The sequence below is a fragment of the Oenanthe melanoleuca genome, chromosome 4, assembly GCF_029582105.1.
Source record: "Oenanthe melanoleuca isolate GR-GAL-2019-014 chromosome 4, OMel1.0, whole genome shotgun sequence".
NCBI classification, from domain to species: domain Eukaryota; kingdom Metazoa; phylum Chordata; class Aves; order Passeriformes; family Muscicapidae; genus Oenanthe; species Oenanthe melanoleuca.
Genome location: NC_079337.1, coordinates 28,626,746 through 28,770,924, shown reverse-complemented (window position 1 = coordinate 28,770,924; position 144,179 = coordinate 28,626,746). Strand labels below are relative to the sequence as shown.

The 144,179-nt window shown below is 38.1% G+C and overlaps 2 protein-coding genes across 6 annotated transcripts; both read right to left on the bottom strand.

Annotated features, from left to right (window-relative positions):
• Nucleotides 1–43,432: 43,432 nt before the first annotated feature.
• LOC130252018 (probable RNA-binding protein 46) lies at nt 43,433–75,991 on the bottom strand. 2 transcript variants are annotated; one of them, XM_056489144.1, is made up of 7 exons: nt 74,065–75,991; nt 73,494–73,581; nt 56,510–56,668; nt 52,421–52,888; nt 50,464–51,246; nt 46,372–46,431; nt 43,487–45,015 (listed from the first exon to the last, which is right to left on the bottom strand). In XM_056489144.1, the coding sequence occupies exons 1-7, from the start codon at nt 74,605–74,607 to the stop codon at nt 44,990–44,992; spliced, it is 2,127 nt and encodes a 708-aa protein (XP_056345119.1). In that variant the 5' UTR covers nt 74,608–75,991; the 3' UTR covers nt 43,487–44,989. The 2 variants fall into 2 exon arrangements, with proteins under 2 accessions (XP_056345120.1, XP_056345119.1); XM_056489145.1 differs by lacking the exons at nt 73,494–73,581; nt 74,065–75,991 and adding an exon at nt 58,871–59,085 and having other exon boundaries at nt 43,433–45,015.
• A 2,727-nt stretch (nt 75,992–78,718) lies between these two features.
• On the bottom strand, nt 78,719–138,496 carry LOC130252017 (uncharacterized). 4 transcript variants are annotated; one of them, XM_056489140.1, is made up of 20 exons: nt 138,271–138,495; nt 137,937–138,037; nt 137,529–137,598; nt 136,392–136,522; nt 134,646–134,734; nt 133,401–133,500; nt 132,007–132,050; nt 130,765–130,842; nt 121,994–122,190; nt 119,706–119,770; nt 119,326–119,432; nt 116,136–116,247; nt 112,721–112,823; nt 101,927–101,966; nt 100,870–100,921; nt 94,778–94,889; nt 90,061–90,144; nt 88,388–88,511; nt 81,473–81,563; nt 78,719–80,556 (listed from the first exon to the last, which is right to left on the bottom strand). In XM_056489140.1, exons 1-20 carry the CDS (start codon nt 138,434–138,436, stop codon nt 80,482–80,484), a joined length of 1,941 nt encoding a protein of 646 aa, XP_056345115.1. In that variant the 5' UTR covers nt 138,437–138,495; the 3' UTR covers nt 78,719–80,481. The 4 variants fall into 4 exon arrangements, with proteins under 4 accessions (XP_056345115.1, XP_056345116.1, XP_056345117.1 ...); XM_056489141.1 differs by having other exon boundaries at nt 112,721–112,820; XM_056489143.1 differs by lacking the exons at nt 78,719–80,556; nt 81,473–81,563 and adding an exon at nt 89,406–89,445 and having other exon boundaries at nt 88,424–88,511; nt 138,271–138,496.
• Between the last annotated feature and the right edge of the window lie 5,683 nt (nt 138,497–144,179).

Below are 144,179 nucleotides of genomic sequence, written 5' to 3'. Positions count from 1 at the left end.
AAGTGAGCAGAACATGTTCTCCTGGTACTTGCCAAAGGTCAGTATTTTCAGAAGTTGTAAATGTAAAACACTAGAAAATGGAGACATTGCACTTCAAATATCTGTAATTATCTTTGGGATTCAGAAAAGATGATATAATGAAAAGAAGCATCCTTTATCCTTCCTCCATAAAGGGGTAGTTGAAAGGAGATATAATATCCATGTTTTTGACTTAAGTATCCCTTTACCACAAAAAAATTAGTGTCCACCAAAATACAAATATGACTTGTGAGACTAGTATAATATACAGATTTTAAAGATGATAGCTGCTTTCATCTTGATAGTAGAGTTGAAGCTGACATGGAGAACCTATGAGCATGGTTAATCCTAGGAAAGGTCTTTGATTATGTGTCTTGAAAATCAAGACCTAATGGCAATTTAAAGCAATAAATAGGAATGATTGGAGATTGCTTCAAAAACATGCTTCTGATTTAACCCCGAAGTGCTGGAGGAACTCTGCTTCTCTCCTTTGCCTAAGATGCTCAGCAGTTTTTACCCATAATGATTAAAGGGGGTGTGCAAAATATACAGAAGGAAATCAAGAGGATGCATCTATTGCTTACCCTACTGGCTACATTCCAGCAAGTAATAAGCAACAAGAGAAAAAGAGTTTGGGAGATGTAGTGACATTCTCTAATATATACTTCCATGCAGTCAGCATCATTCCAGTATATATTTCATTTCCTCATGTTTTTGCATAAAAGTTTTATTAGGAGATATGAGAATTTTTCTTCCAAAAAGATATGAAGATATGCATGGAAAAATTCTTAATACAACTGGAGTGTCCTTTGACATCACTATATTATGTTTTTTGGTCATTCATGTAATGAATGTAATGAATGTAATTCATGTAATTCATGTACTCCGGAAACTGTACAATTTGGTGGTTAAGCCAACACATCTAAAGCAGGCAGAAAAAAAATTAAATAAAGGTATTGAGCTAGAAGAGAAAGGCCACAGCGTTACATTTTGGAGATGGGAGGAAGCAGACCATGTAACATGGGAAAATGAGAATGTGGAGGGTGTGGCTGTCAGGTGCTGGCATACATTACATCGATTATAGGTACAGCAGTACCTGTTCAAACAAGTAGATTTGCTTTCCGTTAGAAATATAAACAAGTAGATATGCTGCCATTAAAAGTATATAACATAAGCATTTTGTGTTGCCTTCTTTTTTTCCATTTCTCCAAACACAGTGCAACAGATACCATGAGGAAACACAGCAAAACTCTTTCTCAAAACCTTCTCTGTTCATTGGCAATTAGTTCATTTGTTTGATTGAAGGAATCATCCTTGATTTACCTAAAACTAAATGAAATATTCAGCCATTCAGAACTGTTCCTTCATCCAGCAATGGCTTTCTTCTCATGGGGAGCTCTTTGTCACTGGGTTTCTCCCACATCAATCATGGATTGTTGCTCAGCAGAAATCCTCTTCTGTATATACTACAGCAGCCAAAATATTGCACAATTCATTAAAATATAATTATTGCTTTAGACTGCCACTAGTTTTTACTCTGCACTTCTACCATCTCATACAAAGAGAGGGTTACAGACTCATGAATATAGATGGTCCACCCACTGCCTCAAAGCCAGGATCGCTAGGCCACTTGTTGAACTTTTGTCTGCTGAGTACTTCGCATGGTGGAGATTCCTTCACCTTCCCAAGCTACGTACTTTGCTATCCTTTCCAGCACAAAGGCTTAATGTGTAAGCCATGTCTTCTCCTTTGCAATTAAAGACCAATATGTCTTGTCCTTAGCAAAGACAGAACTAAAACTTGTTATTAAAACCTAGTTACTCTCTTCTTATTTACTGCAGCCCCTCATATACTGAAGGATTTTTTTCACATCCTTTCCTCTCTTTTCCCTTCCATTCAGTCACTTCTGACTAAAGTGCATCCTCTAAGACACTGAATTTCATCCCTCAGAGACCTTCGGCTTTGTACAAGTAACTCATGTTTCTTACATTTGGGCATTCAGCAATGAGTACTCTTTTTAACTAAAAGCCCAGCATGTGATGAACAGAGCAAGATTCTTTCACATGTTCCATAGATTACACCCCTCAGCTATCCATTACCTTGTAGTGTTTGCCTTGCTCATTGCAACATTACATTGGTGACCCATAGTTGATGCGATTCAGAGTAAGTTTCAGATCTTTCCTCTAGAAAAAATTCATTTAATTAAAGCATTGAATTAAACTGCCCTTTCACAGCAAAATTCAAAGTAATGATAAACCTAAAATGACCTCTTCTTAGGCCTAAAAATTTGAACATGGAATTTTGAATGCAAAACCAGAAGAAACAAAGTAGAAACACTTGCATGTTTTTATTGACTTTTAAATGAGATTGTTTCTGAGAAACACTTGTGCTTGAAGTTTTGCTTTTACAGGACTCGAATCTATGTTAAGGCAGTAAGCCATAATATTTGAAAGTCCACATTTCAACACTGAAAGTCTTGCCTAGCAAGTACCAAGTCACGAACTTTAGCATTTCAAAACTGAAAGGAATGAAGCTAACACATAAGGAATGTGTGAAGGCAGAGAAAAAAAAAGGTGGGGAGTTAGAAATTAATAAATGGGTTTCAGTTTGAATGAAGTTCTTATGAAAAGGAAACAAAAAATAAATACGCTGAAGGCTCAGAAAAGGATTGTGTGTAACTCTTCAGTTCATCTCTCTTGTGTCAGCAGTTTCCTCTTTTGGAGAGATCTGCTCATCCTGCTGGCAGAAAGTGCCTTGTAGATACTGCCAAGATGTGCAAATCACATCAAGCCACTTGAGTTGAAGTGTCCCAACTGCTTCGGCAAGGGAGCTGGGCAGGGTGATGAATGAGGGGCTCTGCTCTCAATTGCAAACACGCTTCGTTTTTATTTATTTATCTGGGCTCAAATAGATTCCCAATTGGCTTTCTGATAGAAATTTTAATTCACGTAATTTTCTGTTGATTTTCACTGCCTTCTTCCCAGTTACAGTAAGTGTCCTTAATGCTCTTTAATAACCAAGACCTCTGCTCTAAATAATCATGGAGGGTGCATGTGAAGAAAAATTTCAATCTAGCACTGCTCTGAAAATTGAGGACAGATGCTAAAGTTTTGTGTCCTCTTAATCCACTAAAAAAAGAGAACAACTCCCAAGTACTTTAAAGACAAGGAAGAAATATTAAATTATTAAAGGTCTGTGTTACAGGGTTTTACATATTGTTATATTGTAACAGCTCTGGGTATATGAGAACATATTGTGGACAGTATTGTGATTTAAATATATATTGTCTTTCTTGTGTCCATCTAATTTTTCTTCTAGATCCATAATAATAGTAGTAACAATAGTATTAATAATAGCAGAAATAATTCTTTCATCATTATTAGAAAGAGGATGAGCAGCCTATCCATTTGGGATCAAGGCATGAATAGTGATGGGAGAGATTATAAAACATTTCCTAGTGTTATTACACCCACTCAAGCTCCAAGGAAAATTATTTCCAATATTTTGTACTGAACACTTATCATTTGCCTTGAGGACATAACTGTTTAAATTTTTTAACTACAAAATTACAAATAATTGAAGATCAAAAGAATTATATGAATGCAAATTTTAAAAATTAATAATAGCAAAGATAATTGACCTGCTTATGAAAGAAAGATAATTGATCTGCTTATTAAAGATAATTGCCTCTGAAGAAGAACAGCTAATCCTGTATTTATTAAATAGGAGACTTAGCACACATAAGGATTTGCAGTGTAATAAACCATATATGAACTGGTATTATGAGAAAGTCATGTAAACATGGTGTGTTCATTTGTAAGATTTCATTTTTAAGATTTCCATATTTCTGTAACTGAAGAAATTATAATGCATATTTGTATAATATTTTGAGCATATTTTATTGGATTGTTCATATTTGTACAATACTTTATTAAGAACAATCTTTAATTTTTTTTTTAAATCTGAATAGTGTCTTCCTCAAGGAATGTTCAAATATATTCCACTTGATTACCAATTACCTTGCTGAAAGGAAGGAAAACTGGTTCTTTTGAAAAAAAAAAAGAACTTAGTAGGTCAGGAAATTCATCCCATAGCCTAAAACCACTGTAATTAAAAAAATAAAAACAACCTCTGGTGTGCACTTTGGAAAGAAAGCCTATTATTCTAATGAAAAGGAAGAAAAAAAATAGCAAGTGTCTGTTCTTCTAAAGCTCATTTGCAACCTTGCCATCCCTACTGTAACCCCGTGACCGCACGTAGCAGGCAGAGCTGCTTGGGAGAGTGGGAGTGTAAAATGAAGATAAATTACTTACACGCAGTCATTTGTGCAATATTGTAAAGCGTTTCCTTCTAGCAACCATTTACAAAGTACAGGGCTGGAAATGGGCAGAAAGTATGCGCTTTTGGGAAGAGATTTTTAAAGTGCTGTCACACAGCTAAGGGCAAAGAGAGCACTGGTGCTAGGCCTAACAAAGAGTTAATAGGACAGCTACCATCTTGCTCACAACATGATGACTATGGAGCTAAAAACCACAAATTTGAGGGCCTAAGGTGGAGCTGTGTCTGTAGGGATCCTGGCACCATGTCTGGCCTGTAAGTACCAGTGAGGGTAAGCTGTGTCTCAAGTCATAGATGCAGCACTCAGGCCTCCTCCAACAGCACAGACCTCAGCTGGTTTCTGTCAGCCTTTCTACACAGACAAAAGCGATATCCTTCCGAGAGCAGTGGGCAGAGCCCCTGGCATGGAGCCATTTGTCTGTCCAGGTGCACAACTGCACCCAGTCAGGGGATTTTCCAGCAGGAAGCACAGGCCCCTGTTAATGGAGCCAAAGTGGCTCCTGAAGGAGAGCTCTGTCTGTAGACAGTCATGTCATACATGGCTCCTTGCACCTGAAGCTGGAGAGGTCTTGCCTCACCAGTCTGTTTAGAGGTTTTCTGAAATGGATTCTCCAGATGTTGCAGACCCTTGCCACGTAAGGTGCAGCCAACTAAAGACACTGCTGTTCCTGGTTTCCAAGAGTCTTGTGACTGTCATCCTCTCAGTTCAACACAGTGCAGCTCATCAGGAGAGGAAAGAGCCAGACTTTATGTGTAGCTTTCTGGTGCAGTTTTCAGGTTTTTTAGCCTCACAAAACCTTTCTGATCATGTTCCCATCCAACCTCACATTCCTCATTTGGTGCTGCTGCTTCTGAACAGCTCCTGGCATGATCCTATCTCCAACATCTCCTGTTACTCTTCGATAAAAGCATTTTTATGAGTTTCCCCATGCTGCTTCTCACTTTTGGAAGGCCACAGACACAGCTATGCCATTCTTCCCCTTTATCTCCCTATTTAAAATTTTTCTTTGTCTAGGAGCTAACAAAGCAATTAGCTACAGTTATACTACAAGGGTGCTGGTGGCTATCGGAATGGCTGATCTGATAACATTTTAACTTATATAATTTTCCCCTTTTTTCCATCCTCTATCTCCCTCAAGCACATGTCAGCTGTTGTAGATTTCAAGCATAAGTCACTTTTTAAAGTTCTGTTTTCTTTAAGTTTTGTTCTGTGCCTAGCACAGTCAGACCTCTAGTGGTAAGCCACTCTCCTTTACAAAATAAAAATTATTCTATTTAGAGAAATGTTAAAAATATGCCTAATACTAAAATAATTAATTCCTTAGCAGTAGCAATGTAATTAGCAGATCTCCTTCTCTTTTCAGATTACTTATATTATTTCTCAGCAGCCTGATAAGAGATGTTGAGGAGGTACAAAAGAAGGCAAACCCATCAATATTTAACCCACACAACAACACTCTAAGGGAGACTTGTCAGAGTACCAAATAGTTTTGTGTTGTGGGAATTTAGTTATGTCTTGCTTGCTTCATGGGAACAGTAACCTAGATACAGAGCACGGCTGATAAACATAACTCAATATTTGGCATGTTCTGAACAAGTGTATTTCAGAGGAAATTATTCTAATTCATTTTTATAGATCATAAGCCTAAAACTAAATTACAGCCATGAATTTTGGCTCAGCAGAGTTCTCTGAACTGTAATAGCAAAGTCTGAGATAAGGTCTGGGGTTTTTAGCCTTCCAGAAAATAGAATAAAACTTCCCTTTCTTCTTATAACATCAACCAAACCATTGTATTTTTCACCCCATAGCAACATTTTAAATTATAAATGTTATTTTTCCATAAAGTTGGACTAAGTGAAAAAGGGCTCCAGGTTTAAAGAAATTGCTACAGGTTGGGAGAAAATGATTAACAGTTTTGTTCAGTTATTTTATTTGTGTACAGGAAAAAGAAGAGATTCCGACTGATTTAATGGGAATATGTCCTCTTCATAAAGACTAAATGTGACTGCATCACACTTTGTTTCCAGCCACTAGAGATTTTCTGATGAACATTAAACTCCAATTTTCATGGGCAAATACAACAGGTAATTCTAATTGTACAAAGTATACCTCTGGTTTTTGTCATCCGTGCAAGGAAAATATCTTCAACCCTCTCTGACTGATAAATTAATAATGAATTTAGCTCACTGTGACTCAGCAAAGGAAAACATACGATGTGAAAAATCTCAAAAATAGTACTAAATTGTCAATTCAAACACAACCAAGACAGTTTCCTACTTACAGATGCTGTAGATTAGCACTTGGGTCACATACACATCTTGAGTATTTACAACTTCATGAGTAAAATATTAAAAAAGCAACCCAGATTTGAAACTGTTGTTTTTATCAGTCGTTTCTTATGTAGAATTACAGCGCCACAGGAAAACGGGATACACCACAGAGACACAAACGAGTGCAGAAAATCTGTGCAGCTTTGCTTAAAGTTTTGATAGTATCACAAAGGAGCTTCCCACACATTTCAGTCTGACACGATCTTATTTTTATTTCTAAATGCTTGTGGACTCCTGCTTACCACTGTCCAAATAAAATCCACTTTGTCCGTAAATTATAATTAAATTATTTTAAAATGTAACATGCTTCCTGTATCAAATTCCTAAATTCAGCTGAGCTGCACTCAATACTGGGCTTGCAAGGAATCAGAAGAGAATTTTTTTTGTTGTTGTCTTAACCTTCACTGTGTCTCTGACAGTTGCAAAAGTCTTTCAGAGTCCATTCATGTCAAGGTGCTCCAAATTTCGTCTGTAACATCTTTATTTATCCCCAGCAATTATACACTTATCAGGCTCACTAAAAAAAATTCAAAGAAAAACTTTGTTCCACTCTATTAATGAGTTTTCAGCATATCTGATACAAGTTATATAGTGATAAGAGACATATAATCATGCAATTAATTATTTTATTTTCTTCCATAAATGATGCATCAGTTTTTATTCCCAGGAGAAAGTGATAGTACTCTAGTCACTGAGACATTAAAACTATTGGGCATTTAGGTGAGAAAATTTATACTTACTTAGGATTACCACTTGAACTTACAAAATACAAGATATTCAAGTAGTTGGTATCCACTATAACCCACCTGCAGTTTTTTATCTTTTCTGATCAAGCCCAACACAATGCTATTATTAACTTCTTATTTCTGGCCTTTACTGTTTTTTATATGAAAAGTTAATATGACCTAATTAAAAAAAAAAAAAGTTAATATGTTTAGCTTTAGAATGAAACTTTATATCTTTCTCCACATTTTTGCTTGTATTCACATGACAGGTCTTAAGACTGCCAGACTTACACTTGCGAGAGAGTGGCCGAAACTTCATGGGGGTGGTTTCCTCGTGTCACTCAGCCTGGAAAGACACAGTGGTTCTGGTTGCAAGGTAGAAAGCTATGCATGCCACTGAGACTGCAAAGCTGCAATGTAGGCTAGAAATCAATTCTTGTGCTGATCTCTACTCCCAAGAATTCACCCTCTCTTAAAGAATCCTCCAGTGTCTTGTCCCAGTGTCTTGCCTAAGAAGCTTAAACATCTGGAAAGAAAAGTATCTGCCCAGAATCCTTCAAAGAGCACAGAAGTACACTTTATTTTCTACTTCACAAGACACTGCATTGCTTTTGCATGCAGCACAATCTCATTATTATTTTGTACCTCATTATCTATATATTGGGTAAGCCACACAAAAGCCATGCAAAAGTTAAGCTCTTCCCACATCCAGTAAAACTGCTCAAGAGCAAATGCTAAAGGGATGCTTTAATCATTAGTTTTGCGAAAGTAAATCATTTGTTTTGCAGAAAGAAAAGTCATGGCTTTCACTCATTTGTTAATAATTAAAATTAAAACTGAATTGCCACCATTAATGAAAGCTAAGTCACAGATGTCACTCTGTTTCAAGATAACTATACTATTGCATTCCTCAAGCCTGCACTTTCTTTTCAGAGAAGCAAGCACTTTCTTTTCAGAGAAGTAAGAGTTATAATGCTGCCAAATAAATTTCTTCACCTTCCATGGAGAAGTATGTAAACAGTGGAATGGAAAATGTTATATAAAAAAAATTAATCAGTCAGAAAGAATTTTTTTTAAATTCATCAGCATGAAATTATACTCATTCAGAATCTAATCAAGTCTGTGCTATGAGCAGAATTAAGGGTCAATAAGGTATCTCCTTCAAGTTGGATACATTTTCCGTGTTTTCTATTTAAATAATTCATTCCATTCATAGGTCCAAGGTCAGCATGAAACAACTTTTCTGAGTAATAACTAAACAGAAACAAATCATATAATGAAGAAGCAACATTTAATCAAAGATATAAATGTTTATCCACATATTTTACTCATATTCTGAAGAACTCTTTTGTGTTGGTTTTCGTTAATTCATTTAAAATTCAGACCAGCATTAGCCTAGACTAAAAATGCCAAATTGAAAATTTAACTAACATTATAGACAGTAAGAGATGGGCAAAGAAGAGGTTTAAACACAAAATTAATGCCACAGCTGGAAATCAAGCACTACTAGAAAGAACAAAATGCAATTTATTCAAAGGACTAAGACCAGCAACTGAATGGCAAGAAACTCATAAATCCTTCAGCACAACGTTAAAAATTAAAGCATCTGCTTTAATACAATTATTACAAACATTCAGGTTTAGTACCATTCATTCTTTTGATGTATAAAGTCATCTCTCTAATCAACACAGAAGCAGCCCTGCAGATGTGGTATCCACTCCAAAGGTTTTGTGCAGTTTGAAATCTTGCAGAATTTTCACATACTTGAGTTTAATTGTTAATAAATATTCTGACTGTGGCTTTTCATCCAACTTGTCTCTGTGGCTGTGCATTCATACAGGAGTTTTAGTGTCAAATTAAGGTCAAATTTTTAGTCTTAAGACAAAGATAGAGGTGGGAAGAAGATATCTTATTTAGGAAATTTTTTGTTATGTTTGTTTTAGTTTGTTTTTTTAGTGAATGGCTGAGCTGTCATCACTCAGGATTAAAACAGGTCTTCCTGGAGAAAGAAACTCCCTGCTGCATAGTGTGCACCATCCCACTTACCCCAGAAAAGGGAACAGAAGGCTTTAGCTCAGTGGTCTTTTCCAGAGGTCTGTTGCCTGTCCTAGCAAACAGCAGAAGCAGACAGCACAGCTGGTGACTCCAAGCACAGCTCTCTCCTGCAGGGTAGAGCAGACCCTTCTTCACTGCAAGAATAAAGTTTAGGGAAGTGTAGCAGTATTAAAGAGGACTCACACAAAAGCTGTTAGTCCTGAGTCGTTTCTGTGTGTTTTACACTTTTCTGTCCTTATTTTGATATATATCAAGGGACATTTTTTCTTACACTAATCAATAATGACATCTTAAATTAAAATTAAAAATAAAGTGCAAAACATAAATTATAATATTTCCTACAACTAGCTAAATAGGGGAACATGAAATTTCTCTTAAAGAAGTTTTCCTTCACTTCTCTAATCTAATAAAACAATGAAGGTCTATAATAATTGCTTTTATTAGAATCATCATTGTTTCTACATCTCTTGAGTCCACAAAACTCCTAAGAGCCATTATTAAGACAGGAGCAATTGGTTGCATTTCTCATGCTATGAGATACCCTTGGGTACTGCTGATCCAGTCATCCATAAAAGATTCCAACTCCTGTTGGCATCAGCCACAATTTCTTGACCTTGCACAGTGGATTTACATAAAAGGATTATCTCTAAATAAATGCTTCATACTTTCTATGGAAGAAACTTGCTGAACCTTTTGACATGGAAAACAGATGCTGGACCTCAATGAAAACAGTCACTGCATTTAGGAACAATCATACATTCCCACATTCCAAATAATTGGTACGTCTGTCAGAAGTCTTCTAACATCAGTCTGATAGGCACATGCTACTTTGTCAACGTACATGAATTTTCCTTACTACTGTGCTCCAATTTATTCATATGGTATGCATGGTGCATGAACACTGGGTGTCCTCTACTTGTCACAACATTAACAAGGCTCTTTCCAGACTTGGATTCAAAGATTGGAGGCTGAGCAGAAATTTCATTGCACTGAATCAATTTTTGTCCTCAGGTCTGCCACCACTGTCCCACGTACAGCCTGTTGCATGATGGCAAATGTGCTCAAAGTCATGTCTTGCCTGATGCCAATAATGGTTCCTGGAGGCAAAGGACCATATCAATTATCTATTTATTTTAGTAGATGGATAGTGTTCTACTCTACCTTAGTATTCAAAGCAATTTTATTTTGCCTCCTTCACAGTTAACTCAGAAAATGTATGCTGGTGAGTGATTTATTCTTCCATGTGACTGAATAACCTAATCCTTCATTTGAAAGAGATTTTAGGCTATTAATAGGGAATATATTTTCTATATCATCAGAAATAACACTTTTTTTCCCCTTTCATACTTAGGCTTCAGCTTACATTGCATTTTGTTTCTTCATTGCATCTTTTGGAAGTTGATCTTTGTTAGACTTCACAGATGAAATCTCTTGCTCTGAAGTGAGCTGCTGTTCAATTACCAAAGAACAGTTTTGCTAAATAATATAAGCATTTCTTGTTGTATAGCATTTTTTATTCAATAGTTAAAGTCTACATCAAAACATCTCAATCCTCTGTGTTATATTTGTTCTTTTCTAACTCAGTGCACTTTAGTAACCCTTTCAGTGATAAATATTTTCCATAGCCACAGATTCCTTGCTCACACTGGCTGAGATTCTGTTGTCTTTCCTTGTGAGAGCACTGCAGGCAGTGTAGCAGCATGCTGTGTGGAGCACCTGCTCGGCTTCCTAGGGGATCTTTGTTCTTTCAAGAGTGTACAGGCTTTCTTCCAAAGCTACATCCCATATCCAATATCCCTTGGGAAGCTGCTGCAGGGACTCCCTGAAGTTTTTCCCTAGGTGGAGTCCTTGCTCTCCATTCTGTAGTGTGATTTCTAAAAGGTATTCATTGCACTATCCATAACATCGAATGTGGGTCAGTTTAAAACAAACTTGTAACATCCAAATTGGAATGTAGACAGAATTTAAAGGAAGGGGAAAAACCCCAAGCAACCCAAACTCATTCCCCTTCATTCCTTCACACTGGCCCCCCCAAAACCAAAACCAAAACCAAAACCCCAAGTAACCAAAACCACAACAGCAGCAACCAACAAACATGTTAGAAGATGTGGAACTACATGGTCTATCTATGCCAGGGGTGGGTGGCAGTTGAAGATGGTGGGAAAATGAAAAATGGTAGATGGCTTGGATGAGGGAGTCCATTTTCATTTATCGAATGAAAGTCGTTGAAGCTGAACAAGGTCTGTCCTTGAAATTATTTCTGTGTCCAGCAAAATATGAGGAAAATGTATCTGCCTGTGCTCTTCCAGTTCCCACACTGTAACCACACTGACCTTCTGAAATTAGTTTTTCAAAATATCACACTTCCAAATGAGAGTAAGATGTAGCAGCATAAAAAGGCTTACTCTGTGACAGAGGGAGAAATAAGAATTTATGAGTGTAAACTGGCAGTTTAAAATAAAATGCACAGATATTTGAATTTCTAGCACAGGAAAGGTTAAAACCCAAAATACCACCAACATTTTTTAATAAACAGTTTTTATTTTCTACTCAGAGTGCCATTTAGGAATTCTTCACAACTCTCAGAGATAAACAGTTATATTCATTGGCAAGTACCCTTGCAAACACATATTATCTACAAATTGTGAAAATAACTAATCCAAGTGACAACTAGTTCTCATTTTTTTGAAGTACTCAGATTGGCAATTTTCATGAAAATCAAGGAGGCAGACAGTGTTTAAGATTGTTGTGTCTGTATGTGCACATATTTTCCTATTTGGTCCCAACAGATTTCCTACAAATCTCAACCTTAAATAATTTCTGTTAATGAACCATAGGGTGAAACTGCCCTACCAATCTTACAGCTATGAGGCAACAAACCCAGTCTGGCACAGTGAATACTTAGCTTCTGAATAGATAACTCTAAAAAGAGACAGGTAAAAGTCAAAATCACATTTATAGACATATAGAATCACATTCTCCTTCTGCATGAAGTGTGGAATGATTTAAGGCCAAATCCTCACCAGGCAAAGCACTGTATGCTCAGTGCAGCATGAAACCACCATCCTTTATTATCACAGAACCCACTTACAGAGAAAAAAATTACAAATTTCAGTATGCACAGTTTTAGCAGAAAGAGAACAACTGATTCTAGCAACACTCATGGCTGAGTGGTGCTGCTATAAAGATGGTGACAATGCCTCAACAGAAGCAATACCTCCTTGAATCAGTTCATTGTCTCCCTTTTCTGTTACTTCGAGTATCTTATTTACTGTCTAATACTACCATTTCTTTTCAGCCAACTAAAAATTAACTGAAGACTAGTTCTTGTAACCAGTAAGTACACTTACAAATGAAAAGTTTAGCAATAACTCTCAAAAATGTGAAAGTCATTATTATTCTGAAGGTTTACAAAGGAACCTTTTCTGCTAATTGATTTTTACTGTACTCTTAGCTATAATGGATTCACTGGCACTTTTTTCCCTTCCATGAACTCTTTGCTCTCAATTCTTCTGTGCTTCATGGGATCTGTGTCTATGTGAAGAGCATGTACAGCCCCTGGCTGAGTACTTATGTACACTAGTATTACGCATGAAGGAAGCTTCCCCAGACTCTGTTGCAGAAGTCATTATTTTTTATGTCAGCAGAAAATGTTGTTTTCGGCAGAATAATAAATTCTTCAGCTTTGTGACTTAGGGCTGAAACATTCTTTATGAAGAGCTTGGTACATGTTTGAGACTTATACTCTCTTTTTTTTTTTTCCGATCCAATTTTCTGAAACTTTGGTGACTGAAAACAAAGTTCAGGTCCCCTCCCGATCTGATACTAATTAATCATAATTGGTTGAAGTGCTCTAGAAGGAGCCTGGGCATTGTTGCACCTCTGTCTATGCCAACAGCTGAGGAGAGGAGTTCTGGCTCTAACATATCTTGGCAAAAGATAACAAACACCTGCCAGCTCCACCAACAGTTTAAAACGTGCTGGAACATCTTGTCTGTATCTTTCCTCAAGCTGTTGCTTGCCATCTACCACACACCAACATTGGGATAACCAACTGCTGTGTCAGCTTGGGCCCCCAAGAAGATTGACAGACACTCCCAAGCTTAGGACCTTCACTTACACTCTGCAACATCCATGAACTGTTTTCAGACCTGTGGACTGTCTCTGGCATGTACAAGGACATAAAGGAAGGCTGAAGCTCATACACTGCAAACTCAAGATAGCCAGTGGAGGTACCAGGATGTTTCAAAGGATCTGCTTCTTCAAATCCCCTCCTGTCTTGCTAAGATCCACACCTTATGGTAAGAATGAGCAGCAGTAACATCCTAATTTAAATTGCTCATCATTTAGGGGAATGGCCTTGTTAACAATTTATTTTTGCAACATTTCATAAAATAGTTGGAATAAAGAAGCAGTGTAACTGAAGCAAAAAAAAAAAACATAGTGTGATGCTTCCATGATTAAATAAGGCCATATCATTTGGAGTTAATCCATTTGCCCTAGCACAGCTTTTCAAAGTTAATAGATTAATTTCCATGTCCAGAAGTTTAAATTCCTTTATATGATCAGTGGGTTCTGGTGGTTTTCTTTGATTGTTAGCTTTATAAGTGCGAATTCAAGGTAATTAAATAAAACATGACATTTTATCCAGGGGAAGTATGATCTTACTTTAAAGATTAACCAGAAATGCTCTTCTACTTTTTTATTTTCGTGGAGTAGTCAGAGAGTCAGGGTCATTTGAAAAATAATCTGAGACAAAAGAGGAATCCCAGAGGTTTAATTCAGTCTTTCCTTAACTTCACTGGTGGTTGGGCCAAGCCCTGTCCTAGATGAATCATGGAAGCAGATCCTCCTTACATTCTTTTGCCTCCAATAAAAGCCTTAATACGTGAGATCAGAATCAGAGTATCACAGCAATGAATTAGGCACAGAGAAATTCTGGATGCAGCTGGAGATATTTATAGTCACAAAAGATATAATATGAATTAGGGGCTGTTGTGTAAAGCACCTACAGGGACTTGTCTTTCCATGAATGCTGTTCATGTGGTTCATGCAATAATATTCATTAAATGTTCTGAAAGCTACGAAAGGGCCAACATTTTTCCTTTTGTTTTTATCTTGCTTTCACATGATTAATTACTGCCTACCTGTTAGAGCATTGGCGTAGCAGCAGCTCCCAAGGGAAGCCAGCCTTGACTGATTGAATAAGCACTTTCCCAGACTGTAGGAAAGTGGAAGCAAATTGCTTCTACAGCAAAAGTACCTTCTGACAAACCAGCCACCTTCTGACTGAAGAATTTTGCCTGCTTCCTCCTCCTGTGAAATGTAAGGCTGTCCCTTCAGTAAATGTGGGCAGTAATTTTGGCAAAACCTAAGCAGAAATGGTCCTGTGCTGAGTCAATACCACTCCACTCTGAAAACCTTGTAGCCATCCCTGTACCTCACCTCAAAGGCTTCTCACAAGGCTAGCATTAAGGGCTGCCCAGACTCTGATGTCTACTTATGGGCTCAGCAGCTTGATCTAACATGGGAAAGGAATGTAGCAAGGGCAGTAAAATTACACTGACATGTTAGTATTGCTAATAATATCTGAACACGTGTGCATGGTTTTCAAGAGAAAAAAGAAAGAGAGCCTTTGGTGGCCAGAAATATTTCCCAGGCACTGCTAATTTCCTTTAGAATTATACAGTAATTGCAGTACCTCTTTTATCACTTTGAAGGTATTTATCTTAATACTACTAATTCTTACATAATGATTTTTTAATTGAAAAAACGTTTGTCTAAGTGAGAATCAACACCATGTTGATATAAACACTAAAACTACTCAAGTTTTAATTACAATACTGCATTGATTAAATTAACTCACTGATTATTTTCTCAGTGTTTTTATCTAGGATTTTTGTCATTATATTTTTAAACAATTACTAAACCACATATGTGTATATGTATGTATTTTTACATGTAACAGGTAATTGAATAGAATTGCTCCAGTTAACAGCCTACAGTGATGGCCCACACAAAGGAAAGAAAAATCAGTTCCACATCATAAAAACAGTCACTTAAATAACATGGTGAACAAAAGATATATCAACTGCTTACCAAGTTAAACACCTCAGAATGATCAGTGAAGACAAACCAGTGACACAAGCTACCCCTAATGCAGTCTTAGAAGAAGTCAGACAAGCCAGAGCAAAAGCCAATGAACATTCTCCTAAGAAAAATAAACAAATAAGAAGAAAGCCACAACTGGCTGAACAATGTTTTCTAGAAGCAGCTTAATTATATCAGCTTTGGATTAATGTCAGGAATAACAGCACTGACAGTATCAATCATTGCTAGAGCTTCTTCTGTGGATTTTATATCAAGAACAAGTTTTCTAACATTAACTTCAGTGAGAGCTTGCTGCTGAAATCCAGCTTCCCAGTCAAAAAAAGTCAGGTGTGAGAAGAGAGAAATAAAATGCTTACAATGCTCTTATTTTCTCCTGGTAGAGAAATGCATTACACACCCCAGTGGAAGGCAATTTCTGCCTGAGGATTTTTACTGACAGCCAGTACATTTATTGATTAACCCCCAATGAAGCTCAACACAAGATCTAATAACAGACTACTCAACACATAGCCTGGTGTTCTATCTGGAGCTTAAAAATCTAGTACAGGCATTTAGAAAGGATTTGTTGGAGCTCTTGGCTGCTTCTGGTGCCGTGGGACCAAGTTCTGCCATGGTGTCAATGCCTGGCCCTGCGTGCCCTGGCTTGTCCATATTGCTGTCCCCACCTCCCAGCTTGCCTTCCCATGGGGAGGAGCCCATGTTTTGCTGCATCCCTGCAGAGTTGTGTAGGAGATGATTTTAAAACATCTCTTCTAAATGTCAAAGCACTCTCTCCAGCTGAACATGTTACATGGTAATGGGTTATTTCTTGGCCTGTGGTTCAAGGCCAGACAGTACATTTGATGCTTAGCGTGGGAAAAGGAGCGAAATTTTTTCATGCTTTTTCCATTCCATTTTGCACTGTAAGCAGAGCAATTACGGTCATACACCAAAAAAGACTTTCCAGCTGTGGAAAGTCCCACAGGAAAAATTTTGAGGAAAAAATTGCCTCTAGAGTAATTTGCTAGAGGGTTGATCTCTGCTTGAATGCACTGTCAATGCAGAAAACTGATCCTCCTTGAAAAGCACTACCACTCTGAACTCCAGATGTGACAGCTGGGAGGGTATAACAACATTTGTGATTTTCACATGCCATCAAACACCTGACCCTCAGGAATATCACCTGTCCCTGAATCTCCAGTGGAAACATGGTACCGGGCCTGGCCACTCCTCAAAATATATCTCAAGAAGGTCTAAACATAAGAGAAAAAAACACATGGTGCTAAAATGGTAAAAATGTCCTAAAGATACTACGAAGAAATCCATTAAATCCTCAAAATGTGTTAGGCTTCTGACAGTTGCTAGCCACATCCAGATTAAATAAAACTGCAGCTGCTAGAATACCAGGACTGTGTGATTTACAAAATTATTTCTGGGAGGTCTTAGCCTTGGGCTCACTATTGATTTGCCTTCTATGTCCTGGACAAAGAGCAGTGTCCAGAGCAACATGTAATGCACTTTTCTGAAGGCTTCTTATCATGGGACCAAGCCAACTCTTAATTAGGGTGTTTCCAGTAGGATTTGCCCAAAGCCCCTATCAAAATATCTCAGCACTTCTCTCAATAACATTTAGATAAACTGAGAGGTTTTTCATGCATTTATAGATACATGAACAAATAAAGATAAATCATCCTAATTTCTGGTGCTTTATCTTTATGTAGATTTCAATACCCTGTGATAGTATTAGATATAAGTAATTTGATACTCAACACTTCACCTTATACTTTGCACCCATTTCCCTGATTCATGGCACTGGCCATGGACAGCACTATGACTCTCAAACCACTCAAAAATTTCTAGAAGCTCCTATCCCTTCCAAAAACAAAATTTAGCAGAATAGTTTTCTTCTTCCTCTCCAGCTTTCCAATTCACACACATTCCTGGACTTCCCTTCCTTCGAAACCTCCTTATGTGAAGGCTGGATTGAGTCCAGAAGCAACAGGACAAGGAAGAGTTACTGACCAAAGTGCAATTTTACTCCAAGTTTTCTACATCCTTAAGTCCACACTGAAACTCTTTATTCAGTAAAGGAAAGTGAGGAGGCAGTGGGATACCAGCAAAAGGAGAAGAAAGGCAGTGGTGGGCAATGGTGCAACCAATGGTGCAATGAAATGTCCTAGCTCCCACCTTTTCTTTCTGGCTCCAGACACAGCTTCAAAACATCTGTTCAGTCCAGTAGTCATTTGCAGGGAAATACAATTAGTGCATTAAGATTATTTCACTAAATTATTTATTTTGCTCCATCATAATAGTGCCTTCCCTGACTGCTGCTAAAAAGAACTGTAAACTCCACAGGGGACAGGCTGAAAAACACCCTGAGGGTTACTTGATGGCTGGCTTTTTGGATAGAAGCTCTGCTGGAGTCCTGTGTCTTTGAGTAAAGCATGAGCACTACTACCACATGCTTAACCTTTCAGAAAAGCTGTGGAGAAAGAAGGGCTGCCACCAGGATATTGGATATGAAAGCATTTTTCTGCATCCCAGGGATAAGGAGAACATTTTTCGTTGTTTTTTTGTCCTTTTTGTTTTTCCCAAATCAAATTGCAGATTATTTTTAAGTCTTTTCTTTTGAGCTGGCATTATGAGCACTTCTTAGTTTTTCTGACATCTAGTGCCTAAGTCCACATCACTTATTAACAGCAACAAAAGCCTAAGGCAACCCTAGAGACTAAGACATTTAACAAAGAGAATATTACATCAAATCTGTGTTGTCTTGGCCAACAATCTTGTACATCAAGTCCGTTTTAAGATAAGTTTGTTCCTGAGTTCACTTCACAGTTACCCCACTGGTTTTCTAGAAGCAGTGTCAGTTTCAAAGAATTTAAATACGTCTACTCAAAAGAAAAGTTTCAAACTTTGTATGGGAGTTCTAAATGTTTTAAGGGAACGTTTCAAGAAGCAACTATGCTCTTACAAAGGACATAACTCCACTCTGGTGGGACCCCACCAGCAGCTCTGCATCCAGCTCTAAGGGTCACCAGCACAAGAAGGACAAAGACCTGTTGGAACTAGTCCAACGAGGCCACCAAGTTGATTAGAGGCATGGAGTACCTCTCCTGCCAGGAAAAGTCTGAGAGAATTGGGACTGTTCAGCCTGGAAAAGAGGAGGTCATCTAATTGCAGCCTTCCAGCACCTGAAGAAAGATTAAGAGAGACTATTCTTACAAGAGCCTGTAGGGACAGGACAAGGCGGAGTGGCTTTAAACTGACACAGAGTAGGTTTAGATCAGCTATTGGGAAGAAATTCTTTACTGTGACAGCAGTAAGACATTGGAAAAGGTTGCCCAGAGAGAGAAGCTGTGTATGCCTCATTCCTGGCAGTGTTCAAGGCCAGGTTGGACTGGGGTCTGAGCAACCTGGCCTAGTGAAACATGTCCTTGCCTAACCAGAGGATTGGGACTGGAGAACCTTTGAGGTCTGTTCTGACCCAAACTATTCTATGATTCTATGATAATGGCTTTCTTTGCACTACAGGTACCAAAAACATTATTATTTTTGTGTTGATATTTCTCTTTCACAGAAATGTTGGAAGAATCATGGAAGAAACTGTTTGAAGAAGTTAATTTGTAGATACTGTCATTATAAATACCATTTCAGCTGTCCTTTGCAGGATGCTACATACCAGCATTTCCTGGGGCTGGCATCTGAATCTGAGTTTCCTTCAGCAGTACTTCAAGTTTTTGACATGGCTTTTTGTGTGATCAGTTTATCATAACTTTTTCAAAGTAAGATCTATTAAATCAGCTACTCAGACTTATTATAGCTACCTACCACCTCTTCTTCCAATGAAACACTGAAACAGATGCACTTTAGAGGAGAAAGGAAAATTCCAGCAGAAAGAACAGAAAAGCAAAAAACCTGTGATAGGCAGAAAACCTTAGTATTTAGTATATTTAATACAGTTGTATTTTTAATTAGAGCATATATTTATTTATATTTATATTTATATTTATATTTATATTTATATTTATATTTATATTTATATTTATATTTATATTTATATTTATATTTAGGTTTAGGTTTAGGTTTAGGTTTAGGTTTAGGTTTAGGTTTAAGTTGAGGTTTAGGTTTAGGTTTATAGTGTATGTTTATTTTATGTTTGTTTTTACTTAAACATTAGTAATATTAAACCATATCTTTATTTAATCATTATTTACTATAAGACACAAAACCTTAGTATTTCTGAGCTGCAATGAAAACTATGCCCCTTTGTTGCATATTTCTCATTATAACTAAAGTAAAACACGAGTAACCATGCTGTCCTTCCTGCAATCCAGTGCCAAAGAATCCATCCATCCATCCATCCATCCATCCATCCATCCATCCATCCATCCATCCATCCATCCATCCATCCATCCACAGGTCTCTGCAAGAGTGACTTAGCCTTGCCACTCGCCTTATGTCACAAATCCACTGATGGGAAGGGCTCAGATAAGCTAAATGACAGGGGGTGATATATCCTGAAGGACAAAGAACATGAACTTTCCACACAACTGTTTATGACCAGGAACAGCGACTGTAAGAATTAATCCATTCTTACCTTACGGAAGTTTGAAATTCAGAAGAGTGAGAGGAAAAGAGAGTGAGAAGCAGGGTGCATGCCTTGAACACAGTGCTGGGTCAAGAACATACTCAACCAGTTAGCAGGGAACCATTAGAGCACTGTACATCCATGTTTTAGCTTGGGTTATGATTAGTGCTGACATAAGACCTGTTGCTAAAACAAAGAAAATTATTTGCAGTAGTGGGAGGCAAACAAATTGGCTTGGGCTTTGCCTATTGGACTAAGACTCTAAAGCCCTTTGTTTACTTACAAAATATCAAAAGGGCTGACAAGACAAGAAATTTGTAAGAGTTAACTTCTGTGGAATTAAAAAATATTAGAAATAAAATCCTTTCACTTAAGATGGAGACTGCTTTTTAACACAACTGTTGATTAATGGATTGTTTTGATCAAATATTTAAGCCATTCTTGTTTGAACTGTATAAAGATAGAAAAAGACTTATTGAAAGAGCTCTCTCTGTTTCTTGGCAACAGATTGTTTAGTTTGTCAGAGTGAAATGCATTTTCATAGGACCTCTGATGGAGCTTGGTAGGAAAGTACACACAAAAGTAATTTGACTGGGCAGTCTGAACTAAATGGTTGCAGAATGATGAATGATAACACTACATTTTCATATTTATATTGTATTCATATTATTTGTATAGTATCTTTTAAAAGTATTAGCACTTCTAGATTTTCTGTAACAGAACCCAAAGAACTTATAGTACCCCTGGAAAGGCAAACCTATGCTGTGCCAAAATGGTCAACGGGGCTTAGACCTGAAAGGAGTCGAAGGAAGTCAACCTTCCTACATGCTGCAAGACACTCTCGGCTTTTTTATTATATGAAAATCTGTGAGGCTACAGGAAATAGATGTGTGCTTCCTCGTATTTCCTGCTCCTAGCTCTTGAATTAATAAATTGTGAACAATCTTCCAAATGCTACAAACACAAGAGCTCACTGCCCTTCCCATGCTAATGATACGGTAAGTGCATGGTGTAGTATGGTGAAGGACACAGCATACGAGGATGGCTGTAAACACTGTGTGAGCACAGACACAGCTCTACGCATGGCCACAGCAGCAAATCCTTGAAAATGAATCGTTCATTATATCATATATACTCCAAATAAGTCACTTCCAGATATTTGAATATAAATATATGTGGTTATATGATCTCCCACATTTATCAGTAGTTCATTCCAAGAGCACAGGAGTTTGAAAGAAATCAAACTTTTCCTTACAGAGAGGAACTCAGATGATCCTTAATTCTCCTCCAATAACCGGTCTTAACAAGCACACATCACACATTAATCAGACAGACAACAGACAAAACTATGTGTTACATCACATAGTTACAGATTTTCTAAGTTGTGGCTGAAGATGTTCACCAAATGAAATTAAATTAAATGAAAGCCTCTGTTGAAGGCTTCATCTCATCTGACTTTAGGACCTAGCTCAGCTAAGCAGTTCTAGCAATAAAAAGCCAAAACCTGCAAGCAACTTCTCTGATCAGTGAAATTTTGGGATCAGGTCTGTTGAGAGCAATTTGCCTCAGCTGAGTCTCTCAAGGGAGGAATTGTTTCCTTGCACACCAGCAACTCTCTTCCACTTAATAACAACTGAGCTGCCAAAGATTTTTGTAATCCTAAACCAGTCAGTAGGTTTTTTCAGAGGAGAGGCCAGGCCAGCAAATCCTCCTGTGGAATTTTATCTGTGTGCACAAAGTACAAGAGTGCAGCCCAGAGGAGGGGTGGGCACCGCAGTGTGACACACAATGCTGCAATTCCCTGGCAGTGCCCACGCTTGGGGGATTAATTCTGGGCTCCCAAGGCAAACTGAAAGCAGACAAAAATGCATTTGGGGTCAATCCCAATGTTTCCCTCATCAATATTTTGATGTATTTTTTCCCCTTCTTAAACAACTTATCTCAGAGGGCTACCACCACCACTGATGAGCTTGGTCTTGGCCAGCAGTGGGTCTGTTTTGGAGTTGGCTGCTCCACTGGACATAGAACTAGCTTCTTGCACCTCCTCACACAAGTCACCTCTTTAGCCCCTGCCTCCACCACCTCCCCACCCCAGCTACCAAACCTTGTCACACAAACACAACACAGATAAAGAAACTTTACATCTGAAACCTTTTCACCAAACTTTTAAAAACTAGTCGAATGTGTACATTAAGACTGATTTTCTATAAACACATTTAAAATTTAAATTTTTGAAGTTTAGGGTTTTTCCACTATGTGGAAAGAAGATGATGATGCTTACTCCCCCAGAGAAGCCAAAATACAGTTTGTGTTTATTTAAATTAATAACAAATTACATAACTAGTAGAAGTAATTTTATATTGCAGTTTGGGAAGGAAGCAGGACATATTGATACCTTAGGGAAAATACAAAGAATAAAATGTAATTAGTTATATTAATTTTTTTGTATGTACACACTTATTGAAAGTTTTACTAAAGGATAACAACTAGCAAAGACTTTCTAATTGCAACCAAGATATAGCAATAACAATGTTTGGCTGTTGTACATCTTATATCAGGCAGTGCATTTTATGAGGAAATTTTGTGATGGGTCTCAAGTCAGGTCTCAGGAGATGAAGCGTCTTTTGAAAATCCAGGATCCATTCTTGAGCCACTATATTCTCCATTATTAGTCTAACTGATTCTTGATATCTGATGTGGATGTGTGATCAATTCACAATAAGGAAACAGAAGCTCTGTCCTAAAAAAAGAAAAAGGGAATATTGTTCAAAACTCTCTTTTCCCAATGAATATTCACAGCACTCTACAACTGACTTCTGTTTGTATTCAGTGTCATTCTTGGCTTCTCCAAAAATATGATTTTATCTGAATGCAAGAAACATTGTAGAAGTAAACCTTGCTGGCCACTCACAGATAATTTCAGGTATCTCCTGCTAGTGATGGTACCAAAGTACATCTTGGCTCTGCTTCAGAGCTGATCTCCCTGCACACCTTTGAGCACCTCTGCAGACTGCAGCAGCCAGCATATGCCCATGGTCTGGCTGCATGGGGCAGCTGGGACTTTTTTCCTATGCTAGAGGATCTTTCGGACACAGTGTAGAGCTACCAAAACCCCTGCAGCTGCCGCAGAGGTGTGACAGTCCTGAAATCTTGGAGATGTTTCTCAGTCTGGGGAGACCTGGGAGTGTTTGTGGCAGAGCTAGCAAACAGCTTAGACTAACAGAATATTTTCAGAGTTAATTTCTTTCTGAATTTGGCACTGAAAGATTTCTTAATTTTCATGTATTTTCATATCGATTAAGACACAGTATTAAGCAACTGTTTTCCTCTGTAACAAATGCTGTGAAGATAAACTCTCTGTATCAACACTGGTAGACATGATCTGCACAGCAAAAGATCATAAGGTTTTCCTTATTCAAAGACTACAGGTCCACTTAACTGCTGAGTCTTCATCAGACCTGGATGGTACCACTTTAGAAACTTTTTTTTTTTTGGAAACAACATGTTGATAAATCTTACAAGCTTCATTTTTCTTCTTATATTTCTTCCACCGACTTTTTTTCAAACTGAATCAATACCACTGAATGCAAAGGCAACCTGTGTAATTGTAATTACTATTTTTAGTTGTACTATGAAGAAATATACACTTTCAGTGTTGTCATCAATATTAAAAACATACATATGAATCTCTTTTGGAGATCAAATAAAATATGAATATATTGACAGTGTACTTCAGGGCTAAACATCAAAATGTGTAAGACTAGTTCAGGCATTCAGAAACTGATGCATTGTTTCATCTTTATTTTTCAGAAATACAACTTAAAACCTCAGCCTTAATAAATGCAAATAATGAGTGCCCCTCCAGAATTTCTTGAAATGTTCTTGTCCAGAATAATCAAATTTAATTTATCTGATTGAAGAAAGCAAAATTCCCCCCATGTGAGCAGAAGCTCGAGTTTTTAGTCAGTACTACAGAATTTCCAAAATACCATCAAGAACACCTATCCTTACTAAATGACTCTCCAGTTTTTCCATGAACTTGGACCAAAATCCACAGTTAATAGTCAGTCTTTCCCCAGCCTATAACTCTGGGCACTAATTTGAGCTAACTCTGCTACAGGAAGATAGGTTATTTTTTCCCCTTCCTTTGGCAGGTTATTTTAAGGTGTCCATTCGAATTTTTGGCACTACATCAAATCTTTCTGTAGAAGAGCTATTCTCCACAGGATTCTTAAATAACTCTTTGTATACTTCATTCTCCACAAAATGTAAATTTTCCACTATCCTATTGCTGTAATCTTCCACAATGTTCTTGACAGCCTTCTTGGCTCTGCCTTACCAGAAGAAAGGAGTTTATTAATTTGTTTTGTCTTGATAATTTTTTCACCACAAAGGAGTTGGCAGCCTTTGGTACGCAGAGCTTGCTTTGCAGCAGTAAAAAGAAGAGCAGTAGCTGTGGCTGGACTGTGAAACTATATACAGTTTACAGCTCTGTATTTCATGGGAAAAAGAAATCTAATAACTGCAGCAATTATAATCATGTCAATGAGGTGTGCAGTGACATTTTATAATGCAGGAAGATTTTCAGACTGACCTTGACTCCAAGCATCCTTGTGTGACAAAAAAATGCCCCTGAATGGTCCCTGTCTGAAATGTCCTGTGAAGATTAATAAGGATCCGTTTTGTTGGTCTTTTTTCACAAAGGCTGCCATCTTACTGCAAAAATTCCCTCTATCATCATGTCTCTCTGGACAACAAGGTGCTGCTAAATGGCAGTCACATTTTATAAGCTCAGAAAACTGAAGTAATGTAGCAATATAAAGCAATTCACCAGGAAAATCCACAATGCAACTAATCTGTTCTCCCAATTTTAGATGCTTTATTTCTCTTTAGTGCCTTACCCAAGGTCTGAAATGCAGTGCTACTTCAGGTAACCCCAGCTGGAGCAAGGCACTCAGGGAAAGTGAAGAATTCTGACCTGAGCTTCACAGGATTCAGGCTGTGTCCAGCAATTTTTCCTCTGCAGTGTAAATTATCTTATTGTCTCAGCTCAGAACACTGGGAAAGCAAAACATTTAGAAATAGGGTATCATGTCCAACTTACCATCATAATTGTTTTGGAGGAGTGAGACAACTGCTGTGCTTTTTCTGCTTATCCAGGAATTAAACTGCCATTTTGGATTTTAAAACAAATTAATCATGGATCCAATCAGTTTTGATCAGTAAGCAAATGTTTCATTCCGTTCCTTGTGTAACTTTATTGAAAGCAGGAGTCAGATTCTTAAGATTTTTTGGTTGAATGTTTGGTTTTGAGAGCTATTGCCTTCCAGAAACAGCTGTTTAAGACGTCAACGTGTGCTGGCTAAGGCAAGCACAGCAAAACTCCCAGGCAGTGAACTGAAACCTCTGCCCTGGGGAGATGGCAGCTTTCCTCATAGAACACAAGATCATAATATCATTGTTTCCTTCAGTTTTTCAGTCTCTGAGAAGGCTTCAAACTGCTGTCCTAAAAGAAGGGATCCCTTGCCAGAAGGCACTGAGAGAGATAACAGGCGAGACTGGACTCTCAGCAAGGAAGATTGAAGGACATTTGCTGAAATTCCTACAAATCAGGAACTCATAGCTCGTCTTGTGGAAGGAGAAGACTTCAGTGTGTTTTCTTGCCCCTGCACAGAATTCAGAGCAGCTAGTAGGATTAAACACTTACCACTTCTGCTGCACTAACAATTTTTGCCATCTGTATGTTGACAGCCTGAGCTTTATAACATTCAGTGTAATAATTGTCTCTGGGAGCTGAAAGATGACTGAAATATAAGCATTTATAAAATTAGCATTTTCCGAATCACTGTGCCATGAAACAGTCACTTAAGCTAACTAGAAAAAAAGATACCAGTTCAGAAGTTCATGTGAACTTGAAAACAATCGAGAAAAGAAGATCATACAATTAGGTCTGCAAACATCTCATTCTGTTCTGTTGAATCAGTACTCCAGTGGGACAAATGGCTCAAAACTGTGCTAGAAAGCCCCAGAAAAAGAGCCAAATCCATTTCAGACTCAGTTTATACCCCTACTAAGCCAGACAAGGGCTTGCCCAAACAATTAGTGCAGGCCCTTATTAAACAGGCAACTGCCTTGTAGATAATGGAACAGTGAAAGCCTGTTAGCCAACCTTGAACATCAGGTGTGAGTGGAAATAGCGGCATGGAAAGGCCAACAGCTCCACACAGACTTTCAGGATGAATGGAAATAATCAATTTTACCAGCAGTTGCAGCTCAGCACCGCTGAATTTAAGTCAGTCCCCAGCTCTTCAGGCCTTGAAATAACTGTGCAAAATTGTATGGTAGTTATTAACACTGCTGGGGAAAGTAATGTTCTAAGAACTTCTCAACAGGTTCATCTGTTCTTTTCTTGATCTTCTTCCTGCTTTAAAAAGGCTGATGACAAACAGAGGATTATACTCTTTTGCCTTTTGAGAGATCCTGTGTATTGAAGCTGCAGCTCAACCATCTGTGAAGCTTTTCAGAAATCTTCAGCACTGCAGCAAAATTTAGCGTGGATTAGCTTCCAGCTGGGAAAATAATAGAAGTCTTGTGCCTTTATTCATGGGAGAACAAATACATGGATATTTCTACACAAAATGGTAGCAATTTCTTTTCTGTGGATAAATAATTGATGATAACTTGGTGTAGGGAATGGTGGTAATGATTTTGAAATTCAGCTCTATACCTGCAGCATGGTATGCTTAAATCTTTTGGCCTCATACATATATTTAGCCTTACTCCTTCAACCCAGAAGAGCAGACAAATTACTGCAGTGAGCATTTTTATCTGAAACTTTATTTCTAGGTTGCTACAGCATTTGGAGCAGCTAAAGTTAGAGAGAAAGAGAAATAAAATCTTGGGGTTACATTCTATGGCCTTTTACAGACTGTTTAAATTCTTGCAGATCAAAGCGCCATGTAGCCACTGTGAATTACACTGGAAACAAGCAAAACCTGTGATTGCCTTAGCCAAAAATTTAAGGTGATGCCTGTAACAGTTTTACCGTTTTGGCTCAGGCTAAGCATGCTTAAAAAAAAATTATGCACCTCGTGCTCCTACAGCAGCCCCCTTGCACAGAGCCCTTTCAGGAAGTTTGTGATAATCTCAGGAGTTCCTTCTTTTTCCAGAGAAAAAGAACACTACGCCAGGTCCTCAGCATCACAAAAAAAAATCAAGCTCCATGAGGGTCTTACAGAACAAGCTACCCATTGCTGTCAGGGGGGGCTTGGGCAGGTCAGGACCCAGACAGGGATCTGGCAGAGCTAACAGTTTACAGCTAAGCAAGGGAGTTGGCAGGACCCTGCATTGAGCTTTGTGTTCCTCAATGAAAAGAAGCCACAGAAGCATGTTTTCTTATTGAACTTGGGTATTTATGATGGATATGCACTTTTGAAAGCTCTGTCAGGTAAGAGAATACCATTTTTACATGACATTTTTTCTGAGGTAGCTTTGACATTTCTTATAGAATGCTAGTATACTTTAAGCATCCTTGGTTCTTGTGATGACTTGGTTTTACTGGTGCTCTAGTTGCTACTTCTGTCCCAGCAAGTCAGTTCTCAAAGCCATTGCCAGTGAAGAGCATTTTAACCAGTTCTCTGGTTCATGATGTGGTTAAACTGGGGGTTAAATTCTGCCTTCAGAAATCCTGTTGGAGAAGGTGAAAAAACCAACTTATTTGTCGCTGAAAGGTTTGAGCACAAAGTACAGGTTATGTACCTGCTATGTAAACTGGGAAGTATGAATGCCCAAGCTCTGCTTTTTTTCTTCCATGGTTGTAATTTTTTAGCTGTTTTGCCAAGGTATTATGCTTGCACCTGACACGTTGTACTCTAGTATGGGAGGAATAAGTCTGAAATGTTGTCCCAGAATATCCCTCTCTCTCAACATCTAGGGTTTTTTCAGTAGGTGCAGAAAACTTCACTGTTGGGTAGGATAGAAAATGGTCCACCCTAATTTTTTTCTATCTGGCGGAAACACTGAGGGAAATGAAAGTACTTGTGCAAGGGTATGGGGAGTGCAGGGGGAAAGTAAGGAGTGAAACAATTCATATATTTACTTTCTGGGATGAGGAAATGAATGATATTCCACAACACTCCAGTTGATAGTATCACAGTGCTATCTGATTAGAAGAGGAAGCATTTATGTTAATGATCTTATTTTGTTATTCAATTTCTTTCAAACTCTACCATCTGTTTTAAAATTCATGTTTCTCTCAGGACTCTAATAAGCACGTGTGATTTAATGTTGCATGCTAGTCACCAGTATCTCTACTGATTTAAATGAAAATTGTATTCTGCCTCAGTCTCATCTTCTAGATCTGGTCCTTGCTTGAATTACAGTTTCTGGAAACTGCTGGAGAGAGAAAGATTTATAGCAAGATATGCTTGCCTGTCTCTTTGCTTTATTTGGAAATGATCTGTCAAAAATGAGGCTGAACTCTGTAATGTTTGGAATTGTGTTTTGGGCATTTATGGTAGGCCAGTGTCTGGCTTTCATCATTAGTTGCTGCATGGCAATTTTCATGATTAAAAGTGGCATTGTTTGGGCATTTGTTTCAGTTTATAAGTGAAAATTTATCTGGCTATTACTAAACACAAGTGTTCCAAAATGGGAAGTTAATTTGTGGGTGAATGTGAAGTTTCTTCCCCAGCAAGGAAGTCTGTGGTTTTGAACAGTTTCATGAAACTCTTATTAATGAGGTGATGGTGAATGCTTTGCATTCAGGTTTTGTACAAAATTTTTAATACCTAAGACCTTCAATGGCTATGACACAAAACTAGTCTGATGGTGGAAGATTTCAGCAACATCATACCCCCTCCCTGGAACCTGAGAGTTTAAGTTTTCATTTAAGACTTTTCTGCAATAAAAGAGCTTGTGTGAAATATGTGTGTGAAGCATTTCTTTATGCAGCTGTTCAAACTGGTGGCATGGAATAGTCAGGGAACAGGAGCAAATATAGGGTCCTCAGCTCAGTCACACAACAGAAACAGAAATTAGAAATTATTTTTTTAATAGCCATGTGAATAGCCACCACTTTCCTCTAGAGCCTGCAATAAGCAAAGAATACAGTCAAATGCTGAACTTGGCTGGTTCCTGCAGATCTCTGATTCACCTCTGCTAAAATTAGCTAATCTTCATTTGTAACTTGTTGCTCAGTAAACAGTAAAAAAACCAAGAAGACAAATCAACACATACATTTTTTTAAGGCAAACTTGAATATTAATGCCATTTACTGGTGTCTGATAATGTCACAAGATGGACTGTGGATTAGCAAGCTGCTGCATTTTGGATCTCTCCATGGTGTCACCTTAGACTCACTGCTGCTGGATGATGTGTGAGAAGATATAAATCCAAAAGAGGGATTTTTTCTGCAGGTTTATATCCCAGTAGACAGTACTGTATTAGACAGTACTTTGTTCTATAGCAGATTCTGGCCAGCATAAAAATGTAAAAGTTAACGTTAACCTTGCCATTTAAACTCTTAGTGACAGACATAATCATTATTAGTTTAACCAATTAAAAAAAAAAAAAACTTCAATAAATATGTATTTTTAAAGTTAAGATATTTCTTTAGTTGTTTTCATGTGAAGCCTTTCTCTCTTTGTTGAGATAATAGTTTTTGCATTGGAAATAACAGCTGCACTAGCCAAGAGAGCTATAACAGGTTTTATGCAACAGAAAAATAGACACATTTTCCCAAAACTGTGGATTCTTTTTCCTGGAAGAGTGACCCTTAACTCAGTTTTAGCTCAGTTCAAGTCATAGTTGGACATTAATACTAAGCAGCTGAAGAAAATCCCTGGATTTGCATTTTTATGTCTTTTTTAGCACCAAAAAAGCTCATCATGAGTAAGTTCATTTGAATGTGGTAATAAAATTTAATCAAATAGAATAGAAATAACTGTCTTTAATTCTGAATGTTAGAAATCATATACAAGTCTTACATCTTAAAAAAACTAATTTGCAAAGAGGATTAGATGGGATCTTCTAATGCTCATTCCATTTCATCTGCTTTACTAATAAACTATAAATACTCATTCAAATTATGTCAGGCTCTCTGTGCACCTGATCCCAAGAGATGCTAATTTTCTGGACCCATGTGGACCACCACTGATGTCCTGCTCTAGCATCATTCCTGCTTTCTGAGCTGACTGCTTTAGCCAGAGCTCTTCTGCCCTCTCTTGTCCTGGCTTTGATTATATGCAGTCAGTGTTTTTTCCAAGCTGGCCTCCAGCACATTGCAGTTCCTTTGATGTTCATGCTACAAAAGGATGCTGCCGCAGATTTCACATGGCATCAAGCCTGTGGTGACGTGCCTGTACTTAAGTTTCTGCTTTGTGTATTCACTTGGGCCTTACATGTGTGCAACTAATTCTGTGTTTCAGGAGGCATTGCATAACATGAAGTGAGATAAAAATTGCAGGTGTTTGTGTCCTGCTGGCAGTCATGGGTGGGGAGAACAATTACATGCACTGAAAAATCTGGGATTTCAACACCAGTACTGAGTGAGTCATGAGCAATGTAACCACAGCAAAAATTTGTCCACTCAAGGTATCACCAGCCCCCACCATTTGATAATATAGAATGCAGATGAAAATGAGAACTCTGGTTTGGCATGTATCATAGTTGCAAATTGTTACTGAAAATGCCACTATGAGGTGAGACTTGAAATGGATGTGTATGGGAAAACAAAGGGGACAATATGTTAGGGGCGCCTAGTGCAAATGGGACAATGATGGCATGAAATTACTACTGCTGCCTCTGAGATACTTTCATTCAGCTAACAGGAGTACAGAAACAAGCTGGAAAGCATATTTCATGTTACTCCATCCAGGCAGTTTTCCTTTTAGTGGTTTTTACAACACTACAGTGCAGTACTATGCCAATAAATAAGACTGATAGCCAGTCTTCTGGAACTAAGTGCCTCAGCAATTATGCAGGATAGCTCACTAGTTTTCCTGGGCCTGACAGAAATAGGTTCTGAGCTACATGTGGCACCTTTGGAGCAGCAGCATACCCTGAGGGCTTCTAACTGTACAAACACAGGGGCACATCCAGTCGTCGATTGGGGAAACTCAGGAAGTCATGAAGGAAGAAAACAGCTAGAAGTTGTTTGCACAGAAGAACAGCTCATCTGGTGACCATTACCATTACCATCAGCCTCCCATGGAGATTTTCCTCAAGAAAGTGGGAGTCATTGCTTGAGATGAGAGGGACAGCATTGCTGGAGAAGGTTTGGTGCTGGCGAATTGTTCTTATCTGGGAGAGACCAAGGAGAGTTATAGATTTGGTAAGTCAGAAGCAGTGGCCTTGCTGACTGGGGCAGGCAGAGCCGAGAAATTTCCCTGTGTTTGTGTGTCTCTGCTGCTGTATTTGACAGATGGCTCTGCTCAGACAACTTGTAAAGACAAATAGAAACAGTCTTGGAAAAGTGGGAGGAAAACTAAATGGATGAAAAATACCCAGAGAGTCCTGTGTTCATCAAACCATGCACTTACTGCAATATTACAAACTTCTGAGACACTTCAAATTGCATTAAAATAATATGCAGCATGCTTTGTACATTTCTCTTCTGGTTTTTGAGACGCCAGGGTTCCCCTGAGGCATCTTTACAAGTTTCCTTTGTAACTAGCTCAGTAGGAAAACATTCCTTAATTGGTTAAGTAAGAGAGGGGAGGGGCAATAGAGAGTGATTTTTTTTTTTAGCTCCAGCAGCCAAAGCTCAAAGCAAACCCCATGACAAAAAGTTTCAACATATTGATAGAAGCTGGTGGTGTTGGGGTTTGAATCAATTACGTATGGACACGGGGAAAAAAAAGGATTAGCTCTTTCTTTTAATAAAGGGAGGTGGGGGCAAGATTACTGCCTGTAAACTTCAGCAATGTAAGCTGTCTCAGGAAGAGCACAGAGGAGTAAAACTGGCCGTCATTAAACCTTGGTTGGAAAATGTAAGAAAGTCCTAATTCAGAAAACCTAAGCTCTGGGAAAAATCCTTGTCATAGTAACTGAGCGGTGGTGGTCAGCAAGAAGAAGGGGGCTTGGCTCGTGGCGGGAATAGAATTGGGTGCTCCACTCCCTTCATTAGCATCTTTAAAGGTTTCGTGGTCTTCCTAAAAAGAGAAATCTCTATTGTGGCAGCTGCCTGGTGGTGCTTATTTGAAAAGAGCAAAGAGTTGCTAAATCAAGTCAGAAATATTTCAACTGTCTCATTTTATCTCCATATTAAGAGAACGAAAGTTTCTTTGAGACACAAACCAATAGTGGCCTACACAGTACTTAACTATGTATTTAATAAAAAACACAATTATGTTTGTTAGCTTGAATCTTTTGTCAGCATGTCCCAGATCACAATGGGATGCTGATCAGGCATGATATCAGGAGATGTAAAAAACATAGAAGAAGAATAATTTTAACTTGTTTAATTCTAGCTTGTGTCTCTGCTGTAGTTCTGTTTAAATCATTAAATACTTCACTGATTTCTATTTTCTGGGCATATCAAACAAATATTCTTTGGAATAACTTGTGAAAGAAGAAACTGGATTTCAGCTATGCCCTCTAAATGAAACTTGTACAATCACTTGCTACAAATTTTAGTGTAGTAAATGCAATTAATATTGTGATGTGACTCAGAAGTGACTTTTCCCAGTCTTCAGCACATAGGCTTGCTCTCACAAATGTACTGCTCTGAAAAGCTAATGCGAGCTGGACATACTAAAATGAAAAATATAAGCTGATTTCTCCTCACCCCAAGCTGTCACCAGGCTCTTACAAGTTATTACTAAAAATGGTGCAGGTCTTTCAGCCTTCAGGGTTGTGGTGTACATGCCAGCCTACTGCAGAGATACCCTTGCAGCTCTTTACATTATGTACTCCACTGGAAAATTTCACACAAACGAGCACTACCATGTTGCCAACTTTGCAACCCTGGAGCACTTAGTCAGGAATGCAATTTATACCTTTTCAGATACATTAGGAGGAGTACATAAAAGCAATTTTACATGATGTCTTGATTTTAAACATTTAGAGACCCATTTTAATTCAAGTCAGATTAAGGTTAAAGCAAACATATCTTTTACTTATGAAACTCATACAGTTTACAGAGGTTTTGAAAAAGCAGGACAGAACAGAAAGGAAACTGCATGCTGTCAAGATGTTACGAGACAAACTTTAAAGTTTTCTCTTCCCACAGCCCAGTGAAAGGCAGACTTACTCCACATGCATTGCCAGGACTCCTGCTGTACTGAACATCTCTTGTCCTTGAAAAGTAACCATGGGAGGTACCTCAAATTGGGGGCAAAGGGCTGCCTGATAGTTTCGCCTGCCTGTGATTCATGGCTTGAACTGAAGAGAAGGATGCAAGGATGTACTTCAATCTCACACCTTTCACAAATGTTTTATTTCCAAATTTTGTTACCTTCTGGAAATGCTGGTGATGCTGGTCATGGTCAGCTATTGCCATCTTCCATCTGGATAAGCAATGGATTTTATTTGGTTGCTCTACTGTGTTTGGTTTTTCTTCTGTGTGTCTTCATTCAAGTTAGATGGGACCTCTGGAGATCTGTAGTCCAACCCTTGTTCCAACATGCCCAATATCTAAAGTCAAATCAGGCCCTCAGGATCTTGTCCCAGGGAGTTTTGAGTATCTACAAGGATATATTTGACATGCTGCCCAGGCATCCTTTTGCATCCTTAACTAGCTTCCCTGGAGGGGAGGAGAAAGAAAGGTTGTGTAGTAATAAAGTTTTTTCTTTGTACCCTTTAAAGTTTGAGCCTATTTTGCCTTCCTCTTAATCCTATCTCACAGCAGGAAATGCGTAAATAATTCTAGTGGGAGCACTGGTGATTTGGCCAACGCTAAACTCGACAACATAAATTGGTGCATTGGCCAGGAAATCTCAAATGGGCAAATGAAAACCACTTCACTGAATTGGTATTTCTGCCTGGTTAGAACTGTCGCAAAACCGCAACACCTATTTATGGCAGACTACACATCTAGAAGGGGAGGTAAATTATTAAGGGTACAGAGCTACAACTTGCCAAGGTTACTTACATCTAAAGGCTGAATTTGCAGTATCTATGCTAAAACCTATCAATCAAACCCTTTTGGCTCAGGTAAGTATTCCTGATGAAGTCTGAGGGGCAAAACCCACAGTAGATAGTGCTAATGCTGTAGCGGCAATCCCTTGGGAGTTGCTTCCTGCCCCTGACTAGAATAAGCTGACACTCTGAACACAATGGTGCCCTGCACAGCACCAGGTGTGCCTCATTTTTTGCATCCCAGGCTGCTGCAAAATTATAATTCATCTGTCTGGACCAATTAAGTCTGATATTTAGAATGCCTTTTTTTTTTTTCTTGGTCAGATGACTCTCTTAGCCAAAGCGTTAGAATTAGTACTTTTCACATTAATCTTTTAAAAGTTCATTTTCTGTGCCTGTGTGCTGAGACCTCGGTTCAAAGCAACAGCAAGTGTAATAAGTTGTTCCTGCTGGAGAGAAGACAGTTATTCAAAATGTAATGAGAACTGATAGAATCTGCCTGCCTTAGTGCCTTGAAAGGCAGTCTTTATTTCTTTTAAAGCTGGAAGTTAACCAAATCACTACCTTTTGAGCAATCATTGTACATTTGTGAGGTCTTGCATATTTAAGGTCCTTGATCGTCCCTAGGGTTCCCACTAAGGCAGGTATTTCCACGGAGCAGCCTTTGGTTGCCTTGGAGACCTGGCAATGGCAGCATCCCCAGACACTTCTCGGGAGGGCAGCACCCTTCTCTGTGCCCTGGGTTTCACCTGTGTGGGTCAGGATGTGGCTGGTATTGTTCTGTCCCTTGGCTTTCTCTACTAAACTTGTCTTCAAGAGAAAAAAAATCTAAAATAATAAAAAAATCTTCAAGCCAAGCCTTGCTTCTTTGCCCTTTGTCTGGATATTTCAGGGTATGGGAATATAAGCATACATTTGAGGTTTATTCGGTGTGCACATTTTCCAAAAACAGTTGTTATTTTAAACATTTGTCATTGAGTTTTCACTCTGGAAGTCTTTTACTGCATGCAGGCTCTGGTCCATCACAGATGAGCAAAACCATGGCAGACTTGAGACTGATTTTGTCATCCTTTAGGGTTAGTGAATGTAGGCATTCACTTGCTAAAACTTACGAATTAGATGCATAACTGAAATGTTATCGCAGTGAGTGTCTTTGATTACGATATTATAAGTACTTTGTGGGGGAAAAAAAGCTCATTATCACATGAGAGTCTGTTTCTGGAAGAACCTAGCACAGAAGTCACAAGCAAGCCTGTTTTCTTGGTATTTTTTCCCTATGTTATAGGATAATTGCTCAAGACTTCAGGATCTGATCCAGATACAACTTAAGAACGGGCTTTCATGTTTTGAAGGAATATAAGTGATCAGTGTCTTCGTTTTGCTTCTCCAAAATTTTGATTTGTATCAACTGGAAATAATAGATGTAGAATTATCTCTTTATCTCATACTAAATTAGTGCTTAGGCAAATATTCATACTTAGCTTTCTTAATCTTTTCTCTACTCCCTCTAGAACTACCATCCCTTTGACACTTTTCTCCAAGCTATATATGAATGTCTCTGTTTTGAATTATTTTTCCTCAGGAGGAAATTATGAGATTTTCAGGCCAAGACATCATGTTACTGTCTGTCCTGCAACCTTAAATTTTGCTCATTGATGACTGGAACATTTCCAGGTTGAGGACACTTTATTCTCAATATAATAGTGCATTTAGTTTCTCACTTAAATCAGGATTTTAGATGTGTGTTACAAATAAATGTACCAAATTTTTATTTCTGGCTTGGGTTGGTGCTTGCTTTAAATCTTTCTTGTTCACAATCGTTTTGGTTCTCCACTGCTTAGCAGAACAATTAAAGAGGCTGATCTACCTTGAGGGCTGGCAAGGGCTTTGCAGGCCCTCTGTTATCGCTCTCAGCAGGGGATCTGGAATTATCCCAACTCCCTGACACTCTGTCTTTCCTGCAGTCAGATATTTGAAACTTCTCTCCCTCTTTCTCTCAACTCTGTGGTGCATCAAGGACTGTGCTTAACCAGGTCTGGGTACCCTTAGGCCTGTGGGCAACAGGAAGCATCAGGCATGTCCAAGAAGACTGGAAGCTATAAAAGAATGAAAATTCAGAAGCAAAAAGAAGCATGTTTTAATGTGTATTGAATTCTCAATTTGTACATTATAAATAAAACCCAACTCTGACTAATTGGACATAATGCAGGAATGGATGTGAAACAGCATGGAGATAGTGTTGCTGCTCTCTCCCGAGCTAAGCAAGAGACTGGCAGAGGCATTTACACTGTGGTGGGGGCAGCTCAGGCAGGTGAAGAGGTGAAGCTCTGCAGGATGGAAGGCAAGTCTGCAGTGTAGGAAGGGAAATCACCACTAAGATTCCCCTCTTTCATAACTAGGAAAGATCTTGCCCTACTGTCCTAGCCCTGCACCTGCTTTTGAAAAACTTCAATTGAAACCACTTAGAGCTGCTTATACAGGAGCAAAGTTCATAATATAAAACTAAATGGCCATTTCTTTGTTTTACAAATTCTTTAAAGCTTGACAGTCCTTCATCAAGATGATACTCTGGAGAAAGGATTTCTGTTGTGCAGCAAGAGCTTTTTAGAGACAGCAGCTCTCCTGAACATTATGGAAAACTGGGTGTGTCCTGGGTTAGGGAATGCAGCCTGGGACTGCTATAAATGAAGTGGATTTGCATGATGGTCTGTATTTTTCTGCTTGAAATCTCATTTCACAAAGCTGTTCTTCACTTTGGGGATTTTAATGCAATATACATGCCTCTGCCACCAGTTTAATGATGAACTTTAATATACTTCCTAAATACTTTGATTCTAACTTTTTGCACTCTCCTACTTCATTTTCAGGAGAGACTTTGGCTGCATTTGACCTGTTTGTTTTATACATTTCTCCATCCACTCCTTGTATCTTCCAGAACTGGCCAGATAATGAAGACTGAAAGCTTATCAGGTGCTTAATCAATTGCCTGCACACTTAAAATAATTCTACAGATACTGTACTACCACAGTACCTGTTTATAACGTGCATTCATACAAAATATATGCAAAGATCACATGGGACCATTTCTCCACTTGCCAAAGACTTAGAGAAGTGGTAGATGCATTAAACTCTCCATTTGTAAAACAACATCTGTAAAAGATTACTCACCATGAAAAGAACTAGATTACATTTTGAAGAAATTTGTAATGTAAGCTTCCAACAGCACTCTGTTGCTGGGTCTCAAGGATATGAGAAAATATAACAAGTGACAGACACAGCAGAACTGGCAAGAGCCCATGTGCTAATGATGCTGAATTCATATTCAAAGTGATATTCGGGTCCTTATCTCAAAGGCACTCTTAAAGATGGACATAGTCTGTTTGAGTCAGTTTGGAAACACATGAGAGAATATTTTGGTAAGAAACAGTGTAACTAAGAGAAGTTGGCACTGGTTTAAGTAAAGGAATCAGAATAAATATGTTTTGGGACTGTGCTGGGGTTTGGTTTTCTTTTTAAAGAAAAAAAACGTCAGTTGACAAGGAAAAACTATCAAATAGTTTTCACTTAAATACAGTAGTAGACTAAAGCCTACTATGAAAGAATAATTAAGGATCAAGGTCAGGCTGGACGGTGTGCTGATCAACCCGATCTAATTGGAGATGTTCCTGCTCACTTGCAGGGCAGGGTGGACTAGATGATCTTTGAAAGGTCACTTCTGACCCAAAGTATTCAATGAATCTATGACACAGAAAAATATCTGAGGGGGGAAAAATGCCAAGGAAGGCCCACAAAATTATGAATAGCAATGAGGAGAGGAGAATTTAGAGAAAGCTGATGAGAAAGTTCGAGATTCATCCTGGTGAACTATCTTGGAAATCAGGTCAAAAAGAGAAAAAGAGCAAAATAGTGATCATAGTTCAATTTTAGAAGTATTATATCCAAATCTTACCTACACTGAGTTAGATTGGGTAGGATGTTCTCATTTATAGTCAAACATCTGCTTAAAGTGGAATTAAGTATTCTAATAATCTAGCAGGTTTTCAAATGTTACGAAATAGTTATCCGTGTAATGAAATTAAAAATGCCTACTGGTACTTTAGCTCTTTATTCCTACTCTTCTCATATTCTCTGCAACTCCCTCCCATGCAACAGTACTTTATTTTAAATACACTATATTAGAACAAACTGCTTTTTTTTAAATTAATGGTTAAACTACCATGAATATGAGTAAACATTATTTAAAGGCGAATTTTAAAAATGTTTCCTAAAAATCATTGATAAAGTTTTTAACACCATACTGACATGAAGTTTCCTTGAGTTACATTGGTTGCCCTCTTCAGGCTGCTAGTACATATATTTTTCCTTGATTACATGCCTCTCCTACCTCTTCTGACTTCTGTTTGACAAACAGTACACTAGGATGTCAACACATAAAAAAGAAATCTTTTCACTCTGGCTGGCACAAAAAAAAAGGGGTTTTAAATTACTAGTGCTTAGCTTGTAATAATGAAATAACGAGGCTGTTAAAACCTTGTGGGATGTCTGATTAGGTTGTCCTCTGCACTGAAAGCTTTCACTATCCAGAATTGTCTGACATCTCCCTATTTCAGTGGGTTCCCGGAAACTTAGAGAAAAATTACTTAGAAAAAATGAAAACATACCTCATATAGGAGAGTAACTTCTTTTCGTTATGACATACTGGTATGTCATGCAGTTGAAATGGATTTAACAGGCATAAATTCAGCATGAAATGGAACAACATACTTTTCTGGCAAAGTATTCTAGGGTAGGACAACAAAATTCAGCAGACACCCTACTGCAGCAGGAATCTTCTGCTAGCCTTACACCAGCCCTAAAAGCAGATATGCCTGCTTATCAGAGTTTGTAATATGGGTGAAGAAAACTGGAAGCTGAGCTCCCTAAGACTGTAGCATTAACCCATTGGCCAGCTGTGTACAGAAGTATTTGAGGGTTCATGAAACGCCTGCCCTAAATGTAACTGCATGCATTACACCTCCCTTACCCCCTAGCATTAGAAGAGCCTAAATAAGAACTGTTTACACAAATGACAATATCTGAGCTCTTAAAGAATTCCTCTTCAGTATGAGGATGAAAATATTTAATATTCTTAGATTTTTTTAATACACATATTTGTCTAGATTACTTTCTCAGGCAGCCAGACATACTGTCCTGTGAATGCCTGCATTCACATTTATTCTGAACTCTCCAGTGAGAGCACCTGGCTTCATTCCTCTCAGAAACCTAAGAGCAGTGGCTCCACTAGCCACTGAGGTCCTGTAAATTGTAGGCCACATCCCTCCTTCAGGTGAGAGAAATCAGAATCTGGGGAGCAAGCTCTGCTAAACACCCAGCTCTCACCATGACCAGCTTGTGAACTCTGCTGCACAGGTTCACCAGAGCTAAATAGAGCTGAGCTCCATCTGTTCCATGGCTTGCTAGAGTCCCCCTACAAAGCTATTCAGAGTTATTGACTAGTTACTTATCTAGGTGCCACATGTGGTGGTGAAAAGAAAGGCAGGAAAATACAGCTGATAGCTATTACCAGTATCCAGAGCTACTGGTACTAAGAGGTGGCTTGGAAAATCTGTTAAGCTCAAAGCCAGAGTGGTTATCTGGAGGTTAGGAAATACCCTCTGAATGCTGGAGAAATCAAGTATTTTTGCAATAAAGTACTGTGCCTGTTTAAAGTTAGGACACCCTGCTCCAATTTATATTGCAAGATTCAGCGTGTTGTGGACTTCAACGCCTTTCTGGAAGATATGCTTTCATTGGCTGTTACCGGGCTTGCTCCTGGGCCATATGTGAAATGGCATGATGTGGAGTGCTGGACAAACTGGGTCATGTGTCTGTTCTTGACTAGGATGAACAGATAAAATAAATATGATTTTATGGTAGCAGAAAACTGTATGATTTTTTTAAAGGAAAAATATGTAGTGAAAGTTTCATCAAAATACATACTTTAAAGAACGTTCAGGCAGTTTTCTCTCATGAATGTTGCTTTAGATAGCAGAGGTGAGATTTTGGAGGATGGGGAGTTGTCTTTTTTATGGTTTTGTCTAGTTTAAAGAAAAAAAACAAAACCCATTCACCAGTGTTCCTATGATCACTCTTTTTCACCCTAAAACTTTGAAAGCTGCTCCACACCCCTCCTTAAAAAGCTAGTGCTACAAACCAGCTGTTAACCATTTTCTGACCTACCTCCAACTGTGGCACAAAAACAGCACATTAAAAAACAAACATTTTGGATTCCATGAATAGCACATTCAGTTTTCTTCAGAAGAGATAACTGGAATTTAGCACTTAGACCTTTTTGTATGGTACTCCAAATCTGTTGTCATCTTGTAGGGATCCTGAGCTGTTTTTTGCTTACACTCAAGGTCTTCTTTGCTTTTGAAGTTTCTGAAGCATCTCCTCCTCCTCCTCAGTCAGGACTACTTAATTCCTGGAAGACTGATTGTAATAGCTTCCTGCCCTCAGCCCAGATACACTTTCCCAAGAGATGCTGTTCTTCCTCAATTATGCTGAAGTTGCCAATGTTAAATTAGGTACCTACAAACAACAGTGATCCTTATCACATTGAAAAAAAAAAAAAAGGGCAAGTAGGAAAGAGTTATAGGTCTCTTCCTTCATGTGTCTGAATCTAGCCTCCTACTTGTCTCCTCTAGGAATGTGTTACAAGTACTAAATTCTGCCTGTGAAAAGGTTATTTGGAAATGGGAAAAACTGTTCTTCCCCTACCTTGCTGTAAAATCCATAGAGCAGACAGAAAGGCCTGGCTACTGCAGGGACCGATATCTGCATGAATTTTGTTCTCATATACTAGTGAATACTTCCCTCTGCAGGAAGCTTTAAATTGATAGCAGCCACAGCCTCAGGCAGTGCAGAAAAAAATGCTCAAAGCCTGAAGTGGGATCTCGTGGAAGACATTTGTGTTCTTAAAATTCTTGAAATTTCACCTACGTTCAAGCAGTACATAAGATTTTCTTTCCATTCCCTTGAGCAGCTATTTCCATTCTAGAATTCTAAAAATTCAACCTCATTTGACAGTTGGTTGAATTTTGATTGTTATATGCTTCTCCATGGTAGTTGTGCAGAATCTGTATTTTTGGAAAAGGCCTGTCCCATCTGGATCCCACGTCCCTGGTGCTATTCCTGATAGCAGGTGCCATCCTGGTGGCTTAAGCACTTTCATGGCAGCATGTGCCTGGCTCCTGAGGAGGTTAAGGGTTACTAACACAGTATGTGATTAAGCCATTTTACTCTTTCTGTCTCTTACAGTTTAGCCATGGACAACATGGAATGATTTCTATCCATGGGGGGTTCCTTGTTAGTATGGTGAACAACTATGGGTACTTTCTCTACTATGGGTAGTAGAGAAAGGAGCCATCAATGACTGCTTGAATCCTTCCCTTTTCCTGGCTGTCTGGGGCATGTTCAGGCTCTAACTGCAGGAAAGCTGTATTTGAGACTGCTGGATCATTACCTGTTTTCTTTCCTCTGGCTGTCCACTAAGTTGGACACTAAATAGTGAGAAGAGATGATAAATTAATCATTCTTTGTTATACATGGAAACTACTGTCAAAAAATTTGCTGAAAGAGAAGATGTAGAACAACTGACTTCTTGGGGACTGCTTTTACCTCAAGAGTGTGCATTAACCTAGTATCTTCCAGATGACTTGCTCTTTAATTCTGTTTCATATTTAATAGAAATTTCCATTAATTTACTAACTTGTGTTTGTTGTTATATAAGAGTTAACTTCGGGTGTTTTGGTTTTGGTTCCCCCATCCCTATTTACTTTTCCCTTCCCGTGAAAAAACAAGATAGTAGTAATGAGGGAGGAGGAAAAAAAAAGGCAAATAGATGAAAATGGTAAGAATAAAGACTTCACTTTCATACTTAAGGCAAGGTTTTGATGTAGTGGGTGTAGCTCTAAGTAACAGAACTTTACCTCACCAAAGTCTACTCTCTTTCACCCCTACTTTCAGAAGGACTTTTAGTTTCTACACCAGTTACAAAACAGGGTCATAGACCAATTTACTTCTTATGTTATACAAAAGTAATGTAAAAACAAAAAAAGCAACACTGTGTTTTGTCACAACATTTTCAGAAGAAATACATGGTGCTTTATTTTCCAAAGGTTAATAAGCTCCAGTGAGATTTTTATAAGCATGAAAAATATGCTTGCAATTTTGCACACTGATATTTCTAATGATGTGTTCTAAATAAACTTCAAAAAGCCTGTATTACAGCAACTACATGCTACTGCTGATTCAGCTGCTTATTCCTTGCACCGCTGTTCTTAGCTGCAGAACAAAGACAAATTCTGCCTGAGGGTTGTATTTGGTTGGCATCAGCCTAGTACTCACTACACTCAGATGCTTGATAATGGTTTAGTACTGTCACAAATGTTGGAAATACCAAAAATAATTGCCAAGATACATGCTCATGTTAATAATGATGGGATTTGCCAGTTTGGGGATTTGATTTGCCTCAAAGACATGAGCACAGTTGGAAATCTGATCAAAAAGGAAATTACACACCTGAAAAATGCAATCCCCTGGCTTTCTACAGTACTGGGCAGTACCTCCTTTTGTAGCTCCTGAGGACGTACTTTTGTTTGCAGCTCTTCTGGTATTCACTGTAATATTATGCAATTGTTGCGCACCTTGGCCCACAGCTTCCTTAAACAGCTAATAATACCAATTTTACCTAGGTTTCCGTGGTCCAGATTTCCAAATGAAATGCAAAAACCTGAGCCTTCATCAAGACACTTGAAAAATAAAATGAAGCTTATTTCAGCAGTCTAGTCTGTAGACTAGAATTCTCAGGCTGCCAGGAAAATACGTTTAAATTATCAACCTGGTATCTTATCAGCATTATACTGTATCATTCTATCATAAATACTGATTTTTGTCTTGGCCTTAGAAACCACTTGGTTTAACCATGGATTAAACAAGTTCCTTGTTCCCTTTACTCAAGAGTTTTTTAGGGAATCTTAACCTTTTAACAACTTTCATATGCAATAAAAGCTAATCAACCAACTTGCTTTTCAAGAACTACTTTTCTTTTTTCAAGGTTTCACTCAGCCACTTAATCACTCTTCCTTTTGTTCAGCAAAGCACTGGAGCCTCTGGCCAAATATTCTTATTACTGAAAGCAAAGTGAATCCTGCAAAGTAAGTTTGTGAAGGTACTATGTCTAAAATAATAATTTATTTTTATTTTACACACACCAAATATGAACAGCATAAATTTAATATAAATGTTAATTCATGTACAGAAGTCAAACACATTATTTCAACATTAGAAATTGCAACACGTAAAAGAATTATTATGTAGCTAATATCAAATGCAAATAAAATGAAACTGCTGTAACTGCACCAAAATTACCAGCAAAAAGGACAATTTAATATGGTGATGAAATACACTGAACCAAAATACATAGTGGACCACAACGGTTGATTGCTTTTAAGAAAAATTATTCAACTTGAAATCTTTCCATTGCATTGTTTTCTGTCTACATAATATTCCTTTCTGAGAAACAATTTTCAGATACAACAGCTTACAAACAATACTTGCATAGGTGAGGCCCTTAGACATTTTAACCACTTGGCCCACTCCTTGTCAATGAACTGAAACTATGTATAAAATTCCAAAAGTTAGAATGGTCTACAGTATTAGTTTCAGATTGTTAAGAAGGTTAAAAAAAAGGTTGTTTTTGTCATTCAATAAATAAAGCACTTGACTGAGAAATGCCAAATAGTCACAATAAAAATAAAGATGGATCACTCAAAATGAATTACATATATCTGATTTTAAAAATCAAAAACTATTTTCAGTTTAATGCTAAACAAAGTTTTTAAGAAGAACATGGCCTGATTAGAAAGTGAGCAAGCTGCTGTTCCACATGGGTATTACAGGCAAGCACAAGTGCTAGTTTCAAGGGAGAGCCTGGATAAAAGTAAGGCCTTTATGAATGTGAAAGCACACGCATCCCAACAGGGAGGTGCTAACAACAGGAAATACAACCTAGTGAGCTGTACACAAAAATACATGTAATCTGTATCTGTCGAGATTTTTTGGCTGTTTTTGTCTTCAAGAATTAACTAAGGTATTGAGCCTTAGTGTTATGGCTACAGCAATGTAGCCTGATGGTACAATCATGTAAAGTCCTTCAAAATACAAGTTTTCCATTGATGTACTGTTATATCAGAAGCAAAGATTTTACTGGACCTGTTCTTCCTATAAAATTTTGCATCAAGTTAATGGAAGCAAACTTGAGGATAGTATTTAAGTTTCATATTATGCATGTTTATGTACGAAAAGGCAAGGTTGCCAGAATGGTGTTTATTGTTTTGTTGGTGGAATTTTTTTAATATTTAAGATTTATTACATACAACAGAAGCTGAAAAATTTTTGAGTGAAAATACAAGAATAGGAATTGTGGCAAATTGTTTCAACACTAAATATAAATTACTGTTGTATAGACTATTACAGGTAATAAAAATCTTTTAAACTAATTGTATTTTAAAACCCAAATTTAATCAAACTAACCAAAACAATTTAACATTCAATTTCACTAATCTTTAAATTGAAATGCTTAATACACATGCTTTGAAAAATTACTCATCAATAAACATGGAATGTCAATTTCCAGTAATTATGTATCAGTGGGCTGTTCTTTTTCTTTTCATTACAAGATCCAAAGCAAAAATTCCAAACTCCTCTTCTTCAGAAATATTCAAACCAAGTAGGGTGTACAATTGGCTGCGGAAAGAGAGGGGCAGGAGGAAGGAGACTTTAATTTCAGCAAACATACTGCATTATCCATTTCAAGATGGACTTAACTATTAAGAACTTAAGATAATGGTGTAACAAAAGCATTCACAGTCTTATGCCAATGTTGCATTCTTCACTTTCCTCTGCAGAACTAACTCAAAATAATTAAGAAAATGTTTAGTCAACTTCTCAAAAGACTTTTTTTCCTAAGAGCCTTATAGTTTTAAGAGACCCCACTCTTCAGTACTGAATGCATTTTCTCATCAGATAGATACACACACACACATTTTTAACTGAACTTCATAATAATAACCCTTTGTTTCACCTTCACTGAATACAAAATATTAATGCCGACTACCCTCAAGTGCACATTAGATCGTTTTTACGAGCTGTATTAGCTACATACATTATACATATCCTTGCAGCAGTCATTCATATTGCGTATTTAACACTTTAGATCAGAGTCTACACTCAACAAAGCACCAAGTTCTGCCTGATGTACACTGCATAGATAAAACCCAACTTCGTTCTGATCATCAGTGGAGTAGAAAATGTTCGTTATATCCTGTTTTGAAGTGACTGACTCTACAGAAGGCAGACATCTTATTTCACAGATAAATATGGTTCAACATTGTTGTATCTGTCTTACTTACTCTTTTCCAAGTTCTCTTCCATAGGACAAGATTTACAAATTTGTTTTTGTTAGCAGAAGCTGAAAAATAACTGAATCTTTGGGAAATATTCTTGTGTGCCTGAGATTAGAAGCTTCTAGCAGTAAAGTTAACACAGAGCATGGATTTAATGCCACTTTCAAGCTGCCTTGTAAGCTTTCAAACATCATCCTCAAGGCATTAAAAAAAAAAAAAAAAAAAAAAGATGCCTCAGAAGTGACAGATATACACACTTAAATTAATCTAGAATAGCCTATTCAAAAAAAAGTCAGAGGAGGCAAGAGTCTCCTATACATGAAACTGACTAGCCAAAAAATAGTCCAAGTCTTCCAGAATAGAAAGAGTTCCCACTCCTGTACATAAATTTAAACCCAAGCTGGAAAGGCAAATAATTAAGAAATTACTGAAAAATGACTCAGGGTCAAAACCATAACCCTCCGTTGTCCTGCACAACCAACAAGAACATCAGACTGTGTGATCCATCAGCATGTACAGGGCAGTAGAGACATGGTCTCCTTTGGAAAAAACAACAGAGAATCGCTACAAGCCTTCTTAGAGCTGTGTCGGTGAGGAAAGTACAACTTCTCTAATGAACAGTGCAAACAGTACAGCCAAGACAATGCCTTTGAGAGGGCAAAAAGCTGCAATGAACAATCCTGAGAGGCTTACTCACCTTTACTATCCCACCATGCTGCATTCAGGGACAGTAGTGTTATATATGCTTGCTCGGGGGCTGTAAGAAAAAAACATGTGTAAGTCATCTGATAAATATTTCAGACTTGGTAACTGTTAAAAAACTTCTTATACTACATTCTGAGCCTTTCTAAAGATGACTAAAAACCCCCAAACCATGAATTATCGCTTATCATCTGTATTTGCTAAAAAAAGCCAGCAACTTCTGTATTTTTTTCAAACATCTTACAATTTGTGGCTGTTGACTATACTAAGAGCAATATAATTAACTTTTGCTTGATAAAGCAAACCAAGGCAACGTTTAAGGAAAGAAAATTCCTACAACAAAACACAAAAACCATCTCACTTGAACTTTAGGTTTGATGTCCAAAATCTAGAACAGCAAACTGCAGATACTTTCGTTCTGAGACACAGATGCTAAATGCAGACTCTTGAACTAGCCTGTAAAAGTTTTATCTGTGACTTGTAAATTGCTACTGCATGCAGTATTTAAGATGTTCAAACAAGTTAATTCATAGTAGCAAGATAAATTCCTGCTCCACCAATTTAAGTACCATTTATTATAAAATTTACATGTGGGGAACTGGAAGGAAACTATTATCTGCTATAATTGTTATTAAAAGGCTTTTTCTTGAAGATTTACTAGTATATTTTCTTACAAATACTTTAAAGTATTCTCTCCTACCTAGAAAAATAATTTCATAAATTGTCTCTGAGGGAGATGTAACATGAAAGAGCATGTGTGAAAGTGCAAAGAATGCCCTATAGGGAAACATCCATTTAAAACTTGGCAGATTCCTGAAACAGGAACCTTTACTGAAACTTTTCCCATTTTTCGCCATCACTCTTAAGTCAAACTCGGTAGGGAGAGAATTTCCCAGGACTCAGCCTTTGCTATAGAGAGTACTATCTTTAGGACTAGAAATAGGTTTTGACATGTTCTGGTATCTCCTTAAACCAGTGGAATTTCACCAGCAGCAAGTGAAAACAAACCAACCACGCAACAGTTTTCAAAAAAAGGCTCTGCATTTCCAGGCTCCAGATGTTTACTCTGATCAAAGAAAGTGAGGTGGGAGTTCTCCAACAATTCAGAGCATATCTGTGCAATTTCACATTTTCCTCTGCCTGTACTTTGAAGACATGTGGATGAGCCAGTTTGATTCCATAAGCTACAAACCTACATCACGGATGCAAAGGATCTGAATGATAACAACACCTCCTATTTCGGATTGACTTTGCACTAAGACTGTTTCTGGACCAGAAGTGAATATCAAATATGTGCTAATTACACAGCTATACAGTCTCTGAACTCATAGTTAGCCAGCCTCCAGCACAGGCAAGAGCAAGACGACTTACATGTTCTTCTAACTGGATGCGACATTTAACAGCGAAGCACCATTTTGCAACTGACATTAAGGTGTTACGTAACTCTTGAAGACACAGACTTATTTGTGAAGAAATGTGCCTCAAAATAATGGTAGAGGTATTAAGTCTTCTACAGGACATTTAGGTGTTTCTCTATTCTGTTCCCTATCCCCCCACTCCTCCCCATGACAACATTCACCTTCTGAGATTTCAACACGTAGCACTGCTCCCCTTCACAAATGGACACCCAGACATGTGATTTTCACATTTAGCCAAGCCTGAGTGTTTTCACTTCCTTGATCTATTGGTGATTTATCTAGTAACATTAAAATATAGCTTATTAATCTTTCCCTGACATCATAGTTTTCTGTTTTCTAAGAATCATCATTTTCAAAATATTCAGGTGACACCAAGTGGCTAGTTTTTGTACTGCTGGCTGCTTAAGACTGCTGTGTACCAGTACTATATAAACTTGTGTAAAAACTAAGAATTCTGTAATGTGTGAAAGGAAATACAGAAACACATACCACAGGAAAAAAAAAAAAAAAAAGAAGCCCAAATGCCTTGAGATTATGAATCAAAGCACCCCTTTCTCATTTACTTACCTTAAACTATTTATATGCTTTAAAAAGAAAAAAAACAGCAAAACCCAATCTGTACACATCATCAAAAATCAAGTGGCCAAAAAATTAGGTTCCTGTAACAGAAGTAACTTACCAGAAAGAATTAGTCCTTATGTCTAGGGACTAATTCCCTATCCTTCATGTTTATAGTAAGTTGCTTCCAAGAAACATACTCAGACTTTTCTCAAATCACTGCTAGTTATCAAAAAAAACCCAAACAGACAAAACCCCCAAAACCTAAAGAAAAACCACATCCATCAGCAGCATCAGCATCATTCAACATGTCAAGCCACGCAACACTTCCATGGGAACAAAGGATTCTGTCACATTTAGCAACTCTTCTTTACCTGCAGATATTTCTTTCAACACAGAATATATATTAAATTGGAACATAAACAACTTTAGATTAGATAGGGGAAAGAAATTTTACTTTTTGACTCCTTGTGATGTTTCAGCATCACAACAATGCCAACATAAAAAGGGGCATTTTTAATCAATATGAAAGATGTGTATCTTTCAAAAGTCAGCCTTGTATCTTTGCTTCAAATCAGGGTTCTGTATGCTCTTTGCAAGCCCAAATCCTCACAAACCAGAATGCACAGAGGCCATCAAAAAGAAAAAAAAAAAAACGTTACTCAAAGATAACAAGACAGCATTACTAGCACTAGGCCATTAAGTAGACAGCTGTCAAAAATCAAACCTGATATTTGGGAATTCTGCTGAACAGCAATTCACATTAACTGTGATTGTATGGCCTAATCAAGTGCTAAAATGCTTTAGAATACTATTAACTTCAATTCACTTTAAAACCTTTTCCCTATAGCACTTGTAATTATAACTGAGGAGGTAAAAATCTAACGCATACTTTATTTTTTTTTTAATAGTCTGCAATCAGAATTTGCCCACAGCTGTAAATAATCATTCAATCTAACTTTTAATTGTTCCCTTGATTCTTTCCCAGAGAAGTACAGAAGAGAAAGCAAACTGGGCAGATGTATGTGGTAAAGCACAAAACCTGCAACTGTCTTTATTCTTCTTTTAAGGAGTCTCACACCACTATTTTGAGTTTAGTATCCTTTTTATCTTTTGTGTTCAGGATTACATGGTTATAAATGTGTGGCCCTAATTTTCCTAGCTAGAAAAATATGGAAACAGACACTCAACTAGTCAAACGCTGTGTGCACAAAACCAGATGCAGATACTCAGCCATTTATTATTCAAAATCACTTTGGCCATCTGAAAGCATCACCTTCTGGAAGTGGCCCACTAATGTAAACCAAGCACACGGTTGCTGAAGTGGAGACAATGTATAAGGCTATGTGCTTCAGAGATTCTTCTTCCTCTAAGACCTTTTGCCCATGCCAAATCCAAACCCAAGGAGAAGAAATAATGTAAGCAAGAAGAAAAAGCTTGATTACATTTTAGTCATGCATTGCAATAAAAGGCATCATAGTCAAGCCTGAAGTTAGTCAGCTATGAACTCATCCAAAGGAGAAATCTCACCACAGCCTAAACACATCTCAAGAGACTTCCAGAACACGTGCTAAGTAGCAGTATTAGGAAGAGAAGGATGGCAACAGTATTTTAACAGTGTACTGCAATCACTTTTCCAATTTACTAAAATTAGAACAGATGAGGGAAAAAACCCAACCAAAATCCCAACCCCCTCCCAATTCTATAACATAAAAAATTTCCTCTTCTAGTAGTTGCACTCTGATTTGAAAAAATGCAACATATATAAATGAAGATGCTAGAACACAGACTTTCAAAATAATTGTCAGCACCGTAATCATCTCACAGATGATCTTAAACCTAAGTTATTTACATGTCACCTAATTCTTCCTTACACATCATTCCAATAGATAAATGTAAGCAAAAATGACCCTGGCATTGGACTGTTTAGATATTTACAATGTTTTCTCAGTGCTCTCATCTGATGGTCCAGACTCAACTGATGCAAGAACCAAGTCTTTATACTTTATATAAAATACACACGTGCACCAAGATATGTATACCAAGAACAATTTAAAAGTAACTTTTCTAGCTTCGGTTCTTCATATATAATCAAAAATGTTTATGCTTACCTAGATGTAAAAGTGTGAACTGTGCTGCCAATTCCTTTGCATCTTCTACTGTTGTACAGAGTTTTTCTGGCATGAAGTAACTCTGGGAATCATCTGCAATACTAGAAATAAGCACCTTGTACACCAAAAGTATTTTCCCATCCTGACTTGTGGTTGAATACAAGCAGTATTCTGGTGGCGCCCAGCTATTTTTATGGCAAAAATAATCCAGATGCATTACCGCAGAACTGAAGTGACTCAGCTTTAAAGAATACATGCTTATTGGAGTAAGCTTTATTCCTGGAAAAATTGGGTATGTACTTCTTTCAACTTCAGGGGGCCCTGGACTGTGCTGACCATTAAGACGAACTGAAAGACTTGCTGGTTTCCCCAAGGATTTTTGAGCACCATCTTCTTTGTTAGGAAACCCTAAGAGATTTTCAGAACTGGGACTTATCTGACCATTAAAATGTTGCTTCCAAGAACTTTCTTTGTTAACTGGCTTCGCCAGTGTTACCTCAATACTGGCTCCATCAATGCACTTTCCATTCATTATAGACATAGCAGCAACTGCATCTTCACGGTGAAAAAAATGAACAAAAGCATAGTCCCTCAACTTCTTTACACGTTCAACTACTCCTGGCTTGAACTTGTTGAATTCAGCTTTAATTTTGTCCTCCGTAGTAGATATCATTAAATTTCTCACATACAATACTTTAACTCTCTGCATAGTTTCTTCATCAACTACTTTCTCAGGATCTGCCCAGTCTACTTGAATAGTATGACCCCAGGGCTGGAACGTTCCTACAGCAAAGAAGCATTACATAAATAAGAAACATGCAAAGGAAAGCAAAATCATTCTTATCACCTACCTCTACAAAAAGCAAACATTATGCGTACTACAAGAAACTGGGTTTTGCTGTCTGCATCTACTTAAGTTACTTGAAACTGTTAAATGAGACTGAAAAAGTGGCAAGCATTCTGTTGCCTTTGGATTCGTTAAGCACCATAAGCTGTCAAAACAAAAGACTTTGTGACATGCATATACACACACACACAAAAGGAGACCAAAAGTAATGTATTTAACTAGCTACTAAATACAGCCTCTTCAATAATATTACCACTTTAAAAAGCATGGGCAACACCAGGAAATAGTAATCTGAATGTGCATCTCTAGCACTACTCTTACTCTATCTTGCAGCAGATGCCAGAACCCAAACGAAAAGAAAAAATCCAAAACCAAACCTGCTTTGTTACTCATGTCAACCCAACATTTTGCATATCATACTGGTTTATTTTCCATTCAGTGATCTAGAGGTATTTCACCCACCACTCTGCATATACATATACACACACACACATAAAAAATATACCAATTATATGTTGAGTATATTATACGTAAGTATTATAATGATATTTATTATATATATGCCTTTTTGCATTTTGTATATTGTATATACTTTTGCATATTTAGTTTATTTTCTTTTTCTTTCAAAATTATTTTCTAGTAAAATATTAAAGATCTACTTTTTGATATTTTTAAATGTGAAACATTCACACATTTCAGAGCAATGAAAGTAACATCACTCATGACAACCCACAGAAAATACAGGGCACAATCCTTTCTAAAGATCACTTTTAAAAGAATTTGAGTGCAGACCCTCATGCATGAAAAAGAAAACTGAATGTGTAGCCATGCAAATACATATCAGCATAAAAAACTAGATTACATAAAACTGATGTCTATTTTCAAATTTTCAGAACTACTTAAATTACAGCTTCTTAAAAAGTAAGTTAAAAAAACCACAACAACAAAACATAAAAAACAAAATCATTCTTAGCCAGAAGGCAATACTGCAGTTTTTTAACTCTTAAAACACCTTAAAGAATGGAAAACAGGGATGATCCACCATCTCATCCCTCCCACATTATGGAAATAGATACTCCCCATAAAAACACAGTTTAATTACAGTTTTACCTGGGATTAGTCGTCTTCTAGCCATTGCAGCTGCTCTGTGAGATTCATATTCTACAAAGGCAAAGCCACGATTTTTAGTTTTGTCAGTGGCATTTGGATAAACAATGACATCCACCACTCCTTCTGTAACTTTTTTCATTTCATTCAGTATTTCTTCTTTCTTCTTATCTTTAGGAATTGCTCCAATAAACAGTCTGCAGTTGTCCAAGCTAACACAGACACCAATAAACTTCCCTGGACGAATTTCATAATTATTGAGAATCTTGATGGCCAGCTGGGCTTCCTCTTTAGTAGTGTACATCACAAAAGCATAGCCTCGGTTCTCACCACTGAATTCCATCATCAGTCTGAGCTCATAGATCTTCCCAGCTCTCTCAAAAACAGGAACTAGTTCATCTTCATACATATCACGAGGAATCTTACCCACAAAAACTTCACATCCACGAGGCGGTGGAGGACCTTCCCAACCTTAAAATAAATTGTCCAGCAGCAATCTTAGTAAAATGCACATATCCCCCACACCCAGTTCAAATGTGGGTTATTTACTTTTTGGTCTCAATTGAAAACTAGCACATTTTCTTCCATTATGTCTTATTTCTTTTATGTTTAAATAAAAATTTTAAAAATGCCAGAAACCCACAGTTTGCATTTCTTTCGATTCCATCTTCTGGGCTTTTTTCCAATGGAGTCTGTATGACAACACACCCAACCTGTTTATCAAAAACACTGACAGGTTTACCAAGAGTCTCTATTTCAACCATTTTATGCCCCTTAGAATTTTATTTCAGTTATTAATAAAACTGATATACCTAAGAAAGATATCTAGGTAAGAACTTCAGTTTTATTTTCTACTACAATGCTTTAAAGTCACAAAATGTTTCTCTGCGCTTCTTGCCCATATTTTTATAAATTTTGGTAAGGGTCACCAGTGCAGCACTTTTCTTTTTCACTGACATCATTCAAAAATCCAAACATTTTGCTTCCACCTTCACTCATCCAATAAAATAGGACTCCCTAAGTAAAGTAGGATACAGAGCCAAACTTTCTGCAACAGCCAAAAAGACAGAACACTTTATTCTAAAAACAGACCACAGTTTTCACAGGCAGTGGATGGTAGGAAAAAAAGAAGAAAAAAAAAAAAAAATCTACAGAACAGGTCTTTGGTTGACATCTGAAAGCTGCAGAACACCTATGCTTCTCTCCTTAAGCTTTAAGGACATTCAAACATTCTTTTATTTCTCTCCCATATACACTGAAATATATGTTTAACAGATAATGTAAAGTCGTATTTATGCATTTAATATTATGGAGTTATGGTCTCCAAATATGGCACTCCATTTTCCCAAAATAATAAAAAAATATTTTCTAAAAAGTTTGTTTGGCTTTGTTTCTTTTTTTAAATTAGACAAACAACTCAGGTAGAAGGTTCAAAGGCAGACACTCAAATCATAACTAAAAGCTTTTTCTAAAGTTTTTGACAAGAAAGGTTTTCTACAGGAGAAAAAGCAAGGCAAACAGAAAAAACTAACGCAAAACTTAGTAAATACTAGTATGAAATGACAAAGCATAGCGAGGCCAGGTGAAAAAACAATGACTCGACAAGTTAAGACAAAAAGATAATTAAATTAAAAGTGTACTTTAGTTTGAAGTTCAGAATAAATTATGTTTAGATCATTTTGTAATGAACAGTTTTTCCTTAATGTATTGTCAGAGAGCCTGTAATTTACTTGTGAAAAAAAATTAACAGAATTGAGAGATTTTTGCCATCTCACCAGAATCCTTTTTCATCTATAAACTCAAAGCTAACTGTGCAGAAAGAACTACATGGCACACAGGAAGCTACCAAGGCATCAGAATTGACATGAATTTGGAGTCACACTGCCATGACTTAGGTAGGAAAAAGCTTGGCTCTGTTCTGCATAGCATTCCTCATTTTTATCATTTTCACCTTTATAAACATCTCTGACCACTTCAGCTGAGGTCTGACTGGACACAGCAGCTAACACCATCTGCAGGATAGTAATACCATCACTCACATCACGCCAGTCCCTTCCCACATAAAAACAATAAACCAACTGTACACCATTTAGAAGCTCCAAAGACAAAGGCAACTGCACAGCTCAGTCAAGAAAAACTTGTGCAGGAGTCATGAAATAAATTAAAAAGCTTATTTATTTATTAACTAGACAAACATTTACCATCCTTCTCAGCCCAGTAACTGACTGACCAGTGATTATCAGTAAGTAAAAGCCATTTACCACACAAAAATCTAATTTTAAAGCTTTTAATTTTAAAGCTGCATACTAACTCAGCAATACAGCACATTACTGCCTCCAATTCCTGACCTAAAGAACACTGGTCTGTGCCACATTTGCCAATGAGGGACACATACTTAACAGAGCAAACATGGAAAGTTAGTCAAAAGTATTCCACTTTTGGACCAGAGAGCTTCCTTGACTGGGTTCGTGATTCACTGCTGGACAACAGAAAATGGAAATCCTATTTCTGCAGCAATTCCATAAACATTAGTCATAATCCTCCCACTGTTAGTGTCCATGCTATCTTAAAATTCCATGTAATTTTAATGACTTACATGCCTAGTGACATCATTGGATCCACTGCTTAGATGGCAGTAACATAAAACTATGAAAATTCACTTTCATCTGTTTTTAAACACTATACAGATACAATTTTCACAAGTGGCATACACTAAACAAGAACTGTGCCAGGTAAAAACCTGTAATTTTTAAGACAATTTTCAGCCACATCTGCTGAGAACAGACCTGACAGTAAGATTATCCTTTGACAGGAACACAAGCTTATAGGAATCACATCTTAAGCAAAATTCATAGTGAAACCCTTAATTTATAAAGATACAGTAATTTCCTACAAGCCACCTCAAACACTTAAGTCTCACCTGGCCTAGAGCCATTTATAGTAACTTAGGGTAATTTCCAACTTAAAAAAAAAAATGTATTTTCAATGTCCTATGAAAATACATGAAGATTGGAAGGAAAGATGTATACCTAATGTCAATGAACAAACTGATAGAAGAGATACCTTATCAAATCCATCTAGTTTCAGAAAACATTAATAACACTAGCATTGCTAAACAAACACTCTTAATACCATCTAATGTTCTAATTAAAATACATTATTATTTAAAAGATGTATTATAATTTAAGAGCAGGCTGAAGGTAGTGATGCTCTGCAGTTTGTTTTCCAGTGCCATTTTCAACATAGATTCACAGGGCTTCCTTCTGCTATTTTATATAGGCTTAGAAAAAGTACAGACAAAGTTTAAGACAGAAAAACTTCCAGAGAAATAATTTTGATGCAACTCTAAATTAAACTACATATGGCAATGAGTAAATAAAGTTCATGCTTATAAGCATAACTTATAAAGATATGGGATTACAGGTGAGAATGAACTGAAAGAGCAGCACAAAGAATTTTCCTTTTTTCTGCTTGTCTAAGTGCATAATCCTTTTCAGAAAGAAGTTACTGTATTCCATGTCATACAACCAGAATTAGTAGCAAAATTCTTGTACACTGCTGATGTCAACAACACTGGAAAAATTATTCAAAATAAAAGAAATATTTTATCGTCAACTCTGAAAACAAAATGAGTTAACCTTCACTGGTGCTCTCTCAGACAACAAAAGTTCGTAAAAAAAAATTTAAAAAGCTTTGGCCAATGCAAATGGTAAGGGGTAAGAGAGAACACTAAGTAGGTTATGCCTCTATCACCAACTTATTTTTCCCTTTTGTGTCCCTAAATGCTTTGAAGTGTGTTCTCAGTCATATGGAACACACTTGGATTTATGAGCTCCACATTTGTTCTGCAGTTAATTTTAGCTGGTTTTAAAGCTGTGACTTTTTAAGTTTACCAAAGGCAAATGTTCAACAGAGTCTAGCTCAAGAGATCTTAAATTGCTGGAAACTGTAAAACCCATCAGGACCCTCCTCATCCATGCCATGTTTCTTATACTGTTCCCTTAAGCTTCTACTACTGGTCACTATCAAGATACAGAACATGAGGCTACACCAATTTTCAGTCTCAAAAGCAATCTCAAAATAAATTCTTACCTGGTGGAGGTCCACCAAATTTTCTTTGCCCATTTTGCTGAACCATGCTGTATCCTGTCTTCTCCATTAGGGCAAGTAAAGCGGCTCCATTTTGAGCACCACTTCGGATTTTGCCACATCCATTTACAGCTTTATTCTCCTCATGCATATCTGCAACAGCTTCAATAGAATACCACAAATATTCCGATTCAGCAAATTCTAAATTGTTATGCGCATACAGATGCTACCAAAATACAGAAAAACCACTGAGGCTATACTTGCCTATTTATTGCAACTTTGTCTAGCATGAAGCTTCAATCCTACATCCAATCACTATCACCTATGTACTTGCTTTCAGATCATTGTTCTGTAGCTGAGATAATCTGGAACTTGACGCAGCAACTACATAATCTATATTTAAACTCTCCTAAACGCTATCACAACGTAAGTAGCACAACTATTTTTAAGAGTGCTGCCCTTCAAGTAGAAGAATGAATTCTTTCATAAACCATGTCATCACAGTTGTGTAAGGGACAAATAAGTTACTCAAGGTGGTAAGTTACATTTTCTTATTACTATGTTTTATAAGAATACAAATTATTTCAAAATTGCATTATAGTACTAAAATATTGGAGGAACAACTTAAGGCCATGCATGCCCAGCTACTATAAAGAACTCAAAGAACTCATGAACATAAATAATTTAATTAATACCAATATAAAATAAAATTAGGCAGAACTGCCTGGCAAAACAAAGGGTTTGAAATAATCCCAAGTCTGGCACCCCCATTTTAATGGCTTTATCCATTTTCACAATTTCAAAAACTAAACCTTATCAATATGGTTACTGCAGCCCTATCTCCTATTTCTCTGGCACGCCAAGATCTCACCCAACAGCTTTAGGTTTCTCACCAAGGTGATAGAAAACAATCACACCACTTGCCAATCACTAATTTTACTAGACAAGCCACTAAAAAAATCTCAAGTCGGATGTTTCTTTCATTGCCTGTTTTTCCTTCTCCAATTTATTTATTCTTTTCCCAATATTTTCTTTCCTATGGTCTGCTTAAGTAAGCACTCTTTTTCATCACGTCAATCCTTTGTCCAAATGCCATTTCCAAGCACTTCTTGAGAAATGCTGCCCAAAAAATCATCACCACTGTCCCTTATATTTTCAGATTTCTTCATCTTCAGGCTCAGGCTTCAAAAGACAATGTCCTGAGACATCAGCAGTTTATTTTTTATAAGAAAAACATTTTAAAACAATTTAAAGTTCACACAAAAGTTTCTTGACAACCCACTATTATTTGCTGAACAAAACTAAAGTTTTAAAATACATTATAGACAAAATTCATGGAGTGATTAAGTGCCTGTTCCCCTACTACATTTATGGATGTTATGCAATGATATTACTATCCTGAGGTGGGACTGCAGCTTATTTCCCACTCCTGCCTCAGCCTTGTAATTTTGAATGTGCTTTGAATCAATGTAATTATTATTTCTAAGTGCATTTTCTTCACAACAGCCTTCACATGACGTTCTAATAGACTCCACAAATTCTTTAATTAGGATAGTGTTAACAGTGATCTTTCCCACCCTAGGAAAAAAAGACTTTTGGTGGGTTTTTTGGGGTTTTTTTGTGCCTTTTCATCAAACCAGTATTCATTTTGGGGCAGGAATCCATGCAAGCAACCACTCTCAAGATTATATCTGTCACAGGGCACTAAAAAAGCCAAATTTTAAACAAATCTCCTGGCTTCATCCAAAGGAGATTCCAGAAAAGCAACGGGGCAGAGCGCAAGGAAAAAAAAAAAAAAAAAAAAATCCCCGACAGGCACAGCATGGCTCCCACCTGCTAGAAATGGTGTCCCATCTCCTTTCAGGAAGTGAATTACACTTACTGTGTTTCACAGCCTACAAGCTGCACAGCGATTCCGTAATTAAGAAATCTTTCAGCAGCTTCAGGCCTAACAAGGTATGCAGATGAGAACGAAGCTGGAGTGAAGCAGAGGCAAACGGATTTTCCCTTTGTCCCGGTGAGTTCAAACACCGGGGCCAGAACGTCGTTATCTGTAAGGGCAGTAAGCGGGCACCAGACTGGCACACTAGGAGCTCCAAGGGGGCGAAGCGGCCCTGAGGAGCTACAAGAGACCCATGTAGGAAGCAAGCTAACCTCGGGCACACCCCGGGAACAAGTGCCACGGACGCGAGGAGGCAATACTGCACGTGCAACAGTAAGGGAAGATAATAAACTCAACATGCCCGGAATCTCCCTGCGCTACTCCCGCCGACCCGCACATCAAGGCCCCTTTCTCCACACCGCTTCAACCCTCATCGCGCTGCCTCCGCCTTCCCCCACGGCACGGCAAGGACCCGAACCCACCACTGTCCCCAGGCAGACGAGGCCACGGCATGACTCCCTGCTGTCCCGCCGGGAGCTGAACGCCACAGAGCACTGCGCAGCTGCCGGCACTGTCAGCGCTTCATGCGCCCGGCCCCGTGGCCACAGCTTTCCCTCGCTCTCCCCTCGCCCGTCCACTCAGCGGGCGCAGAGGGTGGGCACGGACACAATTGACAGCCGCGCCAGCCAATCGCAGCGGGGCAAGCGTGCCCGGCACGCGAGCGCTCTTTGAAGCGAGCGACGGTTGGGCGAGGGGGACGTGTCCGGCGCGCGCGCGCTGCAGCAGCCGCTGGAGCCGTTGGGACGGCGCGCGCTGCTCCCGCCTTCACGGTGGACACGCGGCGCCGCCTCAGCGCCAGGCCGTTCCATTCTCGCTCTTGGGTGGTCGCTCTTGAGCTCGCCGTTACTGTTTTCAGAGCCTGGCTGCTATATTTTTTTTGCACCCTTAGGCTTTTACCTGCTTGGAAATTGCATATTTGGGGCTTTAGGATTGCTCTGGCATGCACTCGTGCTTCAGGGAGTGTTTAGTCTTGTTCAGGCCCATGTTGATATGTAATATCAAAGTGAAATATCACTGAATAAATAAGGTTGGAAAAGACCTCTGAAAAAGTCAAATCCAGCCTATGACCTAAAATCATCATGTCTACTAGACTGTGCATTAAGTGCTGCCTCCCATGTTACACAGGGATGGTGACTTGATCACTCCCTGGACAGTCTATTCCAATGTGATCACCCATTCTCTGAAGAAATCCTTCCTAATGTCTGGCCTAAACCTCACCTGGGTGCAGCTCAAGGCTACATCCTCTTGTCCTGTCACTGGTTGCATGGGAGAAGATGTAGTTGGCTTCAGTCCCTGTTGGCTCAGTTAATATCTCAGTCTCTTGGAAATGAGCCCCATGAGCTTCACAACAACTGCAGCCACTTGCCAAGCCAGCTGGCTTGGAGGCTCTGCAGTTTTGGCACTGCTCCTGAACTCCTATCACAGCTCCTTAGGGCTCATATAGCAAGGCATACATGAAAGGTACCAGGGTTAATACAGAGTGTGGGATTAGCTTGCAAGTTCTTCAAGTAGTTATCATAATGTTGTGGTCTGTTTCTCCCACGAGCAATTTAAAGTCTTTCAAAACCAATATACTTTCACCAAAAACTTCTCCCCCTCCCTTTTCCTAAGGTTTACATGCTCAACTATACTTAGTAATAAGGTAGAGAATCCCTGAAATTCTACCTTCCGGACATGCAAATTCATCTTTATTATGAATACATTCCAGAGCTTTTAGCAATCTCACTTTAAATCTGTACTGCCACAGAATTGCCACATTGTCATGTTTGACATTTAGTCATTTGAGTTTGCTTATTTTTCAAAGAGGATGCATGTTGTGCTTTTATTAGTAATGGCATGTTACACTCCTTGTGTAATTTACAGATGGTATGTCTCCATTTAAAAGTTCTGAATGGCCAATATACCAAAGCTATTGCCTTCAAGATTAAATTTCACCACCTTTTCATTTCAGGTGCCTGTTTGGTTACTTTTTCCCTCCTACATCTAAATCAGGCATGAAGAGTCTCATAGGAATCAGCTTGGAGTATATTAATTAAATAAAATTTGTAACATTTTGACTGCAGCAGTGTGTCCCTGTTACCTTAGAGACTGCTCACTCCCTGGCCGAAAACTCCATGTGTCTCCATTGGTGGTGGTGGGAAATATTGAAAGAATGCAGGCAATCTTTTTTAAATGGAAAAAAAAACAACCAACCAACCAACCAAAAAAAAAAAAAAAAAACAAAAAAAAAAAAAAAAAAAAAAACAAAAACAAACAAACAAAAAAAAAACAACCCCAAGCCAAACCCATAATTCCTCAGCATTTTCTTTGCATTTCATGTAAGTGACACCTTACTGGATGGGTTGCCATGTACAGCCATTTCCGGAGTACAGTAGAAGGTCTCAAGGGAAACATACAAATTTGCAATCAGGTTTTTCACTTTACGGCATGAATAAAAGAGAATATAAAAACAACTGAAAAGTATTCAGTGTTTATAATCTCTTATTAAACATCAAAGGCAAACATAGGAACTAAAGACCCCTGCCTTTCTAAAAGAAATTAATGATCCTTTTCTTCCTTTGTTCCCCATGTGCTAATTGGGTATCAGAGTTCTCAGTGCACTGCTGCCCAAGGTGCAAGCTGCTTTTCTTTGACATCTGACTGTTCACTATAATTAGGCTTTACTGAAAACAACTGTTTATAACCTGTCTTTTTCTTGGATTTTGCTGTGACTCATAATAAAATCTGAGCTGAATATTTGAATTTTTTTTTCCTAGTAAGACATAATTTACAGGGGAATGTAATATTTTGTATTCACTTAAGAGCTATATTGGATAACTTAAGGTCTTCAGAAGACATTTTACACACTTGAAAGTTTTATTCACTTGTTATTCATGGACTTTTATGAAAGAATGGGGAAAAGAAAACAGACCTAAATCATGTTTTGGTATTTATCAAAGCATTTTCTAATTGCTCTATTGAATCGGTACCTTAGGATATAGGTGTTTAACATTCAAACCTGACAAACAGAAACTTATTTTAGGATTATTTTACAAGAACTTTTACATGACTTTAGGATTATTTTACAAGAATTACTGCATAATTTACCAAAAAGCATTTGACACCAATTCTGTTTAGAAAATTACCTTATATTGCAAATAATATACTGTTTGCCCCAAAGCTTTATACAGTTTCTATTAACACTGAGTTAGTTTTCTCACTAATGTCTAGTTGAAACTCTCACAAATCTGATGGATGAGGAATAAGGACAGAATCTTGCCAAGATTATGACATAGATTCCTTTGGCTAGATTTGAAAATGTGAAAGAGGTGTTTTTCTTACACATTTTATTTTATAGGACTGCACTGGAGAGTGCTTTTCCTTTTAAGTTATTTTAGGTAGCTGCAACACAGAAGTCCTTGATATTTAACTTCTGTTTTATTGGAATGCTAGCAAGTCCCACCATATATATTCCTGGAGTGGGCTATTACTGTCGTTGTAATATACTTTAATAGAAGCATTAACTTTTTTTTGTCAGTGTAAATTTTACTATGGCCTGGAGCATATTAAAGAGTGTATGTAGTATTTTTCTGCACTCTGACAGGTTTGCTATGTAGGTAGCAGAAATATTTTAAAAGGAAGCAGGCATCTTTTGAAGTTAAACAAAGGTCTCTGTAGAAAACCTAAACATAATATGATTGTAAGTCTAATTATAGTAAGCTGTCTGGAAAGACTTAATTTCAGGCCATCAATCCATTTTATTTTGGTTTTCACTTTATCAAGCACTGCAATGCTTATTTATTAGGATCCTCCTAACAAGGCGACCTAGTGCCTAAAACAAGTTTTGTTATCATTCACCTTTCTGCCTTAAAAGGTTGGAGTCTTTTTAAAGTATATAATTTCAAGATTTAATAATGCTGAAATGAGCATGTGGGGGAACAGAATATTAATTGCAGAAAAAACATAATACAGAATTTCTTTTTTGGCAGACCACTTTGAGACACATGCTGCATGATTTTAACATGCAATGTTAAAAAATATATAATGAAGACAAAGAAATGGATCCTGGAGCAAGTTCTGTCTTCACTTCGATGAGTACTGATGTCAACAAATGCACTGATGTAAATTGAATGAAATCAACTTTAAGCCAATATTGCTGAGTGTGGAGTGATGTAAAATGTACATTAACAAAACATATAAAATCTCTTTTCTTGTTTTTCTCCTCACTGCGTCCAGAACTCTTGCTTTCTGCTCTGTCTAAAGACCTGGGCCCTTCACAACAAAACCATGTATTTTATCACTGAGCAAAATAGCAGTTTTCTGGCAATACAGCTAAGTCCGAGAGGAAGGAGCAGAAGGGAATTTCTGAAAAAGTAACAGCAGGAAGGGTTTGTAGAAGAAGTGGTGAATGTCAGGGAAGTGAAGTGAGGAAAGGACAGGAAGGAAGGAGGGGCCAAGGGAGACAGAATCCTGTCCTACAGCACTGCAGTCTTTTGATGTTCCACCATCAGAGAATGCTTTTTAGGCAGATATTTCAAAAGCATTCTAAAACAGAGATATATCCTCTTCACCTCTGTGGAGGAGGAATTGAAAGGGATTGGCAAGAAATGCCTACTGCTGCAGCAAGCTTGAAACCAGAGTTTTCTTCACAGAAAGATGTGAAGCACAAAGAACTACAAAGCAGGTTTCCTTTCTCATACCACTGGTGTCTGAGTCCTCACTGAAGGGCTTGGAAAGATCAGACACAGTCCCTGCTCAGTTTTTTATTTCTCCGCAAATACTGCCAAAAAATACTTGAATTTATGGTAGTTTCTATGAAAATCTTAGTGCATATCTCAGCATTGAAACCAAATAGATGTTAACTGTAAATTCTTTGGTCATACGGGATCTGGCCTAGACATTAAGTGAAAGTTTATCAGGGACTCTGAATATTTTTATATCACATTAGCTTTTTGAATATTAAATAATTCTGGAAATAAATTACATTGAGTGCAGCAGTGGACAACAATATTTCATTCTACTTTTCTGAATTTAAATATTTAAAATACCCTTTGAGTAATTTGAAAAGTGGAAAGAGTTCAGTCTTTCTTCAGGTTGCTCATACTCTTGGCTTTGAATTCCTGCTTATACTGAGAATCTGAAAAGGCATTGATGTATCCAGTTCACATCCTCTTCATTTGCAATCCAGCTGCTGTGAGCTGATAGCTAGCTTTTAAATCAGGAAACTCTGGACTATCAAAACCAATTATAGTTGAACAACTTACAGTGCTTCTGTGTAATTTTCTTTATTAGGGATATAGTGCTCTGCTTGGAGACACAATTAAGAAGCCTTGAAGCAATGTTACCTATAATTTTGGGTAATTTTCATTTATATATATACCCTCATTTTTATATATTTGTCTCTTATATACTCATAGAATCCCATAACTTCTCTTTGAGGTTTCTTATGGTATTAAGTACTACTAACAGTTATTTTTAAATGCTTTTCTGTATCTAGCTATTGTCTTTCCTACAAAACTGTGGTGAAAAACTAAACAAGAATCATTAACTACATCACAGGCAACTATATACTATAGTAATAACTATAGTGCTAACTATAAAATCAGTGTTGTGCAGCTTAACTGTTCTTTCCTGATTTCTGGTTAGATGTTACAGCAACGAAACAGGAATTCAAAATCATAATTTCTAGACCTACTGAGCAATTATATCGACTTTGTAAGTATCTAACCTACTCGTTCTTTAAATGCGAGTTCCATAGTTAACTTCGCAATTTGCTGGAGACAGTGCATTTTCCTGACTCTAAGAGAGCCACTAGATGGGAGTATGTTAGCTTAAAAGGCGCTTGGTCAGCCACGGCAGCAGTTGGCATTTTGGAGGAGCTCCACTCATCTCTTTTCCTAGCAGCCGGGAGGTGCTGCAACACTCCACACTGTATCGAGTTGGTAGTGATCGATTTGGGATTTCTCGACGCTCCTCTCCACACTGGACACTTGGGAAACGCTGCCTTCCTCACTGCATCTCTGGCCCAGGAGGATATGACCTGGGGCAAGAAAGGCAAAGACTTCATAGAATCATAGAGTATCCTGAGCTGGAAGGGACACACAAGGATCACTGATGCCAACTCCTGGCCCTGCACAGGACACCCCAAGAGTCACACCCTGTGCCTGAGGGCATTGTCCAAACACTTCTTGAACTCTGCTAGGACTGGTGTTGTGACCACTTTCCTGGGGAGTTTATTCCAGTGCCCAACCACCCTCTGGGTAAAGAACATTTTTCCTAATATCCAACCTAAACCTCCCCTGACACAGCTTTATGCCATTCCCTCAGGTCCTGTCACTGTTCACCACAGAGGAGAGATCAAGTGCCCCTCCTTGTCCACTCACAATGAAGCTGTAGATCACACAATAAGGTCTCTCCTCAGTCTCTCCTCTAGGCCAAACTGACCTCAGCTGCTCCTTATGTCACTTCTCCTCCAGACCCTTCATCTTCCTGACCCTTCTTTGGACACAATCTAATAATACTACAAGTGCCACACTTCAAAAATTCTATCTCATACCCAGACAAGGAACACAGGCTAATTACGTAGAAAGCCCCAAGGACCTATGTGAAAATAGATTCAGAGGATCACCTTGCTAACATAAAAACTAATAACAACAATTTTTTTAAAGCCTTGTTAAAATATATTAAAAGCCAGGCATTTGCCAGAGACAGAACTGGAAGGTGATAAAGTGTGTTTTCAGGAATTAGTCTGAAGTGTCTTCAAGTGTCTTTTGAGGAATTAGGCTGTAAGGAAAAACAAAAGTTGTAGTGATATTCAACACAAAAGTGATAGAGCAGTTTTCAAAGTAAGCTAGTTCCTTTTTTAAAGGAATGGAGCCTCACATTAGTCCTAAAATGAGAATACATTATAAGGCATTTTAGCACAGATGAGTAAATTTCAAGTAACAACTGATGGATGTGTGTGTTCAGTTCTAAAGATCTAGGATGATACTATTGGACTAAGAATTGTAATGTGGTAAATTTTGGAGGGCAGCCATGGTTCTAGAAAGATGGTGCCAAATGAGCTGTTCCCAAAGTACAACTTTGTGGAAACAGCAAAAACTCTGATTTTCATATCAGGAATATCTGCACTGTAAGACTTTAAGTGAAAAAAAATTAATGCAAATGATTATTCATTGTTCCCTGTAGTACAAGAAGGGGAGGGACAGCTAATGTAAGGAAAACAAATTTTTTAAAAGTTCTTTTTCATATATCATAGTTTGTCTTGCCACAGAGCCTTTTGAAGGTCAGGCTGATAAACTAAACATGGAGTTCACACAGGGTAAGAGTATTAAACGTGATGAAATTAATGCAAGCTCTAAAACTGGAAGTTTGGGAATTGTAAACTTCTGAGAACATATCAATAATCCATCTGTACTTATACCCTGTCCTCCAGTGTTCACTGTTGCTCATCAGTGGAGAATGATACTTTGCTAAACAAACTTTCAGATATTGCCAAGGTCATTCCCTGTTTCCTGAGATGGTAAAAATTTGGTCCTCATCTATAAGTTAAAGGTGCTCAAAGGTAGTAAAGTTGTTAATGGTGTCTGGTTGTCTTGCTGCAGCTCTGGGTTGAGAGTCCAGTTTTCCTAAATAATAATGGGAGTAACTTTGTTCACAGAAAAAAATCTCAGAAGCCACCTGAAGGATGCATTGCCTAAACCAACAAAAAATGTGATAGAAACAATGGTGGCAGTGTAAAACCATCTGTAGATAGCTGCCTGAAAAGATTTGAAAAACTACAAAGAAAAACAAAGAAGCTGCAGAATTTTTGACTTGTAGGATTCTTCAAAATCTTCATCTTCTGTGTAAAGTTCACTATTACTGGGGGTTCATTTCTGAACATCTTTATTAAATTTTTACAGGTAGAAGATTTTGAAGAAGTCAGGGAATTGGTGGCAATATTTTGTATTTAATTTTGCTTTCTATGAAGACAATAATAAAGTTCCTGTTGGTTTTATCTGGAAGAATTACAACCCAGTGATGCTGTTGTAATAAAGAAGCCTGAAGTACTTAATTATAGATGTCATGGTATAACTTTTAACTGTGCAGTCCTAATTATGCAGCTTCTTAAAAGGAATTTCTCTTACCTTTTTTTTTTTTTTTTTTTTATTAGGGCCAAATGTTTTTTGTATAAATAGATATCTTGCTGGTACTTTACTAGTTCCTGAGGGAAAGTAACTTCTAAAACTGGTTTGGGTGGGTATTTTCAGCTTGCTAGTAAAAATGTCTTTGCAAGTAATAAAAACCTCATTATAATTTTGAAACACATTTCATGACTATGCTCCACTGCCTGTGCAGTTCTCAATGCTTTAACAGTATTAGTTACTGGAATTGCTCAAAGACATCAGAAATAGAAATGTTTTGTTCCTTGATGGAATTTCAGTTCATCAGCCAAGCAGAATTACTGCTTTCTCCAGGCAAGTTATTCCCAGCCTACACCCTGTCTGTCAATACATGATGAAATTGTCATTCTAAAATAGTTACTTGTACAGTGGAGTGGTGCTTTCTTGCATACAGTGCGACAAAAACCTACATGCTGCTGGAAATTGGGACTAGTAACTAAAAGAATACAAACAGTTGTCTTTACCACGCAATAATCCATGATAAATGGCAGATATACTGGATGAAGAAATGTTATTTTTGCCTATTTGTCAAGGCCATGCCCTAGTTTATTACACATTTGGATTTCTAGAGGAGCTGAGATTTGTCTACATCCCAAGGTTGATGAAGAGATGAGTAATTGAGTAATGGGATGTGATACCATGACTGTGGATATCACAGGCTACATCTTCATGCATGCTTCATGGCATTGAACCTTACACAGTCTGAGATGATTTGCATTCCTAGGTGAGACCTTCAGGCTCCTTTTCCAAAATTTGGAATACTTTGGAAGGGACTCCTGAAATACCGTCTGAGCTGCAACCTGTGTAACTCACCCATGAATAAAATGAGGCTTGGAATGGAATTGAAACAGTCTGGAATGTATCTGCATTATTCAGACCTCTTGCTTCAGGTGAGCAGGTATGACTGCAATACAGGACAGAGTCATGAAATGTTACTTGTTTAGGCTCCAGGAGAGACAGAGCTGGGATAGATGGTGCTGAACTGCACAGCTGCCTCTCCCTAGGGCTAAATTCATGCTCCATTTTTCACAGATATGCTGTGTCTGGTTCTGGAGGCAACCAAGTCATCCTAGGCTCCAGGCTACTTAGTGCATTATCATATCATATAGACACTAAATGAAGTGGTTGAAATTGGGTGCCTCCCTTCTGAATATTCACTTGGAGCTACCTACAATCCAGTCTTCAAACACAAATGGCAAAAGTTACTCTATTTAATAGCTAATTCTAGTATTTCCAGCAGGAGTGTCTTCACATCCACATTTCTTCAGTTTTGATTAGAACTAATTACTAACTTCTCCCTGCTGTGTAGGAGAAACAGACCCACCCCTCCCTCTGTTTATGTGCAATACTAAATGGAAACACACAGGTACTTTCTGCAAAACTGCAAGAAACATGGGTGCAAATCTGAGTTAGGTCTCAGCCTATGCACAAACAGAATATAAGGTGGCTTGGCAACTTTAGCAGAGCATAATCTTTAATTTGAATGTATTCGGAATTACTACAGTATGCCTTCTTAGCCTCACAGAACTCTAGTTTCACAGGCAGAGAAAATACCTTCTGGGGAGGAACCATGCATTTTATTTATTGGATATGTGTAATATAAAAAACTTACAACCTTATGCAAATGCTAACCATACTAACCAGGTGGTAGCCAGAAATCAGAGAGATCATTATAGTCCTGGTTATTGAAATGGGAGTTAAAAAGGAGACACTGTGGCCAATAGTTTGGGAGGTACAGCAGGTTATCTGCTTTAACTGAGAGCATTTGTTATAATGAAAGCAACAGTACAGCAAAGAAGCAGACCTCTGATCAAACCTAATAGTCTCTCCCCTATTTCTACCTGAAAATTTTATGAATGTGACTTCCAGAAATGTCCCAATCGTAAAAGTTTCTGACTGCATCTAGAGATCTGTTTCCCATTCTAAATGTCGCTGGGGCCAATAGACCATGAGAAGTGACACCCTCCTTTGGAGATCCCAGAGCCTGTTCCAACATTGAGTTGCCCTTCTAACTCAAAGTCACAGGTGTTGCCTGACTTAATTTAAAAAAATAAAAAATAAAAAAAATCAATAATCACTGTCCTAACCATGAGACTAAAAACAAAAAAGGTAGCCACCCTATAGCCTTATCCAAAGTCTCATGACCTCCTGCAGGATGGACTGAGAAGGTCCTAGGAACAGGTCTTCCAAATCCCCAGAAATGCTGTAACCAACCCTTTTTTTTCCCCTTTTTGTAAACGGGTATTGGTTACCAAATGCAGATGTCTGCCTTAAAATTCTGGCCAGAGTTATCAGCTAAACAAGGTTGCAAAGTAAGTTTGCACATTTGTGCATGGTCATCCATGTTTGCATGATTTCAGTTGCAGCACCTGGCAACTGATGCTCTCTTGGAGCATGCCTTGGGTCAAGGCAGGCCAGGGAAGACTACTCATAGCTATTACAGATGAAACAGTAGTTCATCTACACACACGAGTCACAGTGTACCACCACATAGTCAGGGGAAGGCAAGTTAATAATTTTAATCTCTGTGCTAATGTGCAACCCCACTGCAAGCCTTCTAAACTCCAGCTAGGCACAGGAAGGCACACAACACTGTGCCTTGCATACCCAACTAAGTAGCATCCGAGTCTTCAGGTGTGCACTTCTGCATTCACTAACTAGTCTTTCACCACACTTAATATGCCCTGCCCTTGCAAGTAAAATAAACCTGCATTATCTGCCTGTCATATTCCCACTGCTTTGTTCAGACCAAAGACCAAGTTGTAGGTGTTGCAATGTAGTTGTAGGCACCGTGCAGCTGATTTGCTCCAAATCACACTATCACAGAGCTGCTACTGACAGTTTTGCAGTTTACAGATACACAATACAAAAGAGGCAACTTCTGAAACAAGGCCACAGGGCTAAACAAAGTTCTCTTATAAACAGAAGAAACATAAATAAGCTACAGAAAGTCTTACAGAAAGTTTTCTACCCTGTGAGACACTGAAACAGTAATTCCAAATCCCCAGTTTTGTGACAGACAGAATTGTGGTACTGAAATCAATGTAATTCTGACTTAAGCCTTCTAAAGGTCTCCCCACTTGCCCCCATTCTCCCACAGTCTCTGAGCACTCAGAACCGTACCCTAAATGTTCTCTTGACTTCAGAACTGAAGCTACATCACTTCAAATACTTTCAGCGTTCCATTCCTACAGCAGAGGAAATTGTTTATTCCACAGCACAATAGTCTGAAAGATTATTGTAAGGCTGACTAGAGACTGGAATGCCTCGAAACTAAGCTTTTCTATCTTCACTTCCCATCAGAAAGCTCATTAATGACAATTAAGTACTCAGATGAATCAGTTCTGGAGCTATTACAAAGCATAATAAGGAAATGCTCTGAGTCACCTGAGAACCTGATTTCAGTGGATAAAGGAGACGTGAACTAATGACTGTCTAACATGGTTCTGTATCACGCAGTGGTATGTGATGCTTTATTTAATGTGAGAACATGCAACAAATAATACAGCACCATATAATTTCTAGAGATCACACTTCTAATGTTTCTTGTTGCTGCAGTCTGCATTCTAAAACCTGTCAGGATGATGTCAAATGAAACAAAAGATTAATTCCCTCTTCCCTAGCCCCTCAGACTTTAACAAGCATTACTGTGATTTTGTTTTCATTAAAAGCCTCAATGGTATTTATACACAGCATTCCCCTTCAGTACAGGAGAATGCAGAGTGAAATCAAGCAGCAGATAACTCTTCAGCACAGAATGAGTAATCATTTATGTTCCAAGCTAAAATAAATGCAAACAGAAAACCAGAAAGCACACTGTTCTAATGTCTTCATTTAGTAACTTACCTTTTTTGTTCATTTATTTTGAACAAGGGTTTTCTAAAAACGTTTGGAACCTTGTTTTATTTCTTGCTTTCCTTGAAAAGCCTCAAGTGAACCATCTACCCTTTAAAAGATGTCTTTACTACTTGCCTTTTCCAGTGGCATGGGGGGATGGTTATACTTCTTCATTATGTATTCTGGTTTAACCACACAGCTTTTCAAAACAGCCCCCACTAAAATGAGCTGTGGCTCTGGGTTTACACTCCCCCATCACCGACAGTTACCAATGAACAATTCCACTTCTAAGCATACATATTTTCCCAATAGCTGAACTGCTACACAGTTTTCTGTGTTTTTCTTATAACTAGTTCCTTAATTTCAATGGTATCACAGTTTAGCTCAAGTCTGAAATGCAGTGGTCCAGCTAGTGCTTATTTTTACTCAAGTAATTACAGAAAAAAGTTGACACTGACATTTACCAAAATATTTCAGAGTACACACACCACCTGCTGAGCTCAACGTGAAAATTCATGCCTGCTAGTCCTTCTCCTGAGTATGTCTGATTTGACTCATGCCTGACTTTAACAAAATTTCCAGGTCTTTGCTAGAACTATAGTTGGTAGGAAAAATTACTAAACATGCAGCTGAATTTCTGCTCCTACGCCCATATTATTACTTGTTTTTGATGAAAGGATACAGCAAGCCATTTTAGACATTTCATAGTATTCCGTAAGTTTAAAATTTTATATGCTGAAGGAAAATTCTCTACTAATACATCTGAAAGCCTGCAAGGAAAGGCTTTCATTTCTTTCATAGACACCTATGAAAATCCCAATTTACTCAATCTGGATGCTTTTGCTCAACAGAGTTAGCAGCACAGGAGCACTGGTCCTTTGATACTGAAGCTAGAGCAGGAACATGTCTCTGCCTTCCAGGAGTCCCATGTGTGATTCGGTTACTGGTCATGACCCTGTTGTTTATTGTACATGTGGATCCTAAGAATTACTGGAATTCTTATAAATCCCAATTAAATAAAGGGTAAAAGAAAAGCCTACCTGTAATCAGACACCATGTAACTGCATGTTAATGGCCTGTTCAGTGCCCTACTGGGATATCTTAGAGTAATGCTACAGTATTATACTCAAATTCAAGAGGTCAGTAGACATTTTTACATGAGTAAAATCTATTTATATAATTACAGTTATGACTACAGCTCATGCCTTATTCACAGCAAGTAAAAAAAAACACACTGGAGTTTATGTAAATATTACTAATGCATACACTATGAAAAAGTAACTCATGTTAATTAAAAAATCCTTAATTTCAAAAGTTTACCAGAAACAGTTACACTGAGCATTGCAATCTTTCAAAGCAGAATAGAAATTGTTTACGAGGATCCAGCAGTAATTGATATCCAGCTACTTGGAGCTGGGCTGCCAATTGAACATGTAGTGAAAGCTCGGCTGAAATGCTGGCAGCAAGAGTCATGCTACTCTTTCCTATGAGCTGGAATTTCACCCCAGTCTTTACATTCTTTGTCAGTTATGGTGGAGCAACCAGAAGATGATGATTAGAGAGTAGACTCTCAATTCTAAAAATCCAAACTTCAAGCATCTGTAAGATCTAGGGTTAGGAGGGGGAGTTTATAGCATGGTTAAAAAGAGTTTTTCTAAAAGTAGGCAAGTGGCCATTTCAGAAACAGAGCTGATGGCAAGACACTGCACACCATTAATAGGAGTAAATCTGAGGCTGAGTCCTTGGTGAAGACACCACCATATCGGCCTTTAACTAGAAAGGAAGGCAAGCACAGCACATCAACAAGTAAGCACATGTATGCACACAAGGCATTCCAGGAGCTGAACAATTTCTCTGCATACATAAAAGACCTTGCTAAGAAAAAAAAGCCAAGGTTTTTAGCATTTAAATAATTGCCTACATGAACTTGATTTCAAATCCAACTTGACACATTCTTGATAAACTGAAAGGCCACAGAATTGAAGATAAAACATTTCCAGCACCAGCTACTGGCTTGAAAGTAAATACTTATAAGAGATGAATATAGGAAGGCATGTTGTCTTTCACTGAAAAAGTGTTTTAAGGCAATATACAAAATCACAATAGAGCCACCACAGTAACTGCTCCAATGATCCCTGATACTTTACAGCACCTACACAGCTTCCACTGCTGCAAAATGGTAGGAGCTAAACTGGTGTCTGTCCTCCTCCTCCCTGCCATGTGCCCTGGAATGCTGGAAACGTCCCAACATCTGTACATCACTAGTTGACATAAAGCAAATAGATTTCTTCCTACAGCTCCTAAATCCCTCTGTAGCCATTTATATTAGCCACTATAACTGGCAAGGAAATTGGTGAGGAATTGCCATCTTTCCTTATCAATAACCCAATTAAAAAGTTGTTCAACAAGGTAGCAAGTGTTTACATAACTAATTCAAATGACAGATTTCTGAACATTGCCCAAAAAGCAAACGACTTTTACTGGTCTGGCCAGATGTGCTCCTGCAGCACCCAGTTCAGAGATGGTTTTTCCTTTCTGCTCTCAAAAAAGGAGTCAATTTACTTGCATTTCCACCAAGGAGCATTTTAGGAATGGAGACAGTAATTTCTGAATATATACTATATCTATAAAATGAAGAGGTAAGCAGTTTGTTCTCCATTTCCATCACTTTGTGGAACACCATTATCCATCTTTATTAAGAAGAAGATGAAGGATGTTATTAGAATGATTTTTGGTTAAAGACAAGGAGCAGAACTGCATCACGACACTACATTTTCCATGATTTAAAGATATGTTAAATTATACCAAGATTTTCAGGAAATCTGTTATTTGGCTTACACAGTAAGCTATGCCTTGTGCACTGTGTTCTACGTTGTATTTTAAAATTATGCACAAAGTTAAGAAACTTTACACGATGCCAATGAGTAATGTGTGCTTTCATAAGTACAGTAGTATACATCCTATATACAGACGCTGGATACAAGCCTCCAGGAAGCCTGTTAGCCAGCCATCCACAGAAAGAAGGGAATGAAGATGGTGGGGAGTGTGGTGGAGGGTGCCACACCTAGGCAGACTATTGACGCTAGTCCCACAAGCACCGATGCAAGCACGCTCCTCTGGTCCCGAATAATCATCTTCACAGTCTCACAGAACTGGAAAAAAAAAAAAAAAAAAGTGCAAAAGATGAGATTTAAAGAGGAAAGCTTTGGCTGCAGAGCTGGCGATGCCCACGCTCTCGGAACAGAGCGGCGATTGCTGCCCCAGCTCTCATACGGGCTCCCCGGAGGGAGGGGAAGAGCTGGGCTGGCACCCCATCACCCCCAGCATCAGCCCCGGTACTGCCTGTGGCTCCGGCTAGAACCTGTAGCTTCAGAGCATTTTAGAAGCGTATTAATTGTTCTACTAATTCCGCTTCGCTTTTCTCGCCACTTGAAGCCAGCCAAGTCCAGGCTCGCCGCCGTCCCGAGCAGTTCCGCGCGGGCGGCACTGCCCGTTGCGAGAAGAGCGGTATCGGCGGCGGCCGGGCCGGCGGGCGGTACCGGCACCCCGGCCCGGGGCCCGCGGCGGCGGCCGGCCCAGCTCCGGGGAGCGGCGTCGCCGGGGGAAGGGCAGCGCCGCCGCTGGCCGGGCCGTACCTTGTCGGTCTGGAAACTGACGGGAGCGCCGTATCGGCAGTAGGTGACGAAGTGCTCGCAGTTGTTCCAGAGCAGGCTGTAGGCCGTGGCACCCACCAGCTTCTCCGCCCGGCGGGCCGCTTCCTCGCTGCCCAGTACCTGGTTCTCGAAGAACCGGTCCATGTGGTTGACCAGGATGCTACCGCCGTAGGCGAAGTCTTCCACTGTGTCCACCCGGACGCTGGCCGTCCTAGCGATGACGCCCAGGATGAGCCTCTTGTTGGTCACCACCTGCTGGATCTGCCGACGGTCGCCGGTGATGGAGGGCAGGATGTCGGGCATCATATGGGCGACGCGGTTCTCGCCCAGGTAAATGCCGAAGTGGATGAAGAGAGTGCGGGGCACCTCCAGCAGGTCTCCTCGCTTGAAGCAGCTGGTGTCGTAGTAGCCGGGTGCAGGCGGTGGCGTTTCACCGCCGGAGCCCGCGGGCAATGGCCGGATGTGGACGAGGAGCATCAGCTTCTCCAGCAGCAGCGACGCCGCCTGTGGCACCGGGTTCTTCATGGTCGGCAAGGGAAACCCTCGGAACCTCGGAGGAGCTCCTGGCCGCCAGCACCGCTTTTCTAGGATACCAGCGGGGCGGGGCGGGCACCCGGGCCGGCCCACCGGGTGAGGGGCGAGCGGGGAGCGCCCGCCCCGAGGACCGGCCGGGCTTTACCGGGGGACGCGGCGGGCATCCTCAGCCGGCCCTGCGTCTCTCGGTCCGGCCGCGGCTCGGCCCTCGGCACGGCGCGGTTCCCGCAGCCTGGAGCCACCCGCAGCTCCGCTCCGTTTACCGCCCGCGCTGCCCAGGTAGAAGTGCACGGAAAAGTGCGGGTAAAACCCTTCACCCGTCCCGGGGAGAGCAGCGAGGGCTCCCGGGGCCACAGCCGCTTCGTGCGCCTTTCCCCGCCAGTGGGACCTGAAGGGGCTCCGGGTGCCCGGCCCGGCCTTCGCGGGTGGCAAGCGGCAACCGGATCGGATCGGATCGGGGGGCGCGGGCCGGGCGGGCTGCCACGGCGGCGGGACAGGGGAGGGATCGTCTCTCTTCCCTGAAAGGAAACAGGTCTCCGAGGGAGAGCGGCAAGTCACATTTATAAATTAATTCGTCCCAAAGGTCCGCCAGCTAAGAGTGGGAAACGGCGGAGCGCCATTCCCGTGCTTTCAGTTTCATGCTAATCCATTATGCAAATGGCTAAATCCCGGCAACGGAGCCCACAAAAGAGCAACCCTGTCAGGTCAACAATGCCGCCCCGATCGGGGCTCGGAAGTTTCAGTAACCAAGCAGGTTCCTGCCCCCTGGGGGATGATGGATAGTTCAGACATTCATCTTACCTGGAAGATGACAGGGCACAGAGTGGCAGGGGAGGTGCCGTGGCTGCAGCCTTTCACCGAGTCCCCGCCGCCGCGGATCTTTGTTCGTGCCGCAGCCGCGCCGGCCCGGCGCTGTCACACCGGCTGCGGGGGGAGCTTTCGCCTCTGAGAAACGCGGGACGGGCGGAGGTAGGGGGTAGGAGGAAGGGGCTATCTATGCGAGTAAGAATGCTGGAGAAGTTTGGTGGAGCGTCTTCCTTTAAACTCGGTCAAACACTACAACCTCAGGCTGCCAAATACGAAACGGGGAAGCGGGAAGAGGAGTGCTGGTGTCTAACAGCCTGGCAGCTCTCTACAGGCAAACCGCACTGAAACAATAGGTTATTTTTCTCTCCTCAGTCACTTAAAACTCTGTGGAGCACGAATGAGATCTCTAGACCACCCCAGAGCTGTAGAATCCCTTTGGTCACACCAACAAAAAAAGAGAAAATGTTCACTATCCATTTTCTTTCCATTAGCAAAAAACTCTGCTATGATTTGGAAGACAAAGGGGATGCAAAGGACCCAGCAGGTGAGAGCCTTCTGCCAACACAGATACTGAACCCAGGTTCAGGATCTTGTAAACATGGAAGCTTATTGATGAATCAAAAGCAAGTTTTTGCATTTCCTCAGTAAAGAAAATATTTCAGCGAAGGGGTTACCTCACTACTTGTCAACAAAAGGTAATGGCTGGTACTCTTCCATTTCCTCCTGCTTGGGACAGGGGGCAGCTTCCTGAGAAACTAAGACTATCCTCACCTTGCTTCATCTTCAAAGAAAGGGCTCCCCCATAACCTCTTGTTCAATTGCTGGTTACAGGCCAGAGTCCCAGCACTACTTAATAGTGATCAGGCCTTTGAGATTTTCTCTGGAGTCTCAGCCAAATTTTTATGCAACAGAGGCTTACCCCACTCAAGGACCTACTTCAAATCACATCACTTACAAAAGAGAAAATACCTTTTAGATGTAGCTTATTATGCTGGTACAGGAACCCTGTGGATTAGCCACCAGCCACACGATTATATAATTAAACCAGCATATTTTCAAATTCAGATGTTAAAAATGTATTTGGAAGGTTTGAGGCTTTTTCTACTAGTAAATAAAAATGGGAGGAGGACGAGAAGGACGAACTTCTCATTTTTAACTAGTGCTTTTTTTTAAATGGATGAGGGAAAAAGAAATTTAAACATCTCATCCTGATAAAGGGTCTCACCTGTTTGGTGATGGTCACAGCAGCTGGTCCAGAGCTGGAGGCACAGATTGTCAGACTCCACACAAAGTCCTGGTGCAGAAAGGTTCCTGTCTCCCTCCTGTGCAGATAAGCACCATTCCTGCCCCGCACTGCTGTCTTAAGATTCCCCCTCTCTGCTTCCCTAAAGGTGTCTAGGGAATGTCTGAATGGTCTTTGCTGAAATAGGTGGTAGAGATGCTTCAGTCCTACAGTTCAGGTTTCTCTTCCCTGTCCAAAGGAAGGTAAAGGAATTCAGCTAAACTCCCTGGCAGATACAGAATGGTGTCTTTCACATCAAAGGCAATCCTTTGTTTGCTTTTTTCATGCCAGTTAGCTTTAACACCAAAATCACCAGGGTCTATTTCATGTAAATCTGGAAAGGAAACCAGGATGAAACTGAAGAGGAATTGCTATGAGAAGAAGACTCTAAGTCTTACTGCATGGGTGGGTTTCGAAAAAGTAAGGTGAAATGTGAGACATTTCTGCAGTGTAATTTCCTCATATCTTAGGCACTGAAGAGCTTCCTCTCTCCCTCTCCCCACCACAACCATTCACTCACTCCCTCTCAGGCCAAGAAACCCCAGTGAACAAGCCCAAAAGACATTATGGAGCAGATGGGTCTGTGGAATCCACCCAGGTAATGCTTCACCACTACCTTCCAACTCCTGTGAGCATCACTGTATGCAAAGCACTTAATACAACACATCAAAGTAATTCCTTTTCCATATTGAAAAGCAACCCTTAACCCAGCACTTTCCACTTTCAAACCCAAGGGGGGCTGCACTTCTATTACTGTCAAACTTCCAAAGTGCAATGTAAGGTATATTTATCATAATTTTTCACCTGAAAGGGGAAAGAAAACATGTTCTTTAGTGGGAAAGCATCTCTACAGGAGATGGCAAAACTGAAAAATAAAATTGTGCATCAAACACTGGCATATCCTCTTGGGTGACTATTGTATAACAGCTTTTGTACCTTCAGTATATAAATTTAAGTAGGAAAATCACTTTGGAATATTAAATATAAACCCAAAAAACTTTGAGGAAGTACTTGTTTGGACTGTAACTGTTGTGGAATAATTTAATGATAAAACTCATGCTTTATTTTTGAGTTAGGCTGAGATGCAGTAAGAAAACTGTGAGAGGTAAGAATGGAGTATTTGTTTAGTAGTGCAGATGAGGCAAAGTACAAAAACTTAAGTAAGAGGTGTAAGCCAGTTTCCATTATACAGAAACTCCTTTATTAGAAGGAACCTTATTTTATGCACTAGACATTTCTATTTCTATCCTGCTCTCACAGCTAACACAGGAAGGAAACACAGTAGGGAAAACGCAGGAAAGGTGGGGAATTGGAAGGTTATGTTCTTGCCTATATGAGGAACAGACCTGGTTTAACAAGCAAGCAAAATGAATTTTTTAACTGACTGAAGCTAAACCAATGCTGACTGCATACATGCTCACCTTTGTGTTTAATTTGTATTTTACCAAACCTCTCTCCATGACTCAAGCTTTATTTTCAGATCTTCTGGGACTGCTGAAATAAGCATTGTTTGATGAATTCAAAACATGTTAAGGCATTCAAGGAGAATAACAGCTTTGGATAGGGATTTTTGGAGGGTATAATTTGCAAGAAAAGTATCTGAAAAGCAATGCCATTTGGTTTAAGCTGGTGTGCTGAAAGAAATAATGGACAGAAAACACATTTTGAAGGATGGTTATATAGCGTCCAAAAGGGCTACACCAGAGATAAAAAATAACACCTTTGTATTCCCATATCCAGTCCATTTGAACACTGTACCATTCCTTTCAGCAAATTACAGCTTCTATTATAGAGCTGTAAGTGACCAGCTCTCCAGAAAACAGTATGATTTACTTTTTTGGTTTTTGTATTTAACAAAGACTTAGGGACAGAACAGACAAAATCTGAACAAAGAAGGGAACCGGCAAGACAATGCATGAGACTTGCAGGCAAGTGAAACAACTCCAGACAAAGAACCTCTGAACTAAGTATCACTCTCTTCCAGTAGAAGAAACCACATAAATGACTAAAAAAAAATTTAGAACTGTTCATTTTTATTCAGAAACTTATTACGTACACATTTCCAGAGTCACTTAAGCAGCATATTGAGTGAACTGCAAATATTTACTGTAGCCTTTTTATCCTTGTAGATTTGCTGAGGTCTGACACTTTTTCTTTTTTACCTCCTCTCAATTGGCTTCCAAACTATTATGGAGCGTTTTCTAACAAACAAAGACTGTAAACATAATAAAACCTGCACGCCATTTTCCCTTTGAAGTTATTAAATTGGCTATTTTTCTGCAACGAAGTAATGACTCCTTTTTTACAACCTGACAATCATGTACGCATGGACAGTACCTATGACTTGCTCAGGCAGTAATATTTTAGATAGATAAAGCATTCATTTATAGTTCCTTCAATTCAAATGAACAAAACCACAGAAAAGGTGGGAACAATTCATTGCATAGTCCTTATCAGCAAGCAAGAGTCTAGGATATTAACAACAGTGATAGCACTGGAAATTTAGGAATTAACATAGACGTTTGGTGACAATTAAAATAATACTTATTTCCATAATTTTGTCTGGTATTAGTAATACCTCGTTTTGCCAGCACTAAACAATTAATACAATCTCCCCAAAATAAAAAGAAAAATATTAATTTCTGAATATAAAATGCCTGAACATGTGGAGTAGTATTTTTATGGCTTCTGCAGAGAAAATACAGTTATCAGAATTTCCACCTTGCTATTGTCCCAGGAAGTGCGATATAGATTTTTAAGTCTCTTATTAATGAGATTAAGAAGTTCAGAAGTATCCCAATTTGAACATGCTAATCATATTGTGCAGGACGGGAGATGGAGAGGTGATAACTGGGAGTCAGAAGAAAGACAGAGCATACTGCATTCAACATGGTTTTCCTTCACAGCAGAAGACAACTTTTTGTGGGAAGGGCAATGCAAATGGCAGGCATGACTCTGTTGCACAAATCAAGGATTTAAGAGCCCTGGAACAAAATAACCCCATCCTGCTTCATTCCTGCCAGGATTGCACCACCAAAAGGAGTGACTGGGCAGACTCCCCTTTCCTCATCTTCAAATTTATTACCACACTAACATCTGCACTTTACTACTACTCAGTGTTTTCAACTGAAGGATTAATTAGTAAAAGATACTGGAAAATGTAATAACAAAGTCTGTCATTAACCAGACAAAGTGCTGGAAGTTTGGTGGATCACCACCAAAGGTCAGCATTTACAACCCGTCACTGTATAACAGTACCAATAACTACTTTTCTTTATTGCCCAACAGGGAAAACTGTTCCCCAGGACCAGACAGTGCTGACTTTCCAGCAGTGCTGAGCAGGTGACGCAGCCCTACTCACTGCACAGGACAGATACAACTGACGGGACAGCAGTCCAGTCCATTTTCAAATAAAGGATGGGAGAAGGAAAAGAGAGATGGACCAAACAGGAGGTAATTTCCATCTTAAAGATTATCTTGTCTCATAATTAAATGTTAGTTGCAATTCAATTAGTTTTATTTTGCAGGAAATAAACTGATTCTTCATCCACTGTATTATCTAGAAAGGAAACATTATCAGGCACAGACAAAGCTATTAGTCTGGTATTACTCGAAACATTTGCTAATCTGTACCATATAGCTAAGCTTCTGAGAAATAACTGTCAAGTTTCTATTCTTTAACTTTAAAAAAAAAAAATCTCATTCAAGAAGCCAGTTCTTGTTTATAACATTTTTTTATACCACTTAATATTAAAAGCATATATATTCAACATTTGTTACTCTATCAGTGATTTTAAATCAGGAACATTTTTAATCTGGAAATCCAACAGCATCTGTCCAAGTGCTTTACCCTGTAAGAAAAAGAACCAAACCAATATTTTATTTTGCTATCTAAATATACCATCTTTTTAAAGTAAGTTTTTTTAAACCATTTTATATTAATGTTTTTCCTGTAATCAGTGTGAGAATTCAGTTTAAGTTCCTTGTGTTTTCAAGCATTCAAATCTGAGCAGACTAAACAGGTTCTTCCATTTATTTGGTACCTAGTACTAAAATCAATTTATTTAGTGTTCAATTCTATCTATTCACACATAGCATCACCTTTGTGAGCAGTCTTCTTGACTATGCTGAGATTATTTGCACGTCAGCATTTCTGAGCCTATGAGCACACCTGTGTGAGCAATACAGAGCATTGCTCAGGATCTCATCTTCAGGTTTAGAGGTTTTAAATATTTAATACTCAGATTGTATAAGTGAAAAAAAATTCTTACTTTCAGATTCACAAAACATCAACACAAAAGACCTCATATCCATCTGTTTTTCATATTTCTATTATTTATCAGTATTTTAACTATAGAAGGCATAGGTTACTCAAAAATGAGGAGTTCTCCTACAGTGCATGGTTTCTGTATATACTTGGAAACAATCAGAATTGTCTAGTAAATCTGCATTTTTCAAAATGTGACAGCCTTTTGGAAAAACTGATTTTGCTTCTGCACCAAAAACCTGGTAGTCTTCAAATCAGTTATGCTCTTTAAGATGTGCTATCTTATTAGTACACACGTTTTTCACCAAATATTCTAAATGCACTTTATACATTCCTGTGTTGTTTTAAAACCTTACAGAATTAAAGAGACAATATCTATTAACAGGAAATTAAAATAGAGCTAAAGTCAAACCCCAAACCTCACAGTTCCAGCCCAAAAAGCTGGTTATAAAGAGACCCATAAAAGATGACTACGATAAAATTATTGCTTTGATACATGCCTGTGGGTCACTTCTTAGGGATGCTATACCACCACCACCAAGAGAATTCTTCAGAACAAAATTTAATCCATGAATTCCTGGCAACTCATATCTGTAAAATAAAAACTGCACATTATTTCTCAGGGGATTTTGGAAGAAACACGTGTAGAGAACATAAAACAAAAACCAGCATGCAAAATTTTCATGCTTCTGATCACATCTCACTGCTGAGTCAAATCTAAAAGGTAACAAGATTAACACAAGGCTTTACCCTGCCTTCTTGTTCTTTCCTCTTACTCCAAATTAACAGCCCTTAATAGTTTTAAAGTTAGACCACAAGGTACATTCTCCTCTATTCGAAACTCATCCATTTCTAGTAAGGTTGTTTCTAGAGTTCTTTCTTTCTATGAGTTGAAGTCTGTATCTGTAAGCCAGAGGTTCAAGATCCAGTATGAACTTGGACAACATGATGAGCAAAATAAAGTATTTTTAGTAGCTTCTAGTTCTGATACTGAAAAGCACAATCACTGAATTCCTGGAACTCACTTTTGTTAACAAATGCTGCCAGCTAATTGAAAAGATCCTCTTCAATACTGAGAAACATCTGTAAGTCATAACATCAACTCTTACAACAAACAGGTAACTTTATAGCAAATTCAAATCAGAGCTTTCCTGGAGCCATGTACTTTGTTCAGATAAAATTTTATTTTAATGTGACAGACCGATGTTTCTTTTCCACCACCACTGTAACCATTTTTCCATCCTTGCTTTTGACTGGTGCAGTTCCAATTTGGAAACTTCTGTAGCAATCTGGCAAATGACTCTGTGGTTTCCTATTGTTAAAAATTCTGTAAATAGGTCTACAGTACATTTCCATTTGCCTATTTTTGCAGTTTTTCAGTGTTTTGTCATCTTCCTTCTATTGCTGGTTTTCTTTGGTTTTGCTTTCCTCCAATATTTTCTTCATCTAAGTACCTGATAGCTTTGCTTTAATTCCATAGGAAAGGATTTAAATCAGAACATCATCAAGCCATGAGGAATTAACAGAGAAAGATTATATCCAATTCTCAGTCTGTCTCCAGATGTCTGCTGCAATTTAAATCCTGCTTTTTCCAACATCACTTATTTTTCTTTAGTCACCTTCATCTGTTTGGGACAGATTCTTTAAATCTTTCCCCTAACATAGGTGGAATTTCTTGCAGTGCTCTTATACTGCTAATTTGAGGTTTCTCTCTTTCAGCTGCTTTTGAGCACTGTGAAAACCATGGCTGTTGCTGGTGCTCACAGCCCAGTCTGCCCTTTTATCTTGGGCATATGACCCAAGCCTCTTGTGGGAGGTGATAATTCTGCTGAGCAGTCCAGCAATCACTTCAGTTCTTGTTCTAGAAAGCAAGTAGTCATGGAGTGTCTGTATCTCCCAGGCAAAAAGTTTCAACTTTAAGTTCCTTCTACTTTTTCATTACCACACTCTACTTTAGTTTTAGTATTATTAGTTGTTATTAAGAAAAAAAAAAATGGGGTCAGCATTCTGTTGCCCTTTCTCAAAAACTAGCTGACAGACAACATTATCATACTTAAAGGCAAATTCACTGGGAAGGGAGAAAAGTAGATTAATCCACCAGTGTTCTACTAGGCAACATGAATATGAAGAATAAAGCAATTCTACAAATAAGTTACTTACTTAATTTACTAAATTTAATACCATAATCAAGTATAAAGCACAACCAGATGACCCCACAAAATTTTCTAAAAAATTAAATGAAAAATTCTAATTCCAGTTACCACACACCATGGAAACCAGAGATTTACCAAAGCAAAGCACTACACTATAAATTTTAATCTGAAAAGCTGGCAAAGATTTCCAGGTAGGAAAGAATTTCACAACTGGAGGCTGTCTCCTTAAGAACTAGACTGATGGAATTTCAATTCCTAATATTTCATCTCTCCAAAGAAGTGTCATGAAAATCAATCACGAAAAACAAATCAGGAGAGAAATTGAAGAGCATATAAAAGCAGAGACAAATAAGCAGAAGAATTTCATTTCAGGAATTCCACAATTCCACAGCAGAGAGTTCCTATTTTGGTTTGCTATAACCCAGCTAAACTGAAAAACCCTAGAGGTACCTGTCAATATGAGAAGTCCCTGTTTAGGGGTGCCATGTGTTTCATCTCCACAAAATTCTGTGCTGGGTTGCAGCAAAAACTGTAAAACCATATATACAGCCTTTACAGGAACACCAAGATGCTCCAAAAGAAGAACTCCAAAAGGAATCTGAGGAGAGGACATCCCAAGAACAACCACCTACCTGCTACAAAACTGTTACAATTCCCTAACTTTCTTAGCTCTTCCTTAGATTGTTCTGTCAAATATGACTCCAAGGGGACTCCTGCTCACTGCTGCCACCCTGATCAACTCCATACTCCTTGTAGCTACCTGGATAGTCCCACAGCCAAAACAAAATGTATGGGTAACTGACAGAAGCATGTAAAAAGACACCCTGTGCTTGTTTGTTTTTAGCCCTGATGACCTGCCTGGCAGGGCTGCCTATGGATGTATTGCCAATAATCAGTAATACCACCCATAGTATGAAAGCCAACAATCCTCATAGCATATAGAAACATAACCCTGTAGATGCCTGGGATCACTGGACCCAGAAGCTCCCGCATTCATCACTTGAATCCCAGGAGCTAGAAATTCTTGTCTCTGTGAAAATAGGTATTTGCATAAGGTGTTTTTATAAACCAAAATGGGAAATGATTGAAAGACCCACAATCATAAAAGAAAGAAAAATTATTATGGAAGATGTTTCCCCATACCGCCCAGCTTACAAAAATCAGAACTGATAGTGTAATTATACGTCCCCTGTCACTTCTCAGTCCAGCTTCTCCAGCCACCGCAGGGTGTGTTTCTATTTTGTAGGGACAGAGCATGGCCTGCCATACCATCACATATTAAGGGTGGACTTTGTAGCTTGGGGAGGCTTACTTTGCTGGCACCCAAAATAAAAATGATTCATGGCAAAAATAATAGAGCAAAAACATCTACATATTACTTTGAATCTGATTGCAATGATAATGTCAAATATTGGAGTTAAAGCAAAAGAACAGCTGCCCCCCTTTTACTGCCCTGGGTGGCAGCAGCAAAAGCCTTGGGTCAATTAGGTCATCTTGTGTGCCTCCTGAGTAAACAAACCAATGTTACCTCCCTTGCATTAAGTGGCTTGCACTCAGACATAGATGCCATCAGGCATACCACCTTGCAAAACAGGGCAGCAATAGACTTTCTACTCTTTGCACATGGGCACGGCTGCAAGGACTTCAAGGGCATGTATTCGATGAACCTTTCTGATCATAGCGAGTCCATTCACTACAGTATTCAAATTCTCAAGAAAGGATTCAAGAAGTTACAAAAGGAAGATGACTGGTTCAACAGACTATTAAAAAATTGGAACTTATCTAGTTGAGCTCTATCTTTAATCAAAATGAATTTACTGATTTTTGTATTTGTTGTTATTGTGTTTATGTTACCCTGCTAGTTAAACTGTATGTTAAGGGTTTTTCAAAATTCTTTACCAAAGGTCTTGGCAATCAAGAAAGAAGGGGGAGATGTGGGAGTTGAACCAACTGAGACAGGAAACATAAACCTGAGACCCTGGGAAACTGGGCACTGCGAAGATGCTAATTAGCTCCTTCCAAAGTAAATCTCATTCCTAGCCCTGATTCTCTGTTGGTTCAAGACCTTTAACATATAAGGTCCTGTGTTTGGGATTGGTCCTTTACACTCAGGTATTCCCTACACATTATGAACCCAACCCCTCCCCCATGTCTTTGGTCACTGCCTGCCTTTCGAAAAACATTGCTCTTGGATACTGCTTCTCTGACCACGTGAATTAAGTGGCATCTCTGGCATAACACTGTACCCATCCTATTATTATAGCCACACTATTACCCGGTTAACTCAGTAAGGTTCTCACTAAGGGGAAAACCCCACTAATATGACAACTACACGTGGCACATTCATTTTATTTACTTTGAGAATGTACTTACAGTGGGATAATCTAGATAAAACAAGGATTACAAAATAGTATATGAAGGCCAGCATCTTCACTATTTTAAGGCTTGTCTGAGCATCCAAAATATTTCCACACAGAAAATAAACTTGCACAATTAAAGGAAGAAAGCCACTATAACCATTATAATAGTCTTAAGCAGCAACAATTCATTGACCAAAATGCTGGCAGGCATTTACTCAGCATAATTAAACAATTTAAGGTTAATTAATTGAGATGTAAAAGAAAAAAAAAATCTAATTGTACAATTTGATTACATGTTTTAAAGAGCTGCTTTTAAAAAACACAGAAAACAAACCTTTCAAAGAATACTCTGTGACAGAAACCAGTAAGACAAGGAATATTCACTGTTCTAGCCAAATTCCTATGCTTATGCACAATGAGGTGCCTGTTTGACTACTTCGTTTAAAGTGCTGCCCATAATATTCAGAGAAGCCAGGAATCCAGTGAATTTCTCATTAAAATGCATGGAAAGAATAATGATATAAAATTATTTAGTGCATTTAAATCAAGGAAAAGACAAGATACTTTTCATCACAGGAAAGCATAAAGCAGATCCATAGGCTTAACGAAGTATTTGCATTTGAAATATACTGTAGAGAAAAACTTATTTTTCCTAATAAATGTATGTACAAAAAAGCCATCTAGAAGCATCAGCATTTCTTGTTCTTCAGTTCTTGGTGAAAACATTGCATAGGAAGAAATCAGCTGTCATTTTTTTAGTATTTCTGAGCATTAAAATGTTCTCAAAACATTACATATACCCCATTTCAGAAGCTGAAAACAGTAAAATCTCACAGGATAGTTTTACTATCCTTCTTAAATGACTGACCTATTACCACTGCACAAAAAGCTTCTTATTCTGTATCTTAAGATACTCAGATCTGTTAAAAATGTACTCTTGTGCTCTACTGTGGGAAGCTATCACCTGGGGATTGAAAGACCATCTTTTGCTATTATTTTACCTGCAGAAATGGAAGTTTATGAGTTTTCAATGTTCTCTACCAAAATAATCCCATCTTTTCTCTGTTAGTACACCTATTCAATGCCTCTGGTGAAAAAGCACTTGAAAGACAACTGGTTAACAGACTCTGTTCTGTAGTGAGGTATAGCCATGCTTGGTATGTTTGTAGTAGCAAAACTAATACATAGTTTTTAACTACTCACCATTTAAATAAAGAAACTAAAGGAAAATCAGATAGTAAGACAGCTCTTTTTTATGAAGGTTAAAACTAAAAAATAAAGAAGTAATTTAAAAAGAAACTACACAATCTGAAGCACATGAGCATAATCCTTATAATCCTAAATATTTCCACAGGAGGTTTTATTCTTTTTCCCCAGTAGCTTTCCAATTCACTCACAGAGCTCCATTATCACATCATTAAAGGAAGCCAAAACCACAAAAAGATAACCTAATTAATCAAATTAATTTGGCTTCATCCAAACAGAACAAATTTCTACTTTTACTTATGAACATAAACAGCATTAAGGAATGGCAATGAATCAATTTCTAGAAGTATCATTAGGAGGCATGATATTGTTTATTTCTTCTCCTATCTGCTTGGCTTCTGAGGAGATTCAATTACAATTCTTAGTATCACAATTTATTAGATATACAGATTTGTTAGCACTTAGAAAACAGTGGGTGAGATTGCACTGAGCTGCTTATGAAGACAGAACCAGCACTTACAATTCAAAGATCAGGAGTTAAAATAACTCCAAGCTCTCTCTGAGCTTTGAGCTGTACCTTTCTGACTCAAGTTCTTTGAACAAACAAAAAGACAGTTAAGAGTTTATCAACTACCCATGGAAATATATTAAGGACTTTGGAAAAATCTCTTATGTGCAGCATAACTTTGTATCAAAACATGTTTTAGAAGACCAAATGGTTTGTGGCAGTATTCAGCTTTTGCTTGTTTTTGAAGAGATTAAAAGGTTTAAAATCTGTTGACTGTTTTACTGGACATCCTTAGGAGAGTGTGCTTCATTACCTCATGTTACAACAAAAGCAATGTACATTTCATTCAGTACCCAGGAAGGGCCCTGAGCATCAGCCATACCACAAAAATAAGAATGTCACGTATGTTGTCTGCTGGCAGAGGATTCTCTTTAGTAGATGAGTATCACATAAAAGTGTCCTGTTTAGGATGTATTCTCTTTCAGATTTTAATGTTTCTTCATTAAATGCTGGCTGGGTATATATGTACTAAAGTGGGTGAGAGTGAGGTACTAGAAAGAATACTTTCTCTGAAGTGAGTAAACTTCATTAATATTCAAATGCTTTGCAGAAACAGGGACAGTATGGGACCCATTTCTGATGGATCACCAGGTAAGTTTGGGTTCCAGACTACACTGGCTGTGCGAATGTCCTTCAGGTAGTGTTTTACAGATTTCTAACTCTCAGTTCGGCAGTGGCTCAGAGGTTCAGGGAGCTTAAGTTACTAAGGCCCCTACAGTTTCCAAATGGTTCAAAACCGGTGGAAAGATAAATTTCTCAAATGGGACTTGAAGCTCTTTGTAGTCAGCAAAGACATTCTGTTCTGAAACAAAACAAAGGAAAGCTCCAACACTACTAAGCTAATTCTGAGAATTTAAATGCCTTCACTAAACGGATTCACAGCCTTTGTCCAGCTTCAAGAGAGGCCCAAGTTCATGTTCTTTTTCAGTGATTATGCTCAGGCTATTTATTTAAGCTATCAAGCTAGTTATTTAAAACTAGTTATTTAAAAAGGCAAAGGAAGATAAGTAAAAAACCCAAAGAAAATACAAACAGGTTTGCAATATTTATGATAACGTATTTTAAGATAACTTCTGATACCATCATGTATCTACTATACAACTGTGGGCTGCGCAGCAAACTACTCACCTTGTTACTAGTTCTTCTTCTGGTTTCTCATGCTCTAAAAGGTGTTGAAAGTAATTCTCCAGGGCTTGAGCAGTTAAAGTTTTCTTTAGGTATGGATAGTAGAGGGGATGCCGTGCTATCACACCTGTTAGGCATTAGTTGAAATAGGAACTGTTAAAACCAATTCATATTTATCCTTTCAAAACCAATTTGAGATTCTCTGCTTAACTGAAACTGTACATATGGATCCCCTTTAATGAGCTCCTGAATAAGACACAACAGTCTGACAGCTCTCCCTCTGTCAGTAGAGATGTAGGGTGGAGCATGACACCAAAGTGACCACTAAGTGATCACTGGATTTCTTCTGCTGCAAACAGTCCCTGCCACTGAAAGACACCTAAAGAACAACACCACCACAACAAACAACCCACAGGCAACTGTCTTCTCTTAAATGGTTTGCAAGACTTAGATATTTAAATAATTACAATTAATTACAACAAGGCATAATCAGTGACCAAAGGTTTGGTCCTTGCCCCACCTCTTGCATGGGATTCTGACAAGTGTGACAAGTCACAATTACATTTTTATCACTGTAAATATGCTCTATAAGCTTCAGTAAATTTTATGCTGAAGCTGAGGTTTCAGAGCAGGATCAGGAAAACAGCTTTGTGTCACAGGGACCTTTCTATCTAGACTTAAATTATAGGTTTAGTTTGTTGTTGCTAGTGTTGTTCCTTAGAAAAGCAGTAATCTCTTTAATTCTGAAGCAGTCTATTATGTATACATCATTCATGACTTGGCAATGCTAAATTGCAACAGTGGTCATCATGAAGAAAGAAAAAGAAAAAAAGGAAAAAGGAAAAAAAAAAATTAAAAAAAAAAAAAAAAAAAAAAAAAAAAAATCAACACTGCTTCAATCTTCAACCCCAAAAAAACAGTTTCACAAACAAGGACAAGAAAATTATATTCCTGAATACAAATGAACAAAATTCATCAGTTTTAGCATGACAGCTAATAGCAAATCAAATCCCAAACGCACCTTTAATTCATACTGAGCTTTGAACACCACACGCTCTCATCTTCCAACAAGTAAGAGAGCCATTTGTTGCATGCAGAAGTAAGGAATAGAAGGAATTATTAAACAATGCAAGAAGCAGCACAATCAATGCAAAGAGACTGCATACTGAAATATACCATTTGCACTAGCAATATAGTAACAACGTTCTTGTATGTATGAGAACAACTTTAGTATTTCCTAACATGGTCCATGTTTTAGCCATAGACATGTTACAAAATTAATGTACGGAAATATTATACATGATCAGACAACCAAAAAAATTATATTACATAACATACACACATGAAGGACTAGCAACTGATGTGTAAAAGAAACCTTAAAAAGGCATTTCTTAACTTCTGGCAGCTCAATTTTCCAACCCTAAACAAAACCCTTTCTTTTTAGTAGGACATTCTAGTATTTTTTCTTAGTACCTCAGATTACAACAGCTGTTAATCAGAAGACTACAGATATTTCATCAGTAAAATCCATATTCAATACATAATCTCTTTTGTTTCAGTACAATTACAATAAATAATTGTCAAGTGAGGTTTAAAAAAATTAAGACTAGCACTTTATATGTAACTCTTATGTGAAAACGTCACATCACTTCAGAAAGCAAAAGAAACAAAAATACCTATGTTCGCAGAATTGCCTTTGTCTCCACTTCTAGTATAGGCAAGATCTTCTAAACGATAAGTATGTGGACCACTTGGCAGATCTGTACAACATAAAAATGAATTAATTTTAAAGGTTCTACAAATAATTGCATATTTTGAAGGAATCAATTTGAGTGCATGCTTTTTGCATTGTTTGCAGTACTCTGAAAACATTTCCAATCCTTCTTCTCACAGGAGCACCTAGAGAAAAAGTGGAAAAACTGGGGGCCAAAATTAGGAAGTTGATTTTTCCTGCTACATCTCCCAAATCCCTTTTACTTTTTTACAGCCAAATGCGGTACCAGGCATCCTCTCTTCCATCACCCTTCCATATGACTTCCATCTTGGCCTTAGCAATGCAGTCTCTGAATGAGGCATAGCAGCTGCTTGTCTTTTCTTGCTTAGCCAGTAACTTTTGTCCCCTTAACACACAGATCTCTGCTTCCAGTCGAGGTGGAAAATACCTGCAGTTGCTACAGTCTTGGTAATTCTGTAACCTCTGTTTCATCTGCTAATGCCTGTAGAAAACAGTTAGAACCTAAATTCCTTTTCTAGACAATGCATCTCTCACTTGTATTTGCACTATACACCTTCTTATCCAGCTGTATAGAAGATTTATTTTACAAGTTACTGTTTTTTGTAAATATTTTAATATTATGTAAGAAAATATACGCTTTCTAGGAAGCCAATCTTGATTTTTTACCTGTCAATATCTGAGTACGGGATGTTCACAAAACATGGAGGTTGTTGCATTTCACTGAACGAAGTTCATAAGAAATATTTTTATCCATCTATGGATCAAAAAGCAAACCCAGAAATTCAATATTGTGGGATTCACACAACATATACCTGAGGTTTGATGGTTAAGTTACACAGCACAGACCTCTTGCAATTGTTGATTACTAAGTGTAGTAAGCTGTCACCATCTATCTCCTGTTCTCTAAAGTGAGAGATGAAGCACCCACTTTGCTACTGAGTTTGAGTTATCCACAGATCATGGCGTAACACTGAAACTTGAAGCATGGGCTATATCCAAGCTTTTAGGCAGCAAAATTGGGTAATTTTCAGTCAGTTTTGCTTCTGATCCAACTTTCCTATGTCCATATGAACACTCCTGGCCTCCTTGGCTTTTCAATCTCACCATCAATAACAGACTGACCCCCACTCCTAACTCACAGCAAACTTGTCATCCCTCAGTCCTTCTCTCCTCTGTCCCCTTCCTGTCTTTTTTTTTTCATCCTTCTGGACACAAGTGGCAGTTCCTGCCCTCTCTCTGCTCCTTGGACAGCAGGAGGGGGAATATGCAGTGCAGGGAAGCAACAACCTTCCTGCTTTGTGGCAGCTTCTGGTGCAACTGCTGCTGATGGCAGCTAGAAGCAGCAAGTCACATCCCAAATTTCTTGTAAATCAATTATGCTGGACTAACTTCATGTTGCAAGGCACAATGCAATCTGGAAACACATCAATTTGTCCTTTTTGTACTATTACTGCTTCTACTGAGACTATCAAACAATTTGCGGTTTTTTTTTTTTTTTGTTTTTTTTGTTTTTGTTTTGTTTTTTTTTTAATTTTAGGGAATAAGAGACCCAGTATTAAAGATCTTATGCTCCAAATGCTGGCCAGGGGCATCACATAGAGCACAGTGAACCTACTATGCAGACATGAGTAGATATGTACTCTGTGAACTGCATCAGGTAATGAGGTAAACCCAGCTCTAACCTAATCATCCTTACCTTCAACTCTTTCCTGCCCACAGAAAATGGCTGACACAGACATGAGCCAGGCTGACCTGGGTAAGAAAGAAACTATGTCCAAATCCTACTGGCTGCAGTTTTCACTGACCCTGTCTGTGGCAGTGGCAGCTGGACAGATCCCTGAAGTCCATTTGGGTACAGGTGGGAGATATTCTGGATAACAAAAAAGCCTTAGTAGGACATGACACATAATTTGTACAGTGTAGTATCTGTGTTTGGCTGAAGCAGATCAGGCAACACTCACAAGAGGAGCTCTGCTGGCACATGTGAGTAGCAGAACTAGGGTCTTATCACAGCAACCTCTTCTACTGGCAGAGTTAGATCAAAAAATCTTCCCACAATTTACGCAAACAGCAACCTAACAGCATTGAACTGCTTTAATTAAGACCTAAAGTTTTATAATATATATTAAGTCACTGTGAAAGATGAGCTGAAAGAGTGATTATAGTTTAGTCTGGCACAATGGCTCCTCACTGGTAGAAAGTAACAGCAGCATGAAATTTAAAAGAGGCTAAAGCATACAATGAAAAAGAACACAGTTTTGTTTTGAGCTTGAAGCTCACAGTCTTTTCATGTTCATTTGCAAGCAGAAATGTACCAGGAAATTTGGCAGAAAATATATAAGGATGTATATATTTAATTGAGGAGTATTATTTTTGATTAAACATCTCCATTGAGAGTGGATCTGAAAGTCCAGCTAAAGCTTATTTTGGACAAGACTATCATACTTTGTACCCTACAGAAATCACATTAACTTTTAATAATTTCATTCAATATACAATTCAAACCAAAATGTATTGCTTCTTCAAAGCCTGAAATTTGACAGTATCTAAATTACATAAGCTGTAGAAATCTTTTCTCCATCAGATATTTTTCACAGTCAGTCTTTGACAATCTCCCTTTAAACAAACCAGTTCAAGTCAGCATTCTGGAGTTCTCATTTATTACTACCCTAATTGATTTATCTTTCATGATCTGTTTATCAGGAGATTGTTTTCATTTAATAAACATCTTAAACAAATATATGAAAGAATTTCCTTCAAAGCTAGGGAAAATGGTAAATCCAAATTCCACCCTCCCAGAAGCACATCTAGCAGCATATTTTAAACTCATTTTCACATATTTCTCTTATCTATTCAAGGACAACTAACAGTCCCTCACACTTGAGATTATCATGAAACTAAGAAAAATACTTTCCTCCTTTCTAAATGCTGACAGAAAACACTTTAGCAGAAGCTAGTCCTTCTACAGTCTAACCCATCTGTCTTTCTCATCCATGCTGTCCTACATTAAGCCACAGAAGTAGCTAAGTCACACACAGAAAACATTTATATTCACAACCAAGGGCAAAAGTTTAGAGATCCTTCTCAGGGGAAACAACCAGAAAAGTTCTGCTGTCTCTCAGAACTGGGGTTTTGCCTGAAAAAAGGCCTGGAGAATTCAGTAGTTAAATGCTGGTGTCAGGCACCTCAAAGTTTTCTCAATTTATAAAAAGGCACTAAGGAGTCCAATAGCTTTTTAGTTCTCTGATATTTAGTACTTGTAGTCACCTTGGAAAAAGACCCCAAACCCAGGACCCTTGCTAACCCTTTCATTAAGCAGAACAATGACTTCCTATTTCTTAACTTGCCCAGTCTGATGGTGCAAACACCCTGCTGCCCCCTCCTGAGAACTCCCAGGGAGCTGAGAGATGCTGGTGTGACATCAGATTTCCAGCAGACGTAAGAGCTGAAACCATACTTGTTTCTGTACAGCACAAATCACTGTATTGAAGAGATGTCTGGATAGGAAAAATGAATACATGCATGGCAATCAGGCATCCACTACCAGTGGCTTTCAAATGGCAGTAAACTCACAATCATGTATGTTTTCCAAAATTTCTCTGTGTGATACAAACATTCCCTGCTAACTCATATTAGTTGTTACACTGTTCTGTTACTAGTTTTGAGAAACACTACTCACCTTTATCTGGAATCCAGAGTAAACCTTAAAATGTAAATGCCTTAACAGCCTTAATTTTTAAGTATACACAGACTTTAATACCTGAATTACTCTTTCACCATCAGTATTATTTTTAGAAATTTTTCTAACTCATAATTTTTAGGTAGAGTCACATGATTCAGATTTTCAAATCCACAGCTTGAAGTTAATTCTCTCAGTTCTCTGGCAAGCAGAAATAAGATAATGAAGACTGTTTGGGCCAAAAGGGAATTAAGGAATATGCTATACTTTAAGAAATGCTGTATTTAGTTAAGCCATTAGAAATAACAAATATTTCCAGGTGTCCAGCACTTCCAATAATTGCTTGTATGAGCAACTCTGATTTAACACTTCCTTTTCATTGCAGACCTATCCTGACCTGCTCCATTCAGCTCACTGGTTAGCCCTTCTCAAGGTTCTTTTCTTTCCCAGAGAATTTGGTTAGACAAGTCTAGCAGCCACACAGGAACCATCATGGTGGATTATTAACCCAGTATGGTTTCTTTTAAAGTCACCACTTCCAGGTTGATCCCGTTCTTGTTAATTTTGTGAAGACTGCCATATGGAACAGAAGTGAGTTTTGTCTAAGTGCTGTAAGTCCATAAGTCATTCTGTTCATCTGTCCACTGTTCTGAACACTATTCCTAGGATTCACAAAAAGGAAGATTACCATATCCTGTGAAAGCATATTTCAATTTCAAGCCAGCATTACCTGGTTTTCAGTTGTGTTTAAGGCTTAGAGGTTTTTAATAAAAATTTACTTCCATACTTGTTATAGTCTCAAATATATGTTATATTGCATGACACTAACCATCTTCCAAGAAAACAGTTTGTGTTTTGCAACAGCCATAAAAATGTATCATATAAGGAGGCAAAATTTATTGCACAGACAAAAATCTAACATGATTTACTAGGACGAAGGTAGCAAATGATACATTCGTAAGTACAAAGATGAACATACCTTTCAATTCACTGCTAATCTTGGGCAGATCAAATGAAACCACCTCATCTGATGTGTACATGAGATCGTCCTCAAATATCTCAACATGCTGCCCATTTAAAAATAGGTTGATCTGCACAAAGAACACAGATTTTCAAACAGTCAAATCAGAAATCCATTGCCATGTGGATAAAGCATATTCCTAATTAAGTAGTGATCTAGTAGACTTCCAGTAATAGGTTTACAGATAAGGCTCTGTTGCTCCCTTTTAAAAGGTCACAATTCATTATAAACCTAAAAGAAATCTTTGTTTAAGGAAAAAAAATGGTATTAAAAAACCCCAAAGAAATGCTCCATCTAATTTAGTATATTTTAAAGGAAAACAAATCTCTTTACATCTCACTCTATGTACTTCTGGAATTTTGTGTCACAGCTCTTGCCAGTTGAATAACAAAACTTAAACATTTCCATCTTTTCCATGATGCAAGCCCCTTTTCTTAATGTTGCTGTCTGTATCAAAGACAAACTCCTCTCTGCATTCTGTGTTCAAATACATTTTATAAAAGCTGCTAAAAAAATACATCAATACAGGAATTTTGGACTTGATTGTTGCTCAGTAGCAATACTTAAGAGCAGACTGTAAGTTAAGGATTTTTTGGTTTCCCATGCTCTGCCAGCAAGCAGGTGCAGGGAGGGAGCATGGCCAGGACAGCTGACCTGAACCAGCAAGAGCAATATTCCAGCACCAAAGAGCATCAGACCCAGTATATAAATGAGGAGAGTGGGGAGCTGCTGATTGCTGTTGTGGGACAGGCTGGGCATTGGTCAGTGAGTGGAGGGCGACATTCTATAGGGCATCACTTGTCTTTCCTGGGTTTATTCCCCTTTTACTTTTTCAACACCCCACTTTTAACAATACCAACTACTACTACTTTGTTTCAATTACTCAACTGTTTTTATCTCAACTTGTGTGGTTTATTTTTCACCATTTTTCCAATTCTTCTCCCTGTTACACTGCAGAGGGGAGGGGTGAGAGAGTGGCTGAGTGGCACTTACTTGCCAGCTGGGGCAACATGGTGCTTACTTGGTTGAGATAACAGATCTGATTAGAATATGTTAAATTTCTTATAAGCATTCATTGTGTTAGTTTAATGGTCACAATGGTCACAATGACTTATTTGCTCTCAAAGTTGATGTTTGTTCCTTAAGTTCAATTATGTATCACCTTACTTGCAGTATATGTTCTCTGTTATGATGTTTATTACCCATGGAAACTGGGCTGAGGTTATCAAGCTGTACTTTGTAACATTGGCTAATGATATGATATAATTGCTGGTTGTGAAACTGATCTGGTACTTGTACTAAGCATTGCTGTCATCCATGTACTTGAGAGTTATCTATCAGAAAGTATTGATAATTATACTTTTTGCCTTTTCTCTTTGGAAACTCAGACCATGGAGGGGACACACTTCTGTTCCTCTTCCCCTTATACTCCAGGCTAATTATAATAAATCCTGAGAATTTTTAATATCCTGGGTTGCTCAAATTAGCATTTCCCTATCAGTATGTCTTCACAGAATCAATTAGATTGGGAAGGACCTCTGAGATTATGAAGCCCAACCTATGATCCAACACCACCACCATGTCAACTAGACCTATATGCCACACCCAGTCTTTCCTTAGACACACCTCCAGGTATGATGACTCCACCTCCTCTCAGGTAGCTGTAGTGTGCCATAAGGTTTCCCCTGAACCTCCTTCTCCCTAGGCTAAACAACCACAGCCCCCTCAGGCGCTCCTCATAAGACCTTGTGCTCCAGACCCTTCACTAGCTTTGCCAGCTTCTCTGGATGTGCTTCAGCACCTCAAAGTCCTTCCTAAATTCAGGGGCCCAGAACTAGACTCATGACTTGACATGTGGCCTCCTCACTGGTGCTGAATACAGGGGGATGACCACTGTCCTGGTCCTGCTGGCCACAATATTGCTGATACAGGCCAGGATGCCATTGGCCTTCCTGGCCACACTGCTGTCCCATGTCTTGTGAATGTGTTCCAGGTCTTGTTTTATGTTTAAGCAGCTATTCAAGATTACTTCTGAGAGATCAGCCCTGCAGAAAAAGACTTTGGGGTGATGGTTGATGGAAAACTCAACATGACCTATCAGTGTATGTTCACAGCCCAGAAAGTCAATCAAATACTGAGCTGCAGCAAAAGGCGTGTGGCTTTTAATTGTGTACAGTGGTGATGTCCCCAAAATATGAAGGACATGGATCTGCTGGAGCAAGTCCAGAGAAGACCATGAAGTTCATAAAGGACTGGAGCACCTTCCCTACAAAAGACAGACTGAGGGACTTAGGGCTGCTCAGCCTGGAGAGGAGAAGCTTGTGTGGAGACCTCATTGCAACCTACCAGTACCAGAAGGGGCCTACATGGAAGCTGGAGAGGGACTCTCTGTCAGGAACTGTAGTGACAGGACAAGGGTAATGGGTACAAATTGAAAAAGGGGAAATTTAGGTTAGATATTAGGAGGAAATTATTTACTGTGAGCGTGGTGAAGAGACTGAAACAAGCTGCCAAGGTATATTAGAGATGCCTTGTCCCTGGAGCTGTTCAAAGCACGGCTGGTTAAGGCCTTGAACAACCTGGTCTAGTGGGAGGTATCCCTGCCTATCCTGGCAGTGAAGGTTGGGACTAGATGATCTTTAAGGTCTATTTCCACCCCTAAACAATTTATGATTGTCTGATCTGCCCTGAGGCTGGATAGCTAATAATAAGTGGTATGGGCAAGTGCACAGGACTGTGAGCAGCTTGCATTTTGGAACTTTGAACAAGTGCAGAATTCAGAAAAACTAGTAAAATATTTGGAAAAAGTATGCTGTCACCTTGGCAAATCCAGAGAGACACAAATCACTGCAACATCCTGGCCCAGGCCTACCAAACTCTGTTTGACACTATTCTTCTCAAGGGGAAAATAAAGTCTCTGGATCTGATGAAAAAAGCCCTGCAGCTACTCCAATCCTGGTTACAGGTACTGCAGAGGAATGAGAGGACTAACCCCTCCTAATTATCAGTCACTCCTATATACAAGAAATGGACACAAAACTCAGCTTGTAAAGGAGGATGAAGCAGGCCCATCACAAGAACAGGAGAGAGAGGCAGAACAAGATACCCCTCTTTGAGTCAGATGTGGGATATGCAAAAATATTTCTCCTGTCTTCCAGGTCAGCACATTATCACCTGGCTGCTATGAAGCTGGGATAATGGAGCTAGTAGCCTGTAATTAGAGGGTAGGGAAGCAGGCATTTGAAAAAGGGGCCTAGGTCCTCAGCCTCTGAAGATGATTCCTGTTAAGTCTGAACAAAAGGTAGCCCTTCAAGGAAAATGCTGTACTTCACCCAGATAAGAGGACAACAGTGCAGGGAGGTATCTAGTTCTTGAAGAAATCAGCCATGCTAGAGATGATTTATTATGACCTGACTAACATGCAGCTACGCACAGATCCAGATGAAGCTCAATTCCTATGACCCATAGGACAGCAATTTGTGTGCAGCACATTATCACATTATGACTGGCAGCAATGACATGGAGAGACAAAGAAGCACAAGCCGTGGATCAAGTGGCTCAACACCTCCAACAATATAGGGGGGAAAAAAATAAACCAGTCTTTCTCCCCAATCCTTTTGATTAAGAGGAAGGATGTAGGAAGCATGCACACAGCAGGCTACCCTTCAGTTTTACCTGTGGGACCACTGAAAGGACATGAGGAAGTGAGTGGCACCCATTTCATCTGCATCAGAGGACTCCCAATATGAAAGATTCAGACACAATCAGGTTAAACTTCCAGAACAAAATAATATAAACAAACTGAGCTACAACAGTTATCAATGCTAAGTTGTAAGCAAATGCAAAATGACTCTAGTCAGCACTCTTTCTGAAGATTGTCCTTAAAGAATAACTAAGAGTGACTTAACTTCAGTAGGTTTCCTGCAGTTTCTCCCTACATGAAAATTTTAGGTTACCTTGAAAGCATAAATGGACAACTACTATTTGAACAGTAAAACCACTGGTGATCTATGATAAAATCAGTACAGTTGCATAAAAGCAGTGGAAACAACAAACAAGACATTGAATCCAAATCAACAAAAGGTGTTACCAAACACAAAAGAAAAGAACCCACTGAGGCAATGTTAACATAACTCATAATCTGCTTATGGAATTTTTTTAGTTTTAGGTCAAATGCTGACCTACAGCAACTAGACTCTAGTAACTGAACTTCTAGTTTAGAAAATCAGTTAATTCATACCTTACATTGTAATCTCTTACTGGACAATAGTTTTTAAAACATGGCTAAAATTTTGAATCAAGGACTTCAATCACACCACATTTTTACCCTCAATATTACTGCAGGACAACAGTGACAGGACACATTGCACCTTGCTGAGAGTGTATCAGTGACCCAATCAAGATTAGTTACACAGAGCAAGGACTTTGATTTTATGTATTGAAAAGAGTAAATGAGACACTGCTTTCTTGCCTTGTCATATTACTGTTACTGTTTAATCTCAACAGCATTTTACCAAGTCTGGAACACAGTGCTAATTAAGCAAGTTAATACTGAATTTGAAAAACACAGTAGTAGGCTAAACTTCCATAAAGATAATAATTTCACACTAAACTTGGCAAAGACAAGCCATTTGTGTAAGGCAAAATATAAGTGATGATAAAAGTAAGTACTTCAACTTTGGACATCAAGAAAGGTGGGTTTTTTAAAAATGCTTTTCCACTGTGAAGAATTTGTAATTAACTTAGATTTAATAACTAAATGGCATCTTCTCTGTAAAGTTGTGAAATTAAAATATTTTCCTTTAACGACAAATACTACCTAAAGAATAGGGCTTGGTCGTGCTAAGCACTGTATAAATGTTAAAGAACAAAAACAGAACAGTCTCTTTCTGATAAAGCTGTTTTGTTTGTTCCTTGCCCACTTTTTCACTCGCTGCCTGTACTCCCAAAGCTTCCCTGAGCCACCCTAAGCAGAAGCCCGTGACAATAGCCGTGGTTCAACACAGACCAACATTCCAGCCTTTGGCCACTTTCTTGATGGTAGATGGGTGAGAATGCTGAGTATTATGATGCCATGACATGAAAGGGATGCAACAGTTTCAAGTTACTTAAAGAAGAAGGGCATATACACAGTTTTGTCTTCAGTTTCCAAAGGATAAATTCAGTATCTGATGGCACTCAGAAGAGCAGAGACAATGTTTATAAATCCGAACACTTTATGGTTTCAGCAAAACTAGTTTCTTCAAGTTTATCCTGAAAACCTCGAACTAGAGAGGGGAACATGCATCACAGCAAAGAAGCAGGCTCTAGATTAGCATGTCATCTTGCACTGTAATTTCTAACCTAGGGCTGCCTAGATATCTAAACTGTAAATTCCAGGACTGAAAGAAACCAATGCTATGAACTGAATAGGGCCAGTGTCATGATGGCACAACAGTTGAACAGGCTTTCATAATTTGACAGTTTTTGCAATACAGGCAAGAAGAGAAATTACTACTTCTATTTTTATAGACAGGATATATGGAAGGAAAAAGCCCAACTCTCTTTTAAGGCAAAATCTGTTGAATCACAGGAAATTCAATTATTTTAGCATTTATTCCCAGGAGTATACACAAAATATACCACTCCCCAAAAACTCAGATGTATCCAAGTTCACAAGATTAATGTTCTACTCTTTGGACGCCCAATTGCCTGCTCTTTAAAGAGACTCCAGAAACCTTCAAGAAAGTCTACAATTTTCTTAAGCACTCTTTGCAAATCCAGTAAAAATAATTTAAACCTCCAATTCCAGGAACCTGAAAAGCGAAGCTCGGTCTTTATGCAAGATATTTAAAAATTGGCAGTAATTAAAATGGAAGGCTGGCAAGTTCAACTGTTGCAAAACATTTGGTGTGAATAACAATAGTATCGCAGGAAAAATATTTCAATCGAAGTCACCAGACTACTTTGCAGTTTTATTACTGAAAGTCACAAAAAAATGTCACAATCAGCAGGACTTTTTAAATTACTTCCAAGAAAACAGAACTCAGACTTTAAGCAGCAGGTCTTACCTGAACATTGCTTTTGGGATAATAGAAGAAAAATGGCTTCAAAACTGGAGATCTAGACACACAAAACAATAAGCATAAATGCATTTACCTAGACATTAATGAAACTGGCTGATTGTACACCTTTGGACTATTCATACTTCAAATACTTGGGAAATTAAATCCATTTAACCATGATTAACAATGGTTTTTTTGACAACTTTGGAAAGCCTGAGAAGTGTAAAAATTCCTTAAATTCCATTATTAAGGATATAGAATTTTGTTTAAAACGCTGAAGAAAATTTTACTGAGCGGAGATAGCTGAAATAGCAAAAACTATTTTCTTGACAAATGATATGCTTCTTGACATTGAAGTCGACTACACTGTCAGTATCCTCACATTGATACCTAGGCCAGCTACTGGAGATAGAGCCACAGGTCCTTCTCCCGCCTTCATGTGCAGTATTTGCTAAATGACAGGTAAGTTTTAGATGAATAAGCACAAAAATATAAATAAAAATCACCACAAGATTTAAGCCATATCTAGAACAAAACTGAATCAAGCCATGTTTTGGTTTTTTTTAAAACATGCTCAACATTACCATGTTCAGCTCAGTCATGAAATGGCTTCATTCTATAATTTTGTGGGATGTTCTAGCATTTGACCTTACATTTCTAGGTGAAGTGTGCTCATACAGATGTTAATTTGGTGGGCCCATATTCCAAACTGATAACTAGAAAACTGGTCCAGAAATTTTTATGTATTAATGTGATCAAGCCACTGCCTTGCCCTGAAGTCGCATTTCAAGTTCTCCCTACAGCTTATTAAGCAAAGACATTACTATGAGCTGATCAGAAACCTACATAACTCACATTTAATTCAATAAAGAATTTTACTGTTTTCATGTATATCATATAGCACTCACTACTATCTTGTTATCAGTTATTAAGCACAGAGTGGCACAGGAAGATGTAGTTACTTCTGTGATTGCTGTCTCAAGCCGGCGAAGGTTGTGATGGTGACTGGTAGGAACATTCTCATCACCCATTACAACAGGTTAATGACCAAAAGTTAACTTACACTCTGGGACGCCCTCCAACAATTCCAGTGAGGCCCGGAGCTGGAAAAGCAAATTAAATTCACAAAAGAATTATTAAAACCCTCTTCAAAATATCAGAGCTTTCATCTTATCATAGCTTGAATTGATCAATTTTTAATAAATGCAGGGAATCTCTAGAAAATTACAAACATTCTCGTAAATTAACAGAACTGAACATTTTATACAAGTTAAAAGACAAAACACAAATGTGAATTTTAACAAAGAAAATTTTAATGTGGAAAGTGTGAACTAAATCTTTAAAATCTTCATTCAAATATGAATATGAATTTGTATATGAATATTCACTGTACATGAATGTCAGTGAAGTAAAACATTTGATAGAAAAAGAATTTCACTTCAGTTTTTTTGTCATTCTTGTTTTATTTACTTTCAAAGACAGAAGAGAAAACAATTCTGATGGACCATGTTTTCTTTTAATATTTGTTCAATATGACTTTGCTTGTTTAGATTAACTGTTTAATTTGAATTATTCTCTCTAGCCTTTAAACTAATTTTGCTTTTTTAAGGTGCTGGAGTACTGCATATATCATTCTCTCTCCGTAACACGGAGGCAATTCAGGGCCTTAAGGCACTAGCATGAACCCAGATCTGTGGTAAGTCAGCACTATATTATCAGGTTGCCATGCTCTACTATCATTAAATCCATCTGCTCAGCTCAGTATTTCTAAAAAAAAACAGTTCTGCTCTTCTTATCCTGAGCATAACTTCTCACCCTTCTGTCTGGCTTGGACAGCAGGAATACATGATGCATCAGAACTCTAAATAGTATTGCAGTGGAAAGAAACAGTAAATTGCATACATTACATCAGCCTAGGAATTAATTAACAACTATGTTAAGCAGTCCATTTTAAAAGTAAGTGCTGTGGAAAGCTGCCCACATGGTATGTTTGGCCAAATTAATTCTGGCTAAAAAAGGGCTTCATGCTTTCTGCAGGTGTGAATTCCCTCAGTTGGTGCTCCAAGCAAACAAAGCCATGTAACTGTGCTGTTGTGAAACTAAAGCTAACAGTGATGAGCACTCCACAGCAGACTGTTCTAGCTTGGATCCAGTGTCTTGTCAATCTGGACACACAAGTGGCAGCAGAGAATACAGAACCTTGCCACACTCATACTCATTGGAAGCAACTTCCCTAAGAAAGAATATGATGTTTTATAGTACAGAAAAAAGACTTCAGAAGAAACAGCATCACAAATAACCACCTCCCTACTCACTAAGTACTGCTAAAAAAATGTGGTAGTGGATAGAATATGAAAGAATCCCTTACATAAGTATTACACAATTTTAAATGATCCACTGAGGTTTCAGCCCTATACATCTTACCTGTGCACTCATTCAAGCAGAACTGCCACTCAGCAACAAAACCAGCTGCAGTGATTTTACTGAACTATGTGCCTAGTTTATTTATTCAGGTGCTGGGGAAGGAGGGTGGAAGGTTAAGGTCATGTTGAAAATACAGGTCCATAAAGCTAGTTGTATTATCTAGTGGATTGTCATGTGGGCCACCTCCTGCTAGGCAGCTGAACTGCTCTTTAAGGATACCAGATTTCGCTCCAACATCAATTTCAACTTCCTAAAAGTTTTTAAAGAAAGCTCTTCATTTGCTTGCTTTCATACAAGGGATATTAACCCCTACAATAAAGTAGTTCTCAACATAGACAATAAAACAATCCAAGTAAGAGCAACAACTGCTTACACCTCAGATAACCTTCTTCTGCTGATCTTTGAGAAGTTCCTGAGCACAAGCTACTGTAACAGCAGACCTGTCTTTGGAGGTACTACAGCTATCCCTGCAACTGCAAAAGCTACACCAATATTCCAGTTGCAACACTATTAAGGTCTATGCTATGATTATAGTTTATTGTGCATATAAATATGATGGAAGCAATTTTAAGTCCAATTTAATTTTTATCTATATGAAATTCCTGCTTAGGCTTCAAACAGAGAAGACAAAGCAAATTTTAAAGTACTGATTATAAGCCACAACCAGTTCGTTAATTCTGTAAACAGTACAAGAGGTGTAAACATCTCACCTCAACCCAGGGCTCAGATTCCTATTACATTTCTTCAGTAAACCAAAATAAGGCAATGGAAGGTGCAGTACAACCGAGAGTGAACTTGCTACTGGGGCCAGACCTGCCTTCTGCTAATTAAATTATGATCTCTTTGGAACAACCACTGTCCCAAAAAAATTCCTATAAAAATCTCTCCTCATGTTGTACTTTATGCTTACACTGCATTCCTTGCTTATATGTCTGTACAGATGCGCTCCCTTTCTGGAAGGCTTATCTTTATCTATAAAGACATAAATTCGTCATACTTGTAGAGAGTATCAGTCAGGCTGAAGTCTCAAATTGCTAAGATTCTCAGCCAAACTGAAGCTCTTGATCTACTTCCCCAGAAACTTCACATGACCATTTTTTGACCAGAGCTCCATTCCTTCATGCCTCAAGGCAGATGAAAGTATTGTTTCATCTGCTACCACTAAACATTTTTAACAAGTTGCTTCACTTCACGCTAATGAACCCACCACCATCCTGCCAGATTCTGTGACACAGAATGGCATAAAAACTGATGCACCGCAAAATGGGGTGATCATCTTTAGATGGGAAATCTTCCTTTCAATGCATCTATATCCTATTAATCTTTTAGATATGGTATTTGTTGGTGTCAAACTGAATATCATGACGCTTATTTTGATTCAAGCATTTGATCCAAAAGCCTTCCGTATTTCCTCACAGTGGCTAAGGACCAAGCCTGAGAACTACAAATTCTCCAGGTTGCTGGGCATTTTAAACCAATGAGTACTGGGGAGTACACCACTGGGATTCCACTTTTTATTAACTCCCAAATACATGGCATGGTCGGAAAAACTTGAGGCACTAAGAATGGTAAATCTACTCCTTTCTAGGTGACTAAGCTCTGATATGGGACCCTTCCTTTGGATTCTGTGTTGAAAGGTTTAAATATACACTGAATCTATTAAATAAATAAATTATTAGTTAGAAAGTGCTTTTCTATTATTAAATCTGTGCAATTCTTCATACAGTCTTATCCTGCCTTTTCATTTGATGACTCCTTTGTCTAGCCTACTTTAAGTCTTACTGATTTTTCAGCCCAAGTATCTTAAGAAAAACAAACCATCATCCTGTGTATACACATACATATAATTAATTATTTGTCAGGTTTTCTTCATGCCCATGATTCTTCCAGCACACCTGCAGACTCACAAATTTTGGGTCCAATGGCAAATTTGATCCAAATCTGAAGGATGGAGAGGAATCTCAAGAGTATCAAAGCACACTAGACACCCTATTACCGGCACTCCCCTGTGAGCTGAGATGTAAGAACAGATATCCACATGAATAATACCAGGTGAAGCCAAATCACGATACACTCCTTGCTACAAGAGCTTGACCATTTCTGGTTTCCCATGTATGTTTTATCTCTCCAGCTGCCTCTTTATCTTTTTTATTTTCTCACCATAAAACCCATCTGTGGGTGGACTTGCAAATACAAATTCTTCTAAAAATCATGTATGATATGCTGGAAAAGAAAGCAAGTTTCTGATGAATTTCATGACCAGAGGTAGCAGGCAAACTAAAGAGCACTTGGAAGAACCAACACAGCTCTCAGATGGGGCAACTCAGGGAATGGATCCACTGAAAACCAGCCCTGGTAAGAGATGCATGAAATCAGCCCAAATAAGCACCTATTTCAATACGTAGAATGACCATGTTCTAATACATTATAATCTATGTCATATATACCACACCCTGTAAAATGCCCCACAGTAGAAAATAACCAGGTTGGAACATGCAATCAACCTATAAGATGCAAATTTCCAGCAAAACAAGCCTCATTCCTTCCAGCTCTCATTATTCCCCGCTGGATTTACAGATAGTAGAAAAGCCTGATATTTTGCCTCCTTAATACTCCCTCTATCCTATTCCAATCTTACTTGAATGGTCACACCTAATTTGTGATTATTACTTCTTTCAAAAAAACCCCTTCTGTACAATTCTGTATATTTTTCAACAGAATAAACCATTATGCCATATACGAAGGATGCTAAGACTGCGTGAAGCATTTTGTAAAACATTTTGGAGTAAAAAAGCATGAAAATGCTCCAACTACTTGGAGCTTTAAGCACTTTAAATTTAATAAAACTTAGGTTTTTTTTTTTTTAAGTTTCACAGGACTTCAAGATACAGCAACATCTCTTGCTGAACAGCTTTCAGCTTTTGACCCCTACATTTCCAGTGACTGAATTAGCTCAGCCAATAGGTTATTAATGTATTTACTGTATATTCTAAGGAATGAAACATGTTTATATACATAAAAACCAGACAAAGTAGTCCAGTTGTCAAGCATTATTTTTTTAAGTGATCAAATTAGAGAAATCTGAAATCTCAGATTTTATACTCAGCAGTTCTTACAATATGGTTGAGCACCAGTATAAAATGCATACAACCTTTTTTTACAGGGGTCAATTGTATGTTCTTAATTATTCTATGTATGTCCTCTGAAAACAGCAGATAGTTTATCTTCTGTAGTATTATTCTCAAAAAAATGGGGACTGCAGTAAACTGCTGCAACAAGGACATTTCTAAAAGCATCTTCCAACACAATTAGGACATCAGTCAAAATATTTACATATACTCAAGCACTTTAACATCTCAAGTTGTATTAACCAGCTGTCATCTTAGTGTCAAACTCCGGTCATTTTAATGTGAAATAAGGGTCAGGACATGATTTCAGCTATTAATAAAACATTTCTTAGCTACTGAACCCTGCTACACTATAAACGCCAGATTCCCACAAAAAGGCTCTTCTCCAGCTTCTTCTATACCACATTTCATCCAGAAAAATATCTGAATTAAAGAAGACAATATAAAGACATTAAATCAATGGAAATTATTTAAATTCTAACCATTTGGCTGACTGGACTGTACATAATGAAGAGATTTTCACTGAGTAATACAAACCATCTCCATGTTTGCTAGCTTTTATGAAGCGAGGGTGAAATTCTATGGACTGAACATTGTAGAACTGCACTGAACTCCCATAGGCTACTATAGATTTAAAAATCAGAGTCTATGTGTCCAGGATTCTCCACTGCTAAGCATAGGAATCTCACTTTATAGAACAAGAAAATAGCTATGAAGACCCCACTATTAGGACTGAACAGTACAGACTGTACTGAAGATTGAAAGTTATTCCTTCTTTTCAGAAGGCCAACATGCATAAAGCCAACCAAACTTGCTGCTTACTGTTAAAAAAATCCTGGATATTATCAATTTTCAGACTATTAAAGACTAAATAGAAAGAATAATTTTATCAATTAAAAGGCTAAACTCAAGTATTAGTTATAAAAAAATTAAAAGATGGGATAAGGTGTGTTTGGACTTTTTTTTTTAATGGTTTGTACCCCTTCAAGTTCATCAGAACAGCATAATCCAACTGAAAAGTGATTAAGCATTTGAACTTGTGAACTAAATACCATACTCAACAGAAGTTTACTGTAAATGTCTTCCATTTCAAACAGAAAATAAACAACAAATCACTCTCCAACATGGCATGTCTATACACAGTAAGTTCAAATTCTCTGGGCTAAAGAGTCTCATCTGCAGTTTTAATAATGCTTAAAAACCACTTCTGTGTAAGTACATTTATGTGTCCTGCTGGGCCTTCAACAAAAAATAGAAAATTAAAAAGCATTAGGAAAAAAAGTCAGGGAATAACTATGAAAATCTCAGTCATTCATTGTTGACTACAGAAGCTTCTTAAAAATGCAGCATCTCAAAATTCTCTCTTGCAGGTCCAACTCCTTGCATATATTGAAGAGCACAAACACAAACAGGCTTCAGCCCATTTCAACATATAGACAGCATTCCTTCTTTTTAAGCAGAGGGTGCAATTTCCTAAGAAATTGGGAATTTCAGATCAGCAAAATGCCTTTAGATGGTTGTCCTTCTTCTGCTGTGGAGGGGACAGGGAGGAATCAGCACTCTCAAATTGATCAGAAGCTATACAATGCTCTCCTTTTATGAAGCCTAAATTTTATTATCCTTGATGTATACAAATGCCCAAAAATGTTGTCATATCCAAAAATCATATGCTGCAAGGTAAGTCAGAAGTTATTAAATACGGACATTAAGACTAAATTTACTAAAAAGCACATCTGATACTCAAGACCAAACAGTCTTGAGTTTTAAGCCTCTGAAGTGAAGCATTATGAAGATCACTCCTCAAAATTACTGTAATATGATTTTTAATCACAGGAAGGAAAAGAAGTTATTTTCATTTTACTGTTGTTACTGCAAAATCTGAAAAACCACAACTGAAAACTCTCTCAAAAGGTTATCAGGCAAATAGGCCAAACCTTTTGACTTAAGTGATTTAAATTCAGCCTAAGTGAAAAACACCAAAATTAGGCCTTTAGTACCAATTATTACATAGATTAATACCTGTTTTATGTACAATTTGTAATTTTCATATGCTATTGCCAAAATAAAACTACCAACCAACTCTAGCTGACAGCTCCAGTGACTAGCAGGCTAAAATCACCTGATGAAACACTAGAAGTGACAGTACTTCTGGATTTCACTACAAAAGATGCAGCAGCTCTTGTGACTCTCCATCCTTATTCTGAACCATCAAATTTCTTTTCTCCAGCTCTCTTCTCCTCTACTCCCCGCTCCTAAATTTTGGCCAGCTTGATCCCCTTAAATATTGGTGGAGTTGCTCTTTAGCATTTCTTACAGGGACAGCAGAACCAAGGACTCTTGATTCACATTCTTCTGTGGTTGTGCTTTACTTCACTATCTCAGGAAACCATCTGTAAAGCAGATAGAATAATTTCCAATGCTACTAGATGTTAGAAAGCTGATCTTTACACAGATTGCTAAAGGTTCTTGGATGAAAGGTGCTATATATCAAGATTATTATCTGTACAACTGCCTACACATTACTTAAGAGTAACAGGCACCAAACTGCTACTGAGGGGGAAGAAGAATATAAAAAACAGTACTCCTCAACCACTAGATACAGCCCAAACAGAAGAGAAAATGCAGAACAAGAAAGAAAGGTTATTCGCAATGACTCTCATAGTCACAATCTCACCTCCTAGAAATGAGCTAACATAGGAGAGTGGGGAGGGGTGTGACCAAGCCGGCCATCTTTGAAACACAGGACTTCATTGTTTAAAGGATTTTCATCAGGAAAAGCCACTCATGCTTAAAATCTCACTTGGTGCGTATCCCCACAACTGGCACCATTTTGGCAGAACAAAGTCACATGTAGTCACATCACAGATCCATGTGCGAAGGACAGAACCACATGATAGGGATGTTTTATCCATAGAAGAGACAGCAGCCACAGCTATTTTTATTCAATGACCAGTGAGAAAAAGTGGTGCAGCACTGTACAGAATGGGACCTCAGGTGCTCACTGCCCAGAGCACTTACACAGAGCACACAAGGCTGAAGTCCTGGGTTCTCTGCCTGTAGACGCTTTGACCCTCCCACTAGGGTGACCATACTGCCATGGGGCATGCTCTGTCTCTAAATGAAGCTGTGACACTCCAGAGAATTCTAATCATTTGGTGAAATAGAGGGGAGGGAAAAAGCTCAGGGAAAAGGGGGAGGGAAATGAACAACAGGTGCTGTTACTAGAGAATTCACCTAGGACAACAACAATCTCAACAGTCTTAGTTCTGGCTTTTGTTCCCAAGATCACTTACCCATCTCTACAAGTCTTGTCTGTGGAGCTGCCCATTTTAGGACAATTAAGCATCAAGAATTCCTTTTTCCACACTTCACAGAAAGATTTGGAATTCTACACTACTGTCAGAAACTAAGTTAGTACACCGCTAATTACTGTTTGGCAGTGTTGCAAAATTCTAAATGTCACTGAAGAAAGAAAATTAAAAGCATTATTCACTGCTTTAAACATATTCCACGTCATCAAGTAGCTTACTAAGCATTTAGATCCCAAATCCAACCCTTCTCTGTTTATAAAAGAGTTTATGAGCACAGGTAATACAGAAATTTACCACACAACAGCAACTGAAAGAAGTGACTTTATGAAGTAGTCCCAGTACATATTCCACAAATTAAAAAAAAGAATGACTATGTGGCTGTTCAAGCACTTGGAAGCATGTCAGTAAACAGCCCTGATAGCCTCTGACAGTGGTCATTTATGTCATGGAGGCCAAAAACCTTTTTGCAGTCCTGTACCTGGCAAGGAAAAGCACTATTTACCACTAAATGCCTCAGATGATTCCAGAAATAGCCTCTTTCCCACTGCTGCTCATTAGCAGAAGGCTCTATGAATTGAAATAGATTTTTTTTTTTTTTGAGAAAAACTTCTACAGGATGTTCTTAAAAGCTTAAACTGTTCCTTTAAGAAACAAACCCAGCACCCCAACCATCATTCACACAGACTGTCTAACCCTATTCCACATAGGAATGCATTTGTTTCATCACGGAAAGCCTTGATAAACAAGAACTGAAGGTTTGCCAGCCACCTCAAGGCACAGATGTTCATGTGTTACACTAACTCAATTTCAATTCTACACATACTCCACCCAACCCACATAGAGCAGATTTTTCACTTCTTCATTCTACAAGGATCAGTGGTAAAAGGAAAAAAACCTGAACCCTTAATAAAACCAACACTTTCAGACTTCAAATGGGGTTTATATACACAACAATTGCTTTATAAAAGAAGCACAGATTAAGAAATGGAGAGACAAGTACAGGTCCAATAGTTTTGGACCTTACAAATAAGCAATGATTTTAAAATCCACACAGCTTTCTTTAATTCAAAATTATATTTTCTAGGGCATTGTCTATGCATACACAGAATAAATAGTAAGAATAGATTTTTACTTTTGTAGTCTGTTATGGAGAAATCACTATGAAAAAGGAGAAACTACTTCAAGTATGATTCCCTAACTAGTTACAAAAAGGCTAATTTGGTCCAACTGAAAATACTATCCTTCATTCATAAGGAGAACTCCAAGCCTTTAGAAGCAACTTATATCTACAGTAAATGCTGACCTGCTGATCAGCCTTCAGAATTGCAAAATTTTAAAATACTATCTCAATGAATATTTACAGTTAGCTCTACATGACCATATCTACATTGTAGGGTCAAAAAAAAAGTATGCCCATGTACTGGCCCTGTCTCTACAAATACAACCTTAAAGAAAAAAAACCCCACAAACATCCGGCATTAAACTGTTCTCTGCAAATACTGTAAAGACTGTAACACATGACACAATGTGAGAATGTGCTCACTTCTACACACCTTTAACTCACTGGAAAAAAAAAACAGTTCCTTAATTTCAAGGCAACACCTAACTATTCCTCCATTAATCAGGATTTTAGATTTGCTGTGGAACTTCAGAGTTTCAGGTTAAGCCCATGGAATTTAATTTTGAAGATCTATGTAAATCCTAGATATAGTCTTCATTAAGGTATGCAAAAGCCACTGCAAAGTATCTAAGCTGTAGTCCTCAAATGAGGCTGCTAAAATTTAAATTCACTTAGAATGGGTAATAGAAGTGGGATGAGTACTCATGATTTAGGCACAGAATACATGAATGAGCTTAGAAGTCAGGTAGTTATAGTGGTGACAACTAAGGGACTTGTGAGTAGAACAGGAAAAAAATTTTGCTCAAAATAATCCAACAGTGTGTCCCCCAAGAATTTAGAGAAACAGATGACATTTACAAAAAAAAAAAAAAAAGTGCTGCTTTTTTTTTTGAGCAAACATTTGGCAAGCAATAGAAGCACAGATTATTTAACATTACATGACCTTTAAGCAAATACTTAAAAATACCCTCAAAACTAAGATGGACTTAATTAAATTCCAGTGGTTTGATTTTACCTCACATATCAATTAAAAAACAATTCTTGCAATAGTTGCAATACATCACAAAATGAAATGCTGACAGAATAATTTGAGGTTAGACTTAAAACTGCAGGATGAGAATTTAAGTTGGGTACTTAATAAGCACTGTGAATTAAGATGCAGATTGTCAGCATCATCACTGTACGATTAAATTTTTAAAAATTATACCTGAATGTTGTAATTACTTACACAAGCAGCTATGCATTAAACAGTTGGAAGTGCAGTAGTGCAAAGACTAAAGCATCAAAAAAAAAAAAAAAAAAAAAGCATAAAAAAAAAAGCATCAAAAAAAAAAGCATCAAAAAAAAAAAAAGCATCAAAAAAAATCCTTTATAGTAAGACCAGATACTGTAGTATGAAGAGATCCTTCAAACCTCTCAAACTGCACATCTCTTCATAAACTGCAGTGTAATAGCTGGACACTGAGGTATATTGTTGCCAGTTGAGTAACACTCAGTGTTTATTGACAGTGAAATCTAATAGCATTACTAAGTTTTAGAAACATGGTAAAAAAGTAAATCACTGTTGCACATCAGTGCAGTTACATGTAGGAAAACATATGGATGAGAAAAGGAAAAAAGCCAGGAAGGAACAGTAGCAGCAAGGGAAGAATAAAGAATATAGAAGGAATACAAAGGTGAACTGCCAGGACTTTCATTTCATCATTCAGCTAATATTTGTTGAATTTCTACACCAAGCTTATATACCTTTAAAGATTACTATTTCACTATAAACAACATAAGGAAGCTTAACATGACTGAGTTCTTGGGTGCTAGTTATGTTCCGAGAATAAAACACAACTTTAAAATTCTTACAAGATTATATGAATAATTACCCATGCCAGTTCCAGCTGGTGCAATCTCTCTGGAGAAGATTTCTACAGCTTCTCTTTGTTTATGGTGTACAGCAAGCCAAATAACAGCTTCCCGAGGACCCTGCTTCAGAAAGGTTGAAATTAGATTCGCTTAGATGCAAAACATCAGTTAAGTTTACAAAACTGAAAAATAACTGTAGCTCAACATTCCAGTTAAATCATTTGGTGATTTTTTTTATCCACCATCACTGTAATTTGCTGTAAACTTTTCATTATCTTTCTTTTGGAATACTGTGGAGTCAGTTATAGGGTATTTCATGTCACTAGGGCACCATGCCTTTTCTCCAGCAGTCTCCAAGAATCAACTATCGTAACTAATAATATAAAACACTTGGATTCATTGTCAGTGGAACTGGCAAACGTACTTTGCTGTTACTCTTAAGTGCACTGAGAGTACTCTGGGACCAAGTCAGAGAATCAGGTTCACTTTTCTTAGCATCAAGAAGGAAGCAGATCTGTCCACAGAAAAGAATTCAAACCTAATCCTTGGGAGATAAATGTGAGAACAGAACTTGTAAAAATCACCACATTTTCACAGAGAAGAGCAGATTCTCCCTCTAAAAGTAAACCAAATAAGTACGTGCTCCCTACTCTAGTCAAAACACCTGTCCTTGCAGATAAGCTCTCACTTCAAATTTTACTCCAAAAATTCTATTTTCAGCCACTAAAGAATCTACCATTGGAATCAATGCACAAAAGATATGCAGCCATACAACAAACCCAACAAATGCACAATTTTAACATTCAGTGTTCCCAAAACTATCACAAGATTCATTAAATTACTACAAAAAATAATCAACCAGAAACATTCTTGCAAAAAAACCACTCATGCATTCACATCTGTCTTCTGGTTCTAAACTGGTACCATATAATCAACACTCCATTTAAAGTTCCATGTTTACCTCCTTGCCTGCAAATGGAAGATACAATGGTCTATGAAAATAAGCTGAATCCTGTTTTGAGTGGATGAACCCAGTATTAAAACTGGATATTTAGGCTGAAGCCATTAATCTCAAAATATCAGAATTAAAGCACAAAAACCAGCAAAACAAAGTCTTAACATCTTGGAAATCAATTAACAAATGATAAGCAGAAAACTAACGGAGCACATACAGTTTTTACGTGCACACAGGTTTTTTTTAAACTTTAATGCCTGTTGTACTATTAATAAATAGCTTTAATGTGAAACACATTCCAAATTTCCAAACCTCGAACTCAATGACACTGTGTCACTCCTTCCTCCCCAACAGAACACAAGATACTAAAAATCAAACACCAATAAAATTACTCCATGCTGATTCAGGTCCATTTTTAGCTCACACTGGGCTGGTGCTGACAAAGCAAGCTATCAGAGTGACAGGCAGCAACCATGTCAACACGTGGAGAAGTCAGAGAAACAGAAATGCTTGCCACTCTTTCCTATTTCTCGAGAGTACTTCGTGTTGTCAGGAACAGTCAATACTCCACACAGCAGCTCAGACTACAGTATGCAGGCTCATGTAAGGCTGGAAAACAGTGATTTCACAACCGCAAAGGCCAACCATTGCACCAGTTTGACAGATATGTATGAGAAGTAGTCCAGTCCCACCATACATCTACACTAATCTCCAAATATTGTCCAACTTAGCTTGTCTTGATATTCACTTCAAGCTTCTTTGCTTCAAATTTAAGTGGCAGAACTTTCAAGGCAAGAGCTATTTTCCTTATGTGTATGGCTCTGATTTTGAGCACTATGATTTGTAACCCAAATAACCAGATCTAATTTTGCATGGAAAGACAAGGTAGGGAAAGAGTGTTTAAGGGACTACATTATCCCTCCCTGAAGCCCCAATGGGAAAATGTTTTCCTTGGGATTCTATGACTTTGTATTTTAAATAGAAAAGCAAACTCCATTCCCCAACCCTTTTTCTCAAGCTACCACGGCTGCTTTCCAGATGAAAGCTCCTCTGGCTAGTTTCTTCTAAAATGCTGGGGGAAGCATGAAGGGGGTGGCAATAGAGCGATTTCCTGTATTTCAGCCTTAGCTCTCACATCCTGTTTCAGGCATGGATGAGAAGCACAGCGATAACACTCTGTTTACTTTTAATATAAGATCTGGGAACTGAGGCTGGAAATACAGAAAGTACTATGAATACTCTCTTTCATTTAAAAAAAATTCTTTAATGTACCATAAGTAAAGTAAATTGAACAACCAGGAGGGAGAAACTGCTCTTCTTCAACTCATTATTCACTTCGTACAATGTGACAGAAAACCTCCTATATAACAATTCAATTAAAGAATGTATTACAATGTGTAATGATAAGGAGTTGGTACAAACAGAACACAGACAAGTTGAACATCTGGAACATCTGCTCCTACATTTCAGAATTTTGACTCTGCACTCTTAGTAAGACACACAAAATTGCAGGTTTTATGGTCCTAAAATGAAAAATACATTATAAAGCTTATATATTATAATACATTATAAAGTTACTCAGGAAGCAACTCTTGCTGCTTTGCTGAAGGAAACTGAAATTCAAGCACTGAAATGAATAGCTGCAGATATAACTTGACCAATTTCTAAGAACGCTCAATTTAGAATACTAGTAAGAAATCCATTGTCCTTTTCTACATCACATTCACAGTTCTTTTAGATACAAACTGTTGGCTATTAAATGTCAGCACTCGTAAGAACAAACTAAAGAATTGAGTTTTGCCACGTGTACCTTAAGAGTTTTGCAAGACTGCCACTGACAAAGAAGAATTAATTGCTTCTGTTTTGGAACAAACTAAACTGTCTAAATATTTAAACTGCATCTAAGTGAGGACATGATTTACAGTATTCTTCCTTTAAAAAGGACTTTCATTCTCTAGATTAGGAAAACAGATCATGGATATCGCAGCTGCAGTGACTATGGCCATCATTCATATTCTTACATATGCAGCAGTCACAGTGCTAGTGCATAGAATTACACAGCTGAAGATTATTTCTCAAGTAGTACTCGCAGACAATTTTATAGTTATGCATGCAACATTAATGCTGAGAATTCCTGATTGCAATATTTATAATGTGGTCTTCTAGCATTACATCTAATGCAATGTAAGTCTATGCCACCAAAGTTATTATAATAATGCATTCCTTTAGGAGAACATCAGAACAGAGTACAACAACATTTTTGTTAGATTTCCTATCAGTGCTTCTGGAAGACTCAATACTGCGAAGACCTTGTCAGTGTTAATACTGTACACTAAGTAGTGACAGTGAGTTCTTTGCAGCATGAAGGGGTGAAATTCCCAAGGTGATAGTGACTTCCTTTAATGTTGTGGAAAAGATAACGATATGGAAAGATTAAAAAAGGTCAGTAAAAGTTTAAGAACACTCCACTGCATACTTACACCATCTATACTCCTTCTAGCATGAGGTCCATATGTATCTTCAGACCCTAAAACCTGTACGTTAACTGCACTGTAATCTTCATACCCAAGCTGACTGAAAATAAGACGAGTCCTGCAACAAATGATTTTTTTATTAATACACTGTACACTGTCTCAAAACTATTATCTTAAATAGCCCTGTGTGGTCCACAGAAGTTAACTCTGTCAAGTAGCTGTGTAAAAGATTTTATAAGCTGAAATATCAGAATTTTGTTAAGATATATATTTTGCTTGGTAGAACAAGCAACATTTTTTGCTTTGGTGGAACATTTTAAAGACACTGCTAATGTATCATTGTTGTTGTCATAAATATAACCACAGCACCTGAAATAGTGAAGCAATGTACAGGACATTAATGCAAAATACAGTTTTTTAATTGCTGTAAAGAGATGGAAGGGTGTTCATGCTTTACAAATGAGGCCACCTATATTTTTGATGGGATAAAAAAAAAGACAGACAACATCATTTAAGGTAATTAAGTTACAAACTGTGTCTGTACTACTTTATTTTAAATTATTTATCTACAAACATTACAGTTACAGGTACTATAGTTCAAAATACATTCTGTGGGTCATCTTTAGTCCTTTCATGTGAATCATGACATTCAAAGACTTCTTCACACACGTATTGTCAAATCGCTTCTGCTTTCAATAATGAATAAATAAGTAAAGGAGAAGTAGACAAGAAAGAAGCAAAAGTAGTCATCTTACAAGCTGCCAAAGCTGCTCAATGTCTTTGCCTAATAGCTAATTTGACCTGTATAAATGAAGCATGTTAAATTTGTGCGCTTTTTTTCTGCACTTGTTGCAGACTACTGGACAGAACTTAACCTAGAACAGATTGGAAACTGGGTAGCTGAAAGATCATGAGAGACAAGGGCCTAAAGACAACTGCATGAAGTTCACTCAGTAGGGTGAAGTGCTGGGTCCTGCACTTGGGTCACAGCAACTGCAGGCAGGACTACAGTCTGGGCAAGAATGGCCTGAGAGCTGCTTGGCAGAAAGAGGCCCTTGGGTGCTGGCTGACAGCCAAATGAATGCAAGCCAGCATGTGCCTGGGCAACCAAGAAGGCCAATGGCATCCTGGCCTGTATCAGCATTAGTGTGGCCAGCAGGACCACAGCAGTGACTGTCCCTCTGTACTCAGCACTGGTGAGGCCACACCTCGAATGCTGCATCCAGTGGTGGGCCCCTCACTTTAAAAGTAACATAGAGGTGCTGAAGCGTGCCCAGAAATGGGCAATAAGGCTTGTGAAAAGTAAAAAACATGTCTTACAAGGAATGGTTGAGGGAGATGTTTGAGGAACAACGGTTTGAGCTGAGGGAACGGTTGGGGTTGTTTAGCCTGGAAAAAGGAGGCTCAGGAGAGACCTCATCTCTCTCACCCATGTGAAAGGAGGGTGTACTGAGGCCAAGGCCAGTTCCTTCTATATGCCTGCAGTTAGAGGACCAGAGGAAACGTCCTTAAGCTGAGACAGGGAAGATCCAGATTAGATAATCAGAAAAAAATTTCCAGTGTTTAGGTTGTCGGGCAGTGAAATAGGTTTTCCAAGGAGGCGGTAGAGTAGCCATTCCTGGAGGTGTTTAAGAGGTGTCTGGATCTGCACTGGGTGATGTGATTTAGGGAATACAGTGATAGAGCTGGGTTGATGGCTGGACTAACTGATCTTAAAGGTATCTTTCAACCTCGATGATTCTATGATTTTATGAACAGAAATTGGCAAAAAAACTTCCGAAAGAGTTATAGTTCCTGATAGAGCATTCTTTGACAGGAATCAGAACAGCTGAATTCTTATTCTCTATCTGGGCTGACATACACTAATCTTTTGATGTGTCAGAGAGGCAATTCTGCATATTAAAACTACATTTGAGATGGAGAATGTGTTTTTGTATATTGTAATTTTCACATTAGAGAACTTGCCCAATGGGCTAGAGGCCACTAGTTAATCAGCCTTCAACTATCTTACATCAGCTTTCCTCTGATGATTACTCAAGAGAGCACAGTAAACAAGCTAAATTTATTTTCTAGATCTCACGGAGCCACCAACAGTACTACAATCTGTTTCAGTCAAAGATTCACAGAGTCCAGCCTGAAATAATGTTCAAGAGCAAACATGAAATGGAAAACACACCATTCTATTTTTTCCTTAAAATAATCACCTAGCTTCCAGAAAGATGGCTTTTTAGAGGTTCTGACTCTCCGAGTCTTTGAATTTAACACCTCCTGAAGGGTTTTATCAGAATTTGATTTTCTCAATAGCTCTTGGACACAAGCTTTTAGCATCTGCAATTACACAGCCCCTATAAGCCTGCTCTCATCTGCCATATCTCTTAAGGAGTCAGACAACTCTTCCTTCAGCACAGTGCTGCTCATAGGCATGTGAACAATCACTCCACGTTCACAGTAAACTCTGGATTTCTGACTTTCCAAGTGTAGTTTCTGCATGGGTCTTCAACAGGATGCAGAGGAAACTTTATATAAAACATGGCACACTCTTAACTGGAGCTACTGGAGTAAGCACTGAGAGATTCCTGATATGGAATTATATTTAAGAGGAATCCCTCCTTGCCCAAATATACTGGCATGACTATACAACTGAAAGTTTATCACTCTGTCTTGCAATTTTAACTCTGTTCCAGCAAAAAAAAACCAAAAAACAATCACTGGGTCACATTTTAGAAGACAGTAAAATAAGCATGTTCTAAACACAAACTCAGTAAACTTCCTACATTTCATATCAGTAAGACTTCTTAATAAAAAGTTCTGTCAAAGTTGCTGAAAACTAGTTTCACATGGGTTTATCTCTGGCATCTAATAAAATTTAATCTAAATCACAGCTTGCTCCTCACTAACATAGGTTTCTCTCCAGCCATCTATTTTCAAATGTATCGACACTTTTCTCACTCTGTCAAATGTAACTGAAGTGCAGCTATACACTGAAAACAGGCTTCTTGAAAAGGCTAAAGTCTTGCAAAGACATAGGAAAACGGTAATTTTCTAGGGTTCTTACAAGGTTACTATTGTTGCCATCATGTGTCACTATTCTATTTGCAAGACATCTCAAAAAAAAAAAAAAGTAAAAGAAAAAAAAAAAGAAAAAAGAAAAAAAAAAAACAGACCCCCTTCCAAGACTCAAATCTCAAATACCAACCTTTGCAGAATAGCTTCTGCAGTGCGTTTTGCTTTTTGTACTGCCTTTGGGCCTCCCACTGGACACACAGCGGTAGCTCTGAAGCCATCAAGATATATGCCATTTACCTAATGATAAAGGGATTATGAAGTTACACAGAACTCAGTACTGGTAGGCTTTAAATGCTCTCTGGCAATCATTATCTACACAAATATACACTTCTTAAGCAAAGTAGCAGGTTTTTACGAATCAAATAAGGTTTTCCTTTTCAAATTTTCCACCTCTTTGTTTTACCCTTGGGGCAGAGAAGATGAGAATAGTGCTAAGTTTTAGTATTTTCTCCAGAATTTAAGATTTTGTTAATCAAAATATATCTTTCACGCCACTAAATGAGGTAATACCTTATAAAATGTTGAAGGAGGCATTCCTTTTGCGCCACAAACTTTCACTGCTCCACCATCAAAACCTACAGTGGTTAAAAATCAGTATTTCAGCATCTTCAATATAACTTCAAAGATATTCTTTTTTGATACATATTAATCAATTAAAATTGCAAAAAGCAAATCATTGGTAGCTGTACTGCCGCAGAAGAGAGAATCTTTCAGAAAACAGTCCTTCCTGCCTTAGAAAGAACAGCAGTAATATTCTGGTGACTGAATTTATGACTTATATGAGCTTTTTTAAAAGGGCAATTGAAATGTTTATTCACACACTTAAAAATACTTAAAAAAGAAAGCAGCCTTAGGACATTAGATTCAATAGTTATTTTCCTCTTAATATCCAGTTACTGCAAACACACACAGAGCATACAATTTACTGCAGCTGGCTGGAGTGGACTGCAGCCCCTTACTTGGTAAAGAATCAAAACGTGAGAAACCAGTGAGAGCTATTGGTTGAGAACTTGGTAAGTGAACTTCAGCTCTCTTGTCAATAACAGAAACAGCCTGAATATATGTTCTAGAGCAACAACCATGTTCAGTATTAGGAATATTAATGCAAAAAAAAAAAAAAAAAAAAAGGAGAAAATTGCTGTGATGGCTTCAGGCTCAAGCTTGAGCTGGAGAAAAATCAGTAAGTGCTACTCCTTGAAAATCAGCAGTGCAGGATCAGCATCTCATGTTTGAGAGACAGAATTATAGTGCAGTTCACCTGTGCCTATTTGCAAATATTTAAGAAGCAGTTCAAAGCTTTACACAAATACTCTGAGAAGATCAGAACATATCTAAATAAATGTCACTAGTACAAATTTTACACACCACTCACCTAACATCATCATTCTCAAGACTGACATAAGGCTAATTTAACTCTCTCAATATAGAGCTACATCCCTGCATTCAGGGTGAAGATCTGGAAGAGTTTTATGTTCCACATGAAAGCTTAATACAAAGAAAATAATAGCACACAACCAACACATAGCGTCCACTGACAAAAAGAAAACAAGCACCTCTCAGCTCAAACACTGCAAGTAATCCAGCAGGACAATAAAATTGGCAACATAAACATCAAAATTAGATAGCCTGCCTGTTTTTACTGGTGTCTATGTCAAAGCACTTCAAACTAAAATATTTAAACAATCTGCTCATTTTCCATCTGTTATATTTCTAAGAGGACTAACTGAAAGTTCATGTGAAAGTTCATTTTAAGTTTAAACATGTCATATCAGGTCATTTGCAAGCTAAAAGTTCATAGGAAGGTTAGGATTCATTTTTTTAAAAAGAAAAAGACCAGGGGCTACGAGCAGCAAGCTGGCCTTATCAGACTGCTGTTTGGTTATGTTGCATGAGCAGAAGATTCACTGTTCCATGTTACGGTACTTCATTACTGAAGTAAAATATTTTTTATGTTATCACATTTTCAGTTTTATTCCACCAAGTCTTTAATTTGAGATTTTGATTGCTCTAAGCTTCAGAAAGACACATGGCATCCTGTCACAAATAAGTTCCATTAGAAGGAAAAAATATATTATAGATGCAGTAAAAGGCAAACTTTAGATGACTGCAGATAAAATTTTTTTCAAGCTGTCTTACTCAAATTACAGCTCTTCGAATTTGTTAAGCCTGGGGTTTTTCTGTTTTCTTTTTGAACCTAAATCCTGAACATAAGTTACACCCATCTCTAGTCTACCTGCTGTTAAGTGTTCTGAGGATTGCAAATGACTTTTCAAAAAAAATTCTCTGGTGGAAATCATGTACCTAATAATGCTTCTACCACTTACTATGATCCACCTAAGTGTTTAAGAAAAACACAATTACCAAGTAGTGCTTTGAAAGACCCAGCCTTTTATTGTTACCAACACTTCAAATGCCGTAAGCAAAAATGGGCAAAACCTTTTTTTGAGAAAAGAAATTTAGCTGCAGTTTAAAAAAATACTGAAGTCATAGTGAAACTGTCTCCATGTTGCTCACACTGAATACATAGTTTATGGACTTGATAAGGCATGCATTAAAGTATGCAAAAGTAGCAATGATAGAAGACATAAACTAGTCAGCCAGCAAGAGAAAAAAAATTGTTTAAAATTTCTAAAGTAATTTTTAACAGAAGTCCTTGAAAGTATCAGTTTAATACAGCATGACTCTAAGGAAGCAATTTAACAAGAAATATGCAGAAACTACATGGAAATTGAAGCAGCTGCTTTTATTTGATAATGCACCTCATTGACACAAATATCTTTACAAGAAAGAGGACTAACCTGGAATTTCAGTGATGGAAACCTGGGAAAAGTCACACGTGACATCTGGTAAAAGATAGCGCTGAGGATTGCCCAATTCATATACCAACTGTTCAGCTACAGTGCCAAAAGAGATTAGTCCCCCTGTGTCTGGTGGCTTGGAAAGAATAAAGTCTCCTTCAGAGGAACACTCTACAATGGGAAAGCCTATGTTGTGCCTAGAATGTGAAAAACATTAAGGAAAAAACCCTATAAATACAAAGGAAAAGTGAAAAGAAATATTAACACACTATTACTTACATTAATTTTTACATTAATGACCAATTAAGTAAAACCTATCAAGAGTTATTATTTATCTGGTTGTTTCTGCAGAAACTTACACTAAAAAAAAAGCCCTGAACAAACTGCTCAACTAAAATAATACAAGGATACAGTCTATTGTCTGGCAAAGAAACACAGATATAACAAGAGATACCACCTGCAAAAATGGATGTAGGGAAGGGAGTGGAAAAAGACACTAAGAGGGACAGTTCAAGTAAAAAGAAGCTGAAAGAATTACAGAACTATGATTAAAGATGTAAATTTAGAGTAAAATAAACAATGGTTAATTCTAGCCCTGTTTAGCTACAGCAGCACACACAGTGTGATGCTGAAGACACCTAGATACATCTTGCACTCTGGATTTGTAGAACAGCAGTCAAAGCAGGAAGAACAAACTGTGCTGATAACATCAGATGAAGGGAAGCAGGAAACAGGAATAATCACACCTACAAATAATCTTCAAATGTTAATAATAAATTATAGATTAGGAAAGTCAATCTGATAACAGAAAGACATATGAAAGTTAAGATCCTCAGCACACAGACGACATAACTAATAGAAGATTAAAAGGCGCAGCAAAAAGAAAAGCAGTGAAATTATGGACATGTTCATATATTAAAATATTCTTCTTCCTCATCACATTCTCATGAGCAAAATACACAAAAAGTGATCAAATAACTCATAGTAAGAGGCACATACTGGTCATTACAGTAGCAAGGCACAATTTTCAAGATTATGTGGACAAGATCCAGACATCTGCTTTTCTAGCTAAAAGGCTTTCATTTATTTACAGAGAATTTGAGCAAAATTAAGAACTCAGAACTTTTTGGAAGTACCTGAGAACTAAAATAAGAATGCAAAGATTCTTCTAAAAAGGCTACCTGACTCCCTTCCCTCTCACAGAAGGTCTGAAATTTGTACAAAGATCACACAGATATAAAATGAACATAGAAAGAGGAGTTAAGGAGGTACAGTCACTTGCAAAAGCTAAACCGTTCTAAAAAGGTCCTAATAATGAAAGGTAGTGAACTTTACGACATTCATTAAAACAAATGACCTTCAGGTCATTATTTTTGGGTAGTAGTGGTAACAATGTGCTGAACATACAACTGCACTGGTAATCAGCAAAGGTTACATGAACACAGTTTGTATAACATAAATCCACAAAGTCTGGAAGAAAGTAAGCAAAAATACCAGTGAACTCTTAAGGGACATTTGTAAAAGTTCATGGGAGTTTGAGCAGATTCCTTATCACCAAGAACATTCAAACATAACTCCATTTTTTAAAATAAGGATTAAGACACAAGATCTGTTACCAGAGATCAACAACTTTTAACGCTTACAGCAGACAAACTTAAAAAGTATGGTAGCTCGTGGAAAACACCTAGAAAAGCCCACATCAAAACAGTAAAGGTAATTCTTCATTTGACTGGTCTTTTGAACTATTTACAGCACTAAACCGATACAGGAATCACAAAAAGCCTGCCCTGGTGAATGCAAAGAATTTAATGAAATCAACAGTTTTATATACAGGCTATTCTGGGGCGGGGAAGCGGAAAGAGAAAAGATGGTAGTAGGAAGTATATAACATCCACAATTTTGAAGTGTGACATAGAAAAAAGGTCCTGAACGTTAATGTGTGGTAACAGACTAATGTGTTATTATCTTGATTTCAGATGCAAGGAGACACACAGAAGAAAGCATCATGATTCGGCCAGTGTAACAAGGCAGGATCAGTGATTGAACAAGGCTAGAATTTAGAAGCTTTTGCCCTCTTAGTGTCTTGTTTGTGTGCTTGACCCTATCACCTATCTATCTGTCCTGTCTTAAGGCAACAGCACCAAGTGCCCTGCTGGCAGGCCTCAATGCAGCTTATTCAGATCACATACCCAGAAGAGATACCACTCCCATGAAGACAGATCACCCAGAGCAGTCCATCTCCCTGCACTGACAATCAGTGTCCCTGTTGCAGCCCATTTTGATCTCAGTCATCAACACATGTAACTCTTACACTACTTCCAAAGTGATCTTTGTTTTGAAGGAAGAAGTAAACTGTAGACATTCAACTTCCTACTCTGAACCACTGAGTCTACTAACATTGATTCAACTTCATTTTGCCCAACTTCCACTCTCAAAACCCCCAAACCATTAAAAAACAAAACCCAAATACAATAGTGAGACAAAGTGAGAAATTTCACCCCCTAATATGGTCAAAATACAGCAAATACTGTTCCCCCTCAGAGTATACCACCACCCAATGAACTTTTCTGTGTGGTCAGATAGTAGCAGAAGATGTGTGCTCCCCCAAGTTATTCCAGCCCTGAAAGCTTCCCTCACTTTTTTAACAATTCACAACACAGAGATGCAATGATCTGGGTAAGAAGCCCCTGGATTCTATCTGGATTGTAACTGATGACTGGGAACAAATATTCAGTACTATCTTGTAGCTTATGGCAGTAATAACCCACATTAATATAAACATGCTTAAGACAAAAATGTATTTTGTAAATTGCTAAAAGACATTACTCAAAATTGATTTTCACCTTGGAAATAAACTGGTCTATTACTTCTATAATACAGTCAAATGTCAGCTACTTAAACTTGTCATAAAAAGCTCTTTAGAAGCAGTAGCTGCCTGGCTCAGGTATACCACAGGAAGTATAGCCACACCATCACCTTGACCAGCACTTCCACTTTCAAAATAGTGACTCTTCACCTGATTCACTTGTAGGTTTTGCTGAATGACTGCACACCATATGACATCTGCTCTGTGGGGAAGATGCCAACTTTAGGCTGTCCACAACCCATAGCCAAGCTTTACTTTTTATAGTGAAGCAGGGGAGTAACCACAGAACTATGAACTTCAGCAGCAACTATGGTCATGGCATCCAAAGGTACCTTGGCTATGTGGCATCCTTAAAAAATAAAAAACTGCATCAGTTTAGTGACAAAACCCCTATGTAGGACGAGGCAGTCACAAGCAATGGAACCAATTCCAAAGAAGCATTAATATAATTAATTCAAATTAAATTATATAAATTAATAAAATACAGTACTAGAGATAAATATCAAGTACTATTTTAAAAATATTTAAACAGTTCTTTTAGCACAGGGTCAATATACACAAGTAATATACATCAGTTTGCAAGGGGAGATGGCAACTACCATTCTTTAGTCCAAAGGGTCCATTTCAGGTTGCATGTTTGCTACTTAGCAAGTAAATTTATTATATTATATTACATTACATTAAATTACATTACATTATATATAAATGTATACATATAAAATATACATTAATAAACCAGAGCACTGAATGAGATGAAGCTAAGATTACACCTTAGAAAACCCCTCCAATCTGGGCCTAGATAGGAGTTAAGAGTTAACACAAGTCTTAGTGAAGACCTACAGCACAGGAGTACCCAAGTTACAAAACTGGTTTTGCTGCTGAAGCCACCATCTCATCAACCTACTCTTACAGCAATCAAGAATCGGAGTCTCCTGTCAAGTTCTCTGCCTGCCAACAACTTACTCTTGGATTAACTTTTTCCATGTAAAATATTGGGTTTTTTTCAGCTTTGGCTCTCAGAAATGTTACAGTTTATGGGCATGTCACAGATGTCAAATTGAGCTATCTAAGCAGGGATCTGGTACACTATTCAGAAGCCTCTGAGGAGCCATCAAGGTAAACCTCCTTTTTTGCCATACTTCTTACACCATTTGAATTACAAGGAAAGTAAAATTCATGACAAATACTTTGGCTCAGGGAGAGAGACATTACTTGAGACAGAACATGTATTTCTCCTGTCAGAAGTGTCAAATCCCTCAAGTATCTCATTCTAGCCACTACCTCTGGCAACAGAAGACGTAACAGTGAGTGTAGTATATTTACTAGCAGGGGAAGTTGCTGCAAGAATGAAAATCAAATCCCCAAGCAATGCATGTGACGTGCAAGTGAACCAGGATCCAAGTAAGCTGTGGTATGAATTTTTGCTTTACAGCTAATGCTTTTTTTTTAATCCCAGTTTCCTGGGATGTGACTCAGTGAATGCCACACTGAGGAGAGCTCTAAGCCAAGGTTCTCAATTCCTTAGATGTGTATTTTAACCAGAATGCTATTAGGCAAAAAGTAGCAGCTCCTACCACTTCTAGCAGTGTTTTGACAACAGGTTCAAAGCCAATAATACATCAGGCCAAGATCAGCCCAAACTTATAACATAAAGGTATGAGCATCTTTTTACACATAGGTACCAAAATGCTTCCTAACATGCAATTCTGCTTTAGGCAAGACTTACTGATTATATCACTTGTCCCCTCTGACTAGGGCATTTCAGACTACGTCTTATACCTCAGCTTTTAATGGCCAGACAATTTCAGGCTAAACAGACCAGCTGCCTGGTGTTTTCAGCTGCTGGGAATACATGGTGCTACAGAGAAAAAAAAGATTCCACACTGCTGAATGAGACTTGCATGCTGGATTTTGTTCTAGTCCCAAATTAAGAAATCTGGATCCAGCCTTTAAGAGACTACAGCTATTGACTCACCCTTTCGGTGATCCCAGGCCAGAGGATTATGCAGTCTCAAACATTGTACACTCTTGGCTTAGGGCAAAATGTCAGTGTTTATCATCTCCTCAAAATGATTACTCTATTGATCAGCCTTAGTTTATTCTCTCCTGCATTTCAAAACAAAACAATGTACTAATCACCCACTGGCACTAAATAATAGGAAGAGACAGTGATGTCTCGGGACGAATTAAATTAAATAGCGAGCTGTGAATTATCAGTGTAGTTCTGGCAATACAGTTCATTTTCACACATGGAATAAATCTGTCACTGGAAGCAGGGCAATAGACATTAAATAGGGAGCAGCAATGTACTACCACTTCTGCTGACCATCTGCTGTTATACAAATAACAGAACAGGAGTAAGTGCCTTTTTTGATAACACTAACTTAAAATCAGCATTTAAGAATGTACATTATTCTTCTATAGACTACGAACTAATGTTTCTAGCACTTTCGCTGCTAAACATCAGAGAATTCACACGAGAAGAGTCAAGCAGCCACCTTCTCACTGGAAAAAAAAAAAACCCAGCACCTATCCCCTCTACCTGTCTGTCTTCAGGAAAACTGGACAAAACCTTATACCTTCAAGATTCCCACCTTTAAGTCAAATTAATTAAGAAGATACACCCAGGACAAATCCCAGTGCCTTATGTCAATACACAGAACGCAAATAAGTTTGGTTTCTATCAACTGAAGTAACTTGGAGAATCACAAGCTGGAACATGCACTTCATTTGTTTTACATTAAAAACTTAATTTAAGGAGACAACAAAGAAAATGAAAGAATACTTAGGTTTAATAATTAACCATTAAATGGCCACAATATACCCAGACAAATATTCCTGAGATTTAAAGCACCCTTTTGCAGTGGAATTGAGTTCCCAGAAGTATCTGCATCAAGCATTTCAAAAAAATTAAAAACAAACAAACAACACACCCTCCTGCAAAACACCAAAAATTCACCACCTAAACTATGCTGGATGAATGAAGTAGATTCAATCCAGTGCCTCAATAGTCACTGAGACATGATACTATACGCACAGAATGTAAGCTCTAACTTGCCTGGCTTCATACAAATTAATTAAAGTACTCTTGTTTACAGAGTTAATTATTTTTGCCTATGCATAAACAATAGAAAGATTAGATTTATAAACCTAAAATTCAGCAAATTCTTTGAGTTTTCTTTACAAGTTAGAAAAAACTATACCCATCAGTCCTTAGACAGAAGAGTCACATGATTACTATACTTGGGGAGAAAAAAACCCCAAAGATAGTAAAAAAAATGACCCAAGCTCACCCTCTGCAGTAAGGTGTGAGGAGGAGAGAGGCTGCCCTCCAGTGTTCAGTTACCAGACATCAGCAAGTGCAAGGGATAGATTTTCTGCTTTTGGTTGCACAAATGCACTCATGGAATAGGAAATTCATATGTGAAAGGCACATTAGTGACAAACACAGATTTAACTTGGCTTCTTCACCCTACTATTTACTGATTAAGTTGGGTGTTTTAGATTTAACATTAGGTGCCACGGACACAATGATTTACTGAGATCTAAACTACGCACTTATTTTCAGGAGACTGCTAAAAGTGTAGTTTTTCCTAAATGAGGGGGAAATCATTAACAGACACAGCTAAGTAACTTCTGCAAACTCTGTCAGAGCTCTGTTGACCTATTTGCAATATAGCTAGTGTTAGCAACTGCAGGTATGGCATGTTTTGGTCACTACTGAGACTAAAGTACCATGTTATTATTGTACATTATTATGAATGCATTATCTGTATGCATTGAAAAGAGATTCGGACTGTCTAAACAACAAAAACCCCATGCCACCAAGTTTCTTTAAACTAAGGAGAGAAGAGGTTATTACTAAACTATTAAATGGAAAACACATTTTTCTGCATCCCAAGAGCTTTCGTGATATTTGCCCTCCATACTTCTGGGTCTAAATACAGCAAACTATTTATCAGGAAACCAAAACTTATCCAATTAATCTTCTCCCTGCCTTCCTTCTCCTCATATTCATGGATGTGCTGGATCACAATTCCACTTCAGCTAGTAAAGTGGATCTCCACTCTACATCTCAAAATTTAAAATCAAAACTCACACATTATTCAGGTTTTGACTGGTTTTAGCAGCTTATCATAGAGGCTGATGTGTCACATTATTTTATTTCAAGAATTTCATCAATTATATGTCTAAGACTCAAAAATTGCAAACAAACTGACTAATTTTAAGGCACCATGATCAATACTTTAGTACATTTAAACTGAAGGTAAATAAGTAAATGTTATATTAGCACAAATACAGTCATGGTTTCAGTGTATGTATGCATATCGATGGGGACAATGTAACAGAGCAGTATCAGGTGTTAAACTTCCATGTTCTTTAACAGAGATTTAATTCAGCACCAGTCAGCTCTAAGCCATTAGTCCACTGTGATTTTAGACCAAGTTCTGTGGCTTTCCAGATACAAAACTATTAGCTATACATATTCGTGTATGTAAACACATCTGTAAAATGAACTACTACCACTCCAATAGCTCACAACTTAATATGTTCAAGCTTCCTTTCTTTTTAAAAGCCAGATTGACATTTCCCACAGGAAAATACAAAAATAAAGACCTATCAAAAATTTTAATAAGAACATTAGTATTCCATTTTTTCACTTTAATTGTTTTATAAAGCAAGGTCTTCTGGAGTCACAGTTACAGAAGATTTTAAGAAGTTTCATGATACAGCAAAATAAATTATTGGGAGAGACATCAGAATAGGAATTATAAATTTCCGAACCAAATAGAGTGACTTGTTACTATAAACACTCTCCTTTGATTTCTCATAGAATACAACAGTGAAGATGAGTGCAGTTTGTTCAGCAGCCTTCCAGTAGGCAAGAAGAAATGTCTGATCCTGTTTGTTTCAATGCCATACATGCATTCACCTTTAATCAGCAGTGCTCAGGAACTCAGAAAAGCAACACACATCTTTCAGGATCATGCTCTGAATCAGAAGTGGTCACTACAAGGAGAAGAAAAAGCCCAGGCAGCCATATGGCTCTTCAGACAGCAGGGCACAGTCCTACTGGTTCATCCGCCTGGAGGCAGCAACAGCTTGAGAGCAAGAACATGCTGTATTAAAGCACTCTTCTCTCCTGCATCTCCCCACTGCTCTTCAGCCCTTTCCTCCATCACATAAAAGAAGAGCTGCATTTCTCATGATACAGCACAGGACAAGATTCCTCCCTCTCATCCCAAGAGAAACAGAAGTAACTGCAGCCAGAACTACGTAAAAAAGGTGATCCCCAACTACGTTTAAATGGCTCTTAAAATCAGGTTGGTAAAAAGCAGGCTCCCTCATCAGGCAGAACAACACACCTATGTGTAACTCTAATTCAACAGTTCTAAACACAAGATACATGCAGAACTTTTTGGAAGGACTAATCATCCAACACATTTGTGCTCAACAGGCTATTCAGCCGAACACAACTATAACATATATTCATTCCTACCAAAGCAAATTATGTGAAATTTTTGACTGACCAGAAAGCATCTCTAACTGAAGACTATTGTAACAGCCAAATTATCAATATTGTCTTTTCCAATACAATCGTACATCAAAGTCAACAATAAGTCTTTTCAAAAAGCAGAGAATACTGAAGGAAATGGGAAAATTTAAAAGGGAAAAAAGAAATCAAAGGGCTAATTTGTTCTCCAATAAAAGTTAACAAAAGAAAGAGAACTTGTCTGACCAAAAAGGAAAATTTCAAAAGGGAAAACAGAACTTGTAGAAAAGTAATATTGAGGTGGAAAATATCGAGGCCCATATTGTGTCCCCAAAAAGAGAAAGGTAGAAGCAGTTTCCACAACATCTTCGGTCCACTACAAACATGCATGCTGGTATCAAGTTTACCTACCAGTCTGGTACAGTGTGCCAATCAGTGAATATTCCACCTGTACACTGAGCACCACATTCAATCAGATGACCTGCAAGACTGGGAAAATGGCATTAAAGTAACTAAGCATAATGCAAAATCGATTTTCACAAATCCAGCTTTAAAAGACAATGGAAATAGAGCTAAATAACAAATCACACTATCTTCCTCCACAAGTATCTAACACAATTATGAATTATACATTAAGCATAACAAGGTTGATGATGAATAGATGAATATCTGTTTAATGATGAATAAATATGAATAGAGTATTTAAAGGACTTTTACAAGAAGAATTTTCCTACAGAAAATTAATCCTTAGAAGATTACCTCACACCTAAAACCAAGTTTTCTTGGTAATTTCAAATCTTGATCTAAATTCAGGATCTTAGTAGTCTACACTGTGTGTAATTAAATAGACAAAGATCATATTTAAACGAAGACATAGAGAATCTCATCTCCAATGTGAAGGATACAATGTATTATGATCATGTACTACTATTTTCAAATTTTGATTGTGATAGTCCATAAATATTCAACATAATTATGGGGAAAATCTTCATCTCTATCATCCCAAACTCACTGGAGCTTGAATGAATTTCTCTTCACATTTTTCTAGCAGATGTTCAAGAACACTAACACTAGAGTGTGCTTGGGCTAGCTAAGTAATCACTCTTCTGTGAGGACTTCAATTCAGATGCAATGTTAAATTAGATGGCATAATTCTACCCCTTTCTGAATCAGATTACTAATCTTAGAACTACAACAAGGATTTGTAAATGGGAGCACTGACACTGAGCTTCAACAAAATCATACCAGGATGCTGCCTTCTGAACAAACCTGCTTTTGTGCATCTTTCAGAGCCCTGCAACCTCCTCGACTATCAACAGTGGCAGCCAAAAAGAAAAACCTGGGAATCAGTGGCCTGTACTATAAAATACCATCTCTTGACACAAAATGAACAAGAGAAAATTAAGCTGTTAAAATCTTTCAACCCTTTCTTCCTTTTCTTATTTTAAGTTGGTTCCAGAAGGGAGTTTCTATAATTTCAATTCCAAGTGAGAGTAGTAAGCGAGCCTTAAAAAAAGAACTCAAACCTAACAAAAACATAAAAATAAATTAATGCAATGATAATATGAAAAATTAGCATGTGCTGAAAAAGTTGCTATCTTGACATGATGATACAAAATACAAATTTACCCCATTTCTTCTTATATCATTTACCTTCCTGCAGCTAGCAAGTCATAGTCATCCCTATTCCAGCCAAACTAGAAAAAAAAGACAAATATTTTAAATACACAGAAGTTGCATACAGTACAAAAAACTGCACACAGTATGTTCTTTGCTTTGAATAACAATGCATTTGACACATTTTAAATCTAAGTAACAGTAATTGGCCAACACGGTACATGGATTTGAGTTCCTATACAGAAAATCAGCAAAAAAAACCTCTGACATATTTCAGTATTCCTCCCATTGATATACCCCAACAAATTTAAACTCTGAAGTCATATCCTCTTTTGAAGAGTTGGAAGTGCAATATCCATATTACTTAAAACCTGCACAACCTACAAGTTTAGAAACATAGTACCTATCTTGTGTCACCTGAACAAACCACTATGTGTCTTCAACTTTTGAAAATTATCAGTTCCAAGAGTACTAGCAGTCACTCTCAAAAACTGGAAGTACACTTTCTGTTTAACTGGAAATTTTAACTAGAATATTTTCCCCGAGTTCAACCTGCAAGCAATACAGCAATTGTTTCTTATCTGGCACTTTGCAGAAATCTTATAAAACTTTCCTAAATAAATTAGATAAGGTCTCTCTGGAGTAGGTAATACACACTGACAGTTGTTGTTTTGAGAATGTAAACAACTATGAATAAAATAAGTCATAATGTAAGTTATAAACGGAAAATTAATTAGGTAATCTTTGACACACACAAAATCAAAAAGAGTATGATGTTTTAGAAAGCATATTTTTAACTAGACACATACACTCTTATTTTTTAAAATATGCACCAAAAGAAAACTTCTGTATTTCACCATGTGTAATCCTTCACAAAAATTAATGAAAACCTATTAAAAATACTTCAGAAAACTACATACCATGCAGAAATTCAATTTTTGAATTTTAAGGATTTTCAGAAATGCTGCATTGAAACTTGACTATTTTAAACAAAACTGCTTACCCACTGAACAAAAAAAACCCAGTGTTTTAAACCACTTCACATGCTACCCCACAACCAGAGCTAGCTCTACTATCAACACCTTGTGGTAAAGAAAAATATACTTGCACACCTAATTTTGCAGAAAACCAAGGGGGGAAAAACCCAAAACAAATGGTAAGAGTGAAATACTGGTGAAAGAGTCTAAGGCTTCCTAAACTTCACCTGTGCTTTCCAGTTTAATGGTACACAAGTTAACAAATATCCCTAATATCAATTTAGGAGAAGTAGAAGCTGACAACTTTTCATGCATTTAAGAAAAAAAATACAGATGCTCATTATTTTTAATTTATTATCTATGTTTTCATAAAGAACAAAAACTGTCTGACAATGACTGCTGAATATCCACTCACATATATTCATTATCATCTGGATATTAACTTGTACTTACAGAATGAATGAGTGGTCCTAAAACAATCCCACTGTCAACACATCTGCCAGTCACAACAATATCCGCTCCAAGGTCTAGAGCTCTGCTTATTGGTCTTGCACTAAACATGACAAAAAACACAGCAGTAAGTACTTTCATCTTTTAAAGCATCATTTTAAAAACAGTTCCCTGACACATACAGGTCAAAAATCACTTAAAATTGCCTAGGAAATCAATTAAATCTACTTTAACAACCAACTTGTTGTTAGGTTTAAACATCAAGAGTATTTTAAAGAGCAGTCATCAGGGCACTATTAAATTCAGGTACCTAAATAACTGAAACACTTCTCTTAATGTCCATAGAAATTTTCTTGAACAAAGTGCAGAGAGGGACACCTCTATCTTCAACTACAGGAAAGAGTCTTTCAGAGATTCATTAACCATGCAATTTGTAGGTGAGTTTATAAAGATGAACATTTTTTCCATGGAAAAACCCTGGTGACTTAGCCCTCCAATTTTAAACCTTTCACGTAAATTACCTAAGTGATTTAAAAACTCAAAATATTGTCCAACTCCAAGAACAGGATCACCAGGATCATCAGCCGGAAGAGATGCATGCGACCACTGTCTCATTTCTCAGTCCTTCTATTTTACTAGACCTGATTAACATTGATTCGTCTGAAGTGGACGGTGACAATTAAAATGTAACTTCACAAAGAGCCAGCTAGAACATCTGCATTCAGAGATTGATGGAAACCCTAAGTATCATAAAGGAGGAGAGATCTTTCAAACAAGTGACTATCCCAAAAAACCAGTTTCAAGAGTAAATTTCAAGAGTAAAAAGCCTGACACAGAGTTCAGCGCAACATAATGGAACCTCCTACAGCACTCTGACAACATCCCAGTACATCAATTCCTTGCTTGCACTTCTCTAGTGACAACAGAGTAAACTACTCCATTCGGCAACAGAATACTCAGCATATGAAAAAGCATTTTTGCAGTTGTTGTAATTGAACTAATACTGTTTTAGCTTGAACTAAAACCAGATGATTCACAGATGGTGGATTGCTAAGGAGTCATAACTTACAAGCTTATAACTAAAACTTATTTACAAGTTGCAAACAATTTTTTTTCCTGGTTGCCTGAATAATTTAAAGGTGAACCTCATATACTATGTGGTTCTAACTGCAAAGCAAAGCAAATTTTTGTATCCAATGTGTTAAATTTAGTTGCTCATAATAAATACAACTTGCTAAAATAACTCACCCAAGATACACATTCATGCTGTGAATATTCTCTGGAAATTGTTTGCCACTCTCTAAATCTGTGATACCAGCTCCTTTTAAGTTTTCTTTCTGTTAGAAAACAAGCAGAACACCCAAGCTATGAGTATTTTGAAGTTTCTACTGTAAGCCTCTCATCAGCATGAAACAATAGGTCCACTTCATAGCAACTCCAAGCCAAGCATAATTATTAAAAGTATTAACAATACCAATCAGTTGAATAGCTAAAAGCCTTACATACACTTTTAACCACAACTTCTCCAGCATGCAGAAAATTAAGGCAGTCTTTAAAGAATGTAATGTTCCTTTACATATGACCAACAATGAACTGGTGTATTTCCTAGGCTTTAAACTGTCTTTAATTGCTGTAGGACTAAATAAATCAAACCATGCAAACAGAAATGTATGTGCCACATCTGCTACAGTGCCATGGCCAGAGAACAAGGCTAATCCTGTAGCTTCATATGGTACTTAAAATAAGTTGTGTTTCCAGAAATGTAGGTGGGGGAGAGGGTGTGTTTATGACCATGAATTAGGCATTAGTTCAGCAATCCAGTGGATTGAAGGGACAGTGACTGCATAGACACAATGTCCATATAAACTGTAAATACTAATTTACAGGTGGGATCTGTAGTGTGAAAGAAAACCAACAACTTCCACTCTGAACTAATTTGGTACTATGATAAAGATTTAAATCCTCCAAACTACAAATAACATTTACCATGTTTCATGTATCAACAGCAGAAGTTGTCTGCAGACCAGAAAAGTTGTGTCCTTTTTGTTCCTGTAAGTTATTTACTGACAACAGCATAGAAAACAATGCATTTCAGATCAAGTTTGTCCGTAACAAGCTCAAATAACAACCACTTCACTGTTGTACCAGTAATGAAATTCTGGCCCACAGATAGTAAAATAATTTCAGTTGGGCAGAAGTTTCTTAAAAGGAAGTCCAAACACCACACATAACTTGCAAATGAAGAATCTTACTTGACAATCTTCCACATTCAAGAGCATGCAAGGAGTAACAGATCCTAAGCAGACAGATAATTTTCCAAGTTACAGGCAGAGATTTAACCACAGTGCAAACCTCTCTTCTCTTAACTACTATTATGTATAAACTCTTTTCCCAGTAGCTTTTCAGGTATGTTACAGATTTCATAGATAAATTGTAATTCTTTAAGTAAAAAAATCTCATGCATTTAATATTTAAAATTTTTTGTTTATATTTGAACTTAAATCCTCTCACTTAATTTTACCTTACCGGCTGTAAACTAATCACTTAGAATCAGAAAACCAGCTATCTATAATCAAAGTAACATCAGGAAATGCCTGTAAACCACTAAAAACGCTAGAAGAGATAAGCATTTGAATGTATGGTATCCACACCATATTCAGAAGAACTAACATGCATTATTATCTAGTTTCAACAGAAGCAGTAACAGCATGTAATAGCTTTTCCTGAAGAGCAGGCAGACCTTACAACAGATTCACATTTTGCTTCAAAAAGCTAAACAGAAGATCACAAGCTTATAAATTTAATCTCCATTACATACCAAACACTGATGTGCCAAGAACTGTATTTATGCCTTAAAAAACCTAAAATATAATGAAGAACACTTCTGATAGAAGACAACTGCATGAAGACACACAAAGTTCCTATGGCACAGTAAATGCCACCTTCATGCTATACAGACTCGTACTACCAAAGACTTAAAACAAAGTGAAATACCTCACTCATCAGGTCATCTCCAGCAACAACAGCTATTTTCAAATCAACATCTGCTTTCTTTGCCACCTCCTGAAGAGCAGCTGCACAAGCAAGTGGATTAATTCCACCAGCATTACTGATGACACGAACACCTAATAAAAAAACAAAAAGGCAAATGAAGTTCAGCAGCATCAATAATCCTGTACTTCAATAAGTGTGCTGAAACACAAGCAAGGTAACACACATTCAATCAAGCAAAATACAAAAACCACATTAAAATATGAACCATGTTTAACCTGTGAAAGGATCAGAATAAGCCAACAGAACATTATTTAGAGAAAAATAATTGCTATAGATACTTCTCATCTATCCTTTATGAATGGAAGGAGAAAATGACCAGAAAGACACACATAATGAGGCAGACAGCATCAAACATCTCAGACAGGAACAGCAGCAGACACTGTGAAGCTTTACTAATTTAAACAAAAAAAAAAAAAATAGAGTGAGTGGAAAGTCATATTGTAGAATTATGTAGGAAATTTGAAAAGCTTAAAGATGTTGAAAACATCTAGATCTCATATTTTTAAAAAGATCTGTAAAGCAATCTGCCATCCATAAATTAAAGAAATAGTAAGACATACATGGAAATAGATGCATACTTTTAGAATTATAACAAATATCTTAAACCAATTTCACCATCAGACCTGTACTCCACATCAATTATAATGGGATTTTTCACAGAATCCTAGAATGGTTTTGGATTAAAAGGACCTTAGAGATCACGTAGCTCCAAGTCCCCTGCTATGGACAAGGCTATTCAGGGTTCCATCCATCCATCCTGGCCTTGAACACTTCCAGGGATGAGGCATTTACAACTTCTCTCAACAACCTGTTCCATCTTCACAGTAAAGAATTTCTTCCTAGTATCCAATCTAAATCCACCCTCCCTTCAGCTATGGCCATTCCCCCTTCTTCTATCACTACATATCCTTGTAAAAAGTTCGACTCTCTTGCAAGTCCACTTTAGGTACTGGAAGGTGCTGTAAGGTCTTCCCAGAGCCTTCTCTTCTCCAGACAGAACAGCCCCAACCCTGTCAGTCTGCCTTCATAAGTAGAGGTACTGCATAAACATACAAACTCATGCAAAGAGTAGCATACCTTTCCTGTGAATATCTTTTATATAGGGAGCCATGGCAGTGGAGACAAAATCCGGAGTGTAACCTAAAACCTGAAATAATTAAGAGCTATAACCATTTCTTATAGGTATGTCAACCCAACCCCTCTCCTTGATTAACACAGAAAACGAGGAAGAACAACTACCTCTCAAAATGTTTGGATAATACGATGGGAAATGACATGAACAATTCCATTATATGAGGCTGAACAGATGCAAATAAATACATGCGAATAAAAAGTATACTTAAGAAACAGTGTCCCCGTAATCAGCTACGTATTAAACAAGTTTCGGGCGCGGTTTGAGCTGAAGGAGAGCTCGGGAACTCATTAAGTACCGGAGCGCATCCGCCCTGGCCAAGCCCAGCAGCGCCGGACACCGAATCTACTTACGGGAGACCGGGCCTTGGCGGCCGTCAGCAGCGACATGGTGATCTCGGAGAGGTAATCGAAGACGAGGAAATCCAGCTTCCCTCCGTACAGCAGCTGCGGCACTGGCGGGGCAGGCCAGAAGCGACCATCAGCAGAGGGCACCCTCGCCCGCCCCTACCCCCGGTGCTGGCCCGCCCCGGCCCGGCCGGTTGCGCAAGGGCGCTGTCTATGGCGCTGGGGCCGCCGCCGGCCGCCGCCGCCCGCCGGACTCGCCTGGCCCCCGAGCCCCGGCCCCCGCGCCCCGCCGGGTCCTCCCCGCCGGCCCCCGAACAGCTGCTGCCGCCTCACCGCCCACCTGCGGCCGCCGTGTCCCCCCAGAAGCCCGAGGCGCAGCCGATGCGCACCGCGGCGCCCGCCGGGGGCTCGCAGCCCGCGCTGCGCCAGCGAGCCCAGCGGGGCGGGCGGGCAGCGGCCCCCAGGAGCCACGGCCCCCGGAGCGCCAGCAGCGCGGCGCAGATCATGATCGCGGCGGGCGAGAGCGCGGGCACCGCCCCGGCTGCGACCGCCTAACACGGGGCTGGGGAGGAGCTGGGGCCTGCGGAGGCGATTGGGAAAAGGGGCGGGAGAAAGTTTACTAGACCCGGGTGCGCGTGGGAGAGTTGCGCGGGGCTGGGTCGGTGTGGGTCGTGTGCTGGTGGTAGGGCAGCGATGGGCCCAGCCCGAGGCGTGTCCGAACGGGGCCTCTCTGATTCGGCCTGTGCCCAGGCCCCACGCTGGACACGGGTCGGGGGCAGGGGTGCGGGGCTGTTGCATCCCCGAGGAGCTGCGGGCTCGTCGAGCGCACCCGTGTCACCCCGAAGCGTGCTGCGGTGTGTCGGGACAAAATCTCGGCAGTGGAATCCCCATTAGGAGGCTCGGGATAACGTCAGAAGCGTGTGAGATAGTCCGTTTATGGAATCTTTATGAAATATTTGCCTCCTCTCGTAAACATAAAATGTGTTTGTTGAAAAATTAGACTTTCTGTGTCGGAGAGCGCACCTCTGTTCTGAGAGAAAGCATTTCTCAGATCCTGCACTGAATTTCTAGTCTGTGGACGTGAGGAAAGTGTCCCCAAGCCAGTAAATTCCTTGATATATAAGGAGGAACGATTTTCTAGTCCTGACGTCTCGGCTGGAAGGCTGTCTCAGGACATCTCCTCAGAGGGCTAATCTGGAGCGAGGGTGCTCCAGAGGGAATACTCTGTGTCTGACATGAACGAGGACTGTACCTGAACCAGAACCTTACTCTAACACTAACAGCTTGGCCTTCCTTAACAAGCGCACTTCTATTCAAAGTGGGTTTGAATTACATCTTGCATATGATACAATAATAAAATTGGGAGTCTTTAAAGGAGTGATGAAAAAATGTTTCATGTTACACTGACAGTGCTAAGTATGCGGTGAGAGGGGGTTTTACTGATGTAAAGAGTAGCCATGTTGAAAATAAATAAGTACTTCTGGAAATTTTTGATAAGACTTTCAGTTAGGCTATTTTCAAATTGTGGTTAGAAATTATGTAGTTGAGAGAAAATAGGAAAATCAGACTTTGGTTCTTTATTTAGCGAGGTACAATATTTTCCTATTGCAAAGAAGGGCTATAAAGTGCCATTTGATGTTCTCAGTGCCTGAGTAATGAACAATTCCTGTCCTAATCTATTAAACACATAGAACCAAGGAGGTCATAAAGAAAGAGAATTTGTTTCCCTATACAGATTTTTATTATTACACTATGAAATATTTTTATTATTATGTTGAAAATTTGCAGGTTTTGAGTCCCTATAAACTAGTAAACATCCAAATAATCACAGTAGGGGAAAAAAAACACCAGGTAATGTATGCATAGTTGACTCCAGAGAGTTTTGTCCTAAATATGTATTTATTGTAGCTCCTTAAAGTCAACTTTGAAGCAAGAATCAGAAGGAGCACTATCTGGTACAAAATAGATGGTTATCTGTATAGACATAAAGACAGATGCTTTCTATAAATAAATTTAAAAGTTTCTTCCACGAATGTTTTGATATGGAATACATTGCAGTCAGATGCCAACATATTGCAGCGTGGCAGGAAACATGGCTAATGCTCTGCAAGTCATGCAGTCCTCTCAAATCCTGGGGTGAAATTCAAGTGTAGTTCACCTTGGCTGAGAAACTATTACCAACGTGCTGCAGTCCTCCCTTCTGTGCTTGAACGCATCCTGATAAAGAGTCATTAATTACCCATAGATGTAAGTAAAAGTTTCACTGGAATGGGTTGGGCCACATTTCCATGTTGCAAAACTCAATTTCTGGGTGAGAAGAATTTCTGAGAAGAGCTGGCTGCTGAGGCCAAGGGACCCAGAGGCCAGTAGGTGGCTGTGTTTCACAGCTGTCCGCACCCTCCTCACCTGCAAATCAATCCCTGGCCCCAGAAACAGCCACCTGCTCCCACCAGCATCCTTCTGTGCATTTCTTTCTCTGGATGAACTGAGCACTTTACCTATATTAAGAAATAAATATTTACATGCACATGTGTACATTGGTGAAATATTCTTGGAATCTAGAAGGTGCCTTATTCTTCTAACTTCTCTCAATGAATTTTCATAGCATGGATTTTGACAGCCACTGCTCATGGTTCGGAGGAAGGACTGGATCTTGCTTTGTCAGAAACCATTTCAAGGTCCTTATCAAACCTTAAATGCAATTTTATCAAATGTGTATGTTGACAGCTGTGTGAGACAATTAATATCCAAAATATACGCACCCATTATTCATCTCCTAAAAACACTGGGGAAGTATTTGGGTTTGTTTCTGTTACTTACAATGGTGCAGTGAAGTGATAAAGGGATCAAAGACTGTATTCTGTTGGTTCTCACGGCAAATTTGTTTCTTACTCAATTTATACTTGTCCATAAATAAGTACACTATTTAATAAGCTTATTGAGATTCCAGCAAAATCATCCATTTTTCTGAGAGAGTAATTTATTCACTACCTCTAGCCCCTCCATTTCATAAATTATTTTCTTAAAATAGACTGAATTTTCATTACCATCACCATTCCATCCTGAGCAGTAATGATTAGCTCAGAGCCCATTATTTCATACATGAGGTTAGGATTGTTCTAATGAACACACAGGCAAATTAGATAGTGGTTCTTTTCCAGGAAGGCTTGGGAAGCAATGCTCTCCGATGGTCAAGTTTTACTTTTGAGATTTTTTTAGATGATTTAAGAGATTTTAGGAGCAGTTTATTGCTCTTTGAGGACATCAGATGGCACTGTGTGGTTGCCAGTGAAGCCAGAAAGAAACTACAATCAGTAACAAGCCTGTGTGGAATTCACAGACAGGAGATGATAGTAAAGATTTGACTGTATTTGTGACCTGTGTAGGGGATATGGGTCAACAATAAAAGCTGTCACAACTCACATGATAGGAACCCATTGCTTAATGTAACATTTTAAAGAATAAGCCAGAAATCCTCTCATAATTTGTGAGAAGAGAGCAGGGAAAGAAAAATCTTCTAGCTTATGCCAGAGAAAGAAAAAGACTACAGATTTTAAAAATAAAAATAAATAAAGATAAATAAAAATAAATAAAAATAAATAAAAATAAATAAAAATAAAGAAGACTTTTTATTTCTGCTCGTGGTTTACATGTAGATAATCTGAACTTCACTTTCCTTCATTGACCCTAAATACTTTTATTTACATTTAATTGACTAGTGCTAGTAATGTTTCAAACTTAAGCCTTTGCTTCTCTTCCTGTAAACAGATTCATGCACCAGCATGGAACACAGATAATGTATAAAAGAACTGTGGAATTTATTCTTCTACTTTCATTGCATTCCAGCCTAATCCTGGAAGTCAGGGAGGACAAAACAGAGTACATTTTTCCAAAAAAAATACACTTTCCATTATATTTCTAGGATTTTTCTGACAGTCAGGCTTCCCCTGCTTAAAAAAGTACAGGCAAAGTATTTCACAGACCAGGGGTTTATTGTGAAATACATTACATTTGTGCTGTATTTCCTTTAATGTTATTGTCAATAAGTTCCTGTCCAAAACAGTAACATCTGCCTATATGTTCAATTATTGAAGTAGGCTCTGTTTAGTTTATTGAGGGTCTGTCCTCTCAACTAATTACAAAATACTCAGCAAATATTTGAATTTACTACTTATCTCATTCCCACAAATTAGTGCATCCCTCTGTTTAACAAATAAGTTCACTGTTCTTGCCCTCAAGGTAAAGTATACACTGCAATCTCTCTTCTGCAGACAATCTGAACACCAACCTTTTCTAAGTGAACCAACAGTTGAAAATGGTTTCTGTAGATCAGTAACAGCAGAGAATTTACTGTGTTGCATCGAATACTCCTAAATAAGGCACAAACAACTCAAAGCTTAATAATTATGTTTCACTGAACATGGTTTAGAGCTTTGTAGTATTTTAGTAAATTTTTAGAATTTTGAGGTATAACATCCTGTACTACAGGATGTAGTACAGAAAAACCTCAGCTATCATGAAACAACAGAATGAGTTACCTTCTGAATCATCTTGACTTCATTCCTTTTTATCACATTCCTTTTTTTCAGGTATAAGATCACTCTAAACACCTTAAGATTTGAAAGAAGTTTAAATAAAATCTCTAATGAAATTAAGTAAGCAGAACTAGCTAAACAGAAACACTATAGGATTTTTCAAAAATAAGATAATAACTCATTCAAACCATCAAATATCTGGCTTATGGATATGAGGTGTCATCAGAAGTGTTATGATGATGAAGAGTCGAGTTTTGGCCCTTTAATTTTGCGCATTTTTTAAAATTCGTTTGTAGTAATAGTTTAAGTCAAAATAAGAACTATGTATTAAGGCAATAATTCTTGGTTATTCTTTGCAGAAAACAAAAGGTCTTTTTTGTTATTAGAAGTGCTGACATGAAGAGTCACGAATCAATGTAACTTCCCTGTTTTGATTTAAGAAAATACATTAGCCTGTAATTATTATACACTCTAAAGTGTGTGTTCACAGTGTGCAGGCAGCAAAATATACCATAATTTTTTTCCAAAATGAAAGGTTCTGGCTGACATGAAATACATAAATTTCTTACTGTTCTTCACACAGTTTTCCAAGAAACAACTATTTCCAGCCAGTATTTGAGCTGAAGCACAGCAAGTACCTGTACTGGTGTCACAAGCGTAAAGAAATTAAAGGTTCTTACTTGCACAGTAACTGATTTTTGTTGATTCATTTCACTTCAGGAAGGGTCAGGAAGAAATGTGCTGCACAGAGTGGACTATCCAATTGGAAAAAAATGTTGTCATTTACCTTTTGCCCACATTTTGAAATTTCAAAGAGAAAGATTAGTTACAAAACTATTTTTTCATTTTCACTTTAGTGCACTTGGCTTTCTCGCCCACCATCAGCATAAATCGCTACTAGAAGTCTCTATTTCTCACCCTAGTTATCACTCGCTTATTGATTGACCTAGCAAAGGGGATTTTGCCCACTAATCTGTTTAGTAATGCAAGCAGGGTGATACATATTGGTGATGAATAGCAAAGCATTGTAAAGATATTTTTTTTTTCAGCATTTACTATTTGGTATTTTTCAATATTTATTTTTAAATAGGAAAAATATATTCTGGTGCACCTAAAAAAATGTAAGTTCATGTCAAGTCCACTGAACAGTTTTGGTTAAGCAGTAATAAAAGCCCATTGGAAATCTTAAAACTCATCACTAAAGCATTTCTAAAATATCATAGACTGATTTTTCAGGTTAGATTCTTAAGGCAAGGAAGTATAAGCTAAAAAACAAATGTGTTTCCAAGGCAGCCATAAGGATATTCTGATATTCAGGAACTAATTTACAGGCACAAACATGTTTCTTGTGGTTTGTTTTTCTGAGGAAGGGTTTTTGGTGAATGTTGAGATGATGTTGGATAGTGTCCCAGTGGCTGACAAAAAATACTAATCAATATTGAGTTGAAGAAAGCTCTTTCAAACAAATAGTGATTCACCTTTACTCTCACCTCAAAAATAAATTGCAGGAAGAGAGTACATGAGTTTGAGAACTTTTCCACCAGTGCTACACGAACTGTTCGTCATCTGTTACCAAACAGACTTTCTGGAAAGAAAACACTGTCCAGAAAACCAACACGGCTAAATTAGGCTGGGCAATTCTGAAGGTACAATTAGGTCTCTAGCACACTTGTTTGGTAAGTGGGTCAGCTGTTTTGCAATCAGGACCCACCAA

Excerpts from the sequence above, each read along its gene's own strand:
- LOC130252018 (XM_056489144.1), bottom strand. The coding sequence starts at position 74,607 with ATGAAGAACCCGGTGCCACAGGCGGCGTCGCTGCTGCTGGAGAAGCTG. Across the intron at positions 73,582-74,064 it reads TCAGTTTCCAGACCGACAAG|TTCTGTGAGACTGTGAAGAT; the intron begins GTACGGCCCGGC and ends TTTTTTTTCCAG. Across the intron at positions 46,432-50,463 it reads GTTCACACTTTTACATCTAG|CCCCCGAGCAAGCATATATA; the intron begins GTAAGCATAAAC and ends TTTTTCTTACAG.
- LOC130252017 (XM_056489140.1), bottom strand. The coding sequence starts at position 138,436 with ATGATCTGCGCCGCGCTGCTGGCGCTCCGGGGGCCGTGGCTCCTGGGG. Across the intron at positions 136,523-137,528 it reads AAAAGATATTCACAGGAAAG|GTGTTCGTGTCATCAGTAAT; the intron begins GTATGCTACTCT and ends TTTTTTTATTAG. Across the intron at positions 88,512-90,060 it reads AGGCAATTCTGCGAACATAG|GTGTGATAGCACGGCATCCC; the intron begins GTATTTTTGTTT and ends AATGCCTAACAG.